Source organism: Zingiber officinale, chromosome 4B (genome assembly GCF_018446385.1).
Source record: "Zingiber officinale cultivar Zhangliang chromosome 4B, Zo_v1.1, whole genome shotgun sequence".
NCBI lineage: Eukaryota > Viridiplantae > Streptophyta > Magnoliopsida > Zingiberales > Zingiberaceae > Zingiber > Zingiber officinale.
Window position 1 is genome coordinate 47,890,106 of NC_055993.1, and position 144,179 is coordinate 48,034,284.

Here is a 144,179-nt window from a genome sequence, read left to right on the forward strand (position 1 = left end):
TGTTATATTCTAAGCAGCATATATAAGTGTCATATATGAAAGTTTTAGATTCTATGTTATATTCGTTATCTTCCACAGCAGCCTTTAAAAACTCAGTATTCTATTTTATTTGATATATACATGTACACATTTGTTTTAGTTATTTGACATATGGTGGATTTATGTGTTTTTACAGTTTACAAATCTCAAGTACTCCAGAGTTGAAATTGATGAAGTACGGTTCGAGTGTGCTGAATGCATGCTAGATTACATTTGAAGTGCGGTTCTATCTTGATGTGTTAAAAGAATGTTCTACCTGGATTTTGATATCTATTAGCTAGCTTTTGATGTAAAAAGAATGTTTGGGTATTTTATGGATATTGTTGTAAGAAGATTATTTATATAATTTGTGAATATTTGTGTATTTTATGGATATTATTGAATGAAGAATATTTGTATAATTTGTGAATATTTGTGTATTTTTTTTATTGTCAGTTTTTCATTGTTTCAGAAATCAAATGTGTGCTGTTAAAAAATATACATATTACATCGGTTTTCCACCGCTGCAAAACCGGTGTTATTAACTAATATTACATCGGTCATTTACCGCTGCCAAAACTGGTGTTATTAACATACAATATTACATCGGTTTTACACCGTTGATGAAACAGTGTCGTTAAGTGATACTACACTGGTTAATAACCGATTCAAAGACCGGTGTCGTTAAGAGATACTACACCGGTTTTTACCCGATGTCTAAAATGGCAGACTTTTAACATCGGCTTCACAGACATCGGTCGAAAATGAAATAGACACCGGTGGAAAACCGATGTCTATGAAGGTTTTTGTTGTAGTGAACCTATAAGGTCACACGCATTACAAGTTTATTTTAGAGACTTAAAACAAGTTTGAGAATTGGATTCTCAAATCAAGAGAGAGATTGAGTTTGGTTGGACCAAACAGAAAGGACAAATAAAATATTTGTAGGAACGGAAGCACGGATGAACCATATTATGGTTTGATAATAAACTAAAAAAGGTTTAGTTTATTTATAAAACAACTTGGTTTAATAATAGATCAAACGAGTTTGGTTTAATTATGAACAAGATGGTTTGGTTTTAAACCAAACTTAATCTTAATGGTAATGAATTGGTTAACTTTCCTTATTGGGTTTGGGAGATGACCTGCTCTCAAAGTCATATAGAAGTATATAAATACCCTCTATAAGAAGAAGAGAGTAGTGATTTTATTTTTTAAGAGAGAACTCTAATTTGATTAAGGCTTCTTCTCCCTCTCCCTCTCCCTCTCTCTCTCTCTCTCTCTCTCTCTTGTCGCCCAAGAGTTATCGCTTATCATCTCCAGCCATTGAATTCGGTGCTGGCGAATTTGGTGCAAACAAATTCAGTGTCAACGAATTTGGTGCCAACAAATTCAGTGCCGACGAATTTGGTGCCAACAAATTTAGTGTCGACGAATTTGATGTCGACAAATTCATTGCTGACAATTTTAATGCCGACGAATTCAGAGTCAATGATATCAGTGCCTGTCGAATGGAATTGAGCTACAACTGAGGTTACATTTTGAATTTAGTCTCAAACTCTATATTAAATGCAGGGCAACTGCAATCATACATTGACTGTGACACAACCAACAGGTGTAGTGCAAGAGAACACACGCATTGAGGGCTAGCAGAGGTTAGTTTATCAGAAAATATTGAGGTGAGGCCAACAGGGAAGGGGAAGGCAAGATTGATAGACTTGACCACAATTACATTGAAGATCAATCAACCTACCATGTGCGTTGACCATGTTTAAGTTAAATATTTATTATGAATTGATTGGGTGCCAAATGTGCAGACGTAGGTTATTTGACAGATGAATATGGTGAAAGTCCTAGTTCACATGGGATGTCGGATGTCAGGCAGATAAATATAGTGAAAGTCCTATCGAAATGGGATGTCAGATACCAGGCAGATAAACATTGGTGAAAGTCCTAGTTGACATGTATTAGATATTATGCCTACTTATAGGCATTTTGGTAATACCACATGTGAGATCATGAGTGGTTATTCCTATAATTTTGTCCTCCCAAATTCCTCTCCATGATTCTCATGTAAAAGTACTTTTCTTCTTGAATTACCGGACTCTGGATTGAGATGTAGATCCGTGGTGATGGTTCATTCATGATTATCGTCTTGACTGGAAGTTTGATTCGAGGAGAATTTTCATGGTTCTCAAATTTTTTATATTTATTCATTGAGGTAATTTTCTTTTTCGAAAACTCAACCTCATTTCTTTTTCGAGAAATTATAGACGCTTCCACAATTTGTGAATAAATTTAACATTGGTATCAGAGCCGAGTTTAATTTATTAAATAATTTTTAAGAATTATTTTGACAAAATAAGATAGGGTATTAAATTTTGGAGTTTGGATCATGAATGAGTTTCGTGAATCCGATTATGCCCACAATGTTACCCATGACTTATAGAAAATGGAAATAATTTTCATTGAATTTTTTAACATGTTTGGATCATAAAAACCAAGGTTGAACATCGCAGCTATGAAAGTCAGTCGAGAACATTTTCTTGGTGTTCGATCAAGTTTTAGTAAGTGTTGATGCATATAAATAGTTGAGTAATGTTTTGCATATTCTGATGTATAAAATGCATAAGTCAATTGCGTGAAACAATTGTCATTTGTCGAAAAACTGAAATCGCCCAAGAAGGGTCATGAGAAAATTTTGCAATGCCTAGTCCAGGGTTTCAATCTTCTAAAAATCGAATTTAGGATTGTCGGGAATGCCAATGCGTGTCCAACGCACGGCCCGGGGCCTTGTCAGCGCATGGGAGATCCTCCGACCGTCAGTGATTGTGGTTTTTTCTTGTTTTAATATTCAAACTATGCTGATGATTTTTATGTGACTAGTTGTGTTTTTTTGTGTACCGAATCCAAGTCTGAATGGTAAGATGTGATCCCGGGTCGTAGTGTATGGTGTCCGTTGACTCATATGCTTGTTTTGAGGTTTATACTCAAACCATTTGAGACTTGTTGATATGTGGGTACATAATAAAACTATGAGAATAAGCATCATATGTCACTAATGTCTCTCTTTATGTGTAACAGAGACAATGGCTGGATCAAAGACTGTCGTAACCAATCTCGTCAAGGGAGAGAAGCTGAATGGTGACAATTGTGGGATTTAGCACTTAAAGATCCAGCTACTCTTTGAGAATCAAGAACTAATTGAGGTCTTGAAGCATAAAATGAAAGACCCTGGGGAGGGTAATACGCCTTAAGTGAAGAGGGATCAAGAGGTGTACTGTGTTGGAAGCAATCTTGAGGGTCCAGTGTGACCATGTGTTTTGATGTTTGGGAAGATTTGCAAGATACGCATATGACTTAGCTTGATGACTTCGGGTTCGGTGAAGGATTGAGCATTTGAGGGGTTGTGGACATGGCAGTAAGACAAGCCGAGGGAAGCGCACTTCGAGGCATACGCGAATGATGACATTGGGACAAGTCGTAGGCTTGAATGTATCAGAGGGACAAGAGCCAAAAGAAAAAGGCTTGAAGACAAGAGGTTAAGGCTACAAAAAAGAGTCAAGTGAGTCGTGAGGGTTAGGGTGCGAGAGAAATGTACTCGGGAATGGAAACTCTAAGTTTAGGATTGTACCAATCGATTGCGGCAGGGCACAGAATGCTTCTGTTCCTGACGACTGAAGGTATCAGTCAACTGGTGTGATACCAGTCGACTGGGGAAGAGCCGTAGAAAGAATTGAGGGTTCTACGGATGACCATTGGCCAACACCAATTGACTGGTGCAAACATCAATCGACTAGTAACGATAAAATCAGTTTTCCCAATCTCTATATTGTTGGTACAATCGACCTCCAAGGTTTTAATGTCAGACAAATATGTTTAAGTATGTTTAAGTATGGAGCTTGATCAAGGGAAGTCCTAGTTGTAGGCTAGGTAAGGGGAGAAATCTCGGTAGATCGTGGAAGTCAGGTGGATAGGTCTGGAGGACCTGATCCCTAGGTAGTCGAATACTGAGTCCTAGTTGTAGGCTAGGTAAAGGAAATCTCGGTATATCGTGGAAGCCAGGTGGGTAGGTCTGGAGGACTTAATCCCTGGGTAGCCAAATACTGAGTCTTTGTGAGTGAAGCCAAGTGGAGAAAATCCTAAGGGGTGGTAACCTTAGGTTCTGGTAAGTGAAACCAGATGAAGTAAATCCTAGGGGGTGGTAACCTTAGGTAATGAGAAGTCTTGGAGAAGAAAACTCCAAGCAAGGATGATCAGATGGTTTCCGGTCGACTGCGCGCGGTTAACCGGACCAGCGGATCTCGGTAAATCTAGGTTTAGGTTTACCATTGTTTTCTGTATTATTATTGTTGTTTGCTAATATAATATTGTAGAAAAAGTCTTAGTGGATCAGGCGATCAGACACTGAGCAGGCAAAAGTCTAAACAGGTCTAGAGGACCATGTTTGACAGGTAAGTTGAGGTAAGCTACTGGAGGAGCGACAGTGAGGTTGAGTTCCTGAAGGGAATAACCTAAGGTCGCTGATCCAACAGAAGAAACGGGGTAGGTTTCTAAGTTAAGATCAAGACAGTCCTACTGTCTTTATATTACTCATGCATTTTATTACTATGCTAATCTCTGTTTTGCAGGTTATTTTGGCTAACACTGTTTTGCAGGTCAGACATGATCGGTCGACTGAACCAGAGGATCGGTCGACCGAACTAGGTCAACTCAAAGCAGTAATAAGCACAGAACAGATCAAACCAGAGTCCGGTCAAAGCATGATCGGTCGACCGAACAGTAAGATCGGTCGACCGAACCTTAATGACTCAGCACTGCCAGCTCATCAGCACCGTTCAACAGCAAAGGAAAAAGAAGCTGATCGGTCGATCGAACCCGGAGATCGGTCGACCGATCCAATCAACATTAATGGTACAATAAATAAAGATCTTGACAAATTTCAACGAACAAGGAAAAAAGCTTGTTCGGTCGATCGAAAAGTTGGTTCGGTCGACCGAACCATTAAAAGGCAGTTAATGCAGAAGATCGAGCCCACGTCAGACTCTAGCCAGGAAGGAAGGGAGCGGGTTCAATCGACCGACCAGTGGGATCGGTCGACCGAACCTTCAGTACACCTATAAAACGATGCTCGAAGTCTGAGGCATAAGAACACTTTCTGATCCATTAAAGTTCCCCTCTGCAAGCTGCTCATGCTACGAATTTTCATTAGTCTTGCAAAGCTACTCCGTCCGACCGAGCTTCGACTTTAATTTTCTATTGTTGGTATATTTCATTTTTACTGCACTAAATTTTATAAGATAGTAGAGTGTTACTATCTTACATCATTGTACCTGTACGATCCACTTCTTTCCAAAGGTTTCGGAAAGAAGTGTTATAGTGGTTTGCCCATCGGTGCGGTCAAGGACCGCGGGCCTTCTATTAGGAGAAAGATAAAAAGGAGTTTTAAAAAGAAGCGATATTCACCCCCCCCCCCTCTATCGCTCTCAATCGATCTATCATATATAATGGAATTTGAGGTGGCTGGCATTGGTTGACAAAATTAGACTTGGTTAAAGCCTAATTAGAGTCTCCAAGCCTTTTAGCAATCCGTGTGTTCTTGGTCGAGTTATGACGAGGTTTCTCCACCGACAAGGAGGATTGTGCTAACCGGAGTTTCCAGGGACTAATCCACTGACGGATAGGGATCGTCCACCTTACGGACAGCCATGGAGTAAGAGCAAGTTATCTCCGAACCACGTAAACGAATGCCTCATTTGATTTGTCTTCTTTTTGTCTTTATTGTTTATAGGTTATCTTTTATCTTGTTAGTTTGTTTTTGTATTCCGCTGTACACTAACAAGTGTAGTAAGCGATCAAAGTGGGTGATTGGCTATTCATCCCCCTTTTAGCCGGGCATCAAGGTCCAACAAGTGGTATTAGAGCGAGGAGCACTCTTGAATGACTAACCACTGGAAGGGGCAAGTGCTAGAGGAAGAAATTGTAGGATCGGAAAGTGTTAGAGAGGGAGGTGGGGTGAATAACGCTCGTGGCTAATTCGTTTGTTTTGAGTAACTACGCAGCGGAAAACAAAGATTGACAACGCAAACATCAAGAATTTACTTGCTTTGAAGCCTGTGGCGATTCCTACTCCAAGGCCCACATGTGAGAGTGTTTTCGATGGGCAATCACTAATCAATTGGAAAGATTACAAATAGAGTTTTACAAGTAATTGGAAATTTAAAGAATATCAATAATTTTGTATAAGAAAATCTTTAGTAGAACCGTCGTCGGAGCTTTCGGGCATCATAGAAGTGTTTTCTAAGCAACTCGAAGAAGCAGAAGTCGTTCGTTGTGTTGTTCTCAAGCTCTTGGTCGAAGCTGCTTTTATAGCCTGTTCTGAGCGCCCGAAACCCCTCCGGGCACCTGGACCACCTGGCTCGGCCATTCTACAAGCTCCATATCAGCTTGGCGATAACTTTTGAGTTTTGAGCGCCCGGACCGACTCCAAGCGCCTGGACTAACTTCGGGCGCTCGGACCCCTTCCAGGTGCCCGGACTAGCTTTTTCCAGCCCCTTATTTTATGCAAAATAAAGTTAGTCTAAGCAAAAACAATATATCTAAACTGACATTTGACAGTCTCTGACTGCCCGGTTATGACTTTGAGTTTCGTCGAAACTCTAGGTCAAACCGACACCTACTGTTCCCTCTTCGGGGAATGCGTCCTCACCTACTCCTCTTAGGAGAAGTTACCTATTGCTACACCGGTCCTCCAAACCGACTGGACTTTTGCTCAGTACCCGAGGCTTCCGGTCTTCATGCTGGGCGTCCGCTCCACGACCCGTCCAGACTTCCACCCGGTCCGCGACCACCAGGATTTCAACCTAGAGTCCTCGACTCTAGGATTTTGCCCAAAGTGCTCGACCCGCCAAGACTTTCCGCCTAGGGTTACCTCCCCCTAGGACCTAGGGTTACCGCCTCCTAGGATTTTCCATCTGCCTAACCACAACTAGGACTTTTCAACATCTAGGATTACCACCCCCTAGGACCTAGGGTTACCATCCCCTAGGGTTTTCACCTACCTAGAATCCACTAGGACTTTTGCCTAAGACAATTTAGGACATTTCCTACAAGCTCAATAAACCTTATTAGACAACAAGACATCTTAAATTTTGAATCCTTTGCCATTATCAAAACACAGGTTTGATCGTCTTGTGCTTTCTGCACCAACAATCTCCCCTTTTTGATTATGACAACCAGGTTCAAAAGTTAAGTAAATATATAATAGTTTAATGAAAAACATTTAATGAAAAATATAGCATTTTCTCACTAAATATTAGCTCCCCTTAATTTATCACTCCCCTTAACTTTTGACCATTCTCTCCCCCTTTATCATATATCAAAAATAATTTAGGGAGGAAAGGTTTTTTACTCTGTTTAACTTAAGCTCCCCCTGAAGGGTAGCACTTAAAAAAAAACTTAGCTAATTTTTAAGCATTGAAAGTGAGTCAGCTTTTTCAGAAAAACTTAACTAAACTTAGCTTTGAAAATAATTACTTTGAAAAAGTAAAATTAGAAATACTTTGAAAATACTTAGCTTTTTCTAAAAAACTTTGTCAAGTACTTAGGTTTTTGAAAAACTTTTGATAAAAACTTGGTTTTAAAAAGATTTTGATAAAAACTTAACTTTAAAAAAATTTTGATAAAAAAAAACTTAGCTTTAAAAATATTTTGATAAAAGCTTAGTTAAGTACTTAGCATGAAAAGGATTTTGATAAACACTTAGTTAAGTACTTAGCTTATAAAAAATTTGATAAAAGCTTAGTTAAGTACTTGGCTTAAAAAAAAAATTTGATACAAGCTTAGTTAAGTACTTATCTTTAAAAAAAAATTCATAAAAACTTAGCTTTTAAAAAGATTTTGATAAACACTTAGCTTTAAAAATATTTAAAAGAAAACTTAGCTAAGGAAAAGATTTCTTTGAAAAATACTTAAAAATACTTTATCAGATACTTAGTTTTTGTATTTTTAAAAAATAATTTATTTTCCTTTTCAAAAATAGTTTTAAAAAAATTAAACTTCCTCTATCAGAAGTATTTTGAACTTTTAAAAAATTTAACTTTTAAAACCTATGTTTAAAATAAATAAAAATTAATGTCTTAACCTTTCTTTCACTCTCCCTTAATTAATGCCAAAAATATTTGAAGGTCCTAAAGTCTAAGCATGTAAAATGAACATAAAAGTTATATTTTATTTTTCTAATTTTCCATCTCACCCTTTCTAGGCTATCAAACATGTTCAACTAATGAGTTTGTGTGAGATGAAGTTAAGTTGATTTTATTTTGAACTTTAAAAAATATTTATGATATTGAAGTATATTTCAAAAATAATTTAAGTTAAATTTATATTTCAAAAATATTAAATTTAAAATTTTAAAATATTTAAGTTTGAATTTCAAGATTTCAAAATATTGAAGACAAAAGTATTTTAAATTTGTGTCTCAGAATAATTAAGTTTGAATTTGAAAACATATACGTTTGAATAATTAAATTTTAAATTTTTTAAACAATATTTAAAAATAATTATGATTAAGAATTAAAAATTAATTAAAATTTAAAAATTAATTATGATTTGAAAGTAATTATAGTTTAATTATGATTTAAAAGTAATTATAATTTAATTATGATTTGAAAATAATTAACATTTTAAAATTAATTATGATTTGAAAATAATTAATATTTTAAAATTATGATTAACATTTTGAAATTAATTATGATTAATATTTTTAAATTAATTATGATTTGAAAGTAATTATAATTTAATTATGATTTTAAAAATAATTAATATTTTAAAATTAATTATGACTTGAAAGTAACTAACATTTTGAAATTATGATTACCATTTTAAAATTAATTAAGATTAACATTGTGAAATTAATTGTGATTTTGTAATTAATTAGATTTTAAAATTAATTATGATTTTAAAATTAATTATGATTTTATAATTAATTAGATTTTGAAATTAATTAAACTTTTATAAATAATTAGATTTTGAAATTAATTATAAATTTTAATTGATTTAGTTTTAATTTAATTAATTTAGGTTTCGTTAAGTACTTTAAATCTAGGTTCATCTCACTTTTTTTTAGATTTTCAATCAGGGAATTTTAATAGTTTTGTGAGATAGTTAATTTAATCTTCAATTTAAATTCCAATCTAAGGATTGATCAACATTTGAGTTAGATTAAGGTTTAACAGCCAGTTAATTAAATATCTATTTCAATAATTGGCTTCCAGGTTGTGTTCCAAGTGAAGTGAGTTGAGATATTATCCCACACTCAACGAGATGATCATGAAACTCTTGGCTAAGATATTCTCCACCTCGATCTGATCGAAGCATCTTAATATTCTTACTAAGTTAATTTTGTACTTCATTCTTGAATTCTTTGAACTTTTCGAAGGATTCTGACTTATGTCGCATTAGATACACATAGTCATATCTACTGAAATCATCAGTAAAAATAATGAAGTAATTGTAGCCTCCTCTAGCTGCTATTTTGAAAGAGTCACATATATCTGTATGTATGAGTCCTAACAAGTCATTAGCTCTTTCACTATGTCCACTAAATAGAGTTTTCGTCATCTTGCCTTGAAGACAAGATTCGCATATCTCATATGATTTAAAATCAAATGAGTCTAAAAGTCCATCCTTATGGAGTTGGGATATGCGACTCTCATTTATGCGACTCAAGCGACAATGCCAGAGATATGTTTGGTTCAAATCATTAGACTTGAACCGTTTGGTATTTATGTTATAGATTGGGTTGTCAAAGTCTAGAATATAGATTCCATTCACAAGATGTGTACTACAATAGAACATTTCATTGAAATAAATGAAACAACATTTGTCCTTCATTACAAATGAGTATCCTTTCTTTTCCAAACAAGAAACAGAGATGATGTTCTTAGTTAAGGCACACACGTAATAACACTCTTCAAGTTCTAAAACAAATCCAGTGGGCAAGGATAAGGAATATTTCCTATAGCTATAGCAGCAACTCTTGTGCCATTGTCTACTCGTAGGTCCACTTCGTCCTTTGTCAATATTCTACTATTTCTCAAGCCCTACACATTAGTACAAATGTGAGAAGCATATCCGGTATCTAATACTCATGAAGAAGAAATAAATAGATTGACTTCTATAACATGTATACTTGAGGCAGAAGTTTCACTTCTCTTCCTTTTCACTTCCTCTAGGTATAATTTGTAGTTCCTCTTCCAATGTCCGGTCTTACCACAGTGGAAGCAGGTTCCTTCCTTAGCCACCCCACCTTTGGGTTTCAATGCATGAGCTTTGCCCTTGCCTTTGGCTTGGGTCTTACCTTATCTTTGGGCTTTCATTTGCCTTTGCCCTTTGACACCATTAAAATAGTGCTAGGCTTTGCCTTCTTAAGTTTGAGTTCAGTAGTTCTCAACATGCTCAACATCTCAGGCAATATTTTGTCAATTTCATTCATGTTATAGTTTATGACAAATTAACTATAGCTTTCGGACAATGATTGTAGAATTAGGTCAGTGGCCAATTATTAGCCTAGTGGAAATCTCAGTCTTTGTAGGTTCTCCACATACCCGATCATTTTAAGCACATAAAGCTCTATGGGACTTACTTCTTGCATTCTGCATTGAAATAGAGTTTTAGAGATCTCAAATCTCTCATGCCTTGCTTGTTCTTGATATAGTTGTCTAAGGTGTTCAATCATATCATAAGCATCCATGTTCTCATGTTGCTTCTAAAACTCAGAGTTCATGGTAGCGAGCATAAGGCATGATACATCTAATGCATCATCTTGATGCTTCTTATAAGCATCCTTATCAGCTCTAGTGGTAGTAGTGGGGGGTGCTTCAGGAATGAGCTCTCTAGAACGTATAATTTTCTTTCTTATTTGAGAACTATTCTCAAGTTTCTGTACCAGTCTAGGAAGTTAGCTCCATTGAGCTTGTCCTTATCAAGGACAGATCGCAAGGAGAGAGTATTTGACGTATTTGACGACATGGTGATCTACAACAATAAAATGTAGAAATAAGTATCATATTTTGATCATTTAACTAGGCCTTTAATTAAATGATTCTCCCACTAAATTGTAAAGCTTTGGTAGAAGTAAGTCATGGATGTGGTTTTACCCACACTACTAGCTCCGAATCCAATCGCGGTAACATTTATGTGGGACAAGATCCATATTATACCGCATCTTGAGTTAGCTTTGACTAATCGCCCAAGACTTAGTATAATTTAGGTAGGCAATATTTACTAATTACATCATATGTAACTCTTGTATCATTGTGTGAACAAGACTATTTGTTCATTTGCCCATCTTATGAAATTCACATTATAACACATCTTGAGTTAGCTTTGGCTAATCGCCCAAGACTAGTATAATTGAATTACATCGTATGAGATATACCTCTAAGTTCTCAACTTAGTTAAGTCACACCCAAAGTTCAATAGTCGGACATCATTACTATCCTGTCGCACTCTACCAAGATAAAACGAGTCACTTTGCTTTGGCAAATCTGACTACAAATAATCGAGGTAGTAGTGAGTATCGAACTTTGGTAGACATATTTGAAAGACCTAATCATGATTAAACTACACATGCATCACATACAATCATAGAATATCATGGCATACATCACATATATGCATAAAAGAAATCGTGACATGGTTATGACCCCATTATCTATGATCCTCTCAAGCCAATGAGAAGATCGAAAAGTCAGCCTAGGCAAAAACATCTTCTCTAAGTGCTTCCTTGGTCGCCATGTGTTGTTGTCCTTCTCCCTTTCTCACAGTCGTCAAGTAGACTTATTCTTCTCTAATTTGTATATTACAAAATCTAAAGAAAACTCAAGTTACATTCGAGTGTAGTCTAAATTTGCAACTAGAATAAAAGAGGAGAGACATGACACGCAAACCGTATTATGAATTACAACACACACATCCAATCACATAAGGGTTTAAGGGCCATAACCATGCACCATGTCATATAAAATTCTCAATCTATTATGACAAAATTTATTATGCTTTAAACAACTAATTATGAGCCACAACGCCATGATGGTTTCGCTAAAAACCTCTTGGCCGAAACTTGCTCATAATCATGCAAATCATAATAAACATGTCATGCAATTTCTATATCACATATGAAATTCTAACTACTTAGTATATGCCTTCGCAAGTGGCTATGATACCACTGTAAGGAACTAGGGCGCTAAACACGCGAAAGCGCAGCGGAAAACATCTAGTTCCTTTCCAAAAGATCCATGCGAAAGGAAACCATATACTAAGTACTAATTTTTATACATGAGAAAGTTATACCTTTGTTGCATGCCCTTTGTAATCCCGATAGCAACATTTCTTTAGATGCAAATCTTAGTGTGATTAAGTGGCCGAGCCTCTATGGTATCCACACGAACAAGTCTCGTTTGTCTCACAAACTCACCAAGTGGAGAATGAAACAACTAAAGGTTGTGCTAGCAACCCTTCTTGGAAGTTTCGGCCAAGTGAAAGAGAGGAGGAGGAAGAAGAGCAAGAACACCAAAAGCTCATCATGAAAATGCATTCAAAAACTCCCTTTTATAGATTCATGAAATTGCCTCATGTCGTCCCCTCGGATGGGTTTAGTGGTTAGCACATGAGGTATTACCACAATGAGGTATGAGGTTCGAATCTCGGCAAAGCCGAGGTAAATACCTCCCTTATGTGCTAGTCACTATTCCAAAGGCTAGTAGCCGCCTGTGATTTACCTCCTCCGTGTTGGCCTTGGGACGGGTTGACGGGGGCGCTGGGGGCCAGCGTATTCGCCTTTTTTGCCACAATGAAATTGCCTCATGCCTTAATATCAATTGCCTTGATTAACATTAATATTTGTGTTCATCCAATGAATCCAATGCATCCTATGCATGAGCAATTCAAATGGTTCACTCTTCATCCAATGGATCCAATGCATGCAATGCATGAGCAATTCAAATTGTTCACTCTTCATCCAATGCATCCAATGCATGAGTAATTCAAGTTGTACACTCCTCTTTCTTTATGAATTCAAATTCATGAAAGCATATAATGAGTTCAACTCACTAATCATCAAATAATTCATGAAATCATATAATGAGTCCAACTCATTAATCATCAATCCAATTGATTCAATGAGTCTAATTTGAATTGGACTCAATCCAATAGTTGGATTTAATTGACTCTTTCTCAATGAGTCCAATTTGAATTAGACTTAATCCAATAATTCATTATATGAATCCATCTCCATTGACTTGTTCTTTGTGTGTAACCCAATAGGTTCTCGTAACGTTGGCAATGTATCCAAATCAACATTTAAATACATAAGCAATGAGTGGCATCTAGCAAGGCATCATTGCTACCCAAGTGACGAGAATGTCGAGATCCGATTTAACCTTTCCGTGGCTATTATCTTGTATGACTCAATCTTTCTATCCTCAATATCTAGATTGATCAATGAGGCATAGACCGTGTCATCCTCTTATCAATCTTTATGTTTCTTGATCTCTGAGTAGACACACTCAATTAAATAAGCGCGATATCGCATATTGGCTCATTTAAGCATGACAATGCATTCTTGTGTCATACTAATCAAGGGGCCCATATATATCACTTCCGTCATATGGAAGAGATAGATCTCATCTACATCACTCACATCCCTCCGTATAACTTATTGCATACCCAGTGATCGACTTTATGGTCCACCCTGTTACGGGTGACGTTTGTCGATATCAAAGTATATAACTCCTTATGTAGGGAACCGTAGTGACTTCAGGTCTAAGAACTATTCATACTAATAGTCACATGAGAATGTTTATGACACTCATATAATGATATATGAAATATTCTCATGGTGGGTCATTCAGTATATATTCTCTAATATATACTCATGTGTCGACCTGATATCTCATATCCATGGCTTGTGAGATTAAGTCATCCGTTGACCTACATGCTAGTCTCAACGCATTAATATTGTCCTTGCATATTAATGCTTGACTAGGAATAGTTAAGAGTAGTGTTCTATGTATATCTACAATATCTCACTATCAATTCAACAAATTGATATGTTGTAGATTAGAACCTCCTACTCTATGACATTATTATACTTATTCATTCGACACTGAATTGAAGTAAATATAATAACCAACTTTGCCTTTATTAATAATGAAATATGATATAAAAGGAGTCATTTATAATCATCTCATAATTGGTACTAGGGCTAACACTAACAATAACATGTTGGAGGGGTTATATATTGGAAGAGCATTAAGCATACACTAGTAGCCACTTATATTATACAGGCATAGCTTATAGCATGCTATGAAGCATCCAATTAAGGAATTTTTTTTTAACTCGGACATATCATATATATGAAAAAAAAGGAACTATATTAGGAGGGGGAGGGGCCAAACCTGACCTCCTAATATCGTGTACACAGACTCTACTAATTTACAATAAATTCTAACATATCTTAGAAGAAAATCTAATATAAAGTAAACCAATCCTATCTAATTTACAAATGGCAAAAAGATCCCTATCAATATCATAACTATATAAAATTCTATCTGCATCAGACTTAAGAGCTTTATTTGTAAGATAATCTGTCGTAACATTGGATTCCAATCACAGTATTTGACTACAAAACTTCATCACAACATTCTAGATCATTGATGGCATTGATAGACCATTGAGGATTAACTATGATAATAAAATTACAAAACTTTATATCAAGAACAATCGCAGTTCGTCGAAGTCAAAGTACATCGATATAAGATTTCTGACTGTTAAAGAAAAAGTTCTGAGTCGTTAGATGATGACAGAATATATTAGCACATATTTCATGTTGGCAAATCCACTTACCAAAGGCTTGGTGCCTAAGGTGTTTCATACACACGCTATGAATATGTGATTTTTTCTTATGGAAGCAATACTCATCTAGTAGGAATATATATTTATTTTATTACTCTATATCTGTTATTAAAGAAAAATAATTTTATTATAAATATTGTATGTACTTAAAACTTAAAACATTCATGAGAATTTTGTTTATTTAACACTTTTAAATAAAGTTAACATGATTTACTATTGTTGTTTATCATGTGATATTTGTAAATGTGATATAGATTTCATTTGGAATCATAAGATTTAGGTTATGCTTTGTTATTATAGTTTAGCATAAAGTATTTTGCTAATATGATCTGACCCTTTTAGGTCACCTTAGAACCAATTGAAAATTGACATGTACTGATCATATTTTATATAATTTTTATACTACACATCTACATTTTGATCTACGCCATCAATGACATTGGTAATGTGATTTCTATTGAGGCTTGTTACAATTATATATAATAACTATTACCTTTTTAGTCTTATACTAATAAAGTTAATAAATCAGATTATTTACAAGGGTATTCTGTACCCATAAAGTAGGCATTGACACTGACATCAACTAAAGTTATATCTGTGTGTTGTGTATAAAAAAAAATATATAGCTCAAGTGAGAGATTGTTAAATTTGATCTTTTTTTAGGTGGACTCACATGTGATTTGTCATGCGGATTATGCCATTAAGATATTGAACTGATTAAGTGATCTAATTTATGTTTATTTAGGGTTCAGGTTATTGGACGTGGGTTAGATGTGTATAACCCATTAGCCCACTCCGTTATTATCTATGAGCTAATAACGAATGTGGATCCACTATATATGGGTTAGGTTCCATTAAATTTAGGGATTGATTGTTTTTCTACGTTTCCTATTGACGTAAAAAGTGTTATATTTGAGAGGTGTCCCAAGATAATCGTCTTATGATATGCATTATTTATTGAATAAGTAGAGATTCACTATTTGAGTGTACATACTCTATGTGTTTGATTGGATCTTACACTCACTTGTTGAATGTCCATAATACGATTCATAATATGAGAGAATTTGTAATTGGATCATAACTTGTGAGCATCTCTATATGTGTAATTATGAATGTATTGAAATAATCCCTAGTTGATGAATTGATGAGTTTGGGCATCATTAATTTTATGAAACTAGCACGGGTTATACTCTATGGTCTAACTAAACAACTATTTCTCACTGGATGGAGACATTAAAATGTTAAAAGTTAAATGTGGATACTAGTTAAGGTAACTAGTTCATTAGAGTGACCTGCTATGAAACTTTATATGATTCTCTATATATATAGATATGTCAATAAAGATCTTATTACAGCTCGAGTGTAAGTTTCCTTTTACTTGAGGTATTCAAGTCATCTTGGTCATAGAGACTTATACTTTGATATCTTAAGCAAACATCTTCATGGAGGTGTGAACCTGAGATGATTGGGTATAAATTGAAATGTCTGAAGGTGTTTGGATAGCCAATAAAAGATTCACCACTCCTTACAAGAAGATGTATATCCTATGACTATTTGTCAGGATTGTTACTCAAAGTCTTTAGGCAAAGCATCACATGTCAAGATTACGAGACACTTGGACACGTATAAATAATTTTAATTCATAGGACAAGAAAATATTACTTGGATTATGTGTGACATAGTCAACTTCATGGGACTGACACATAGACATGTCTTAAACCAAGTGGGTATAAGACAAGTGAAAAGGAATGAGACACGATTCATTGTAGCTACCGAAGGGTTCAAATGTGATTCTAGAATCAACTGTGATTTTTCGATCAATTGGAAATCATGATGGAATACTAGGTGTCATTCATGATCATTCCATAATTAATCGTTAATTATGGGCGACCAATATAACCAACAACATATAAGATCACACGCACTACGAGTTTATCTTAGAGACTTAAAACAAGTTTTAGAATTGGATTCTCAAATCAAGAGAGAGAGAGTTTGGTTGGACCAAATCGAAAGGACAAATATGAAAAGATATTTATCAGAATGGAAGCGGATGAATTATGATTATTATAAGAGATATAGATTCATTATGATTTGATAATAAACCAAAAAGGGTTTGGTTTAGTTATGAAATAATTTAGTTTAATAATAAATCAAAAGGGTTTGGTTTAATTATAAACCAAGATAGTTTGGTTTTGAACCAAACTTAATCTTAATGATAATAGATCAGGTTATCTTTGCTTATTGGGTTTGAGAAATGACTTGCTCCCCAAGTCATGTAGAAGTATATAAATACTATCTATGAGGAGAAGAGAGTAGTGATTTTATTTTTGAGAGAAAACTCTAATTTGATCAGGGTTTCTCCTTATCATCTTCTCCCTCTCTCTAGCCACCGCCCAATCTCTTCTCGCCCAAGAGTTACCATCAACCATCTGCAACCACCGAATTCGATGCCGACGAATTTGGTGACAATGAATTCAGTGCTAACAAATTCAGTGCCGATGATTTCGGTGCTGACAAATTCAGTGTCGATGATTTCGGCGTCACGTGGCTCTCCAAATCATGCCATGAGAGTTCTCATGGATTGCTTCGTCTTAATGCTTGACTAGTACTGATTGGAGATGAAGACTCGTGACTTTGTGAAGTCGTCTCAACGACAACTCGGTGTGGATATGAATAGAGGCGAGACTTTCGAGTGTCGCTTAGTTGATTCTAATTCCACTCCTTATCAATCAACCGCTTGCTCATTGATTCTGAAGGAGACTTGACTTGCAAGGCTAGAAAACACTATCTATAAGGTTCGATCATGAACCATCAGATACGTCTAGCATAGATTTACTTTCTGTAAAATTTTAATTATGCGATCATGTCTAGCCGTGTTGTATTCTTGCATGCGTATGATCTGTGATATAATAATTAGGAATTATTATGTTTTTATTTCTGCTGTACATATTTACGAAACGTATTTTAAATATATACCACATCAGACATTTTCTAACAGAAAGTTCGATGTCGTCATCCTATTTATGAAGGAAGATCTCTTAATCTTCTTTTTCGGTAGAATCTTGAGATTGAGGAGATGACATTTTCTGATAATGACTCTTCTACTGCAATTAGGTTTATTATCATTATTTAAGCATTTATTTGGTCATGTATATTGCGGAAACTCGATCCATACTTAAAATGATTTTCTCTATTTTTCGAATTCCTTTTGTTCTTGGAGTTGAGAAAACTCTAGTCCTAACACGCAATACATTAATAATATTGCTGTAAAAAAAAAAAAAAATGCACAGGAGACCCGTGAGGAATATTAGACATTTTGATAAAATTAAGATTGAATTCATTGAAGTAATACTTTGACGCGGAGCAGTTGTTAAGCTCCAATCTGAAAGACACTTTGTTCATCCATTGATGCTTGGACACTCACTTTAAAGTTGAGGGGCAAGTACATTCAGTCAACAATAGTAATTATGCGAGAGAAAGGCTCTAGGAGATTTCTGTGGAGCGGCAGAAAGAAGGAGAAAGAAACAGAAAAGGACCTGTCTCTGGCAGTTTCGACTCACGGCCAACAAATGAACTTTTAGCGACTTGATTGCAATTTGCGGTTAAGGGAGAACTCGTGACCGCTGCGGGCGCAATTCACAGTGAGGGACGAGTTTGTGGCCGCGAATTATATGACTGGACCATGAACAATTTGTGGCTTCGCCGCGAACTCACACTCACCGCTGCAGTTATCAACTTGCAATCTCTATAAGCGATTTACAAAAACAGAAATGAGTGATTCTTGGCTTGACTGCAAGTTTGCAGCAGTCACAAGCGATTTCAGGCCTAGTTGCAAGGTCGCAGCGACCTCGATTTGCAGATAGGCTGCCAGCTCACCGTCGTCGACTCGTCGTGAGTGATTCACAACTTGACCACAATTTGCAGTCAGGCCGAAGCTTTCAGTTGTGATTCGCGATGAGGGCACGAGCTCTTCCACAATTGGTTATAATTGTTCTAGAGTTCGCAACCCAATTTGTTGTTCGAAATTCGCAATTCATAGTTAGAGTTCATGTTATACGGCCGGAATTTTTATGAGGGGATGATGAAAACTTCATTTCGCTTGATTTTGAGGGAATAAAAAGAAAACCCAAAATGGTCCACGGTTTAAAGATTATTTTTACAATAGACAAACGGAACCTAATCCATACTAGGATTATTTCTACAATACATAAATATAAAATTTATCTCAAATCAATCCACGCTTCGGATTAATTAAACATGCCATAATCCACTTCAACAACTATGATTAATTAGTGCTACATCACATTTTTTTTTTTTTAATTTCCAAACGCCTCAATCAAGTCGAACTTATGGTGGATTCCAAGTGCAATTCATCCCACTTGAATTCGATCAACTTGGATAATGGTGGAATGGTTATGGGTCGAACCCAATTATGGTGCACCGTAAAGATTTTCTTCTCATGATTCTAAAATTATTGACCATTTAGATATATTCAATATTTTCCAATTTATCCGATAGATGATGGAATTAGATTGATTATATTTAATTCATAAAATTATATTATATTTAGAAAAAAATAACATATGTATCTTAATTTTATTTATAAAATTATCTTATATGTATTCATCTTTCTCTATCAAAATAAATAAAAATATTATTTTTTTTACCTCTCTCTTCTCTTTCTTCAAGATAATTTTTCCCCATAAGTTTTTCCCTTCCTCATCCGGAATAATAGCTAAATTTCAAAAGTCGCTGTATTTTATACACTTCGTACGAAGCTTCTTCATATATTTTTTTAATAACGATAATAGTAGTCAGTCAAACCCGTGTTGCCCAAGGCAAGCGGAATTGAGTTTCAAACACGCGCTTGCATTCGTAATATTTCCTCCGCGTTGCAGGACTCATCAGAAGGGTTGGGAAAGGCACCAGCGGAAATGAGTTTCTTAGCCGGGCGTTTAGCGGCCACAGAGGGCGCTTATTTCCTCCACGAGTCGAAGAACGTCGTCAGCCGCCACGCCCAGAAGCTTCCGCCTACTCCGCTGCCCTCCCTTCCCGTGGCTGCTGAGGCGAGAAGCAAGATCGCCGATGTTCTTCCGGAGATACTGCGCCACGACGTCCCCCTCAAGGGGATATCAACGGCGGATGCCTCCTCCCTCTCGGCCTCATCCAAGTGGCTCGTCCGTGGCTCCTCCTCCTCCTCCTCCTCCTCTATGGTCTCGCCGGACTCTCTCAATCCTCTCCGAGCATATGTTTCTCTTCCGCAGGCTACTTTCGGTCCTAAAAGGTCAGATCTTCGTTCGTCTTCTTCTACGATCTACGTTCCTCTTTTAGGATTGTTTTTTATAGTAGAAACGATTGCACCTTTCTATAAATGGTTGGGTTTAGGTATGCTTTGTGTTTGATATTGATTTCGATATAGATCAAGTGCTATTAACATGGATCAAACAAATGAACTTTGAAAACCATAAGAAAATTACCAAGTTAACATTCTGCAGAGAGAGAAAATGTAATGAATGGGAGCTGAATTGGATAAGACTTTACCTATCTTAGAGTTGGAGTACCACCTCCCTAGAGAGTCATGAAATTCTTGATCATTCATTGTTAAGCCCTAACACTTTTTGTGAAACAGGGCTTGATCTTGGCTTAGTTGAACATAACAAGCAATTGAGCTAGCTCCAATTCAATAATAACTAGAGTATAATAAAAGAAAGTATCTGAAATCTAACAAATTCTCCAAATTTTTAAAAAAACTTTGTTAGTCTAGATCACCATTGTTTTTCTAGTTATCGGAGAATTCACTTCCTGTCAAATAAATATGAAGTATTACTTGAGGAAGGCAAGGTTAGACATATGTGCAGTATGGTGATGTTAGGGCCCCAAGTTTGTTGCTTGAACCAGTTGCAAGGTTGTTAACTATGGTGATGTTAAGTGGCTTGAAGCTGCCTTCAAATATGAATATGACAATTGCAAATTTACCTCTAAAGCTAGAACTCCTCACCGGTTAAAGTATCCATCCACAAAAGTATAATCCTTGTCTCCTGAAGTATGGTGATGAACAAGTTTGTGTATATGACCACTATGCTCTAGTAACGACATTGTATGAAATAAGATTAATTCTCTTCCTAAATGGAAGAAGATACGAAAATATTATAGGTACAATACTAGCTCAATAATAGCAAAATCGTGGAAGGAAATGGAAGAGAAATTGAGAACCACATTTTGTGTTTTGGTGCTGGTGGTGATGGTCTCTCTCTTAGTGGCTCTACATGGTCCTCATGAAGGTTAGAAACCATCGATCTAACAACTTAGGCTTGTCAACTATCCAAGTAACTCACTACTCTCATGTTATTACACTCAATACGTCCTTATATCAGTGTAAATCTTACTCAAATGAATGTTTAATGTAATTATAGATTTGACCTCATCATGCAAATAAAACAAATGGTTAGCGTAAGACTTATAAATTCAGAAGTTGCGAAGGATGGTGCATCAAGACCTAAATAGTAGGAAAAAAATATTACCCAACAAACATATGAATCCAACAATTTATATGACAGAGATTATCAAAGGTAAAAATAGAATGAAGTTTCATCATTCCTTATGAAATATGATGCACAATTAATAATTGATAAAATATGATCTTGTACAATAATAACCACTAACCAAACATCTCAAAGAACTATCTAGAGGCATATCCTAATTTGCCACAAAATATGATTTGGTGTTACACACCACATTGTAATATCCTTGGAACTTACAAAATCCTTATTAACTCTAGAAGGGGACGTGATTTTTATCTTTGGACCAAATCAATAATATTTTCTAAACTGATCCTAGGAATCTAATCTTGACTGATACAATCCAATCTCTATCAAGAAGATTCTCAAGTTCAAGTTAGGCTGGTCTTTGACAATTGATTTTCTAATAAACGATGACCTCTTAACTCATGAAGGTGTGGACCTGAATTCAAAGTGGAATGGAGCTGTGGATTTGGTTTAAGTTCAAAGTGTAAACAAGGACAAATGACACGCTTTGTTCTGCCAGTCCTCAACTCCTTTGTCTTTGAAAATTGAACTAGATCTTACTTCCATTAAACACAAAATTATATGTCTTGGCTCCTCAATAATATTCACCCTATGTTAACATTTGTTCGTTGCTAGAATGACATCATAACAAATCCCATTAATGTTGGTGATAAGGTACAGAGTACAAAGATTAAACACTTAAATCTAACATTTGTGCAAGAATCACCCATATATTATAGTGATCTAGACAAGGATGAGGCTCAAAGATCAAGTATAACCTTGAAATAACAGACAGTAGATGATAGTGAGATTTTTACCTTGCCCATGACAAGTATGGAATAATGTTTATTGCATTTTGTATATATGAAAATTCTTATCCACATGGATGGCAACCTTGCTACCCCTTACCTTCATTGTATGGACAACCTCCTTATGCCTTCCTCTACATGGTGGACCTATTGTAGGACCGATGAAAGCTTTTTTTTTTTTTTTTTTTTTTGGGATATCGCGCTTAAAATTGTTTCATTTTCAAAATCTTTTATTTTATAAATTTTGAGTAAAAACACAGCGGAAAATAAACGACACAAAACACTTTATTTTTTTCTTGGTTCACAGCCTCCGGCTGCTACCCGCAATCCCTTGGATTGTTTGCGATTGTGCAATCACTAATTTTCTCCTTTTTGAAGACTTATTTGGAGGCAGAGAAACCTCTTACAATGAGTAAAGATAGAGTAACAAGTTTACCGACCTTTGAAAAATGAAAGTGCTAAAATTAAAAAGCAATTAAATCTTTATCAACAACACGAGAGTTATTGAAATGAAGCTTCGTTGTCGGGGTAGCACAACGTTGACGACTTGATTTGAGCACAAGCAAGGGCTTAGAGGCTTGTAAGTTGATGATGAGAGCCTTCTAGTCAGGTTTCTTTTATATCACTTGTTCGGTCGGCCAAATGCCTTGTTCAGTCGAATGATAAGCAGTCTAATCTTAGGTCGACTGAACCAAATCCTCTATCCCGCCACTTGCCTTTTGCCACATCAGCATCTGAATGTCGGTCATTGGTCACATCAGCCTCGTTGAGCTTATCCTTGACTGTGCATCTTGCCACGCTAGCAAGTCGAAGGTTATCTTGACCAAGCCTCTTGACACATCAGCAAGACGAACTATATCCTCTGCCACGTTAGTCATCTGACCACCTTAGATGACACATCAACATATCAAACACTCCGTTTGCCATGTCAAACGCCTATGCCACCTTAACTTTTGGTCGACCGTACCTTACTGTTCGGTCGCTTAGACCGTTTGGTCGACCGATAACTCTTGTTCGGTCGCTCAAACTTTGCAAAACCAAGTTAGTATAGAAAAGAGTGATATATGAAATGCATGTTCTAATTAGGACAATTAATTGTCTGATCAACTTTGGAATACGAGTAGGACCCTTATTTAGATCTTCGCCTAAGTTTGTCTCTATAATGAAGGCTCGTCCTTGTCTTTCTTTTTATAAGGATTTCTCTACTCTAGGAGCTTAGCTTTTCTTATCTTCTACCAAACATAAGTCTAGATGACCTGTTTGGGTTTCCTCTACTTTACTTCAGATTACTAGATCCACTAGGACTTCCCTTGACTCATGTCTATTGCTTGCCATAGCTGCATGGTATGATTATGAGATATGACAAATGGATGTGAAGATGACATTCCTTAATTGTGATATTAAGGAAGAGATTTAAATGTCTCAGCCTGAAGATTTCACATCTGTGGGAAGTGAACATAAGATATGCAAACTTCAGAGATCAATTTATGGTCTCAAACAAGCATCGAGAAGTCGGAACCTCAAATTTAACGATACAATCATCGAGTTCAATTTTATTAAGAATTTTGAGGAATCATGTGTGTACAAGAAGGTTAGTGGGAGTGCAGTGACATTCCTGATACTTTATGTGATGACATTTTACTCATTGGGAGTTGGAGTAACACCCAACTCTTGGATGAAATTTCTCATCCAAACTGTCTACTTTGCTGCTTCTAAAACCACAATATATTTTGCCTCAGTGGTGGAATCCACAATTATGTCTTGTTTGGAACTCTTCCACAAGACAACATTGCCATTTAATCGCACTGCCATATGTCACAGGTACTCTTGAGACCCTATCAGATCTCCTTAAGGTGTGTACTTGTTTTACTGACTGTTGGGGTGTGGGTTCTATTATTTCAGTTATGGAATTGTCTCGAACCTCTTCGAATTCTATCATCCTGCCTTTTTTTTTGTCTAATAAAAACTCCTCAAAGAAGTTGACATTTCTTGAAACAAATACTTCTGTTTTCTTGGGATTATAGAAATAATATCAAATAGAGTTATTTAGATATCCCATAAAATAGCACAAAGTGGATCTATTATCCAGTTGATCTCCCATTGCCTGCTTCACATAAGCAGGACATCTCCATATCTTCATATATGAATACTTGGGAGGTTTTCCCATCCATGTTTCATATGATGTCTTTTCTACTATTTTTGTATGGACTTTATTTAACAACATTGCCGTAGTTTCGAGTGCATAGCCCCAAAACGATGGCGGTAAATTAGTGAATCACATCATAAGATCGAATCATGTCCATTAGCGTTCGATTACGATGTTCTGACACCATTAAGCTGTGGTGTTGCAGGAGGAGTCCATTGTTGGGTGAGATTCGAAATTCGTGTATTATGTTTCTACATCTTTATGTGTAGTGGAAGTTTAAAATTTATTTTATGATTTAACAATTAAATCAAAGGAGTGTTCATATGAATTTTCAAAAACAAACATGAACATAATCTTTAATCTAAGTATGCATTACAATCTAACTATTAAAGTAAGATCCTTAAAGCATAATAAAGATAAATTATCATTTGAATGATTCATCTAATATCATTTTAATCCTTTTATTTAGACATACAAAACTATTTGATTTAAATATACTAGATCTTTTAGCAAAATCTAAATAAAACCATTAATACATGCATCATTATATAAATGAATCAAAACATAAGTGATAACATACCTTTCAAACAACCTTTGCTTGGGATGTCTCCAACTATTCAGGTTTAGCGAAATAGCTCTTCTTTGTTTGTCTTGAACTTGTGCTTCCTCCGTCTAATCCGGTCAACGATCGGAGTCCCCTTTCCAACGCTTGATTGTGCTAGAGATTGTCGTTTTTCGTCGAGATGGTCATAACAAACAATTGACAAAGAGATGGAACAATTGACGAAGAGATGGATTCCCTCGTTGACCCATCGAGTTCGTCCTACCCAATGTCAGGTCTAACCGACCCATCTGGATTTCGTATTCAATCCCCTTGATCTGTCAAGTCTTCGTTGCCTAGTATCTGGTCCACCTGACCTATTAGGGCTTTCCTATTAGGTCCTGCATGCTTAACATAGCTTATCAATAACTTTAAACTTTTGTCCACATTAAAACGCAAGTTCGATTATGATGCTTTCTTGTCCACATTAAAACGCAAGTTCGATTATGATGCTTTCTTGTCCACATTAAAACACAAGTTCGATTATGATGCTTTCTGCACAATAATTTTTCCCTTTTTGATATGTGACAACTCAGTTTAAAGTTAAAAAAATATATGCACAAAAACAACATTTTTCAAAACTTCCCTGAATTTAAAAACTCCCCCTGAATTTCAAATTCCCCCTTGAAAACACTTAAATATTTTCAACATTTTAAACATTTTTCAATACTTTAAACATTTTCAATACTTTAAACCCATATTTTTTAGTGTTCTGAATGACAGCAGAGGCGGTTGTCTAGGCGCTGCCTAGGTGGGAGGTGGGCATTAACCGCATTGCCTTTGTATGAGGTAGTGCTTTAGGTGGTAACTCACCTCTTTCTGCTGCCGCTGTCACCATTTTGCCATTGCAACATCCAAACCCATCGCTTGGGCGTGATGACAAGTCCATTCGGATGCATCGCAGGGCCTAGGTGACACATCGGGGCTTGTCGTTGAGCTCGAGCAACACTTTGACCCGATGACGCATCCGGACGCATTATAGAGCTCGGGCGACGCTCCGACCCGATGACGTATTCAGACGCGTCACCCGGTTGAAACATGATACGTTGGTAAGTAGAGTTTAATTAAATAACTTTAAATTAATAATTTTAATCAACTTCTAGATACGATTGAGATAATTTAAATAGACTCAATTAAACCTAATAAAATTATCTCATTAATTTAATATATATTTATTTAAAAAAATATATTTATAGTTTTAAATATTTAGATTACTTTTTTATTTTTAATTAATATATTTTATTAAAGAATAATGATTATTTATAATATTATATATAAAAAATAGTAAAAAAAATTCAATTGCTTAGGCGTCCGAGGTGGTAGGCGGTCACTGACCGCCCCGCCACCGTCTATTACTATTTACAACATTGATATTTTTCAGTACTTTAAATCTATATTCTCCATCTTTGTTATACATTAAAATGGGAATACTAGGTTAGAAAAATCATAAGTTTTGAAAAAGATTTCAAAATATATTTCCTAATAATATTTCCAAATTGTATTTAAATTAAGTGTATGGAAATATAAAGTTTTTAAGGTATTAATTTTCAAAGAATTGAACTTTTTTTTTTGAAACACTGTTTTCGAATATGTTTTCTTGGCAAGTTTTAAATTTTTCTTAGATAATTTATTAATTTTTTTTTCAAAATTCACTTTGATAAAAAGTTTCAAAATTAAAATTTCAAAATAAATTTTGAAAGCACTTGAAAAGATAAGTTTGAAAGGCACTTTTAAAGTTGTTAAAAAAGATTGTCTAAGTTTTGTAAGCACTTTTAAAATTTTCAAAATAAATTCGAAAGCACTTTTAATATTTTCAACAAAGATTTTCAAAATAAATGCTAAAATATTTTTTGAAAAAATTATTTAAATAATGTCAAAAATATTTATTCTTATATTTAAAAAAACCAATTCATAAAATATTTTTTAAAATTTGTAATAGGGCTATTATCCAAAACAAACAAAATCCAAAGATGCTAAAAAAGGGATTAAGGTGAAAACATCTTTAATTAATTATCAAATGAGTTAAATATAAATAATTAAAAACTCAAAGAAATGCAATACTTGAAAGAAATGCATATAAATAACTTAAAGTTCATTCATGACATGTATTTCATAAGCACGGATCCTAATTTAGGATTTAACCATTTGTAAGCAAGCATAATTAAGCAATCCAATATTTTGAAAATATAATATTTAAAGCTACATCATCTAAAATATTGTATGATGCGATGATGAAGAGTAGCTCCACCAAAGATAGGTCAAAGCAAGGAAGACCGGCTGACGTGGAAGTTAAAGTCAAGGAAAGCGTCAAAGTCGGCTGAGCAGGCCGGTTATGGTCGGGCGGCCAGCGTGTTGGAGCGGACGAGCAAGGCCAAATGGATAGCACGTGACTAAGAGACAAACAAGTAGTGCATCCCCGACCGTCGTCCCTGCCGAGCGGGAGGCGTGTTCGTTGGGATGAGAGGCAACCCTTCGACAACGGAAAAGCAAAATGAAGAGAGATTACTCTGTGCAGCACAGCCGAGCGAGGCGTGCCCTTACCGAGCAGCCTCCGGTCGGCTTACAGGGAGACCCACCTACGTATCTCTTCGTATCCTTTTGGAGGTTTGTGACAACGTGTTCTGCAGACAAATCGTACGGTAGAAGCTTCTAGCCTGTCATATCAGGGATCTGTATGCTTGCTTAAGGAAAGGTGTTAGAGACACTTTTGGACTTGTCTTTTCCTAGGGCGCTTGGAAAAACGTGCGCCCACTTTGATATGCATGCATAGACACTACAGTAACACTATAAAAGGAGGGTTCCCATCTATAAGAGGAGGTATACACAACTTTGTGATTTTACACACCCTTTGTTATTACATTCTCATTACTCCCCACTTCGTCGGAAACTGACTTGAGCATCGGAGGGCCAATGCCGGGAACCATTTCCTGGCCTGGTGTTGCAGGATTGTGTGGAGTCTTAATTTCGTCCACTTTCAAACCACATCCCCAGCTTGCCGTCTTCTCCACTTTCGGATAGGAACATTGTGCTTAAAGAAATATCTAACGCTGTATTCTCAGCTCAAATGATTTCAATGAATCATTAAGTCTAGTTCGGAGTTAGTCACCGTAGTGATTTATTTGTGTTTATACCCCCCTTGATTCATATTGATGCACTGATTTACATCTGGAACTAAGGGTTGGACCTAACATTTCATGCTCGTCTACGTGGCGCAGTACATGAACAAGTTAATGCAAAGACCACCTAGATTTATAGGTACATGAGATCTACGTTATATCCTAGCCTAGTTCCATAGTCAGAGAAAATCTATACTATTAAATTAAACTGTGATGCAATTGAAACACAAAGTTAACCACATACTTAATTATTTTTTTTATTTTTTCATCTCACCCATTTAGAGTGATTAGTCAGGTTAGTTTTATAGGTTTTGTGAGATGATATTTCATTAAAATTTTTTAAGTTTGAATTGGGAAGGTTGTTTTACCTTGGGTAAGATTCAAGTTTAGCCTTAGTCAATTAAATGGACATTTCTAAAATTAGCTTCCAGCTTGTAGCGATGCACAAGGCTTCTTAATTGAATCAACGACCACTTCCTTAGATAAAGTCAACTCAAGAAATTGCACACTTAATCAACTTAGTACAAAATCCTAGTTTAACTAGTTTATGATATGGTGAATTAGCTTCAGTCAGTTCCTCTTAGCCAGATGGACCTCGTAGGATACGTCTTATCCAACCCAAACACTTAGACTAAGTATCCTAACGTACTATCAGCTCACTGCATTCTAATACTATGTTGTTAAGATTAGACAACCTTTTTGCTTATCTAACCATTATAGTCCTATTTGTACATTCTACTTTAAGCATAAATTAAAATCAATTAAGATAGGCAAGCATGCATAATTCAACAAATTAATGAAACAATTTTTTTATTGGCTCCTCTTTGATCACAGTTTCAATAATTCTTATCTAAGTAGTGAATTTGATATTTGGAGATCCAATATTGATTAACTGCTACTTTGTTGATTAGCAATGATTTTGGGATTATGCTTGGATTGTTTTTCTAGCATATCGATTAACTAAGGACATATAGGATGCTTGTCTAGTCTTTGTTTTGAATCCAAATCCAGATTTGTTGTACACGTCTTGCTGTGTCCCAAATATCATGTTTTAATATTTGGAGTTCGAGGTGAACCTTTCCAACGAATCCTTGAGTTCCTCAATTTGCCATTTCAAGAGAGAATTCTCTTTCTCAAGTTTTTCAACTTGAGTTGAAGTCTTGAACTTGGTTAGTCAAGGGGCTAAGGTTCATCTCCTTAACGTCTTTGACTTCTTTAAGAAGTGACCTAATCCGGTCTTTAGACTTAGCTAGTTTCTTAGTTATAAGTGAGATGTTACTTGATCTTCTTGATTGTTTGACTCGGATTCAGATTCGTGTCTTGACTCGGACTCGGCTACGCCTTCTTTTGCCATTAGAGCCATGAAGCTTGTTTGGTTCGGTTCCTCCGTGTCTGACTGAAGACGATTTGTCCCATGTGACCTTTAGTGCCTTCTTCCTTTGCCTCTTGATCTCCTCTAAGTTTGGGCATTCGAACTTGTACCCTTTTGGTTGCATCCGTAGCAAGTCACCTCCGACTTTATTTTGGTGGTTTTGCTCGGACTCGTCTGCTTGCTCTTTTTTTTCATCTTCTTGATCTCCCATTTGGTGAATCCCTTCTTCTTGATTATCTTTCGGACCAAGTTGACGATCTCTGAGGTTAGCTCTTCGTCATCCTCGCTTGAATTCGACTCGTCTTTGGATTCTGGTTTCGGTCGAGACTTTGATTTTGACTCCTTGCTCTTGACTTGTTCTGCAATCAAAGCAATGCCTTTCTCGATTTGACCCGAGTTAGTTTGTTCATGTGGTTCAAATTCATTGAAAAGTTCATTTAGCTTGATTTTAAAAAGATTCCTAGTGACATTGCATGCATCTACCATAGATACTCACGAGGTATTCCGAGGGAAGGCTTTGAGAGCATACTTTATGGCGTCCCAGCTCTCCAATGGTTGTCTAATGGAATGTAGCTCTGTTTAGGATGTTCTTGATGTGGGCGTTTAATTGGCTCGCGGATTTGCTGTCCTTCATTTAAATATTAAATAATTTATTCAAATAAAGATCGCGCTTTATTACCTTGGTGTTTGTGGTTCCCTCGTGGAGCTCGACCGACTTGTTCTAGAGGTCCTTGGCACTTACGAATGGTCTGATGCTGTTGAGCTCTTCTTTGGTAAACCACACCTTTGTGCCGCCTTCAATTTGCCTTTTTATGTTGGGGTCCAATTCTCGCATCCGAGTTTCTCTCCGACTTTATTAACCGATAGGGTGAACTCAGTATTGACAATTATCCACATCTCTACATGAGGCAGAATTCTATTCGACCCTTCTAGTAGTTGAATACGTAGCAACCATTTTCTTGCATGCTAAAATTTAAAATATATTCCCAGACTTGGTCTTTTAGCTATCTTTTCGTTTTCAAAATTTGTTCTTTTATAAATTTCGAGTAACACCGCAACGTAAAATAAATTGCACAAAACACACTTTGTTTTTTATTTGGTTCACCGCCTCTGGCGGCTACTCTAAGGCCCGCAATCCCTTGGATTGTTTACGATTGGGAAATCACTAACTTTCTCCTTTCCGAAGAATTCTTGGGAGGCTGAGAAGCCTCTTACTATGAGTAAAAATACGATAACAAGTTTACCGACCTTTGAGAAAGGAAAGTGCTAAAATTAAAAGCAATTAAATCTTTATCGATGACATGAGAGTTATTGGAACGGAGCTTCATTGTCAGAGCACAGTGTGGACAACTTCATTTGAGCACGAGCGAGGGCTTAGAGGCTTTTAAGTAGATGATGAGAGCCTTTTGGTTGAGCTTCTTTTATATCACTCATTGCTCGATCGGACTTGTTATTCGGTCGACTGATAAGACATTTAATCTAGAGTCAATCTAATCTAGAACTATTTATCGGTCGCTCGATGTACAGGTTTGGTCCATCAAACCCTCTATCTTGCCACTTGCATTCTTCCATGGCAACATTTGGATGTCAATCCTCGACCACGTCAGCCTCACCGAACTTATCCTTGATTGTGCATCTTGCCACTTCAATGAGCCAAATGTTATCTTGACCAAGTCTCTTGACACGTTAGCAAGCCAAACTCTGTCCTCTGCCACGCCATTCATCCGAGATTTATCCTCGTCCATCTCAGGTGCCACATCAGTATATTAGACACTTCGGCATCTTAGGTGCCACATCAACATATCAGACACTTCGGCTACTATGTCCAAGACCCGTGCCATCTCAGCTTCCGATCGGTCGGACCTTACTATTCGGTCGCCCGAATTGTTTGGTCGATCGTTAACTTTGGTTCGGTTGCTCAAGCCTTGCAAAACCAAGTTATCACATAAAACAATAAATATGAAATGCAAGTTCTAATTAGGATAGTTAATCAATTGTCCGATCTCGACATTAGAATTCGAGTAGGATCCTTAGTTGGATCGTTGTCTAAGTTTGTTCCCATAACAAAAACTCGTCCTTACTTGTCATTTTTTTCAGAAGGACCTCTCTACTATAGGTGCTTAACTTTACTCACCTTCTGCCAAACATTAGGTTCAACTGACTGTTTGGGCTTCCTTTGCTAGACGTTAGATTACTTGATCCACCAGGACTTCCCTTGATTCGATGTCGGGTCTTCGCTGACCCATCGAGTCTATCTTGCTAGATGTCAGGTCCAGCCGACTCACTTAGATTTCTTACCTAGTTAGTCCCCTTGATCCGTCAAGTCTTCGTTGTCTAGTATTTGGTCTACCTAACCTACTTTCTGTTACGTCCTGCATGCTTAACATAGCTTATCAGTTCACTAGATAATTTAATTTTAAACTTTTATCAACATTAAAACTCAGATTCGATTATGGTGGTCTCTGCACCAATAGCTATGCCTGGATAAAATCTCCATCTATGACCTTAGTCACTGTAACTATAATGCTTATGGTCATGTTGATCATCCATTGACTCAGTTTCATATTTAAGCACATAGCCCTTGTACCTAACCAAATCTAGTATGATTTAGTGACATCCTAGCTGAGTACTTTGAGGACTAGAAGCAATAGTCGAGGTGTCCTAGCAGTTCAAGGTAAATAATCTGAGGATCTTATCATATGAAGTTGTGCTATAAATATTAGCATCGGGAATAGTAGTGTAGATGTCCTTCAACCTTTTCCTTAACTTAATACTCATGTGTCCTTAAGGGTGTATGCCATCAGTCCATGTGATTTAGGTGTATCTCTAATAGATCATTTTAGGCCTTGAACAAACCTACAATTCCATGTAATGCATAGCTCTCGTATAAGTTTCCAAAGATAGACATGGAAAACTATTGATGGGTCTCAAAGACTAATATTCTATTTACTAAACCTACTATCACAATGGATGGGGACTCTTTCCCTTATGTTCACATTCAAAAAGGGTATGGAGCAACTTGTAAGTGCAAATGGGAATATCATGAAAGGCGAGGTAGTAGACCTAGACCCGACCCGGGGTCGGGTCTGGCCCGTAACCGGGTCAACGGGTAGGTTGCTCATTAACCCGGTTTGCCGGGCCGAGCTAGAACCGGTTCGACAGGATGCCGGGCCGATTTCGGTTCTAGGGCTCAAAAGTCGACAGACAGTTAACCGTCGATTCACCTTAATTTTTTTTAGCCCGTTGGCGCCGATTAACCATCGATTCCTAGCCGTTGGAACCGTCGGTTAACTAGTTGTTCATAGCCATTGAGGGGGTGGAGTTTTTTTTGGATATTTTTTTAACGATTAAGATCATTTGATCGTTTTTTGATCAATGACTATGATTTAGTGTCCATTACTATCTAAACTCTATACATAGAGAGTTCATTTCATCATTTTCACACACGTCTTCTTTACTTTTAATCATAATTTCACATTCTCTATACGCTTTCGTCTCCATTTCTACGTACTTTCATCTCTAATTTTCAATTACAATGGAATGAGGCCATGGAGGTGCATCATCTTGAGCTTGGAAGAGAAAGGAAATAGTGAATTTGCGCGAGGATGCCAACATTCAATTCACTGATGATGATACCGAGCACCTTCTGACACTCGAAACATAAGGAAGTACCAATGCAATTACTTCTATGGTTCAGGAAATTTCTCCTCTAAAGTTTTCTATTTTCACTAAATATTTTGAGGTCACTCTTCCGTCGAGAGAATTGTATGCAAAATATAAGCACTGTAATGCTTCCTACAAATTTCAAGTCGGCGACGACTATGAGTCCTTGAAACGATATTTAGAAACGAAGCATCCAACGGAATATGGACTCGATCGTTCTCAAACACAATTATCTAGATTTTCTTCAACTAGCGATAGTACTGATTTCGGTTTATTTTTATATTCGGATAATAAATTAAGAGAATCATTAGCTAAATTTGTTTTCGGAGAATATCTTTCTTTTAATTTTGGATTTAAATGTACATTTGAAGATTTTTGTAAAGAATCTCTTAAATCATGTGCTAAACATGTTTCTAGGACTACACTTATTCGTATAATTAAAAAATTAGTAAAAGAAGGAAAAAAAAATTTAATTGATGAATTTAGTAAATTAAATATTAAAGTTTCTTTATGCTCCGATATTTGGTGTGATCATAGACAAACACATTTGTATATGGGTGTGTCTTGCCATTGGATTGATAACTCTTTAAACTTCCAAAAAAGATTGTTAACTTATAGAATTTTTGTGAATCACATAATGCTCATATTATTGTACCATTATTATGTTTAATTTTAGAAGATTATGGATTAACTCATAAAATATTTTCATATCATTAGATAATGTTAGTTCCAATACTACTTGTATAGATGATCTAAAATTTATTTGTCAACCTATTATTGGTGGTTTATTTTTTCATATTCGTTGTGTATGCCATGTTTTAAATTTATGTGTTCAAAATGAATTAAATTTTTTTGAAAATTATATTAAACCAATTAGAATTGTAATTTCTTATTTATGACCAAAGTTGTCAATCGCGCATAGCACCTTGTAGTGCAAAGGGCGCCTGTGGCTATAGCGCATAGCGAATAGCGCAGTGAGGGTTATTTGAAAGTATAGCGCCACAAGTGTATATATATATATATATATATATAGTCATAATGTACCTATCAATTGACCATAACATCAATTCAATAGTTCATACTTGAATAACAAATATATAGGTTCAAGGCATATAAAACCTCAATTCTAAAAATAAAAAAACATAATCTAAAATTCATCTTCTTCATCAAGATCGAGATCATCTTCTTCATTTGGAATTGCATAACGCTCGGCATCATTCTCCTCTTCACTTTCTTCATCAAAATCGAATTCATCCTCTTCATCTACAAGATCAAGTGTAGTAGATGTTCCTATTGGCCTTTTCCCTCTAGACTTAGATGTGGACGCCTTCGAACTTCCTCTAGGTGTAGATGTTTCATCTTTGAGGCTCACGTAGATGTAGGGGTCACTTTCGAGGCCCCTTTGGATTTTCTCAAGGTATAAGGAGCTTCATTTACTCCAACAGCATCTGCAACATCTAGCCAAGTCAAATCATCACCATCATGAACAAAGTCAAGCTCTTCATCCTCCAGTCTCCCTACCAACCATTCATTTCCATCATCTGCTTCACTTAATATGATAGGATCGATGGTATCACGACTATCGTATCTACGCCTTAGAGCTCTGTTGTATTTAATGAACACCAAATCATTCAGGCGTTTATGCTCCAATCTATTCCTTTTCTTGGAATGAAGCTGCACACGAGACATGAGAACGAATTCTTAAAATTTCATAGTAATAAAAAATAAAAAGTGTAATATTAAAAAGGCTTACATGTTCAAACACACTCCAATTGCGCTCACAACCAGAAGAGCTACAAGTGAGACTGAGTATCTTCTGGGCAAGTCTTTGCAACTTTGGTGTCGAAGCTCTATAGGAGTTCCACCATACAGCTAGTTAATAACAATAGTTATATACTTATATTAGCATTTCTCATTGAATGTATTTCAAAAAAAAAGGAGTAAACATATTTTCATACTTGGTGATACAACCTTTCTCATTTGGATTGCAATTTGCTTCCCAAAAAGACCTTCGGCTTGTTTGTATTTTAACAACTCTGTATGTATTGTTCCCTCTGACTCAGGATCATCAGTCAACCTACTGATTGAATTGTACAACCCCATAACTACTTCTTCATCTTGTTCTATCTCAGAATTTGAGTAAAAGAACTCGGGGTTCAAGAAATAACCCGCTGCATGCAAGTCCTGATGGAGCTGCAACTGCCACCTCTGATCAATTATCTCAAAAACATCTTTGTACCTATCCTCATTATTACCAAAGGCTTTTGTTATTTTCTCCTTAGCCCTATCCATTACCTCATTTATATAACCCATGGCAGACTTCTTCTCCCCATCCACCAACCGAAGTACCTCCAATAATGGGCCACTAACTTTCATAGCATAAATGATGGAATTCCAAAATGAAGGCATCAATATAATTTTCTGTGCTTGCTTACCAGTCTGTTCCTTCGCGAATTTGCTTTTACTCCAATTTTATGAAGTAAACATCTTTCTCAAATTTTGCTTATGCTGCTGAAAGCTTCTCATAGTCAAGAAAGCAGAGGCAAAACGAGTTTTAGCTGGCCTTATAAGGTCTCTTTGGCCGGTGAACTCTCTTATCATGTTCAACAACATAGTTCGGTTGTAAATATATCCATTAACAATGATTGCCCGCTCAAGCGCCCTCTTCAAATCCGGCATTTTGAATATGTCCTCAAACATCAAATCCAAAAAATGTGCCGCACACGGGGTCCAATACAAGTTTGGATATTTATCCATCAACTTCTTTCCTGTAAAGAACAAGAGCATAATAGATTAGTTAATCAAACTAATTTATGAAATTGAAAAGATGATGTAAGTTAGTATATTAGATTTTCTCACTTGCAAAAACATTATTTGATGCACTATCGGTGACCACTTGAACAATATTATGCACCCCAACTTTTTGCACAAAGTTGTCAAGCAACTCAAACATCTTCTCACCAGTATGAGAGTAGCTAGATGCATCAACTGATTCAATAAACATGCTGCCTTTTGGGGTATTCACTAAGAAATTGATAAGTGATCTCCCCTTTCTATCTCTCCACCCATCAGCCATTAAAGTACAACCATTCTTCGCCATCTCTTCTTCATTCTGTTTCAAAATCAGCATTGTATGGTTGATCTCTTCTTTCAAAAGAGGTTCTCTCACCTCATGATAACTAGGTGGTTTCATCCCCGGACCATATTGTCCAATTGCTTCGATCATTGGCTTGAAACTATCATATTTGACTGCATTGAATGCGATTCCAGCATCATACATCCACCTTGCAAATTTTTGAGCTGCATCAGACCTGAGTTTTTTTTTAACTTCATTAAATTGGGGTCCTTTGCCACCTTGATTCTTGGCTTCCAGCTTAAAGAAAGCATTTATAGGTCTCAACTGCCAAGGTTTTTTGGGCTATAATATCGACGAGTTGGCCGAGGAAGACATAGATGTCGACCTCTTTCTACTAGAGGGATCCTTGTGTGAGTCAATATCATCTCCTTGCTCTTCTTGTATGTCAAAAACATCATCAAAGTGAGGTATGGAATCCATGACAGTTTTTTGGGCTAACTTTTCTTCAAAGTGATCTTTCATTTCTTGCTTAACCAATGCCGGGACTTTTGGAAAAAGTTTTGTATTTTTAAATCCTCCAACAAGATGTTGTTTGAGCCTTGTTATCCCACCCTTTGTAACTTTTTGGCAAAAGTTGCATATTATTCCATCAACATTCTTGTCTGGGTTGACCATCCTCCCATAATTCCATCCAATATCTTTTTTTTAATATCTTCTTGTAAGTTTTCCATCTTTTAAACACTGAAAAATAAAGAAAAAACAAACTTCAATCAATGTGGAATGGGGTGTGTTTATCACCAAGGTAATATATTTCTGGATTCTTGTAATATATTTCTGGATAGATTAAAAAGAAGATATAAAAACAAGGTAATATATTTCTGGATTAAATGTTTCACAATCCAGAAACATTTATATTTCTTTGTTATTAACAAGGTGTCTATTTTGAACAAGATATCTTCTTTGCTCATAACTTTTCCTTTTTTTTATATCTTCTTTGTAAGATTAAATGTTCTAGAATCCAGAAACATTTATTTCAAGATGTGCACACTCATTCATCAAACAGGTGCAGATAGAGAGGAATTGGGTGTGTTTATTACCTTGTAATATAAGAATCGGCAGGGTTTCTTAGGAGGGTTTGAGAGCAGCGATTCAATTTTTTTAAAAAATGGGCCTAAAAAAATTATGTAATGGGCCTTTAAAAAATAAGCCTAAAAAATTAGGCAAATGGGCTAAAAAAACAAATCTGTGCTATATTTTGCAATAGCCCTGCTACGGGTGCTATTGCCATCCTTGCTATAGCGAGGATAGTGCCAATAGCGATCGCTATCGTCAAGATCGTTGCGCGTAGCCCCTCATCGCCCCAGACCGTCGCCTCGCCTCGCTATTCGCTATAGCGAGGGCTATTGGGGCTATTGACAACTATGTTTATGACCACATCCATTTATAATAAAATAATGGGGTATGTTTTATAAAACTAATGGAATGAGACCTAAAAAATTTTTACGTAATGTACCAACACGTTGGAATTCAACATACTAATTATTACAAGATTCATTTCAATATAAAGAATTATTATGTTTATTTTATATATATTTTCACAATAATGTTATATTTGTAGTAATATTTGTAAAATTTTAAAAATATTTAATGATGCAACCGAACAACTTTCCGATGTTTATTATTTCACTGCTCAATTAGTTTTAGAATTTTTTTAATATAGTATTAGTTTTAAATGAATATATTAATAATGAATTTTTATCTTCTTGCATATTAGCTATGAAAATTAAATAGAAAAAATATTTTTATTTTATTCTTAAAATTTATTTAATTACATTTGCTATGTTAACTTTATATTATGACATTTGTGACATTTTATTTCTAAAATACAACAAACTACTAGTAGTAATTTAAAATTTATAAAAGCACAACTTTTATTAAAAGAATGGACGAAACATCCACGAGGATCCTCAAGTTCTACACAGGAACTTCAGAATATATTTGACTTTTTTTAATTTTAATGAAGCAGGTAGCGAAAATTTCGATATCTTAAAGTGAAGGTCACAAAGGCTCAAAGCTTTCCCGTCCGTTTCGTGATTGCCAAAGAAATTTTAACTTGTTCTGTGTCAATTGTTGCTGTGGAGCAGACGTTCAGTGCCGGTGACAACATATTAGATGAACAACGATCAACTTTGTCTCCCGACTCATTGGAAACTCAAGCATTACTCGATGATTGGATTAGAGCCGAGAAAAGAATTCAAGGATTGCAACTTTGACGAAGTTGAAGATTTTGATACTGAAGGAATGAATACGAACAGGAAATGGAAGTGAGTGACAACACCACTTTTAAATGTAAAAGGGTAAAAATATGAAAAAACTACGTGAGTTTTGATTTCCCTATACCCTAAGGGGATACGTAGCCAACTTAAATGAGTGCAAGTCTTTTTTTAAATAAATTTAAAATTTTAATTTTTTTAATATAATAATCTTGATATGTGGCGTGAATCAGCGGTTCCGAACCGTGAACCATAACTATCTTGGGCCGTTAAGATTAAGGGTCGACTTGCTAGGAATCGTTAAACCAGCGGTTCCGAACCGTGATAAGATCTAAGTAGACCCTGATATCACTTTGTAAGTGAGATCAACTTGCAATATATCTGAGCCATGCTGCTCTTTGAAACCGTCTACAAGCCATCGGTGGTCAAGATGGTGTTATATTTGTTGGTGGTAAAGATGGCGTTATATTTGTTGGTGGTAAAGATGGTAAAGTGATCATGGAGATAATGGAATTGCAAGGGCTGGGAAGGTGGCAAAGAGTCCACAATACAACTCTAGACTTGGTTTCCGGAGAATTAATCTTGGGTGAAGAGATTTAGGAGAATTGAGCTATCGGGTGAGAGAGGTGGGTGGAGGCTCTTGACATAGGAAGGATGTTGTTGGGAGAGGGAGACAAAGGGAAGCTTTAAAGTGAAGTTGGAGAAGAGGTGGTGCTTCGTTGAAGAGGAAGAGAGATTCTTGGGACAAGGTAGAGATAAGTTCGACAAGGCTTTCAAATGAATCGGAAGGGGGAGCCTCACTAGATGAGTGGCCCGGTGAGACAGATGCTGGGAGAATATGGGAGGTTCTGGTATCAAGTGTCAATTTGATATCTTATTCACTAATAAAGAAGGAATGTAAATCACGTATTCAAGGACTTCAAGATACCTACCTACCTACCTAGGGAATTAAACTAGGTGAGTGTAAGATCAAGTAGTTTATGCCTATTTTCTCTACCATATTGAAAGAAAAATAGAAGTATAGCATATACAAAACATTTAAGAAATTGAGGATCAAAACTGTCTATTGATATTCCCTTGCATAGAAAACTCTGTTAAACCATGAAATCAACAAGCCAAAACTAACGTTAGATTCAGAAAATCAACATTGATTTTAGTGGGACTTGTGATGTGGAAATAGTGAACTTCACCTGCTCAATGGTGTTCTGCTCTACTTGATTGCTTAGTAAACTTATGCAGGCATTTGCCAGACAGCACTACTTGAACACCACTATGTGCATGATAAGTCAACTGTGAGGTCCTAACATTTCTTCCCCGACCAAAATCATCAACTAAATCATGGTCCCTTGTTTCTTCTGGTTATCATGACCTAGCTATGATGGAGAGAGCCCATTCCCAACAAAGGGCAGGGAGAATGTCGAGCTAAAAGTCAAATTAGTGATTGAAGTTATGCAACAATTAAATAATCAAGATTTCACATTAGAGCTTGAAGAAGATGAGAAGCATGGAGAAGTCAATCAATGCATCTACCACCCACCTGGTTACGTCGTAGAAATACTGCCTTGTGAGGAGTAACTAACCTATTGTCTAGCCCATGGAGAAACATTGGATGTGAAATCTTTGAAGCAAAATTCTTAGTCGTTCGCCATTTAACCCTGGGTTGAACTTGGCCCATGTGATCAGAACAGACAGTTGGGCTAGACCCCCATCAGGACAAACTTAATGCATCTAGACCCCCATCAGATTCAAATTTCATTGGAATTTGTGAAGGTTTTCTTGGATAGTTCTATTAATTGATGAATTGTCACCCGATGTTTATATTTGGTTTTGCACCTTGAGTTTTTCAATTTGGTGCTTGGTTGCAAAATTTGCCTCAGTTTTTCCCCATGAGATGATAACAGATAAAATGATGCAGTTAAGGAATCTATTTGAATTTCAAATCAATTCCTTATTTACATCAAAACATCTTTTCTAATTTTAATTTTTATCGACTTTCTGAGTTGTGATGGTTCTGTCATCAGGAGATAGTTATTGCGTTTATTATTTAGTGCAGATGGCAACTGTCTAATGAACATCCAAACATTTCAGCATCCACAGCAAATGACTTGAGACGTGATAGATTTCCCCGTCCTGCTGATCCTGAGAAGATAAAGGCTGCATTAGCAGCATACGCCCAAAGTAATTTCCTCACTTTATAATATTGCATTCAAGGTTTCTAATTAATTTCGTTCATAATCTGTTTTGGTTTGTGTAGCTGATTGTAGTTCACAATTTTATGGATAATTCTACATCTTAAAAATCATCTGGATACCTTTAAATTTTTCTTGCTTTGTGACTAAAACCTATTTAGAATGCAAAATATAAACTGCATTGAAACATTTATGTTGAATACTTTTGAAGATTTCCATAATTATAGAGATTATGATTAATTTAGATTAACTTGATTATAGGGATTGTGATTGATTGACAATTAATGATTGATATACATACCATAATTATAGGATCTTCTTTTCCTCTTTATATATATAAATACCTACATGTAAGCGGAGTATTAAATGTAGAAATATATGGTCTCTTTCTCTTTTATATGGTATCAGAGCAGGGTTCTCCTTCTCTGACCTAATTTTTCTGCCGCCCCTTGTTGCTCCTTCCTGTAGCTACTACTGTCGTCTCCTATTACTACTATCGATTTCAGCGTTGATGTCCTTTTCTGCTGATTTCGACGCAAACGTCCTTTTCTGCTGATTCGGTGCCAACACCTGTGTTGTCGATTTTAGCACCAACGTCCTTTTCTGCCTCGGGTTCTTCGTGTGTGGTCGTCATGACATTAGTTTTTTCTCATCTTCCGACACTTCGGCTATGGTTGCTTGTGGTTGTGGGTTCTTTCGGCATTGTAACCATAGTCAGGTCGTGGTCGTGGAACTGATACCACTGGGAGTAGCCATTCGTGTGTTCACTGTGACCGTTCCAACCATGCCTCTGAGAAGTGTTGGACGAAGTTTGATAAGCTCGACTGAGGTAATAATGCATCTTCTGAACTATTGACTTCATCACTAGACACTGGTGGTCATGATGATATGGTCTCTGTTTCTCGTACTGATTATGAGATATTGCTTCACTCTTCTACTAGCATTCCCTCTGCCACTGTTGCCTCATCCTCTCTAGGTGCGTTTGTTGTGTCTCGTGATAAGTCTTGAATGTTGGATTCCGGTACGTAACAAGTCTGTTTTCTCTTTCTCTTTTGTTTCCTCATCTATATCCCCTGTCCGTCTAACCAATGGTACCTATTCTCCGATTACGGGAAGAAGTGTTGTCAGGTTCATTGCAAATACCACTCTTGATGTTGTTCTCATTGCACCTAAATTTCTGATTAGTTTACTCCATAAGCTAGCTAACAAAAGCTCACAACTGTTCTGTATCTCTTTATCCATCCTATTATATTATTCAGGACCTACAAACGAAGAGGATAATTGGTGGAGGATATAAGAGTAATAGCCTATATTATTTGAATTTGGTTACACTTGTAAGTTCCCGGGCACTCTCAGCAACTGTCTCCTTATCAGTGATATTGTCATCTAGGTCACCCATCTTCTTCCACTTTCAAAAGTTTGGTTCCCGTTTCATCTACCTGTGAGTTTGGCAAACACGTACTTCTTTTCCTTCTAGAGTTGATAAACGTAGTTCTTTTGCTTTTAAACTTATTTATTGTGATGTTTGAGGACCTAGTAGAGTTGAGTCGAGAGGAGGTTTTCAGTATTTTATATTTTTTGTTAATGATTATTCTTGCATGACTTGGTTATATTTACTCAAAAATATGAGTGAGGTTCTTGAGGTGTTAATATCATTTTATAACGAAATAAAAATTCAATATTTTGTTGCCTTGCTCGTTCTTCTTACCGATAATGCACTTGAGTTTACTCAAAACACAATGTCTATATTATGCAATTCTTATGGCATAACATAATTCATTAAACCTCTTGTTCATACACTTCCTAACAAAATAGAGTTGCTGAATGCAAACATTGTCATATTTTAGATGTAGCTCATACTCTTCTTTGTCACATGCATGTTCCTAAGTTTTTGTAGGGTGATGCTATACTCACAACTTGCTTTCTCATAAATAGGATGTCTTCTATTGTGTTACATGGGGATATCCCCTTCTCTTCTCTTCATCATGACAAATCTCCTTTGTGCCTCCTCGTATATTTGGTTGTATTTGTTTTGTTCATAATTTTACTTCTGGCTTGGATAAATTGTCTCCTCACTCGATTAAATTCATCTTGTTTGGATATTCTTTAACATAAAAAGGATATCGTTGTCTTTACCCACTCACAAAATGCAGTTGCACACAAACGTAACACCTGTGCTGATGTTACATTTTTAGTCCCGACCTTACTTTTTCCTCGTGTACCTCAGTCACATGATACATTAGCATCTCCTCCATTACCTATCTTACCATCCATGTCTCCCATTACAGATGCTCTGTTTCTTAAACCATTGCGGGTGTACATGAGGCGTGCTCAGCCAGAACTAGATTCATGTCCCTCACCGCCTCTTCCTGCAGATCCTGATGCTCGCCCCTCAATATTGATTTGCTTATTACTCTTCGTAAAGGTATTCGGTCTTGCATTACTCATCCTTTGTCTAATCATATTTCGTTTGATTACCTTAGTCATGCATTCCGCTATTTTGCTATTTTTCTATCATTTACAGAAGTTCCAACTTCCTACTCTGAGGCTTATCAACACTCGGCTTGGTGAATTACAATGGATGAGGAAATGTCTGCCCTTATCTCTCGTGGTACTTGGGAGCTGTTGGCTGCACCATCTTTTGTTGATATTGTTGCTTGTCGTTGGGTATTTACTTTAAAATTTAAAGCCGACTTTACTATTGATCAATATAAAGCTCGTTTGGTGGCTAAAGGATTTACACAGTTTTATGGTGTTGATTACTTTGAGACGTTCTCTCCTACTTCTCACTTGAATTCTATTAGAGTTTTGTTCTCCTTGGCTGTCAATCAATTTTGGCCAATGTAGCATATAGATGTGAAGAATGCCTTTCTTTATGGCGATTTCCACGAGATCGTGTTTATGGAGCAGCCTCCAAGATATGTTGCTCAGGGGGAGAATGCTACTATGGTTTGCAGACTTAAAAAGGCTATTTATGATCTTAAATAAAGCCCTTGAGCCTGATTTGATAAATTCAGTAATATAATCAGTTTTGTTGGCTTCAAACAGTGCAAATCGGATCATTCTGTGTTTGCCCGACATAGCATGAATGAGATTATCATTCTTATTACTTATGTTGATGATATCCTAATATCCGGTAGTGATATATGTGGGATAGACGAAACTACGAAGTATTTGTAGCAACACTTTGTGACTAGGGATATGGGACATCCTAAGTATTTCTTGGGAATTGAAATTGCCCACAACAAATCTAGAGTTTCATTATGCCAATGGAAGTATGCTATAAATTTATTCAAAGAAACTTGATTGCTTGGAACGAAGCCGGTTGATACGCCTATGAATTATCAATTCAATTGTTTGGGATGATACTGGAGAGTTCTTTGAGGATAAAGGCAAAATATAGATGGATTGTTGACAAACCCATCTACTTAACAGTAATGAAACCTGACATCTCTTTTGCAGTTGGAATAGTCAGCCGTTTTATGGATAAGCCGAAGCAAGTTCGCTGGGATGCCGCTATCAGGATTCTTAAGTACATTAAGAAATCTCTAGGAAAAAAGTTGTCATTTAAGAAAATGGACACCTAAAGATTGAAGCTTATTCTTATGTCGACTATGCTGGATCTAAGACCGACAGACGGTTCACTTCTGGATATTGCACTTATGTAGGGGAAATCTAGTAACATGGCGAAGTAAGAAACAAATTGTTGTTGCTAGGTCGATCACCGAAGCTGAGTATAGAGCCATGGCTCACAGTGTAATTGAGATGTTATGGCTGAAGAATCTGCTTAAAGAATTAGGGTCCACTGCCAATGTACTGTGATAACCAAACAGTTATTCATATTGCAAGTAACCCAGTTTTTCAGGAGAGGACTAAGTATATTGAGGTTAACTGTTACTTTTTTAGCAAGTATGTAATGAGTCAAAAAATTGTCATTCCATTCACATCATCATTCAACCAAATTGCCGCTGTCTTCACTAAAGCATTAGGAGGAAAATGATTCTTGGAATTTAGTGACAAGCTGAATATGATTGACATATATGCTCTAGGTTGAGGGAAAGTGTTGAATAAGATTCCTTTAAGTGTAGGGATTATGATTGATTTAAATTAGCTTGATTATAGGGATTGTGATTGATTGTAATTAATGATTGATAGACATACCATAATTCTAGGATCCTCTTTCCTTCCTTATATATATATATATATATATATATATATAAGCGGATTATTGGGTGTAGGAATATATGGTCTCTTTCTTTTTTACAATTTAAAATGTTGTTTCGATTTTTATTTATATAACTTGCAAGTACTGTTGCACCGTACATTATTTTAGTAAATAATAATGTTAATTCTTCCTAAAAGTCCAACAATGCAAATTATGTTGTATGGATACGCGTACGAGTATCGTATTAGACACGACACGGATATGGTGATACGGAAAATTTAAAAAATATAAAACATGATACGGCTAGGATACGATGATTATTAAAAAAATATAAAAATACTATATATATATATATATATAGTATTAAAAATTTAAAATTCTAGAATAGAAAATCATATTACATCAATCATAATATCCATTAACATATCAAAACATAAAATACCAAATCCATCTTGAATAAGTAAAAAAATCAAACATCCATGTCGGTCTCAGCACCAATACCGTCTTCGTCAGTAAATAAGACTGATTCCAATTTAGATTCATCAAGAGACAAATTGGCAATTTCAAGGATAGTAGCACCCTCCATGTCCATGAATCAAATCCATCTGCTCCAACATCCTACATCTTACTTTCTCCTTCACTATAATGTGGGCTTCTAGATAAAAAACGAAGATTATAGTCAACATACACCAAATCTTCCGCTCTTTGGGTGTTATCTTGTTCCTCTTCAATGAATGTATGAAACTATACGTGCTCTAATTTCTCTCACAAGAAGAAGAAGAAGATGGTTGTCCAAGTAGCTTTAATGCTAAACTTTGAAGAGTTGGTGCAGAAGCACCATGGATAACCCACCACTTAGTTGGAGACATCAAACCTCGATCACGCATTGCATCATTATCAGAAAAATCATCAATGACAGCTGAAAAAGAGATAAACTTCTCATTGACACTTTTTCGTTTGGATGAATTGCAGTAATATCTTTCAATGCACTTTTTCCTTTCCCTTGAAACTTCGATGTCCCTATGAGGAGGAAGACGATTGGGAGATTCTTGTAGCCACTCATGGCTATAATACTTATATAAAAAGATTGATAGTTTAACATCATTCATGAACTAATATTTCTAGTTTGCTAAAACTTAGAAAGTTAAACATTTTAGAGCTTTACCTTGGATTCAAAGAATGCGCCAAACAATGTAGAGATGTATTGCTTTTATTCCATCGCTCCACCAGAATATTATGAACAATCTCATAAAACTTTGAATCTCCACTATAAGGCCTCTTTGAGATAGCAACTTTCATTTTCTTTATCATTTCATCCCACCACTCATAGATTAAATGAAGACAAGGTTGATCACTGTCTGCTTTCCTTAATATCTCATAAATCGGACTTGTGAAAGCAAGTATATAATTAATCTTTTCCCAAAATTGATCATCCAATATTTTGTACTTCACTACTCTGGCCTTCACTACATCCTCCTCCTTGTACAGATCCCATCTTTCACTAATCACCATGTTTTCAAGACATTTCTTGATTTGTTTGAACCTTTTAAGCATAATGATCGTGGAAGCAAATCGAGTATCCGCAAGTGATACCATCTTCAAGTTTGAGTTATTGTTGAACATCGATAATCTCATATTGTGATTCATGATAAAATTCTTGATCATTGAAGCATCATTTGCTACTTCTGCTATCCACTTGCACTCATCAAAGGCTTCTTTGTTTTGTAGAGAGTCGGTCGGTGCACAAATATTCTTTAAAGCAAGATTCAATGTGTGCACAACACAAGGAGTCCAAAATATGTGTGGGTACTTTGCCTCAACGAGTAACCAATTTTGCAAACAAGAGCATTATCGGTGACCACTTGGACAACATTCTGATGTCTCACTTCATTTATGGCATTAATGAGTAACTTGGAGATGAAAGTTTTATCATTGTACTCACCTTCACAATTTATAGCCTTCAAAAACATAGGATCGCTTTCACATACGACCATGATATTAATTAGCGGTCTTCTTTGCACATTTGACCACCCATCACTACAAATACTAACCCCCTTTTGTTTCCAAGCAGCTTTTGTTGGCTCCAACAGCTTTTCAATATGAGCTTTTTCTTTTTAAAGAAGTGAAGTTCTCAATAAATTGTATCCAAGTGGAAGATAACCTGGAATCGTTCGTTGAGTAACCAAACTGAAAGCACAAACATAATGAGGATTCCTAGCAATATTGAAAGATAATTCCTTGATATAAAACAACCTCGTAATTTCGGAGTGGAGCTCATCTCTAGCATTTAATGGTACTTTCCTCTTCTTTGTTAGAGTTGGATCATCATTTTGCAAAGGAGCGCTAAATGAGGATTTTGAAGCCATGTTTGATGATACAGATGACGAAGGCAATGAAACTTCTTTTGGTTTAGGATTCTTCTTTCTCAATTTCGCATCATCCACAAGCTGTTGCATACGCTTCATTTGATCCATTGTAACAATCGTACAACCAGCAATATCAGAACCTTTTTGTTTTAACAGGTGTCCTTTCACCCTCGAATATGATCCTTTGCACACTTTACTACATATATTGCATGACCAAGTGACATTTCCTCCTCCAACTGCCTTTTCTACCTTGGTTATAAATTTTCACAAAGGTGAATAATCATCAACATCCTCCTACCTATTCTCATTTTGAAAACTTTCCATGACAAATAGGCTAAAAATAACATAAACATATCGATCAATAGACTTTCCCAACATCCTATTATACAATATTTGTTTTTGGCGTAACAAATTAAAGAAGTTAGTCCATTGCAAAATAAGCTGAACATTTTTAATTTTTCTGCTAAAAACAACATTTAAGAAGAAAAAATAGATTTTGGAAGGCAGCGATTTCAGAAATTCTGAGCAATGATATCAAAAGAAAAAAAAAACAGTAAACTTGCTAGAAACTGGAGAGTGGAGGGCAGCGGTGGGAAAGGGAAGCAGCAAGTTCGGTGGCACAAAGGGAAGCAACAACAAGCAGTAGGTCCGGCGGCGTAAACAGCACCAGCAAACAGCAGGTTTGCCAGAGGAGGGAGGCAGGCCGGCGTCCAGCAAACGACGACAGTTCGGACATTTATGGGTCAGAGAGTTGGGTTCACCTTTCGGTCCTTCCCCGCGTCTCATGAGATACGCACAATAAAGTTGGATTATGGAATAAACATATCATGCAATAAACAAGTCATGCAATAAAGAAAATTAAATAAATACTTGAATTGATCGTTACCGATTACATCGGGTTTCTTCCTATCCTAAAATCTGGAAAACTACTTCATGGATATGGAGTTACAACTAAGAGACATTGAATCTAAGATAATACAACTCAAAAAAGGTGGAGAGAGAAGAAAGTTTAGCGGTATGGTTGCCGGTCTTTGAAAGGAATTCCAAGCTCCAATCAGTGGATTGATCGTTGTGGCGGCTCTTGGAATGGTTGCTCTAGGTTCCCTAGAACAAGGAAAACCCTCGTCCTCGAGTTAAGAGGCTTTTTGGGCCTTTAATAGCCCTCCAACCTTTTTAACGTTTACGGAACTCAAAACTGTCAAAGAGATATCCATGTGACACGGTGGTGCCTCCGAGGCACGGTCGGTGCATGTTGTGCTTGGGCGCTGGAGCAGGGGTCGGACACGATCGGGGCGTGCCCGGTTTGGTTGCTGAATCGGGGCTAGATATGGCCGTGCCTAGGAGGCACATCCTAAGCGTGTTTGGCCTGGTATTGGTAGCTCGGTCGTGCTTGGGAGGCACGACCGAGGCACGTCTGGCTCGGTGATGAATCTAGTCAGACATAGTGTGTTATGCTGGCGGATGTGGTACGACCGGGCTGTGTTGAGTTCAGTGGAGGGAAATATGACCGTGCCTCAGAGCTCTGGATGAGGCATGGTTGTGCCAGGGGCACGACCCCAGGGTGTGTCAAATGCTGAAAACTCCATCTCCGCTTTGTTCTTTGTTTAACTTTGTTTGAAGGAACACGCCCGTGTCATGTTTCTTATTAGCTTCTCGTTCTAAGGCTTAAATGACTTTGTTTTTTTCCCCGAAAATTCATTATATCAATAAAAACAAGGACAGAGGAGTTTTCCGAACCAAAAGAGTAACAGTAAAATAAATACAATGAAGATGCAAGAATGCAAAATATGTTCATGAAGTACCGCAAAATTCATGCTAAACAATATTAAAATCACGTAACAAACACACGCATCTATGGCATAAAAAAAGAAAATCTTGAAACATGGAGACAAAGTTGATGATAACTAATATTGACTGACACCTTATAATGCAAAAAAATAAGTCACATGGATACACAAACAACTACAATGGTGAAGCTAATGGTGGCTTAGAAGTTATATCATGTCAAAATTGTTCTTTGTTTTCTCTAAGTATAAATGTTGCAACCATTATCTTATTAATTAGTATAAATGATAACACAACTTCTTTAGATTGCGGAGTTGAAGCTCTATAGTATAATTTATCAATTACTTTAGTAGTTTTTATAATTTAATTTATCATGATTTTCTCAAAAGGAAATAACCAACTAGATATACAACTATAATATCACAGGACAAGTAATACAAGAGAAATTTGTAAAGCAACAAGAGTAATGGACCTAAAGAGGGTTGTTACACAGGTTATAATAGTTGTTGCCCAAAATGAAAGATGACATAAAGTTCCTCTAAAATAGGCCTTAATGTAAAAAATCAAAATTTATCAAAAGTACCTCCAATCAAAGCCAACTGTCACCCAAAAAGGTGTCTAAGTCGGGAACCATCTTCAAATCCTCGTCGACACCTTTGGAGGAGAGGAGGAGAAAGTCGCTGCAACCATCAACTTAATTCACCAACTAATGAAGAACCTTATCAAGTGGTGGCAAAGTTGTTGGACAAACCTCAACAATTGGGGCATGGATTCCTACATCGACAAGCAGCAAAGATGGGGGCTACAACTGTGGTGCCGACAGTTTGAGAGGTGTGGGCATGTCGTGACAACAACAATAAAGGCTGCCACATTAAGATACAACAGTTTTGGTTTTTTGGTGAGAGACAATTAGATGTTGAGTAGATATACAAGAGTATATAGGTCTTTAGGTGTCTACTCAAATCTGATACTTACATGACTAACCCCAAAAGCCTTATTTTGTACATTTTGATATATAATTTTTACTTATCCAAAAAAAAAACAGTGTAGTGTTGGTTGAGAAAAGAACGGGTAGAGTGTTGTTGCCTGAAGTCTGGAAAATCGTATGCTAGCCAAGGGAGAGATTGAGAGGGAAAAATAAATGAAGAGGGAGGAGATGGAGACTTTGGCGCATTAAACTTCGGGCGACAACGACCGAGCGATGATGGTTAGGGGTGAGTATTCGGTTAAAATAGAACCGAACTAACAAAATTTTTTTAATAAAAATTGAATAAATCTGATAAAATATCGGTTAATTTAAAACCGAATTAATTGAATTTTTATAATTAGGGTCTAAAAATTTGGTTTGGTTTAACAAAATTCGGTTTCAGTCTAAAAATTAGGTCTAAAAATTTCATGTGGTCCAAAAATTCGGTTTATCCAGTCTATTCAGTTTAACCGAATAAGGAATTTTAAAATCAATTCCGAACCAAATTAACTATTTTTTTAAAAAATCAAAATTCTGAATAAACCGAACTCAATTTTAAAATTTGATCGGTTCAGTTGGTTTGTTCAGTTTAACCGGACTTTTACTCACCCTTAGTGATGGTAGGTAGTTGTGGCAAGGCAGTGTCTTTTGCCATTTGCAACGAAGAAAGAAAAAACTAAAATAAGAAGCGCAAGGAGAGGGGAGAAGGAGATTAGGTTTTATTTGGCATTTTGCAAATTAGTCTATTAGTTTTACAAATTTACAATTTGTCCCTAAAAATTATTATTGTAACAGAGGGTGGATTGAAAAATGTTTTTATATGTCAAAAGCAGTTGAGATTAAAAATTATATTGCTTATTTTAGAATGAAGTCAAATAAAACTAATCTGTAAGAAATAAACCTATATACCTTTGTTATAAGTCAATGCCAACTTGCTTTATCTATAATGTTGTGTTATTGTATAACATACTGTATCATTTTACATATTATAGGATCTCAAAACTGTTCTAAGAAAACAGAATAATCTTTTAACATATTTTATGATTTTATGTTAATTTTATGATTCACAATCTTAAAATTCACAATATGATACAATACAATATCAATCTTGGTGCTTGAAATGGAAGTCAACAACTGTCACTTCATGGAGGTTATTTTAAATTTTATATAGTAAAGCCTCATAAAATTATGCTAACCACATCTATGACAATCTCACTGAGAAAGATAGCTAGTGCACAACATTTGCTTATTACTTAAAATGGATGTGATTCATTCTTAGTTGGTACTGGTAGAAGGATAGTTTTATCTCATGAAGAAGTATATTGTCTCAATTACAAATATGGAGTTTTTAAGATCACTGTTGATTGTTCGCATGATAAAATTTGTTCAATATTTTTAGTTTTTTCCTTTAAAAGTAGTAGCTGTTAGATTGTAGGAAACACAGAATGTTAAATTTTCTTTTAAATCTTCATTAGAGTTGTAGAAAACTTTATGTTTTCCTCAGATCCTTGTTAGTTTTATGTTGAAACTTGATTTATTTTTTGTTTTTTGCTACATTGTCTACTAACTATCCAAAGGGATTTGTGATTTGAACACTAGTGGCTTCTATTAAGACTATCAAGGACTAGTTTTTTATTTGTTGCTTATAGCACAAGGTAACAAATCTGATATTTATCATTTTGCACTTTTATAGTTGGGAAGGCATTTGCTGCTGCTACATCTATAGTATTTGGTGGTGCTACATTCCTGTTTGTATATGTAGCTTATAAGCTGGAGTTGCACACTGTAAGTTGCCATACAGATTTTTAGTTAACTATCCATTTTGAAATATTTATTAGTGCTCAAGTAATTTCTACTAGACAACCATTACATGTGCTTGCCGATTGCTATTTCAATCACACTTGGGATGAATGTTATATTTCTCATCATCTGTTACTTGTTTGTGAGAAATTATAGTCAATCATTAGATTTCTTGACATTTTTGATATGTAGTTTTTCTTCAGAGGAAGATAGATAGTATGAGGTTATGATTTGACTAATGGCCTGTTTACCTTGGATGGGTCAGGGAAAGCATGGATCACACGAGACTTGAGACACTTTCCTCCATTTAGTTGATGCAAAGTTAGGGAAAAGAGGGATTCAAAATCCATCTATGGATCAACTTTAATTATTTTTTCTTCCACCTGAAATTGGGCAAAATTTCTATTCTTTCCTCCCAAGAAAAACTCTTTGGTGTCTGCTGTGAGCCAACAAGCTTATGGCAAGCTTGCAGCTGCCCGGTCGCTTAACCGTGAATTCGCTGCAGCGGACTAGCCACGAGCTCATGGCCTATCCATTCTCTAGGGTAAAGAGAGTATAAGAGAATGAGAATGACGAAACTTCAAGTAGATGAAATAACATTTCATATAGATAAAAATAATGAATAGGAAAAACATAACTGAACAGCTTTTATTCTAGTTTCCTAGAAAAAGATCTTCAAATGGATAAATTATAATTAGATTTTTGGTCATATTTATTTATTTATTTATTTCATTGGCACCAAGAAGTTTGCCATGAAATATTCAGATTTTAAAAGTTGGACCCTTGATAGAACATATAGTTGTTATGGGTACTTGATACAAGTAAGATGCAATGAATCTCACTTCAATAAGAGGAAAAATTGTTATTCAAGTAAAAATCAAAATAATGCCTCTTTTTTACATAATCATCCCTTTTTTATTTATCATCAAAAAAGGGTGCCCCATGTTGTTTTACTTTATTGTCCTTCTAAACTCACTACAATTTTGCAAGCCTGCCTAAACAAATTAGCTTGACCATCCAATAGGTATTATATCTACGTCTAAGAAAACTTGGTCAAAATTACTATATAATTTATATTTTATTAAAATAAGAAAATATATTTTATTAAAAAATAATTGAAAGCAAAGTGATATATTCTAGTATATATATTTTTTAAAAATGTTACATAAATTATAAATTAAAGTATTTAAATTTATTAGAAATATAATTTTTATAGGAAGTTCTAAAATGTTTTATAAGTTTTCAAAAATAAATAGCTATATGTTCATTTTCTTTCAAATTTTGAAACTGAACATATAGATGCACTTGAGAAGATCTTTGGAATCCATTTAAAAAAAAAAGGGCAGCCAGGTGCACGAAGCTCCTGTCATACGGGGTCTCGGGGAAGGATCCATTGTGCTCATCCTTACCCTGCTTTTTTGCAAGAGGCTGTTTCCAGATCTTTGGAATCCATTTATGTTTTCAAAATGCTAAAATAACTCAAAATGGATATAGCAGTTTTGGCAAAAATTGATACATATTTTTAATCCATATAGTAGTTTTGATTTAAATCGCTACATGACAATGTTTTTTTTTTTCTTTTTATAAAACTTTAATTTGAATGTATAGATCCCCACTTTAGAAGGCTATCGGAGTGCATTAATCTTTCAAAGTGATTACACAACTTAAAAATAACCTTGCAGAAGTTATGGTCTAAAACTATAATACGATCAATTTTAACTTAAATTTTGAATTTAAATATATAGATGCATTATAAGAGGTCATTGGAGTACATTCATGATCTTAAATTTTGAATTTAAATATATAGATGCATTATAAGAGGTCATTGGAGTACATTCATGATCTTAAATTTTGAATTTAAATATATAGATGCATTATAAGAGGTCATTGGAGTACATTCATGATTTTCAAAATGACCCAACAACATGATCATGTAACAATTCGGCCAAAATTATTACATGGTAATTTTCTACTGAAAATTGAAAATTTGGATTTGCATAGAATAGACTTGTCTTGAAATTGTAATCGGGTTTGAACTGTAACCAGCCCATCTCTAGATGGGTCGGTAAAGGTTTGTTCTCAAAGTGAATGTTGAACTTAATCATAGGTTTAACTGTTTCATAAGTATCTTAACAAAAAAAATCTTATATTTTAACAAGTTTAGGTTTTTTCAATGAGAACCTCTCATTTAATAATATAACATTTTAATATTTAAATGGTGTGATTTAATATAAACTAACCTATTTATTTTTAATTTTTTAATGTCGGATTAATCCACCTTTTATTGAAATTGATTTTTCAATCTATTTGCCTTGAATTTTTTAATGTTGAATTTATTAATCTCATTTAACTCGCTTAATAGATGACACTCGTTGATTTTATCAAGGAATATAATTTATTCAACAATAAAATTATATATATGAAAATTATCATCGAACATAGAATTTGTTTTTATAGGAATTAGTGAACTAGTGGGCTTAAATTCCCTTATATTATAAGGGAATATATAGGCAACTTACATAAATTTAAGTTTTTTTTTTAAAATTTTTCCACATTTATAAATTTATAAATATTTTTTTAAAAATAAAATATAAATAATAATCTTGAATCGTCGTTAAATGTGAACTGAATCGTAATTGGTGCTTTGAATTGTGAAGGTTAAGGTTAAGGGTCGATATTTTTTGAACTGTTAAATCAACAGTTCTGAATCGTGGTCAATCTACTTTAGAAAACCATTGAAGTTCAACCATGTTTTAAAAATGTCCAAATGATTTAAAAATAGCAATTTTGACTATCTATCTGAAGGGGAGCCTTGACGCAATAGTAAAGTTGCTATGGTGTGACCTAAAAGTCAGAGGTTTGAGTTGCAAAAACAACCTCTTGCAATGCAAGTAAGGATGCGTACAATATATCCAATATAGTCCAACCTTTCCCCGGACCATGCATTGGTGGGAGTTTCGTGTACCTAGCTGTCCTTTAATTTTGACTATATGTCTAACAGTTTTGACCAAAACTGTTACATAATCAAAGCTGGTAGTTCTGTATAACATTTTTTTTTGTTATTGCTAAGTCATTTGGTTATTTCAAGAGCATGGTTGGAATTCAATGGATTCATTCAAATTTTTAACAAAAAATGTCCATGTAAAGTTTGCACCAAAACTCCAACATGACTATTTTTATAATTTTTTGAAGTTATAAAAAATAAAAAATTTATTATTTTTACTAATCTTAATATAATTCATGTAAGATTAAATATATTTTTAAAAAATTTACAATTTATGCAGTAGTGTTGACCAAAAACTATATGAGTTTGTATAGGTGCATGTGTCAAACTTGTTGAATGACCAATTTGTCAGATGAAGGTGCAAAAGACTTTGAAGGACAAAGTTGACATAAAGCATCAACTGATGAAGTTTGTAAAATAAAGGAAGAGCACTCCTTTAATGATCTGTAAAAAAATGAGCACTTCAATAATTTTGTAAAAGAGAGGTGTTGTTTCTATTTTTGCCCTTTTATTCCTCTTCCACAGATCTTCTAACACAATAACTTGACGAAGTTTTATTATTATTTAACTAGTTCTCAAGTTCAATTAGTTAACCACGGGTGATGTCACAGTTAAGTTTACGATGCTGATTCACCTAATTGGCATGCTCAAAGTATAACAGCAGCATGTAATGAATCATTAAATTCAGAATGAGAGAAATTATGCATATTAATCATGGGATTTTTGGTAGTTTGGCTGAATTTGCTAACTGAACTTGTCATTGAGGATTTTTAATCAATTCACTAACTTTTGATTTTTTGAATTTTTGTTGGTTTTCCCAACATTTATATATACACTTCATAAAGTATTTCTGGTAGCATTAATCATTGTTCAGCTTCATGTTAACTTTATTTGTTTCTCTATTAAAGTGCATATTCACAGAACAAAATATTATAAGCTTTATTCTCTTTTCAGACTGATGATATAAGGATAAAAGTAAGGGAGTTGATCCAGCCTGGTGCTGAAACATTAATGGAGCAAATGGGTCCATTTCGTGCTTGGGTATGTTGATAGGTTTACTTTTCTAAATAGTCCTTTTAATGAATAATAAAATGATACAATTTTTCTGTGATTCAGAATTTGTAGTTTCCTGATATCCTGAAAAATCCTAGAGCTTGTAATTTGTTAAATTTGCCAGCGAAAAATGTGTTTCTTGTATTGCAATTCTCATTTCTGCTTGAAACAATACTAACTAATTTTCTTGAACCTTTGGTTGATTTTATACCACATTAAGGGAACCAAGCATAAAACCAACCTGAACTAGTTTTTGTTTGGTTAAGTCATTAAGATTTTTTAATTGCTTTCCATGATTTTTTTTTTTTCAATTTTAATATTTTCCCCTTATTTTTCGCTCACATTTTTTTTCCTTTCGCACTAACATTTTCTCTCTTACCCATTTACTTATTCATCTTTAACCTTAGTATATGGTAATAAGTTGGAACAGATTGATTTTTAAGGAAAGAGAACTATAATCTCTTTTGTCATATATTGTTTGTTTAGCATTGCCACAGCAAAACCATTCTTGTTTAATGGACTTTACATGCCAAGCATAATGATTTTTATTTGAATTGATTTGGGATAGAACCATAGTATTGATAAAGTGCAACATTAAAAGTTGTACATGCTTATGCACCTTAAAGAAGTTTGATTATATGAACAGTTGGAAATTGATTTTGACTTAGAAAATGAGGAAGAAATAATTTCTTATACAAAAGAATAGGTACACGACTTTCTTGTTTATAGAGAGAATTTACAATAGAAAGGAAACTAATGAAAAGGAAATTAAATAACAAGGAAACCAATTAAAGCTAATTCAAACTAATAATTGACAAATGATCCTTTCCTATTTTTCCTGATTTGTATATCTTTGATTTTAATAATGACAGGATTTCCAACACTCCCCCTCAAGCTGGTTTGTAGATATCTTCCTTGCTAGTCAGCTTATCAAATTGTTTCTTATGCAGTCCCTTCGTTAATACATAAGCTAATTGTTCATTTGTTGGAAGATATGTCATGCATATTACTCCAGTGTTGATTTTCTCCTTGATGAAATATTTATCCACCTCTATATGCTTTGTGCGATCATGAAGAACAGGATCATGAGCTATGGAAATAGCAGCTTTGTTGTCACAATAAACCTTTATAGGAGTTGAAAAGAAAGCTTCAATTCCTCAAGAATTCTTTTGATCCACATTACCTCACAGATTCCATGGGCAACAACTCTGAATTCTACTTCAGCACTACTTCTGGCTACCACATTTTGTTTTTTACTTCGCCACATAACTAGGTTCCCACCAACAAAGGAACAGTAGCCTGCTGTTGATCTCCTATCCATAACACTCCCTGCCTAGTCTGCATCTGTGTAGACTTCAACTTGAAGATGTCCATGTTTCTTGAATAATAAAGTTCTTCCTGGAGTTCATTTCAAATATCGCAATATCCTATAGCCGACCTTGAAATGTTCTGCTCTTGTTGAGTGCATGAACTAACTTACCATGCTAACTGCGAAAGCGATATCAGGCCACGTATAAGACAAGTAAATCAATTTTCCTACGAGTCTTTGATAAAGGTCCTTGTTCTTTACTTCTTCAACCCTAACAGCTTGTAACTTCAAGTTAGGCTCAATTGGAGTCTCAAACATTTTACATCCCAGCAAACCTATTTCTCTAAGGAGATCAAGAATATATTTTCTTTGATTAACAAATATACCTTCCTTGGACCTTACAAATTCCATTATGAGGAAATACTTAAGGGCTCCTGACACACTTTTTCACTGCCAAGTCCCTTCTCAAATCCTGGCGGTAGACTCATGAATACCTCCTCTTCTAGATCACCATTGAGAAATACATTTTTAATGTCAAGTTGATGTAGAGGTCAATCTGAATTTGCTGCAAGAGATAACAGAATTCTGATAGAGTTTATCTTAGCAACTGGAGCAAAGGTCTCTTGATAGTCAATCGCATAAGTCTGAGTGAAGTCTTTAGCCACCAGTCTAGCCTTGTACCTTTCAATGCTTCCATCAGCTTTACATTTTATTATAAACACCCATTTACACCCAACTCGTTTCTTGCCTTTGGGTAGATCATCTATCTCCCAAGTGTCACTTCTCCTTAAAGCTTTCATCTCTTCCATGACTGCTAAATTCCAACTCGGATCATCCGACGCTTCTTGTATATTCCTTCGAACAAACAAGTGTGAAATCCTAGAAGCGAAAGCTTTATGATTTTTTGACAGTCTTTGGTAGGAAAGATAATTTGCAATAGGATGATTAGTGCAATTTCGAACACCTTTTCTAATTGCTATAGGAACATCAAGATTGGGAATAGTAGGTGAAGAATTAGACACAATAAGAGGAATCAAAGCTGGACTTGTGATAGGGTTACCTAAAATTTCGAAGCTAGAGCTCGGTTTTTCAGACGGGTGTTGTGCAGGCTTGACATTTGAGTGTATATTCCTCAGATGAAATCTTTTTCTAGTATAAACCTGAAGCTCAGAATTCAGATCACGATGATCAGTTTGTAGTATTTCTCCCCCTGATCGAGAGTTTCCAACACTAGGCACTAGAGGTGGGTGATTATTTTCAAGATTGTCGAAAAAAATGATATTGGGAAGTGGGTTAGAATAGAAATTTTTAGAAAAAAATGATATTGGGAAATGATTATTTTCAAGATCGTCTCCTGAAGAGAATTTTTGAAACATAGGGTTTTGTTTCTAAAAAGGACACATCCATGCTCAAAATTTTTTTTTTGTTTGAGAATCGAAACACTTATACGCCTTTTTGTTTGACGAATAACCCAAGAATACACATTTTATAGCACGTGGTTCAAGTTTTGAACGAAATTGATATGGAACATGAACATAGACAGTACACCCAAAAATTTTGACAGACAAATCAAAAAATAATCTAATTTTAGGAAAATTTTTTTTAAGACAATCAAGAGGTGTTTTGTACTCTAACACTTTAGTAGACATCCTATTTATCAAATAAGAGGCTGTTAAAATTGCTTCACCCCATAAATACTTAGGAACATTCATATAAAACATCATTGCACGTGCTACTTCAAGTAAATATTTATTTTTTCGTTCTGCAATGCCATTTTGTTGAGGGGTATCTCGGCAAGTGGATTGATGAAAAATACTTTTTTCATTCAAAAAATCACCCAAGTGCTCATTAAAATATTCTGTTCCATTATCAGAATGTAAAATACAAATTTTGGTTTGAAATTGGTTTTCAATCAGTGTAAAAAATTTTTGAACAAATTTCTCACTTTCGATTTTTTATTCATTAGATAAATCCAACATAAACGTGTATGGTCATCAATAAATGTTACAAATCATTTTTTTTTAAAAAGAGTAGTAATTTTAGATGGACCTCAAACATCACTATGAATCAAGTAAAAAAGTTTGGAGGTCTGGTAATTTTTTGGCAAATAAGTTGAACAATGAAATTTTGTAAAAAAATAAGTTTCACAATGTAAAGAAGAACAATCAATGTCTTTAAATAATTCTGGAAATAAGATTTTTAGATGAGGAAAGCTAGGATGTCCTAGTCTATAGTGCCATAGCGTTATTTTTTCTCGAACTGAGTTTGAACTAATACTGTTAAGGCTCTGAGTTTTTTTATTACTAACAGGCATTTCATCCAAATAGTAGAGACCTTCAATCATCCTAGCATGCAATGTGATTCAAAAATATAATACAACAATTAGAATCTTTATATAGTTTACTAACAGACAAGAGGTTGCAGGCTAATTTAGGAACATGAAGAACAGAATTGAGACTTGCTATTTTTATAGTTGGCAGGTTTGCCATGAATTTTCCAACATGTCTCACGTGTATGGCGAGACTTGTTGCAGAAATCGCACCAAACCCGAGGCTTATCATCAGACCTGCGCTGGTAATTTGCAGCATTAGTAAATAAGGTAGAATTTTCAACTGACTCACTGGTACTCCTTTTTCCGAGCATGACACTCCTTCGGCTTTCTTCTCTTCTGACTTTGGCAAATACTTCACCAATGGATGGGAGAGGAAGTCTCCCAATAATCCTTCCTCATACTTCATCAAATTTGACGTTGAGACTAGTAAGAAATTTGTAAATACGACCATCTTCCATGGTTTTCTTGTGGTGGTTGCAGTCATCAGCAGATTTCCATTCGTATGTGCTGAAGAGGTCAAGATCCTGCCACAATATTTTCAATGAATTGAAATATTTCGTGACAGAATCATTTCCTTAACGTATTTCCCCCAACTTTAAAGTCAATTCAAAAACCTGTGATTGGTTACCCAGGTCAGAATACATTTGACTAATATTATCCCACAGCTCTTTTGCAGTAGGATAACACATGTAATTGGTAATTATATCCTCCTTCATGGAGTTGACTAGCCATGTCATAACCATGGAGTTTTCAGCATCCCATAGGCATGCAGCGGATCATTAAGAGCAGGAGCCTTCTTGTCACCCATGATATAACCGATTTTTCCTTGCCCACGGATATACATTCGGACGGATTGCTACCGTTGGAGGAAATTGTCACCATTTAGGCGGATGCTAGTGATCTGAACTGAATGAGAGTTGGAATGATGTTGCAGGGTCTCAGAAGGTTTTACCATAGTGGCAGAGATTGTAGTGGTTTCGGACGTGACTTCTGACATCGCTCTGATACCAATTTAGAAAATGAGGAAGAAATAATTTCTTATACAAAAGAATATGTACACGACTCTCTTGTTTATAGAGAGAATTTACAATAGAAAAGAAACTAATGAAAAGGAAATTAAATAATAAGGAAACTAATTAAAGCTAATTAAAGCTAATAATTGACAAATGATTCTTTCTTATTTTTCCTGATTTGTATATCTTTGATTTTAATGCTGATAGGATTTCCAACATTTTGTAATTATTTGGAAATAAAAATTTTATAGTTAAATATATGCATTTTGGTTTCAGGTCATAGGAAATTGTGAATCTTTTACAACTTATAATATTCAAAAAATACTAGAAAATATTGAATAAGTTTAGAATTTTATGTGAAGTTAATTATGAATATGAAGTAGATAATATGTTGGACAAGTTTTTGATGCTGATCAATGCCACCAGATATGTGCGGTTTCTACCCTTCCAACATGGGACCAACACTAAGATCCAATTGGCATGCTTGTGCTGGTCATTTCGTAAGAGATTCTCATGGTCGGTCATAAATTTTCTTCCGTGCTTGTGATCGACAAAGAATAAGACAAAGAATCACTCAATTGCTTATGTCAATCATGCGAGAGGAGACCAAGAGGTTATAGAAGCTCTAAATTTCACTAGAAGTACCAGCTAGTGTCAACAAGAGGCTACTTGTTGACAACAAGAAGCAATGAGTGACAACTGGTGTCAGACTCTTCGGCTTAGGAGAATTAGTGCATTGGGGTGACGGCTATAGTCGGTGGCAGTGTTTATTGGAGGTTGCCGACCAAATTGAGATCGCGACATTGCGAGAGGGAATTAGAAGTTAAAATTATGAAATAATTGATATATAAATATATCAGTGTCATATGAGTTTTATTATAATTATAACAAATTATATATATATATATATATATATAGAGAAATGCTAGCCTGCGGTGCTTATGCTGCGGCATCGGTGCGGTTTAGTCCACGTATATATATATACGTCATATATATATATATATACTGCCTTCCACGTCAAAGCCAAGAAAAATAAAAAAACGCACGCTGCGGACTTGCCTTCCTGATCGGTCTGGTGACCGATCAGGGAACATCCTGATCGGTCTGGTGACCGATCAGGGAACCTCCTGATCGGTCACCAGACCGATCAGGGAACGCTTCTCCCGGCGTTTGCCGGTGATCGGCGTTTGACGCTGGCGGAACACCCCTCGGCCGGATCACAACCGGATTCCGGCCGAATTGCGGCCGGATTCCGGCCAGATGGCTGCCGGAATCCGGCCGTTTCGACCGGATTCCGGCCGGATCGCGACCGGATTCCGGCCGGATCGCGGCCAGAATCGGCAGCGTTGCGTCTGCTAGCGTCGCGGCAGATTTGGCCATGAAACGGCCGGATTCCGGCAGCCATCTGGCAGGAATCCGGCCGCAATCCAGCTGACAGTGGCTGGGCGTCCAACGGAAGGTCGGCAGTGGCCGTTTGGCGAGGTCGGCGAAGAAGACGAGAAGATAGATGATGCCGCGTTTTTTGGCTTTGACGTGGAATGCCAAATCACTTCTACCGCACCAAACCGTAAGAAATGCACCGCAGGAGAACATTTCTATATATATATATATATATATTTTAGTATCTGTTATATTAATAATATATTGCTGTAACTGTTTTAATTGTTAACAGTGTTGTAATAACACTATTATTATTACTCTAACTGTTAATATTAACATAACAGAGTTATAATTATTATGACGGTTTATATATAATTATAACTGTTGTATATAGTTTGTACATATATAAGTTTAATAGTTTATATATTATAACAATTTATATATAATTTACTGATTATATATTATTAAGTAATTAATTAATTAGACATAATTAATTAATATCTTAAAAAATTTATTTTTCTTATTTTTTACTTCATGATGCTGCTCTGAGTGAAATAAAGAAAGTTAGGTATATTAAAGTGAAATGTGTAATTAGAGTTAGCATTAATTATATACAACCTATTTACAATTATACTTTCAATTTTATTAGTACCATGATTAAACATACTTAAAATTAATTTAAATTTTATGAAAACAACCTCTAAAATATTCATAATTTTAGAAATTTAATTTTAAAATCTCAAAAAATATTTTAAAATTTTTGAATAATTTTCATGATTTCAAAAATAATTCTAGATTTTTTTAATCCATGTAAAAAATTGATTATAAATTTAATATATTTTGAAAAGCAATATATATTTCCCAAAATATATTTTTAAATGTTTCAAATAATTATTTTAAAAAATTAGGAATTTTTAAATATATGTAACTTGAAATCTTTAAATTTAAAATAATCCTTGAACTCTTCAAATAATTTTCCTTGAAAAATTAATTATATATTTTTAATAATTAAAAATAATTTTGAATATTCAAACATTTATATATAATAAGTCTACAGATATGGTTGTGACATGACAGCGTGATAATTTTAATAAACTTATAAATTTTGTATTTTATATTCATTTATACATTGTCCCATGTCGTGTTGATATCTGCACTGATAGTTGTGATTACTCTTGGTTTCATTAATTTAATAGTTCAAAATTTTGAGTAATATTTTTGTATGAAAATATTTATGTTGTGTATATTTTTGTTAAAGAAAGGGAACATTGGTGTGTAAAGTTGTTGCCATGTGATCTAGAGGTCATGAGTTCGAGCCTCAAAAGCAACCTCTTGGAAAGTAGGATAAGGCTACGTATAATAAACTCTTTCTGGGACTCCGCATTGGCGAGAGCTCTCTGCACCTTTTATATTTTTGTTAAAATTAATATTTTTTTTTTTGTGATTTTTTATGAATAAGATAATATTTCATATGTTAATTTTAATGTTATAAATTGTGAATATTTAGTGTATTTATTTATTGTGAGTATTTCATTTTTTTTTATACTAGAAGAGAGTTCTTTTCTTGTGATTTTTTATGTCTTTTTAATGATGCATAGGTAAACAAATGACATAAAAATAACTCTCTTATGGTCCAACTTAGAGACACATATTGACTAATCCTATGTTGACTAGAGTACTTATTTCATTGTCGGTGTGGTTACATTGCAATATGATCTAACACAACAATGGGGTTACACTTCCAAAGCGACATTTTGCTAATGGATAACGGATGCTTCCAAGTGTTTAAAAGTCCCTTAAGGAATTTGTTGTGCAATGGAGGAACGTATGCCAAATAGGATTTTAAGTATAAATAACAACAACATTAAGATTTTAATAGATAAGCCTCTAGGGAATTTGTATATGATAAATTTGAAGGTTGTGGTGAAGATATCTGAAACGACCAAGAATTTCTACTGTATTCTTTGTGCTTCTTGAGTAGAATGTGGATACTAGCGACATATGCGATATAGTGGTGATATAATTGGTGCTAGTGGAAGCGACTTAATTGTTGGACTAACATTGAGAAGTGCAAGTCTTTGTATTACCTCATCATGAGGTGGCATTGGCTGTTTTTTTTCCTTTTATGGGATGAAAACATGTTGTCGATATCATGGTTTAAAATTTCATTCCGTACCAAGCGAATCAAATGCAATTTATCGTTTCGTCGGCCAGGGAATGCCGCGAGCTTGGGGAGGCTTTTATCGGGGTTGTGGAGGCCGCCGCGATCCCGCGGGGTCGCAGATGTTGCCGCGATCCCGCGGGGTCGCGAAGGTTGTTGCGATATCACGTTGAACTTCGTGGGATCGTGACGAAGACGCTGCGGAGGCCATCGTGATCTCTGTAGATTGCATCAGGGATGCCCACGACCTCCTCGGGTTGTGACGGGGATGCCCACGATCTCCGTGGGTCATGGTGGGGTGCTCGTGACCTCGGTTCACGGTGGGGACATTTGCTAGTGCGCCGTAGGGATGTAGAAAACTTAGGTGTATAACTAAACTTATGGTTAATTTTTTCAATCAACTTCTAGTTATAATTTATAAAATAATCTAAACAGACTTAATTAAATCCTAATAAAACTATCCTATTAATTATATATATATATATAATTTATTTTTATTTTGAAAATATATATAATTTATTTATTTATCATATGGAGACGTAGTGATCTCGTATTTTTTTTCATATTTAGATTAAAAATTTATTTTTAATTAATATATTTTATATTTAAAAATACAGAAACCATACTTGTACAACCTAATACGGTATTGAACCAGTATAAGTCCGGTCATAAATCAAACTTCGATACAACTCAAGATTAAATCATGGTTGATATTGATCCGATGACATTTGCAAACCAATCTAGCAAAATATTGATGGTGCCTGCACAAAGGAGAAGATGAAATGGATCGACAAAAATATTGTAATTTTTTATTTTAATTGTCTTTCATTGCATGCAACAAACAATACATACTGCCATTTATGATGTCTAACCACTCAAAGCTATGAAATTGTTGGTTGATACCTAGATAAACATGTGGAGGCGATAAGTCCCTTCATATAGAAGCAATGTGACCTATATGGGGTTATGATAATGTGCAATGGCTGGACCAGATCTATACAAATGTGCATTATCACTTTTCTATTATATAAAATAGAAGGATGATATTTTACAAATATGTTGATGCAATTGTGGAATATCATTATGTATCTTATATATATCACTTATGGATTGTGTCACTTAAAAGATATATGAAGAACAAGTAGATGCATCACAAACAATGGTGCCAAATTTAACAGATTTGAAGAGTTGATGGAGTAAAAACACCCAACATTGTTATAGATACCATGCACAACACACTATATCAATTTAAAGATGGTGGATTTTAGTAAACTCGATATAGTAAGAAGGTAGTGAAAAAGTGCAATTGTTACAAAATTTCTTTATAATTATCATTGGATTTATTGATTAATGAGGAAGTTTATTGATGGGAGATTAAGACCGGGAGTAACTAGATTTGAAACTCATTTTCCTATGTTAAAGTTATTCTACTAGAAAAAAGTTAGATTGAACGGTATGTTCACTTTTGAGGATTAGGAAATCTCGCAATACTCTAGCACCATTGAAAGTTAACATCATCACTTTTGAGGATTAGGAAATCCGTCATGTTAACTATTGACGCTAACCTAATGGCTCATGGTTAGGATGGATGGGAAACAAGAAACGAAGCATATGATGTTACTTCTAGTCCCCATTTATATGCTTCAGATTAGGTGCCCACCCAATGAAAAACTGCACATGATTAAGTCATCTACTTCGGTCTAAACTGAACAACTAACTTTGTGCAGTTTATGCAGAGATTTAACCACGTTCATCTGTTAGTTCTAGATCATAGACGAGTTAGCATCTCAGTGTGTTATGGTCTCGAGTGTAGGATCGAGTCACAGGTCGAGATCCGGATCTGTACTTGGTAATGCAATACGTAAGGGAAAAAGGGAGGGAGAAAGATATGTCCTAGATGGAGTCCAAGTTACTCAAATTTTTCTTCCCTTCTTCATGGATAATAACACTCCTTATATAAGGAGTCAATTGCATGGACTATTGAAGGAAAAAAAGGAAAAGACCAATCCCTAAAGGAAACAAGGAATCAAAAATAGAAAAATCCTTTATTTATTTCTACTTATAGTAGTAGCAAATTTGGGCAGTAGTAGAATTTGGGTCGTAACTAATTAGGCAGTAGCAGATTTATTCGGTACCTAATTAGGTAGTAACATATGTATTCCAAGGTTGCTAATTAGGCAGTAGCAGATTTATTCCAGTAGCTAATCAGGTAGTAGCAGATTTATTTCAAGCTGGTAATTTGCTTCCAATTATAGTGGCGTCTAACAAAGGCATCCATATCATCACTCCCCTCCTAGATGTTAAGCTGGTCCTCAAGTTCGAAGGCTGGGTATACGGAGAGGAACTTCCCAACCAGTTCCCAAGTAGTATCTTCAATGGAGGAATCCGCCCAATGCACCAAGCACTCTTGTGGTCCCCTGTTGAGACGGCTACGCAAAATTGCCTAGGGAATAGGTAAAGCTTGGCCTGCAATCTGAGGTAAAGTTCTCACATTATCCGGTGGGGAGCCCTTATATGGCTTTAAAAATGAGACATGAAAAAGATCATGGATGCAGCTATCTGGTGGTAAATCAAGTCTATAAGTAACAGACCCAATGCATGCCGCCACTTGAAATTTGTGTTGTTAAAGGCGCGCTCGAGGTGCGCCTGAGGTGTTCGGTGCACAAGGCGTTGGGAAAAACGCTTTTTCCCAAGCGAGGCAGGTGCTGTTTGTCAGATGCGCGCCTGGGTGTGCCTAGGGCGCCTTCGCACCTCAACTGAGGCACGATCGTGAACCATTTCTAGATTTCTAACCAAAAAAAGCATTTCGAACCAATTTGGTTTGAAATTAGGGCATGGAGAAGAAAAGGATAAAAGGAAAGAAGAAAAGAACGGAAGAAGAAGAAGAAACTTAAATTTGAAGAAGAGTCGTGCCGTCGTCCAGGTATTGCCGTCGTCCGCCGCCACTATTGCTGAGTCAGGCCGTCTCCAAGTATGTGTTTTTTCCTTCTTTTTTTTTGTTTTTATGTTCTTCACTTCTTCTTCTCTTCTTTTTTTCTGTTATCTTCTTCTCTTCGGTTACTTCTTTACTTCTTCTTTTCTTTTTTTCTGTTATCTTCTTCTCTTCGGTTACTTCTTTTCTTCTTCTTTTCTTTTTTTCTGTTATCTTCTTCTCTTCGGTTACTTCTTTTCTTCTTCTTCTCTTCTTCGTTTTCACTGCTTAGTTTTTCTTCATTTTTTCATCTTCTTCTTTTCTTCTCTTTGTTCTGGTATTTTCTTTTCTTTCTCTTTTTCTTTTTTTTTTTTCTTCTTGTTGAGTTGCTGGTTTGTATTCTTGCCGTTGTCCGATTTTATTTGTTTGTTTGTTTTTTTTTCCATTTTTACAGGTTGTGTTCTTGCTGCCGATTGCTATCCAGTTTTGCTATTGTCCCGTTTTTCCTTTTTTTTGGCCCTATTTTTTCATTTGTTTTTCATGTTTTTCTTTTTTCTTTTTCCTTATTTTTCTATTATTGGTACAGTACTTTTCTATTGTTGGTACAGTGCTTTTCCATTAAAGTGCTTTTTAATTTTATTTTTATTTTTTTCGATTATTTTCTTGTTAAATTATCATGGAAGGTAGTAGTGATACTCCAACATTTATATCAAAAGATTCGGCATGAAATTATTTTCAAAGAGTTAATCCGGATAACAAAAATGATTTAATTTGTAATTTTTGTCAAAAAGTTACAAAAGGGGTATCTATCGTGCAAAATAACATATTGTTGGGCGGTTTCGAAATACTACGACTTGCAAAAGATGCCTGCCTTATGTACGTGAAGAAATTAAAAATTTCATGGAGAAAAAATGGAGAAAAGTAAGGGTGCGTTTGGTACGCGTGTTTTCCATTTTCATTTTCTGGAAAACGTGCGTTTTCTGAAAAATGGTGTTTGGTTTGCGTTTTTCGTGCTTGTTTTCTAAAATATAGCTAGCGTTTTCTAGAAAAACAGAAAATGACAAAAATTTGTTTTCTGTTTTCTAGAAAATGCGCATTTTCCGGAAAATGGAAATGGAAAACGCGCGTACCAAACACACCATAATCTTTCTAAACTTGCGACATTGGACTTTGAGGATGTAGACCCTTTTGGTGATGATATTTATATGGATGATATTTGAGCTAAAGCTGTGTCGCTTATAAGTACAAGTATAAGTTCTAGATCAGTGAATATGCAAAAAAAGGCCAAGATAAATAGATCCAATTGATACGTATTTTGCTCTTAATGTGCAAAAAAAATGTTGAAAGTAGAAAGGGTAGAGAGAGGCAAACTACGATAAATGAGACAAACAAGAAAGAATTGAGGGGAAAACTTGTATGGCCATAACTGAGTGGATGTATGATGCAGCAATTCCTTTAGCGTCGTTTACTATTCAAGCTTCAAAAGGATGTTGGACTTGGTTGACCAATATGGTGTAAGTCTAAAAGGACCTAGTTATCATGAGGCGCGAGTTCTTTTTCTAAAAAGGCTGTTGATAGCTTGATGGTAGATGGGTGGAAAGACAAAAGATAGAGGACATTGATTAATTTTTTAGTGAATTCTCCTAAAGGTTTAGTTTTCAGATCCCACCTAGTGGGAAAAGGCTTGGTTGTTATTGTTGTTGTTGTTGTCCTAAAGGTTTAGTTTTCATTGAATCGATTGATGCTTTTGATTATGCAAAGACTAAAGAGAAAATATTTCAGTTGCTTGATCGATTTGTGGAGCGTGTAGGAGAAGCAAATGTTGTTCAAGTTGTTACAGATAGTGCAAGTAACAATGTGCTTGCCGATAAACTTTCTTAACGATATACTTTTTCTTATATATGTTAAACTTATATAGTTTTTAAACTTCTTATGTAGGAAAATTATTAGAAGCAAAAAGACCACACTTGTATTGGACTCCTTGTGCTGCTCACTCCGTCGACTTGATCTTAGAAGATATTGGGAAAATGGCTAATTTTAAAGCAACATTGAAGAAGACTATGAATATGAATGCTTACATTTATGTTCGGTTTGACATGGTAAATATGTTGAGGTAATTCACAAGACAAAAAGAACTTTGTCGAGCGGGTGTCACAAGATTTGTTACTACTTTTCTCACTTTGGAAAGGATGCACCTACAGAAGCAAAATTTAAGAAAAATATTCATTTTAAAGGATTGGACAAAGAGTAAATGGGCAAAAGAAGCGACGGGGAAGAAGTTAGCTAAAATCATTATGAAACTTAGATTTTGGAGCAGTATTGGGCATATTTTAAAGATATATGGCCTTTTAGTCCGTGTTCTGAGACTGGTTGATAGCGAAAGAAAACCTGCAATGTGCTATATTTATGAGGCTATGGATAGGGCAAAAGAAACAATTATGAAGACCTTTAAGGAGAAAGAAGAGAAATACAAAGAAGTGTTTGAGATCATTAATACGAGATGGAAATGCCAACTTCATCAGTCTCTGCATTCTGCAGGACATTATTTGAATCCAGAATATTTTTATTCATACACATTCAAATATCTGTGGAGAAGTGGTGAATGATTTGTTTGAAACTATGGAGAAATTGGTTTCAAGCACTGTTGGGCAAGATAAAATCACTACCTAGCTCTCTATATATCGAAAGACAGAAAGGTTATTTAGGAGGAATGTGACAATTAGACATAGAAGAGCATTATCTCCAGTAAAATAGTGGCAATGCTACGGAGCAAATACCCCAGAATTGCAAAAGTTTGTTATTAAAGTGCTTAGTCTCACTTGTAGTGCTTCCGGCTGTGAGCGCAATTGGAGTGTATTTGAGCAGACATGTAATAAATATAAATGTATAATACTATTAGTATGTTACTTTTATAAGTAGAAAATATTCTTTGCTATTTTATTATACTTATTGTGATTTTTTGACATTTTGTATATTCACAGTAAAAAAAGGCATAGGCTAGTTCAGGAGCGCTTAAATGATTTGGTATTTGTGAAATAGAATCGTGCCTTAAAACGTTGGTATGATATACGTGATAAGATTGACGTAATCTCTTTGACAGATATCGATGACAATAATGAATGGTTGATGGGTAGAATGAATGGAGAAAATGATAATGAAGAAGATGAGTTAGTTTTTGAAGGTGATGACTTGACATGGGATGTCGTTGCTAGGGCTAGTGGAGTTGAAGAGCTTGAATATTGTACTAGAGGAAAAAATATTGCATCCATGACCTCTAGTTCACATGCTAAGCCTAAACAAGTCGAGAAGGGAAATATATCTTCCTCTGTGAGACACTCATCGCTAAGACTTAGAGATGAAGAAGAAGAAGAAATTGAATTTGAAGAAGATGAAGATAAGGACGAATACAATGAGGATGATCTTGAGCTCGATGATTAATTTGACTTATTACGCTTGTTTTGATGAACTTTGTTAGTTTAGATTAGAAAGTTGAAACTTGAAAGTTTGAAACTTTTATTAATTTTATCATGATGTTGTTTTACTTGTCATAATTGATATTTGTATGTGTGGAATATTAATAGTTGTCATATTTGACATATATGAATGTGTCAGTAGTTTAGTAATCAACCTCATGTTCAAGAGGCATACGCCTCGGGCACGCGTCGCGCCTCGGGCTCTAGGAGCCCTTGCGCCTTGGTGTACCTCGCGCCTCTAACAACATTGCCTGAAATGGACTGAAAGATTTGGGAAGGAACTTGTGGTGACGTTGGCGAGCCACCGAGAGTTGGCGATATGGCTATAGACGCAACGAGACCCAGTTCCCCATTGCAAAGCTCAATGCACGGTGAGAGGAGTCAAAAGCCAATTTGGCCCGCTGCTGAGATTGTAGTAAACGCGTCCTCGCCACCTGAAGCACCTCATCCCTCTCCATCAAGGCGCGATCCACTACAGCAACATGAGTAGAGCCCCAAGAATAAGATAGAAGATGAGGGGGCTCTCGTCCATACACTAGCTGAAATGGTGCAGCACCCAAAGTGGTATGGAAGGATGTGTTGTAGCAATATTCGGGCCATGGAAGCCATTTCCGCAGTTAGTCCCCAACAAGGCAGTGCAGATACATTTCAATGGTGTGGTTAACCAGCTCCATTTGGCCATCAGACTGTGGGTGATAGGCTGAAGAAAAGGCTAGCTTGGTTCCACAAAGTCGGAACAATTCCCGTAAAAGAAAAAGAGTTAAGGAAAACCTTTCACGATTAAAGACAATAGATTCAGGCGTTCCGTGGAGGCGGAATATCTCAGTAAAGAAGATCGCAGCCACTGAGACTGCTATATACAGATGGTCTAGGGGAATGAAATGAGCATACTTGGATAAACGATTCTCTATTATAAACAAGACGGATTTACCCTTCACCTTCGGAAGATCCTTGATAAAGTCCATGGAGATATCTGCCCATACTTGTTTGGGGATAGAAAGAGGTTGAAGTAGATCTGCTGGTTATAAGTTCTGCCATTTATTGAGCTGACAGGTAACACATTGTCACACAAAAGACAAGATATCCCGCTTCATACCTAGCCAATAGAAGTCAGCATGAAGGCGATGCAATGTCTTCTGTATCCACTCATGCCTAGCCTCATGAAAAACCACGAGCAGTGTGGAAAGCAGCGGAGATTTGTTGGAAGGAAAACCTGCCCCTTGTAGAAGATTAAGCCATCCCGAGCTTCCCACTCGGGCCCCTCCTCTCCACGTTGAACTCGACCTAGTAATCTGAACAACTCCGAATTAGAGTTCACTTCAGTTCGTATCTTTTTCGAAGATCTCCGCACAGGGAATAGAAAGAGCCATTATAATAGGTTCCTCCTTGTGATAGCGAGAGAGGGATTCAAGTAGCCTACCTTAAATTCCACCAGGAAGTCAAAGCCCATTAGCTTGCTAATCCAATGTTGTTGGGGGTGATGTGGTGATGTGTTGTTCCAACAAGTACTTCAAACTGCAAGGGTTTGTTCGTATCAGAAAGTGACTATCCCGTAGGTATTCTCTAGTAGATAACGACTTTGGCCAAACCAATGAGTTCTTGTTCATATGCTGTTAAGTTAAGATGATGCTCTGCTTATTTTCGACTGAAGAAAGCAATGGGGTGCCCTAGTTGTTGAAGAACGACTCCAAGTCCATTCCCTGAAGCGTTACACTCCACTACAAACTCTTCACAAAAATTAGGCAAACAAAGCACCGATGCTTCTGATAGGGACTTCGTAAATTACCCAAATGCCTCTTCAGTCTCTTTGGACCATTGGAGAAGACTTGTGAGAGGGGCTATGATTTGCCCATAAACCTGGATGAATTTGTGGTAGTAGCCTGTTAGTTCAAGAAATCCCTTGAGAGCTTTGCAAGTTTGAGGTCTGGGCCACTCCTCAGTAGCCTGGATTTTGCTGCGATCCACCTCAATCCCTTGGGAATGGATAACATGACCCAAGTAAGATACGTGGGGCTGACCAAAGGAACACTTGAATTTTTTTAGAAATAAAAGTTAGCCTTTAACAATTCAAGGACAAGTCGGCAATGCTCCAACTGAGTATCCCTCGTGGGCTATAGATCAAGATGCCATCAAAGAAAACCAAAATAAACTTACAAAGATAGCGTTGGAAGACTTCATTCATCAATGCTTGAAAGGTTGATGGGGCATTGGTGAGGCCGAAGGGCATGACCAGGAACTCAAGGTGACCATGGTGGATACGGAAGGTTGACTTCTCGATATCCCTGGGGTTCATTCGGATCTGGTGGTATCCGGAGCGCAAGTCTAGTTTGGTGAAGTACTGCACCCTATGGAGCTCGTCAAGTAATTCCTCCACTACTGGAATGGGAAACTTGTCCTTAACATTATGGTTGTTGAGCTCACGATAGTTAATACATAAACGCCACGAGCCATCATGTTTTTTTTACCAGGAGGATGTTACCCTGGGTGAGAATCGGGTAGTGGTAAGGGCGGACCACCATGGGGGCGAATACTGGCAAGAGCATGATACGATGATCACAATTTCGGGGTGGAGGGAGGCCTGCAGGTTCTTAAAACAAGTCATCGTGATCCTCAAGCAATGACTCCAGTTTGTTTCCCATGAATTCCTCATTGCGTATCATGGCTGTACATGGCTTCGATTCCAACGGGTGATCGTGCCAGAGGACCTCCTTGTCCGCCCAGACAAATTTCATCATTAGGGAATGAAAGTCCCATATAATAGGGCCTAGGGTGCGTAGCCATTTAACTCCCAAAACCATGTCAAACCCTTCAAACGGAAGCATGTAGAAATCAACAGAGAAGGTATCTTTGCCCACCTGTAAGGGTACATACTTGCAGAGGCCTAAGCTTGACACACGCTCTCCGTTAGCAGCGCATACCTTCAGGCCAAGTCGCTTCTGAATCTTCACGTTCAGGCTTGGCACTAGCCCTTCACGTAAAATCCACTAGGACCGAGACAGGTATCCCATGGGTTGCGCCTAACAGTTGCATTGTTTGTGAATTTCTAACGCCACTATAGTATGGAGGAAAATTTCCAAGTCCGTCTCCTCCTCTTCCTCACCTTCATTGTCATCATCCGACACTTCCATCCAAAACAGACGCTTACACTTGTGACCCATGGAATATGACTCGTTGCAGTTAAAATAGAGGCCCTTAGCTCTTCGTTCTACCATCTTGGCGCAGGATAGACGCTTGAAGAGTGAGGTAGGTGGAGTCCCCTTGCTGTTGTCCCCCACGGTCTTGGTCTTGGTTATAGGAGGGCCTTTACTGTTAGGGTTGAACTTGGATGTGATTCCGTCCCAATTTGTATGCAATGGGTGCTCGCCTTGATAGAAGCACTGCTTCCGTTCTTATGCCCTGATTATATTCATTGCAATGCCCAGGTTTCCAGGCTTCTGTAGCTCGATGTTGATACAAAGATCTTCAACTAGCCCCGTTGTGAACAAGTCAACCTGTTGTCGGGGTCAGAGGTCCGAGGTTCGGGAGAGGAGGGATTGAAATTGCCGTTGATAGTCTTCTACAGAGCTTGTTTGCTTCAGATTTACTAGCTCTCCCAGAGGATTGTTGTTAAGAGGCGGGCCAAAGTGGATATAACAGTGGTCTCTGAACTGCTTCCAAGTCATCTTTGGCTCTTCTTACTTTGTCTGATCAAACCAAAGTTAGACTTCCCCTACCAAGTGAAAGGCAGCAAAGCCAACCTTCTCAGCCTCTGTGGTCCTTTTGTTGGTAAAGAATTTTTTTGCACCTTTTAATCCAGCTCAGTGGATCCCCTTCTCCAGAATAGGTGGGGAACTCTATCTTCGAGTATCGCGGAGCCATGGTACTAGCGGGTTTGACCTCCGAGGCCTTAGAAGGGCCATACTCCGCTTGGTAGGGCTGTCTGCAGTGGGCAAAGGTTATCGTCTAGCATCTTGAATAGTATGGGATATCTTGCCCATCTGCTCCTCTAGTCCTGGTTGGCAGGAGGTGATCTGTTCCTAAAAAACTTGCTGATGTGAGGTCAATTTCTCCATGAAGGCATCAAGTTTGGATGCGGTCGGATCCGTGTCACCCATGATTGGCTCTGATACCAAGTTGTTATGGTTGTAGGATCGAGTCATAAGTCGAGATCTAAATCCATACTTGGTCATGCAACACATAAGGGTAAAAGGGAGGGGGAAAGACTCGTCCTAGATCCAAGTTACTCAAATTTTTCTTCCCTTCATTGATAATAACACTCCTTATGTAAGGAGTCAATTACATGGACTATTTAAGGAAAAAAAGAAAAGACCGATTCCTAAAGAAACAAGGAATCAAAAATAGAAAGATCCTTTATTTATTTCTACTTATAGTTGTAGCAAATTTAGATAGTAGCTAATTAGAGAGTAGTTAATTTATTCCAGTAGCTAATTAGGTAGTAGTAGATTTATTCCAAACTGGCAATTTAGGCAATAGTAAATTTATTCTAGTAGCTAATTAGGTAGTAGTAGATTTATTCCAAACTGGCAATTTTGGCGGTAGTAAATTTATTCTAGTAGCTAATTAGGTAGTAACATATTTATTCCAAACTGGCAATTTAGGCGGTAGTAAATTTATTCTAGTAGTTAATTAGGTAGTAACAGATTTATTCCCAACTGATAATTTGTTTCCGATTATAGTGACGTCCAACAAAGGTGTCCACATCACTGTGGTTCAAGGGATAGCACAAAAAAATTACCTCAGTTTGGGCTATTTCGATGCATGTAGTACATTTTTTGCCATTCCAGTTAAGTTTTGATTAGCTAATTAAATTTTTCGCTTCTTCAGACTAGTTTAATATTTTCCAACGACATTCATTAGCAGCATGCACTTACCATTTTTTTTGTACATAAATTGTTTCCTAATCTATTCCTAGTCATCTTATGCCTGATTGTGAGCACTACAAATCAACTGACATACATTGCTTGTCCATTGAACCTGAATCTTGACTGGATTCAAACTTCCTAAACCCTTTGCTTTACTGCCTCCGCTCCTTTTTTATACCTCTACTTCCACCAAAATTAATCTCCATCAACCCAGATGCTCCTAACCTAGATCTTTTGTTCTAAGGTGCTCTCGTCCAATAGGACCAAAACCTATGGTGCGCAATCACATTCCCCATCAAGAACCCTGACATTGAAGTAGGGAATTCAATTGGGATTATTTTATCCCAAGTCTTCAATCATAACTGAGGCCAAGCTAGAGAGGATCAGTGCCAGATATTGCATTTCAAGGTTATATCTACTCTATACTTTCTTCAAGACTAACAAAACTTAAATTTGTGAATGTTGGCTCCGACTACCTTTTCATCCCCTCTTAATCCACTTGTTGGTATTGAGGTAAATAATATCAAGTGTCTTTTGCTAGCGTTTGAAGACTCCATGCTAGGCTGACTTTGATGGAGAAGTTTGTAATATAGATGATGATAATATCCATTGATTCAATGTAATCCGACCCTTTCTTGAGATGACGGGAGCTCCGTGCACCAGGCTGCCATTTACATTTTGTTATAACATGATCTCATGAGTCCTTTTCGTTTTTTGGATTCTTGGAGGAGGTTTCTAGTAGGCTAACTATTGTTGATTGAACTTGAGGTCATCATGCACAAAATTATGTTGGTAGGAGATGGTTAATTAATCTGAGAAACCTTCTATTAAATAAAAAAATAATAGGGGAGGCGTAAGAGTGGGAAAGTGGGAAAATATGGTTGTTTACTGCACTTCCTGAACACGACAGAGATAAAAGAACAGAAGAAGAGCCTGCTGAGGGCAGATGTTGAGTCTAAAAGAATGATGATTCAAAATCTTTGAAAGAATTACTCTTCTTCCCATTCTTTCAGTCAAGTAAACACCATTATGGGTTTTTCTTCTTCTCGCTTCTCTCCAGTCCATATTTCCCCTTTCTTATGACTCCAACCATTGATTTAAAGAAAAGCTCAGTGCTAAAAATGAGTAATGAAGCTATCAAATATTTCATTTGACATAATTACAATTTTCTAAACAAAATTAGTGCACCCTTAAATTAGATTCAATGACAAAATTAGATTCTTTTAATTCTAAACAATTGCGCATACAATTTGTGGTTTACTAAGATCCAAACATTGACAGACATCTAATTCCTTTCTGTATTTATCAGAATTGAACTAGAGGCTCAATTTAATTTTCTATTAATGTTCCATCTCTTTAGTCAAGATTTAATGCTAATCATTCGTCAGAAGTACTTAGGACGGTAAATGAATTGAATGCTCATGAATAAGTTTGGTGTTCAGCTTGATAAGAGCTTGTTTATGTTCGTTCAATACACACAAGATCGATTAAATAAACAAACTTGAATAACTCGTTAAACTAAATAAACAAACTTGAATACATATGTGTTCAGCTTGTTAATGTTCGTGAACAACGTTCGTGAACAATGTTCGTGAACAATGTTTATAAACAACGTTTGTAAACCATGTTCATTAATAAAACTCTTATTAACATACTAAATAAATAAAAACAAACTTTTAAAATAAACAAACAAGTTAACTTAATAAGCTCAATAACCAATCAAACAAGCAAAAGTTCCAAACAATCAAATAAGTTTGAATTGAAAAATTGATAACATCTAAACGAAACAAACTTAAGCCAAGCTCAAGTTCATCAAAAATAAATCAAGTCAAGTTTAAACAATCATTTCAAATGCTTGATTCATTTTAGACTCGGCTCGGCTCGGCTCGGCTCGGTTACCTTATCAAATAAACTTGAACACCCTAAAGCTTTGCTTAGCTTGACTTATTTACCGCCCTTCAAGTACTGTTCCAAAATTCGGCTTCACTGTGACTAAGCATAGTGATGCATTCTCATTTGTTCTTTGCATGCATGGAGAATGTAGCTATTTAATAGTAGGGTATATACTAAATGTTTAGTCTTGATTAGTATTTTTAGTTTTAATTAGATATTTGTAATGGTGCCATATTAATATTCCTAATATATATTATTGCATTTACTCTTAGTGCTTAATTACATGGGTAATAGCACAATTATTTTTCCTGAGATACTTTATTAGTGCATGGATGCTCCATTGGTACTTTTTGTTGTCTACGGGAGAGCTAAATATCGTGACATTGGCTTACCTCAAGCTCTCTGGCCCTCACTGTTATATCTGTATCTTTGCTGCTGAATTAGTTCTTAATGGAAATTCCAGGTCGCTAACACGTCAAGAAAATGGCATCATGAATCGGATGGCGGTGCGAAGGAGAAGACTATTGTTAAAGAGCTATCTAAGACGTTCCGGGCACGAACACCCAACTGATGTATATGACTCACGGCTGCTTTTTGTACGAGTATCTCACTGGACCACTTATTTTAGGAGTCCTTAAATAGTGTCATATGAGGTATTTTACACTAAACTCAATAAACTCAAAATAAAAATTGTGTCATGTGGTTAAGAACACTTGGGTTTGGCGTTTCATTGCTGTTTGCTATTTCAATTCTGAATTCTTACTGAAATTTTTTATCTTGTTCAAAACCTTCAACTTTTACACCTACAACTGTAACACCATATATGGTCATTTGGTGTGGTAGAATGAAATAAAATGAGAATGGATTTATACTCCATATGACTCCTTCAATTTAGGTAATTCAATTTAATATAGAATGATTCAAGGAATGACTACTTCAACAACCTAATGGAATGAAACATTTTAGTTTTATTTAATATAATAATACTATCAAATAATATTAAATCTAAAATGTACATTGATTAGTCAAGGGAACTAATTGAGTTAGGTTAGTTAATTATGGAAGAAAAAGCTAGGCAAGTTGAAAAGATGATAGATTGAGACAAATCGAATGAAACAGATTAGATCACAGACTAAAAAGGAAAATATTTAATGAATTGGGCATAGCTGTAGACTAAATGTTAACTAGAGGGGTTTGGATGTATTGGATAGATCAAAGAGGTCGAATAGGTTGGACAAATTGAGTGAGGCTTTTAGGCCAAACTCAATGGGTTAAACTAATCAGGCAATGGATCAGAATAATATGGCCCAAACAAACAAGTTGAACTATTATAGTCGAGCTAGTCAAATGAAGTAGGTGGATTGAATGAAATGAACATATCAAGCGAGCTAGACAAGTCATGGAGGTTGGACACACAGAATGTTGAAATACATTTGCTGAACAAAACGCCAAATAGAAAAATAACAATGCAAATTGAATGAAGTTGTTAAACTAATAGGTTAAGTTTAATAGACTAGACCAATCAATGGATTAAACAAGTTGGCCTAATCGGAGATCCAAATAGACAATCAAATTAATAGGGAAACCAAAACGGTTGGAATAATCAATGGATAGTCAAGCATAGTAGAATATAAAGGTCAAATAGACTAGGTGGCTTGACTGGATTAGATGCATTGGAAGTGCTAGTGTAGGTTTGAGAACCATGTGTTGGTTGTTACTCGGAATATCACATTGGTTCCTTTGTATAAAAATTTTGTATAAGTCCTGAACCTTTCCAAACAACCTATTTTGTTCTTTAGAAATTAGATTTGGAATCGCAAACGGAACTTAACATTATTGATTCCAAATTCAACTTATCTGTTCTTAGAGATTTAGACTTGGATGACAAATGATGCTTAACATTATTAATCCAAATCCATTTATGTTACAAAGTTAATTAAATATTTATTTCAGAGATCGACTTCCAGGTTAAACATGACGAGACACTAACCCTTCTTGGGTATAGGATCATCCACCACTTCCTAGACAAAGCCTTTCAACAAAATTCAATATTTAATCTCCTTTTAGTAACCCTAGGTTTAACCAATAAGAACAATCGAATCACAAGTTCGGAAAACAAAAGAAACACAAAATCGATTGCCTAGAATCGTTAGCCTCTTGTGTTTGGTAATTCAAAATTCATACAAAGAAAAACTAGTATGATGCGGAATAGGACAACTAGTTATACCTTTATTTGTAAACAAAAACCTCTTGATCTTCTATTGTATTCCTCTTTTTCTCTTGGACGTCGTGCGGGCGACGATCTATCAAGAAAAAATCCACCAAAGCCTTTTCTACTCTTACAAGTTTCGGCCACCATCACAATGTTTCAAGGGATGCTTGAAAACAATGCCTCCTTTATCTACTTCTTCACCTCCAAGCAACCGGCCACCAAGAGCTCCACAAGAGTTGATGTCGCCTGCCACAAAGAAGAAGAAAAGGAGAAGAGAGAGCTGCCCACCAAGGATGGAAGAGAGGAACAATAGAATAGAGTTGTGTCTCATGAAGACATCCTCCCTTCTCTTTTATAATCCTTGGTGAATCCAAAAAAGGAAAGTTTTATAACAAAACTAAAACTTCCTTTAATTATTCTATATTGGCCGGCCACCTCTTGTAAAACCAAACAAGGAAAGATTTTAAACAAAAATTAAAATCTCTCTTTTAAAATATCCCTTTTATGGTTAGCTATAAAAGGAATGTTTTATAAATTAAAATCTCTCTATTTTAAATCCTTTTATGGATATCTATAAAAGATAAAATTTAAAAATAAAACTCCTTTTATATAATGGTTACAAAAAAGGAAAGTTTTGTCAAAAAATTAAAATATTTCTTTCACATTATAGATAACTACAAATAAGGAAAGATATCTAATCTCTTTTAATCCTTTGTAGAAAATCTATAAAAGGAAAGATTTTAAAATTTAAAACTCTCTTTTAAAATTATGTGGATGAAAACATAAAAGGAAAGATTTTATCAAAATTTTATTTTTAATAAAATTTCCCTCTCCTTTTATACTTGGCCGACCCTTTGCTTAGGCACCAAGCAAGACTTGGTCGGCCCTAGCTCAAGCTCTAAGCTTGGCTTGGCCGACCCCTTGCTTGAGCTCCAAGCAAGGATAGGGGTCGACCCCTAACATGGGCTAAGAGGCTAGACTTTGGGTGGATATAAGGCTTTATATAAGAGGCTACAATAGGGACCGAGAGGAAGAATTGATTTTGGTCTCCCAATGAACTTGAGCTTCCCGTGTTCACCTCGAACACCCAACTCAAGTTCATCAATAATAACTCATACCACTAAAGAGCTACTATTGAACTACCGCACCAATCCCAAATTACATTTTGGGCTCCTTCTTATTATGAGCGTGTTAATCTCCCTGTGTTTAAGATATCGAATGTCCACTAATTAAATGAGTTACTGACACTCAATTAATATCTAGCTCCAAGAATAGTACCACTCAACTTCATTGTCATCTCGGACTAAGTCTGCCTACAGGGTTTACATGACAATCCTTATGAGCTCATCTTGGGGACATTATCAACCTAGATTACTAGGACACAGTTTTCTTCTATAACCAACAACACACCATATAAATAATATTATTTCCCAACCTATCGGACCTCTTGATTTAACGAGCTAAATCTTACCCATTGATAAGTCAAAGAAATAAATACTAAATATACATGCTTGTTGTTATATCGGGTTTAAAAGTACACACTTCCATAATAACTGAGGTTCTATTCTTTTATGCAGTCAGTATAAAAGGAACAACCTCAAATGGTCCTACTCAATACACTCTAAGTGTACTAGTGTAATTTTATAGTTAAGATAAACTAATACCCAATTACACTACGACTATTCCAATGGTTTGTCCATTTCCATTTTGGTCGTGAGCTACTATTTATAATTTATAAGGAATTGATAACATGATCTTCTGTGTGTGACACCACACAACATGTTATCTACAATATAAATTAATTTAACAAGTACACTTAGCATATAAATGTAAACATTTGACCAATGTGATTCTTTATTTCAAAATAAATGTTTACAAAAAGTTAGACTTTTAGTATACACTCTACACCATGTTGGTTAGAATGGACGAGCAAATTGGACAAGCTAGATGAGATAGATGCATTACGATTGTTCCACAAAGTCAATCTATTTCATTTCCTTGTCATTCCCTCTTATCAAATATATCTTAAGAGTTATATGGAGCTACATTTGTGTGTTCTAGATGATCAAGTGGGTCATTCATTTGAATAGTGACTTCGTCGATGGATCAACAATAGCCATGATTGAGCAATGTTCCTTTTGAGTTTTTGAAGTTGCATCACAATTTCACAATAATGCTTTTCTTCAACTCATTAATAGACTATGATGATGGAGTAATTTGTGCTCCCTTTTGATGTACTCATTCATTAAGTATCTAGATGGTAATGTAACTTAAGCCAATTATGTTAGTGTGCAATGATGCTCTTAAGTGGTTTGGTAAGATTGTTGACAAAATAAGTGGTTAGATGATCATGTTCCCTTGAGGATGTTTTAATATATATGACAAAAAAAAATATAGTTAGATTTATCTACGGTATTAATATCTATGGATTGAGTTTGTGGGGACATGGAAGGTTTTATATGGGGTGACTCAACAGAGTTAACTCAAGTTGATTTGGCTCAATGGCTCAGAGCTTTGGTATGAGGTGAACTTCAAGGTAATCAAATAAGACTTCTGTGGGATTAAAAGATTCTAGTATTAAGATGAGGAGCATATAGTTGATGAATATTTTGAAGAAAGACCTTTGGGCATGTGAAAACCTGGAGGCAAAGCCTTTATGTAAGTGCTTGAAGACTTGAAAGTATGGAGACTGGGCATGTGAAGACAGCATGAAATTTTTAAGTAGTATCATTATGGGCGATATGGAAATCAAGACTTGAAAGATTGTGTATATATATATATATATATATATATATATAGCATGGGGTTTACACTTTGGATAACATCATCAAAGAATGATATGGGTAAAATTGGATAGGGGCTAGTTAGCTTGTAGAGAGTTTTTGACCAAGGGGCTACCTAGTTAGCTTGTAGACAGTTTTCGACCAAGGGGCAACAAGTTTCTAGTTGTAGTTTGCGATCAAATTTAATCGTGGAGCTGTGTTGGCTTACAAAGGCATAAATTGACTGAAATTGGGATCTTTAAGTTGATTGAGTTGACTAAAGGTTGGTTCAGTAGATTAGAGTATTTAGTCGATTGCTGAGTGAATTATACATTATTTGTTCGGAAATAGAATAATCCTTTTTGGGTTTGAGTCAACTGAACTTGGGTTTGAGTCAATTGAACAGGGTTTAGTCAATTAATGGATTGGTCCAGTAAAAGCTAAACTTTTGGTTATCTTGTAAAGACTAGCTTGATTTCAATCGATTGATTGAATTGATGTCGGTCAACTAAAGTTACTTGAAAATTAGTCGTAGCATCGAGTGTGTTTTCTTTTTGATAACTATGAACAAATGTACTATTGATATTCAACAACTAAATGACCAAGCGAAGCACTATCCAAGGATTTACAAAGGCTTTTAGTAAATCTTCTCTTTTTTGATTGTTGTATTTTACATAGAGAAGCTACATCTTGTATAAGGTTTGCTCCTCCTAGGAAAGGATAATTTCTTTAGTGGATTTCGATAATGATCCACCTAATGTATCAGTAAACCATAGAATAGGACTAATGCTCTGTTGATTCTGAAAGATGTATAAAGAAAGGATGAGTTGCATGAGAGTCAAGACAAGTTTCGTTGTTTACTTGAGTAAAAAAAACCGATCTGTGGATGCGTTCTAAATCCATTTTCAAACCAATCTTTTACTCATTTTCTTGTGCATCTGAAAGCAAGAACAACTAGAATAACTGAACAAGTTTCGATCCTTCCTCGAGCTGCTTGGATGTGAATCCGTGGTTGTGAGATCAACGCTTGATCGCAAATCACTGCTATGGCACTGCAAGCTCTGGCTTAGCCACTAATTATAGCTGCGAGCTGCTAGGCCCCCTAGTTCGTGTCTAGCTGTAAATCGCAACTGCCAATTGGTCCATGTTCTTTTTCTTCCTTTTCTCTTTTTTTCCTCCCTCTTTTTCTCCTTTTCTTTCCACCAATGATTTTTATAACCTAAATTATTTTCCCTTCTCCATCTGCAATTCTAAGTAAACAGACCCTTAGGTCGCAAACTACACAAAATCCACTATTAGCATTGCCTTGCATTGTCTTTCTTTGGTATATACTCTTAGCACAAACAAACACTATGAGCACCACATGTACTAAGAAGTATATTAAAAGGTTTGAGCAAAGGTTGATGGTGTTGGTGCAGTCATTCTTGTAAATGTGGTTTTGATATAGGTTGATGGTGCTGGTACAGTAATTCTTTTAAATATATGATTTTGATATTTGAGCACATGTTTAAGTTAGGATGAAATTATGGGACAAAAGACGCTTATGCTCGTCCCAGGACTCTCGTCAACTCACCCCGGGACTATTACGAGGGAGATAACTCACGGTGACTGAGAGGTGATATGGATTAGAGGATGAGTTATACCGGGTGCAAAATTTTATATCCCGTCAACACTAGAATTCGATCCTTCACTCATTAGATAAATCTATAATTTACTTACCATCTCAGTTAAGTCTGTGGGGACAAGTTAGGATGAAATTATGATTACTTATATGGCATGCCTAGTATGTAGGTGTTGATTGCTTGTTTGAGCAATAGGTAAAGTCCAAGAAGGTTGAAAAGAAGGTACTTGACAAGTGAAACTCTAAATAAGTTAAATATCGAATACTTGACAATTAGAAGCTCAAATAAATCTAGGATTAAATACCGAATCAATGAAGTCTCAACAAGTAAAGAAAGGATAAGATATTTGGCAAGATGAAATCTAGGAGATATGATCTCTTGGATAATATCGATGATTTATTATGGCGCTTCCATGATTTATCTTGTGGACTGATGAAAATTTTTTATGGAGCTAGGCTTGTCATCTCTTGGATTAATTAGATCATAAGAAATAGATATACGTGATCTCCTTCGTATTGATTCTGGGACAGATTGACAGGGACGTTGGGGTGAACATAAACGTATTCACCTTTATCATCATAAGAAGTAGATACACGTGTTTAAAAAAAAATCAAAAAACAAATCAAACACATAATACACCTGGATAATGGGTTACGTGTGGGATTAGATTTAGAAATGGATTCAAAAAAGTGTTTTTTTAGTTGATTAGAATTCGCGTCAACTTAGCAGAATAGAATGTCACATAGTGTTTCCATTTGAGGATCAATTCAATTGACTAATTAGTTGACTAACGTGTCAAAATATAATTCATAATAATAAAATATTATTACTGAGTTAAGTATTTATGTTTTTTAAATGTTTTTTTATAGATATAAGTACTTAAATATATATTTATACTATATCATTTTAAAATTAAATTTCATATTTATTATTAAGAGTTATTGAGAATTAAAAATTGAGGGTGTTTTAGAAATTAAGTCGGAGCGATTCATTTTTCAAAAGTATTAGAAATCGAGTCGGATGTTTTTGTGGGGAAAAGTAAAATACATAAAATACATCATTTTTATTTATTATTATGCGATGTGCGTGTGTGTGGTGAAGATTGAAGAATTGGTTGGAATCCGATAAGGTTAGGGTCTTCCTCCTTTCTCTGCCTCATATCCGCCGCTTTCTTCTTGGCCGATCAGTCGCAGGCAAACTCAATCGAATTATCTATCAGCTCCGGCGGAGGCAGTGATCTCAGTAGAGGACATACCATACCATGTCGTGCACCGCCACCATCGCCTCCTCCCTCTCTTTCACCTCCACAACATGCCGTCGACTTATCCGCCCTCTCCCTGCCATCCGGATGTCCGCCGAGGATAGTGATAGGCCCAGCCTGGGCAGGCCTCTGCTTCCACCGCCCTTCCGCCTCCTCACCTTCCGATCCCTCCCGATCGCTGCCGCCGTAGCGCTGGCCACCTCGCCCTTGCCCGCGCTGGCGGAGCAGATCGAGAAGGCGGCGCTGTTCGACTTCAACCTGACGCTGCCGGCCATCGCCATCGAGTTCCTCCTCCTGATGGTGGCGCTGGACAAGATCTACTTCACGCCGTTGGGCAAGTTCATGGACGAGCGGGACGCCGCCATCCGAGGCAAACTGTCCGACGTGAAAGACGTGTCCGCCGAGGTGAAGCAGCTGGAGGAGCAGGCAGCTGCGGTGATGAAGGCGGCGCGGGCCGAGATCTCGGCCGCACTGAATCAGATGAAGAAGGAGACGACGGAGGAGCTGGAGAAGAAGCTGGCGGAGGGCCGGAAGCGGGTGGAGGCGGAGCTAGCGGAGGCGCTGCAGAACTTGGAGAGGCAGAAGGATGAAACGATCAAGGCCCTTGACTCGCAGATTGCCGCCCTCAGCGATGAGATCGTCAAGAAGGTTCTCCCTAGCGTTTGATTCCGCTCCTCCTTTTTCTCCTTTCTTCTTTCTCTTTGCTGTGCTCTGCTCTGCTCTGCAATCGTAGTAAGTTGGTAGTGGCCGTATAAAGAAAAGAACTTTATTCATTACTGCCGAACCGCAATATCGTTACAGATTTACCGAACTGTAATATCGTAATGTTGGATACAACTAATTTGTTGTCGGAGATATACAAAATATTAGTTGAATTTAAATTATTTTGAATTAAATTCAATTTACAGTCGAGATGATTTAAACGGATAATTTCAGGCTGTCAACAGAGGTTGATTTCTGCTATGAGCCGAAGAATTACCGAGCAAGAAGATCAGTTGAGTCGTTAGTCTGTGCAGTCGAGCGGGCGGATTGGCCAAGCACAGGACAAATCGGTCGAGAGGAGGACGGATCGGTCGAGCGGAGGACGGATCGGTCGAGAGGGCGGATCGACCAAGAGGAGGGTGGATCGATCGAGCGGAGGGCGAATCGGTTGAGAGGGCGGATTGGCCAAGAGGGCGGATCGATTGAGAGGAGGGCGGATTCGCCAAACACTGGTGGTCACGACGAACTGAGTGACACCCGATCGTTGTTACGGGTACTATGCCGAGCAGGAGTTGCACGACAGAGGAGGAAAATGAGGTGGCAAACTTATGCTTGCTTTGTTACGTGTGTGTTCTCTGCCTGTGATCGCAACCTCCTTATATAGGAGCTCAGATCAACGACAGCGTTAATGATCGATTAATGACCATTACTAGCCGAGTAGTGAAACGTCTACTATTTCACTCATTATTACTCGAACATTGAGATTCTGTATTAATCTCAAATTTAATGCATCCGTTACACAGCAGCAAAAGGTTTACGTGGCAAAACGTTGGTTGTTCCACTTGAACGAATTTTGCCTCGACCAGCCCGGCATTCGACGTGCGCAGGTCATGCCTGCACACGAGTCAACATGGTTCTGTGCAATCCGGTCCCTGGATTTGCACCCCCCCTGCGCACCCACGCGTGAGAGAGAGCCTCCCCCCATGCATTTGTTTACATCCTCAATACATGTGAATCAATATAGACCAACCAACAAGCCTTAAAGCTCCCAATATGGGACTAAAGTCTCATTTACAATGGAGTTTCTCTCTTCTTCCACCACTTCTCCATTCACATATTTAACAATCCTCCACATGAATGGAGATAGAATATGTGATATCATTCAACAGTTGAGTCAAGTATAGGATAGGTAGGTTTTCCCCTTTGAATCTTCCCTTGTGAAGATTTAGTTTCTTACTAGCTGATAGTAGACATGATGTCCTTGAACTATACTACCGTCTATGTAAGCAGTGACAAATCTCACCCAAGACTCTCCCTGATGCAACTTAGTTCTCATGAATGTGTTCGTTCTTGGCCATGAACACGTCTGATTTTGTGAGAAGCTCTAAGAATTGTGCCTCCAATTCTTTTCGAAACGACTCCACTTCTTTCTCACATATGTGATTTCTCAAGAGTTGTTATCTACTCTTCTTGATCATTAAAAGCCCATCGGCTTATCCTGATCTAGTCACTGTTTCATTGGACTATTTCTCACAATGTGTCTAGTCAATGCAGATTAGCTGTCCCTTTGAACCTAATTCTTGGGATCTCCAGTCAGCATAAGTTGGGTGTCCTCTGTATTGATCGCTGATAACGACATCAAACCCATTCTTCGTGAGGAGTTTGCTACTAACTCTCGATTTAACCTTTTGGTTAACGAATCCGCTAGGTTATCCTTTGATTTCACATAGTCAATAGTGATAACTCCCGTTGAGAGTAGCTGTCTAATGGTATTATGTCTACGATGTATATGTCTAGACTTACCATTATACAAATGACTCTGTGGCCCTACCGATTGCTGATTGACTATCGCAATGCATGCAAATCGTCGACACAGGTTTCGCCCATCGTCGAATATCTTCTAAGAATTGTCATAGTCATTCAGTCTCTTTACCATATTTGTCAAGAGCTACAAACTTAAATTCTATCGTGGATCTTGTTATTACGGTTTACTTAAAAGATTTCCAGGAAATGACTGCACCTGGTAGAGTGAAGACATATCCACTCGTAGACTTAGAGTCTTTTATATCAGATATCCAACTTGCCTCGCTGTATCCTTCGATCACAGTAGGATATCTTGTATAGTGTAGTCCATATTCACGAGTATACCTCAAGTACCTCAGTACTGTTGTTATCAATTTTCAGTGCTTAACATCGGGATTACTCATGTATCTACTTAGTTTGCTTACTGCGTAGGCCAAGTCTGGTCGTCTACAACTCATCAAGTACATCAGACTTCCAATCACTCGAGAGTACTCTATCTGAGAGATACTTTCACCTCGATTTTTCGATAGATGTTGACTCGTATCTATCGACGTTTATGCCAACGCAGTATCACCCTTGGTGAATTTCTCAAGAATTTTGTCCATGTAATGGGACTGACTAAGAACAAGTCCTTCTGTTGTTCTAAGAATTTTGATTCCTAGAATCACATCAGCTAGATCCATGTCTTTCATACCAAATCTTGAGCTCAACATACCTTTTGTAAATTTTATTTTTTTATCATTACTTCCAATGATAAGTATGTGGTCTACATAAAAGCACAAGATGACATAATCACTTTCTGTGGCTTTCATGTAGACACATTTATCACATTCATTGATCGTGAATCCATTTTCCTTCATGACATTACCAAATTTTTCATGTCACTACTTTGGTGCTTGTTTCAAGCCATATAATGACTTCACCAATCTACAAACCTTGTTTTTCTATCCTGGCACAGAAAACCCCTCAGGTTGCTCCATGTAGATCTCCTCTTCTAAATCCCCGTTTAGAAAGGCAACATTTACATCCATTTGATGTATTTCGAGATTCCATAGAGCGGTGATAGCCAACAATACTCTAATGAAAGTTATTCTCGACACCGGAGAATACGTATCAAAGTAATCGAGACCTTCTCGTTGTCGGTATCCTTTGATTACCAGTCTGGCCTTATACTTATCAACCGTGCCATCTGACTTCATTTTCTTCTTGAAAAATTCACTTGCAACTTAGTGGTTTACTTTCCGGAGGAAGATCCACAAGTTCCCAAGTGTGATTTTACAAGATAGATTCTATCTCAGATGCAATTGTCTCTCTCCAGTGAGGTCCATCAGAAGAGCCTACAGCTTCTGAGTAACTTCGGGGTTTACTCTCCAATACGAAAGTGATAAAATCCAATCCATAGGATTTTTCTACCTGAACTCTTTTGCTCCGTCTAGGCTCAACCTTCATAGGTTCCTCATCTTCTTCTTATTCTTCTTCTTCTTTGTCTTGTGTTTCATTTGCCCGTTTTGAGGAGCTAGTATCTTCTCAGGTCTTATACGGAAACACATGCTCGAAGAACGAGACATTTCTCGATTCGATTATCGAGTTGTTGTGTATCTCCGGTATGTGTGACTCATACACACAAAATCTATACGTAGTGATGTTTTGTGCATCCAACAAATATGCAATTAACAGTCTTTGGCCATATCTTAATCCTTTTCGGATCAGACACCAACACTTTGGCAAGACACTCCCACCTTCGTAAATATTTGTAGGGCGGGTGTCTTCCATTCCACAACTCATAAGAACTCTTATCTATTTTTTTCCGGGGCACCTTATTTAAAAGGTAATTAGCTGTTAACACAATTTTCCCCCATATGGACTCTGGCAATCCAAAGCTCAATAGAAGTGATTCATCATCTTCTTTAGAATTTGATTCTTTCGCTCAGCAACTCCATTTTTCTGAGGAGTATAAGGAGTTGTTGTTTCGTGTCTGATCCCATGTTCAACACATAACTCATCAAACGGTGATACATATTCACCGCCTTGATCACTTGAACCACCTTAATTTTCCTATTAAGTTGGTTTTCAACCCCATTCTTATAGAGAACAAATTTCTCTATAGCTTCATCCTTACTTTTGAGAAGACACACATAACAATATTTTGTGTTATTATATACAAAAATGATGAAGTATTTATTACCACCACGTGTTGGCGTACCTTTTAGGTCGCACACATCAGTGTGGATTAGGTCAAGTGGTTCGTTACTTCTTTCAATATATTGAAAGGATGACCTTGTCATTTTCGCTTCAATATAAATCTCACACTTGTGTTTTGGATCAAGGTGAAATGTAGATATACTTTGCATATTAATTAATCTACGCAATACATCGTAGTTAACATGTCTTAGTCTACCATGCAACAAACACGAAAACTCAAGCATATAAGTGGAAGAGCTTTTAGTTTTATTTATCTTAGACCTAATCGTCATTACATTGAGCTTAAACAACCCATCAGATATATAGCCCCTTCCTACAAATACTCCATTCTTGGACAATACAACTCTGTCCGGTCAGCTGACAAAGTTGTATTGTTGGTCACGGTGAACTGAATGACACCCGATCGCTATCACGGGCACTCTGCCGAGCAGAAGTTGCACGACAGAGGAGGGAAATGAGGTGGAGAGCTTCTGCTTGCTTCGCTGCGTGTGTGCTCTCTGCCTATGATCGCAGCATCCTTATATAGGAACGTCTACTGTTTCACTCATTATTACTCGAACGTTTAGACAGCAGCAAAAGGTTTACGTGGCAAAATATTGGTTGTTCCACTTGAGTGAATTTTGTCCTGACCGGTCCGACATTCGGCGCGCACAATCTGGGTCCTGAATTTGCACCACCCCTGCGCACCCACGCATGAGAGAAAGTCTTTCCTCATGCATTTATTTATTTTCTTAATACATATGAATCAATATAAATTAATCTATAAACTTTGAAACTTTTAATGTGAGACTAAAATTTCATTCATAATGAAATTTATTTTTTCTCCCCCTCTTCTCCGTTCAGATATTTAACACGTTACAGATTTTTCTCTAAAAATTGTTTGCCATGCCCCTTTTACTGCTAGACGAGAGCTGCATGCCTGCCTGGTAAAAAAAACAAGAGACATGTGAAACTAACTATTTTCAGGAGTGTAAACAAAGATGTAAAATAATAATAATATAATGTTTTTTTATATGTAATAAAATATGTATGTTCATGAGATTAAAATATCATCATTTTTTTCATTGTTTTGCTAAAGTAAATAAAAAGCATTCTGTTATCCAATTAGGCACTCGACTTTAATAAATGTTTAAAATATGCATTTAAACTTTGATATTTATGAAAAAAAAGCTTACTTTTTCTCCAAAGAAAAGAAAAAAAAAATAACCATGGCAAAAACTATTCCATTAAATGCTTCCATTTAAAAATAATTGATGATTTTAAATTTTTTATATTCGTATCAGATTGATGTTATTGCCTCCTTAGTGGCCGTTTGAATGTATTTATATTTCATTTTAAAAAAATTGAGCACTCTAAATTCATTAATAAATTTTAACCAAAAAATATTGAAGATCTTAAAGTGTTTGGATTTATTTTAAATTTACGTAATTACACTCCTAATGATCTCTTAATTTAGTTTTTTTTTTAAATTTGAAATCCTTTAAGGTCGTCAAAATGACTTTGTTAAAAGTGATTAATAATAACCCTTAATCAAAAGTGTTCGATGGTTGAAAAGATCCCAAATTTGTATCAAATAAATATAGTTATACTCTAGCAACCCTATGAAGTTATCCATTTTAAAAAAATTAAAAATAAGTTTACCCAAAATCATTAATAATCTTAGAGAGTTCGGATTACTTCAAATTTACATTGTTTTACTCCTAGAGATCTCCTGAATTCATCCATTTTTTTTTTATTTTTTTCAAATTTGAAGCCTTTTACATCTATCAATAATATTTTGCTAAAAATCATTAATGACATTTAAAATCATTAATGAGTTTTGGGCAAAAGTGCATCATTTTGTTCCTAACACTCTTTTGAGTTTAATCATGCTCAACTTCCGTGATTTCGATTCCCTTTCAGCCACTAATAATTTTGATTAAAAGCGATTAATGGACGTAGACATATCAAATTCACTCTAAACCTAAACCATTCTTTCCTTAGCACTCTCTTGAGTGTCATCGTACCCAAACTCTGTTGGCTTATGACCTCTTTCGGCCTTGAATGACTTTTGAAAAATAAATCATCCATCTTAATTGAACTTGACTGCGAATGTCGATAGATGAATCATCGATGAATTACCTCTATTGCCAATTTAATCATCAATCGTCAAATGACAATAAGGACAATGATGTGGTTGGAAATCTAGATGGAGACAAATAACAAGAAGAGAGTTAAAATGACGGCTAGGGGGTTCCTCGACATAGTAACTCTGCGCTCAAGTTAAAGGATGAAGAAGATGAATATTAGAGTTTTGATATACATAGTGGTGCTTATGTGTATGCGTACCTTGGAGGTTGAAAAGACTACCTTTTATAGAGAGAAAGCAAACATTTCCTTCCATTATGATCTTCATGTCGTTATTATTTAAATCCATAAATAATATAAGATTTATTCATGCCGCCGCCTTTTTCCTAAAATAATCAAGATTGACAAACTTTTTCTTTCTGTTCCAATCTTCATATAGTCATTATTTAATTTCTTAAATAATATAAGATTTATTCATGCCTCTGCTTTTTCCTAAAAAACTTAGGATTTTTGCGATGATTATTCTTTTCCTAAATGATTCTTTATCCTGCTTCGCTGAAGAGTCGGGAGGCCCGAGAGTGTAAGGAACCAGGAGTCCCGAGTAGCCAGACATCGATTTGACCTTCCATTGGAACCCTTGGGGAACCACCTCAGCAGATTCTCTAATCTCCTTTTATCCACGTGGCATCCTATTGATTATTCGTCATATCAAAAATCTCCCCTTCAAATCTAGTTGAAAGAGACGAGAGTTTGACTGACTAAACAATTTTCTAATTAGAATGATCCCTACTGTCTTTCTCCTTAAGCCATGTGGTAGATCTGTTGTATATTTCTGAAGAGATTATGTATTAAATGTCAGCATACCTAGGTCATTATGTCTTTAGATGCAACCACTCCTTTTGAGCACACCACCTACGTCATCTATCTTGATTCTTGAGCCTAGAATGCACTAGTAAACCTCTGAGGTTGCATCATATTAATGTGATAGGACTTGTGGCAGAGAAAACTGTGTGTCTTTTTAATAAGTAATGATCTCCCTTGAGTTTGTCCATATCTCATGCACTGGATCGTATGGTGGAAAGTTTGTCTTGCCTTTCAACAGTAGAGCTCCAATGCTTCCTCTTGAATGAATTAGGCTATATTAGGTCGGATAGGAATACTTTTACACAAACTGATTCTCTCATCGCTGCTTCTTTGTCTCCTTCATCTTCCTCATCTTCGAGTTTTCTTCTCCACCCAATAAGTAATTTTAGTCCATTTTTACAATCCTTTTTCATCACTCCCTTAGCAATGTTTTGAAGGATCGAAGAATGCGATTGGGGGGGGGGGGGGGTGAATATCGCTCATAAAAAAACTCTTTCTTTTTTATCATAAAACCAATCAAAGTAAGCAGCGTAAAATAGTATAATAAAACAGACGATTTAGGTGGTTACATGGTTCGGAGCTTACATTGACTCTTACTCTAAGACTCGTGATCCTTGACCGCATTGTTGGTGTAACACCTGTAAATTTCCTTTATTTTTACAAAGCGCAAAAAGAAATAAAAATATATGCATAAATGGCCCGAGCTAGGATTTGAACCCAAGATCTCTTGCTTGAAATTTGTTTAAGTAGCCATTAGGTGGTGATAAAGCATCACATGAGCAATATGAAACAATTCCTTATATGTGGATTATGTGCGAAGAGACGCTCCAATTTCCACTTAGTATAAAAGGGGTTGGATGAGATCAAAAACCTAATCTTCCGCCTCCTTTTTCCTCTCTAGCCGAATCCTCTTCTCCCTCCCTTCAAGTTTTGGCCAAGGAAAATTAGGGATCCAAGTCTTAAAGCTTTCAAAGGAGGGAATCTAAGGGAGAGTTTCTCCCAAGGAGGTAGGATGCAAAAGGAGGGCGACTCAGAGATTAAGACACACGAGGGAGGATTTTGGGGTCTTCCTTACACCTTATAATCGTAAGATCTAGCGAAAGGATGTAAGTACCTCTCACTTGTAGTATGAGTAGCTTCGTTAATACATGTTACGATATGTTTTAAACGTGTTGCATGTTAAAGGAGATAGATGCTATGAGATGTAAGATACCCTGTAAAGTTTTGGGATTAAGAGCATGCTTAGATCATCTTGGTTTGCTTCTCATTAAGTTTTAGGACTAAGAAGTATAATAAAGTAACTAAAGTGCTTCCCTATAAGTATAGGGCAATTAAACGCAAGTAAGGTGTTTGGTTAAATGCCAAGCAAGTGCAAGTACAAGTACAAGAAATTAATAGTTAAAAGAAAGTATTTTACTTTAAAAAGGCATGTACTGGACACAGGGTCCTTGGGTGGGCTCCTAGATCGCCCCTAGGCTCCTAGACCGCCTAGTACTACCTTAATGGGTTTAGGATTAGCTACCTCAGATCTTATTAAGGATGCGCATAAAATGATACAATGCCGGGCCCAAGCAAGTGAGTATTATTTTCACTATTATGTAACATAAAGTTTTTAAACTTCATGGGTTGTCTTAGTGGAAGTTTTCCTAAGTTTAGAATTGAGTTATGTAGCGCAGTAGTGGCAAACTCAATAATATGCCAAGATGATTGTTTTATGTAGTTACTAGCATAATTTTTAGTTGATGGTTTGCATGATAAACTGGTTTGAAAATACATGTCATGTGTATATTTCCGAGGTACGATTTTGGGTATGAACTACTGGCAAAAGAATGGTTACAATGTTGCATTTTTCTTCAAGCCGTTTAAAAAGCATGTCTTCTTTTAATGTCTCGTTTTGTGAGTAGATGGTACTTACTAAGCATCCGCTTATAGATTGCATTTCCTTATACTACAAATACAGGTAAAGGAAAGCTCGAGTAGGAGGAGGCAGCAGGAGCAGTGCTTGGGTGTGTGTGTGTGGTGGAACAATGGAAAGAGATCAGGGAATTTGTTATTTTGGAAGCATATAGATCTCTAGTTTTGTTTTTCTTCTCTCTGCTTTACATAAGATACTGGCACTAATCGGTCTAGAATGAAATTGACGGCTTGGCAGAATTTGAATGTCAAGTGAAAGTGAAAAAGAGGAGAGCAAGCTTTTCCGGCGGAGAAAGAGGGTCCTCCACACGGCCCGTGGCACGACCGTGTGGGTTCGCACGACCTTGCCCTTCCTCCTCTCGGCCAAGGTGACACGACCGTGTGAATCCATAGGGTTGTGCCCTTCCTCCTCTCGGCCAAGGTGACACAACTGTGTGATTCCATACAGCCGTGCCCTTCTTCCTCTCGGCGGAGGTGGCACGACCGTGTGGAATCACACGACCGGGCACCTCCTCCCTTCGGCCAATGCTGCACGGCTGTGTTATTCCACATGGCCGTGTCTCCCCTTCTCTCGGCCAAAATGACATGACCGTGTCCCTTTCATCCTCTACCAAGGGTCACGGCCGTGCGACCCTCACACGACTGTGCCCTGTGTCAGTTGGGAGTGCAATAGCTATCAGGGCCACACGTCCCAGACTCACCAGAAGCTTCAGACTCCCTTCGGCCCTATGTGGCTGCAAGTCATGTCCTACCAGTCATAACAGGTTAGGATAGATCTATGGACTAAGCAGCATGTAACGGGTAAGAATGCCGAAAATTTAGATGCACAAGGAAAGAGTAACATTTGTCCTGTAGCTTAAGGGCATGAGTAAGGGCAGGTGTTACAGTTTGGTATCAGAGCAAGTTCCATCGTTCCGTCACACACCTTAACCATTGATCTTGCAGCTTCCAAGTAAGAAATTACCGTTTTCATAACTTTATGCATTTAGTTTTGTTATGATTATTAATATGCTTGTTAGGATTTAACATGCTTATACATGGAAGTACTAATAATAGTAGATAAGAATAATGATAGGCTGACAAAATATCTCACTGATTGGTATATAGATATATAGAATGGCTAGAGGACGACCGGCTAGACAGCTGAGAGTTAATGAACCTCAACCAGTGGAGAATGAGTCTACACCCCAACCCAACCTTCTAAAAGTAGTAGCTCAACTGCAGAGACAATTGGCGGAGCAACAGCAGGTTATTGCCACCCTGACTGCTAATCAGCAAGCCCCTCCTGTTGTCCCACCGGAAGCCACTATAGTGACGCCTACTACATTCGAAGTTCCTGTTAGAGTGTATACTAAAAGCCTAGTTTTTTGTATAAATATTTATTTAGAAATAAGAATCACATTGATCAAATGACTACATTTATATGCTAAGTGTAGTTGTTCAATTAATTTATATTGTAGATAACATGGTGTGTGGTGTCACATGCAGAAGATCATGTTATCAATTCCTTATAAATTATAAATAGTAGCTCACGACTAAAATGGAAAGAAACAAACCATTGGAATAGTCATAGTGTAATTTGGTATTAGTTTATTTTAACTATAAAAATACACTAGTACACTCTGAGTGTATAGGGCAGGACCATTTGAGGTAGTTTCTTTTTATACTGACTAAATAAAAGAACAAGACCTCGGTTATTATGAAAGCGTGTGCTCTTAATCCTAATATAATAACAAGCATATATATTTAATATTTATTTCTTTAATTTATCAATGAGTGAGATTTAATTCGATAAATTAAATGGCCCGATAAGTTGGGAAATGATATTACTTATAGTGTGTGTTGTTGATTACTGTGTCCTAGTAATCTAGGTTGATAATGTCCCTAAAAGGAGCTCAAAAGGATTGTCATGTTAAACCCTGCAGTTGGACTTAGTCTGACATGACGATAAGGTTGAGTGATACTATTCTTGGACTAAGACATTAATTAAAATGAGTTGTAAGTAACTCAATTAATTAGTGGACATCTGATATCTTAAACACAGAGAGGTTAACACACTCATGATAAAAATGAGCCCATAATGTAATTTGAGATTGGTGCGGTAGTGCAATAATAACTCTCTAGTGGAATGAGTTATTATTGATGAACTTGAGTTGTGTGTTTGGGGCGAACACGGGATACTCGAGCTCGTCGGGAGGCCAAAACCAATTTCTCCTCTAGGTCCCTGTCGTAGCCTCATTAATGCTTCATATCCACTCATGAAAAGCTCTTCTTGGTGTCCAAGAGGGGGTCGACCTATGGCTTGGTGACCAAGCCATGGGGCCGGCCACTTCCTCCTCAAAGGGGCCGGCCTCTTGCTTGGTGCCCAAGCAAGAAGGGGGCCAACCACATAATTCAAAGTATAAGGGGTGTTTTGAATTTTTAAAATATTCTCTTTGTAGATATCTAAAAGTTTTAAAAGAGATATTTTAAAATTATAAAACTTTCCTTTTTTAAATTAGGCCACATGGTTTAAAAGAAAGTTTTAAAAGTTTTAAAAGTTTCTTTTTTTAAACATCCACATGGTTTTTAAAAAGAGAGTTTTAAACTTAAAACTTAACTTTTTTGTAACCATGTTAAAAAAAGAAATTTTAAATGAGAAGTTTTAAATCTTAAAACTTGTTTTAAAATTTTCCTTTTTTAAAACATCCACATTAGGAAATTAAAAGAGAGCATGTAAAATTTTATAAGAGCTTTCCTTCTTTGCTTATAAAATTTTTACAAGATATATTTTTCTTCTTTTAAGGACCGGCCACCCTTGCTTGGTGCCCAAGCAAGGGGCCGGCCATTCAATCAATTAAGAGGAGAAAAAGGAATTAAAAAGGAGGAAAGGACAACAAGAGAAAGATTTTAATTTTTTGTAAAAATCTTTCCTTATTTGCCTTGGGCAAGTATTATAAAAGAAGGGGAGGAGAGGTCTCATGATGTATTCTATTCTTTTCTCTCTTCTCTCTAGTCTTCTCCTAAGGGCCGACCCTTGCTTCTCTTCATGCTAGGGCCGACCACCTCTTGTGGTTGCTTTGTGTCGCCGGATACAAAGAGAAGGAGAAGAAGAGGAGAAGTAGGGATTGAATCAATTCTTATTCTCTTGCTTGTGCTCTCTCTTGTGGGCCGACCCTCTACCTTTTCCTTTCCCCTTGCTCTCTTTTGTTCCTTGGTGGTGGTTGTGGCTGAAACTTAGAGAAGGAGGAGGAGTTTTTGGGTGGTGTTCATCTTGGAGGTTCGTCGCCCACACGACGTCCAAGAGGAGGCGAGGAATACGATAGAAGATCAAGAGGTCGTTGCATACAAAGGTATAACTAGTAATTATTTTTCGCATCATGCTAGTTTTTCTTTGTATGAATTCTAAACACAAGAGGCATATGATTCTAGAGTTTCGAATTTGTGATTCGAGTTTGTGTTTTTTTTGTTTTTCGAATTTGTGATTTGATTATTCTTTTTGGGTAAACCTAGAGTTATATAAGGAAATTAAATATTAGATTTCCTTAAAAGGCTTTGTCTAGGCGGTGGTGGATGATCTCATACCCAAGAAGGACTAGTGCCTCACCATGCAGTCCTGGAAGTTAATTTTGGAAATTAATATTTAATTAAATTTATAACATAGGTGGATTTGGATCAATAATGTTAAGCATCATTTGTGATCCAAATCTAAACCATTAAGAACAGATAAGTTAAATTTGGAATCAATAATGTTAAGTTCCGTTTGCGATTCCTAATTTAATTTCTAAAGAATACAATAGGTTGTTTAGGAAAAGGTTCGACACTTGTACAATATTTTTGTACAGTGGAACCGGTACGATCTTCCTAGGACCAACCAACAATTGGTATCAGAGCTAGGGTTTGCCTCTGTGTGTTTGGTTTTTAGTTTAATTATGCACATGCCATACATAATTTAGGCAGGATAATAGTAGGATATGCTAACTCTGTGGTTGCAGGCTCCAACTATTATGGCTTATGGTTATTGTGTGTGATTGGACCCTTGGACATGTCAAGGGCATTTTATTATGTGTGCATGATTGTATTTACCTAATACAACAGGAGCTGTATTGGCCCTAAGATTTTATATTTATGTTTGATCTAGACTTGATATACATTCCCTTGTGGAATATAGGATCGATGTATGTAAAATTTTATTTTTTATGTTGCGGATCATATCCTTGCGAGGCGTGGTGCTATTGGAGGACCAGAGGCGCAGTGGAAAAGGAAGCTCGATGGACCCAATGGCATGAACCCTATGGCTGATAGCACGTGAAGGACAGTGATGGAAAAGGCTATAATAGTTGAAAAATTAATTTCCATATTTATTGCTTTTATTTACTGTTATGTGTGTGATGTGTGCTTGCTAGGTTAAAATTCCTTACCTTAAATAACTAAGTGGGAGAGAGATTTTTAAATAAATTTCATCGTCTCCATTACTGGTTTGTAAGTGATGCAAATAAACTTGCGCGTAAGCTCTGAGTAGCCTCCTCCATATCGGATGAGTTTGTTTGTAGATCACTAGATCAAACTTCCATTTTGGATGACTATAGAAAATTAATTAGGAGCGTGTGATCTTCCCCATCAGAAGGGGCGCAATCTTAATTAACGTGTCATACAAAATTCACGGTGTATGAGGTAATTTTATTTGTCATAAAGATAGGTTGACAAGGTTATTAATGGGTTAAACCCTCCTTTTACAAATGTTTGATTTTGTATATGTCCACACTATCGTGGCATAGAAAATTCACGGTGTTTGAGGTATTGGTGAATTTAAATGATATTATTTTGATAAATCAATATTATATTAAATTCAAAGTTTTGACCAAATATTTGATCAAAGATAGACTAACTATTAATTTTATTTGTCATAAAGTTAGGTTGACGAGATAATAAAATTAATAGATAAAATCTTTTTTTTTTTGTATACGTCCACACTATCGTGGCATACAAAATTCACGGGGATTTTAAGGTGTTGGTCTTGACCAAATATTTTAGTGATTCTTAAGATTTCAAATGTTTGTCAATCCCCTAGCTGTTATACTATAGAATAGACTTAGTAGTTCCAATTAAGATTGAAAATAAGACTTAGACATTAAGATGGACTGTCCTCTCAGAACTGAGAATAATATAGGTGTATTTTATTCATTAGTTGTTGAAACATGTTTAGTGGTGTTATCTACCGGTACCTGGTGTGTAGATACGAGGAGCCACTGATCATGTCTGCAATTCATTGCAAGGTTCCAAGAAACTCGACAACTACATGAAAGGGAAAACACCGTCGACATGGGCACTACTGCAAAAATAGCAGCTGTTGCAGTGGGAGATATTTATCTTCTAATAAGAATAAAATATAGATTTTGAGAAATTGTCTTTACGTACCAAGTTTAGAAAGAATTTGATTTCAGTTTATAAACTATCAAAGAATTTGATATTCTATTTTTTTGATAACAAAGTTATTATCAAGAATAATAGGGAAGTTATCTGTTCTGGTACGTTGGTTGACAATTTATAATCCAATAACTCCCACGATGCAACAAATGAAAATTAATAACACATCTTCTAACTCTAACACCCTGTTTGGAAACAACTCAAGTGAAGGAATTGAATTGAATTCCATTAGGAATTGAATTCTGGCAGGAATTGAATTCAATTCCTATGTTTGGAATGAATTAGTGAATAATAGAATTGAATTGAATTTCTTAATTTGAAATCTATTTGAATTGAATTCCATTCTTATACATTTACCATTTTATCCTCATAACTAACCATTTAATAATCAAGTTAAGTATTAGAGAATAGGAAGAAGAAATCGCATAGTTAAGACAACACTGAAAAAACTCATAACTTGAAATTCTTAACAAATACAAAGATTTGACAAGTTATCTACGAGGTCTTACTTCGTTCACTAAATTGTCATTAAAATGTTTACGAGGCAACTTTCGTTCTGGAACATCTCACTACACTTCGAAGCTTGAATATTAAGGAGAAGTTTTCGGCGCACGGAAGAAACGGTGCAAGGAGAAGTTTTCAGCGCAAGGAGAAACGACACACAGGAGAAAGGCAGGAGAAAATAAGAGAGTCGGCGGATGGAAAAAAGGGTTTTAAGTTAAAAGGGCAATTAAGTAATTTTAGTTGTTCATGATAAATTTCCTATCCAAATCTGACCATTTGAGGTCTGATTTACTATTCACGTTTTGAATGGAATTGGAATTGAATTCCATATCAAATCCATCTCAGAAATTCATTCCAAACTATGAAATTAAATTCCAATTACCATAGGAATTCAATTCCATAGGATTCCAAACAGGGTGTAAGAGAAAGCAACCTTCAGAAATGAATCAATCATATCTTTGGCATCTAAGGTTAGGACATATTGACTTGAGTAGGATTCAAAGGATAATAGCCAATAAACCTTTGGATTCATTGGTGGTGGAAAACTTTTCAACCTGCGAGTCTTACTTGGAAGGAAAAATAACGAAGAGGCCTTTTAAGTCTAAGGGGTATAGAACCAAAGAAGTGTTGGAAATGGTTCATTCTGATTTGTGTGGAACTATGACTATCCAGGCAAGAGGTGGTTTCGAATATTTCGTCTCTTTTATAGATGACTATTCGAGATACGGGTATATTTACTTGATGCGCTGTAAGTCTAAGTGCTTTGATAAGTTCAAAGAGTACAAGGCTGATGTGGAGAAATGTCAAGGTAAAAATATCAAGACACTACGGTGAGATCGTAGTGGAGGGTACCTCTTAGGAGAGTTTAGGAGTCACTTATCAAAAGTTGGGATTCAATCCCCACTGACTGCACCTGATACACCCCAACAGAATGGTGTAGTAGAACGAAGGAATATGACTCTTATGGAAATAGTTAGATCAATGATGAGTTATTCAGAATTACCAAATTCATTTTGAGGATATACTCTGTAAACGGAAGTGAACATAGTATCTTCTAAAGTTAGAACCCTCTACTCCCATAGAATTGTAGAATGAGCGTAAGCCTAGTCTAAAGCATATTCGGATTTGGGGTAGTCCAACACATGTGCTGAAGGGAGACACAGATAAGCTGGACAGGAGTTCACTTGTTTGTGGGTTATCCTAGAGAAATGAAAGGAGATTTATAGTCCTTAAAAATTAGAAGGTCATTGTAAGCACCAATGCCCAATTTTTAGAAGAGGACTATGTAATGAACCACAAACCCATAAGTAAATTTGTTCTTAAGGAAATAATAAAGGACATGTCTAATCTAGTACCAACTGTATAAGATGAAATATAACAAGAAACTTCAACACGTATCACAAATGATACACAATTGCACAATGTGCCTCGTCGTAGTGGGAGAGTTGTTAAGCAACCTGAAAATTCATGTTTTGGGAGAGTCTTTGGACTTGATTCCTGGTGAACATGAACCTGATCCCCGGAAATATGACGAAGCGCTCCAAGATAAAGATACAGCATCTTGGCAAAGAGCGATGAATTCAAATATAGAATCCATGTATTCTAATAAATTTTGGGAGCTTATAGAACCACCAAATGGAGTAAAAACCATTGGGTGAAAATAAGTCTACAATAGAAAAATAGGGGCAGACGGGAAGTGGAAACTTTCAAAGCAAGGCTTGTTGAAAAAGGAAAACCTTTTACTAGTAGTCATGCTTAATTCTATCCGGATTCTTTTATCTATTGTTGCTCATATGGATTATGAGATTTGGCAAATGGATGTCAAGACAGCTTTCCTTAATGGAAGTCTTGAAGAAAGCATCCATATAAAGCAACTAGAGAGGTTCATTGCAAAGGTCAAAGAACATCTAATATGTAAGCTCAATCTGTCTATTTATGGACTGAAGCAAAGCTTCAAGGTCTTGGAACATCCAGTTTAATGAAGTAATCCAGACCTATGGATTTATTCAATGTCTGGATGAGTTTTGTGTATACAAGAAGTGTGATGGAAACGTGGTGGTATTTCTTGTACTATATATAGATGACATTTTTGGTAGTTGAAATAATATCAAAGTGTTGTCGGAAGTAAGGGTATGGTTGTCCAAACAATTCGATATAAAGGACTTGGGAGAGTGCGCATATATTCTTGGGATCAAAGGGATCATAAGAAAAGAATGTTGTGCTTATCCCGAGCTTCATACTATCCTAGCTCGTTTAAGCATGCAAGACTCCATGAAAGGTTTTTCTACCTTTTGGGCATGGAGAATCTTTATGTAAAGAGATGTCTCCGAAGACATCAAAATAGATAGAGGACATGAAGGCAGTTCCTTATGCTTTGGCTATCAGAAGCCTAATGTATGTAATGCTGTGTACGAGACTGGATATCTATTTTGCCCAGGGCATAATTAGCAGATATCGAAGTAACCCAGGACCGGGACACTAGACTATCGTAAAGCATATATTAAAGTACCTTAGAGGGACTAGAGATTATATGCTAGTTTACAAGGCAGATAATTTGATCCCTGTGGGTTACACGTATTTTGACTTCCAATCAGATAGGGACAATAGTAAGTTGACCTCGGGGTTTTGTGTTTACTTTAGGAGGTGAAGCAATAACTATGGAGGAGTGTTAAGCATAAGTACTTTTCCGGACTCCACCATAGAAGCTGAGTATGTGGCAGCCTCTGAGACAACCATAGAAGTTATATGGCTTAGAAACTTCATGATGGACTTAAACATGATTTCTAGTTTGTCCAAAAATTATTACAATTTTTGTAATAATAGTGGTGCAGTAGCAAACTCGAAGGAACCATAAGTCCATAAGGCAAGTAAACACAATAGAGCGCAAGTACCACCCAATATGAGACATCGTATAACGAGGAGAAGTTGTTGCCGCCTAGATTGCATCAGGTAATAACCTGGAGATCCTTTCACAAAGGCCCTTAAGGCAAGAGCTTTTGATGGCCATGTTGAAGGTTTGGGAATCAGATGTATGACAGGGTATATGATAGCATAGTCTTTTAGTATAAGTGGGAGATTGTTAGAGCGTATACTAAAAGCCTAGTTTTTTGTATAAACATTTATTTAGAAATAAGAATCACATTAGTCAAATGACTACATTTATATGCTAAATGTAGTTGTTCAATTAATTTATATTGTAGATAACATGGTGTGTGGTGTCACATGCAGAAGATCATGTTATCAATTCCTTATAAATTATAAATAGTAGCTCACGACTAAAATGGAAAGGAACAAACCATTGGAATAGTCGTAGTGTACTTTGGTATTCGTTTATCTTCACTATAAAATTACACTAGTACACTCTGAGTGTATTGAGCAGGATCATTTGAGGTAGTTTCTTTTTATACTGACTAAATAAAAGAACAAGACCTCAGTTATTATGAAAGTGTGTGCTCTTAATCCTAATATAATAACAAGCACATATATTTAATATTTATTTCTTTAATTTATCAATGGGTGAGATTTAGTTCGATAAATCAAAAGACCCGATAAGTTGGGAAATGATATTACTTATAGTGTGTGTTGTTGATTATAGAAGGAAACGGTGTCCTAGTAATTTAGGTTGATAATGTCCCCAAGAGGAGCTCATAAGGATTGTCATGTTAAACCCTGGTGGACTTAGTCCGACATGACGATAAGGTTGAGTGGTACTACTCTTGGACTAAGACATTAATTAAAATGAGTTGTCAGTAACTCAATTAATTAATGAGCATCCGATATCTTAAACACAGGGAGGTTAACACACTCATGATAAAAAGGAGCCCATAATGTAATTTGGGATTGGTGCGGTAGTGTAATAATAACTCTCTTGTGGAATGAGTTATTATTGATGAACTTGAGTTGTGTGTTGGGGGCGAACACGGGATACTCGAGCTCATCGGGAGGCCTAAATCAATTTCTCCTCTAGGTCCTTGTCGTAGCCTCATTAATGCCTCATACCCACTCATGAAAAGCCCATCTTGGTGTCTAAAAGGGGGCCGACCCATGGGCCGACCACTTCCTCCTCAAAGGGGCCGACCTCTTGCTTGGTGCCTAAGCAAGAAGGGGGCCGACCACATAATTCAAAGTATGAGGGGTGTTTTGAATTTTTAAAATCTTCTCTTTGTAGATATCTAAAAGTTTTAAAAGAGATATTTTAAAATTATAAAACTTTCCTTATTTGAATTAAGCCACATGGTTTAAAAGAAAGTTTTAAAAGTTTTAAAACTTTCCTTTTTTAACCATCTACATGGTTTTTAAAAAAAGAGTTTTAAACTTAAAACTTTCCCTTTTTATAACCATGTTAAAAAAGGAAATTTTAAATGAGAAGTTTTAAATCTTAAAACTTGTTTTAAAATTTTCCTTTTTTAAAACATTCACATTAGGAAATTAAAAGAGAGCTTGTAAAATTTTATAAGAGTTTTCCTTCTTTGCTTATAAAATTTTTACAAGATATAATTTTCTTCTTTTAAGGGTTGGCCACCCTTGCTTGGTGCCCAAGCAAGGGGCCGACCATTCAATCAATTAAGAGGAGAAAAAGGAATTAAAAAGGAGGAAAGGAAAACAAGAGAAAGATTTTAATTTTTTGTAAAAATCTTTCCTTATTTGCCTTGGGCAAGTATTATAAAAGAAGGGGAGGAGAGGTCTCATGATGTATTCTATTCTTTTCTATAGTCTTCTCCTAAGGGCCGACCCTTGCTTCTCGTCATGCTAGGGCCGGCCACCTCTTGTGATTGCTTTGTGTGGCTGGATACAAAGAGAAGGAGAAGAAGAGGAGAAGTAAGGATTGAATCAATTCTTATTCTCTTGCTTGTGCTCTCTCTTGTGGCTGGCCCTCTACCTTTTCCTTTCCCCTTGCTCTCTTTTGTTCCTTGGTGGTGGTTATGGCTGAAACTTAGAGAAGGAGGAGGAGTTTTTGGGTGGTGTTCATCTTGGAGGTTCGTCGCCCACATGACGTCCAAGAGGATGCGAGGAATACGACAGAAGATCAAGAGGTTGTTGCATACAAAGAAAAGTATAACTAGTAATTATTTTTCGCATCATGCTAGTTTTACTTTGTATGAATTCCAAATACAAGAGACATATGATTCTAGAGTTTCGAATTTGTGATTTGAGTTTGCATTTTTTTTATTTTTTGAATTTGTGATTCGATTGTTCTTTTTGGTTAAACCTAGAGTTATATAAGGAAATTAAATATTAGATTTCCTTAAAAGGCTTTGTCTAGGCAGTGGTGGATGATCCCATTCCCAAAAGGACTAATGCCTCGCCATGCTATCCTGGAAGCCGATTTTGGAAATTAATATTTAATTGAATTTATAACATAGGTGGATTTGGATCAATAATGTTAAGCATCGTTTGCGATCCAAATCTAAACCATTAAGAACAGATAAGTTAAATTTGGAATCAATAATGTTAAGTTCCGTTTGCGATTCCTAATTTAATTTCTAAAGAACACAATAGGTTGTTTAGGAAAATGTTCGACACTTGCACAAAATTTTTGTACAGTGGAACCGGTACGATCTTCCTAGGACCAACCAACAGTTCCATCAGTTACACCTGTAGCACTAGCAAAAGTAGTGAGGCAAGAAGCGTACCTCATCCAGTGGCAAAAACTGAAACCAGAGAATTTCTCTGGCGCCAATGAACCATGGGATGCCCAGGCATGGTTCAAAACTCTGAAGAGCATAATGGGGCTACTGGACTGGTCGAAGGTAGAAATGATTAAGTGCGCTTCCTTCTGCTTTACTGGTGACGCAAGAATGTGGTGGGAAAGGGTTAAGGCAAAACGAAAAGTGGATCAGATGACCTGGTCCGACTTTGAGACTGAGTTCTTCGAAGAGTTCTTCCTTATGCGAGTCACGAATAAATATTATGACAAGTTCATAGAATTTCGACAAGGAAATTTATCGATGGACGAAGTCGTGAAGAAATTTAATAGACTAGCTCGCTTATGCCCCGAGCTGGTCAGCACGGAACGAGAAAGGGTGAGACTAATGCTTAAGATGTTGAGGCCATAGATAGCTCTAAATGTAGCTAGCGGAATAAATAGACCACAGACTGCAAAAGATCTGATTAGTAGTGCCCTGATCACGGAGCATTACCTGAATAACATCAAGCAGCAGAAGCTAGTACAGATTGAGAATAAAGGTCAAGGGAGTTCTGGCACTCAGAAAACTCAGGGCCAAGGTTCAACCTGGAAAGGGAGCTCCAAGAGAAAGCAATGGAGTAATAAGAAGGGAGGATCCGTAAGCAAGCAGCCTAAATATGCCACGTGTTCCACGTGTGGAAAGATGCATCTTGGAATCTATCGCAAGGGTACTAGTGGTTGTTATACATGTGGTCAAGAGGGGCATATAGCCAAGTATTGCCCGACCAAGAGAAACTTACCTCCAGTACAACCTGTTCAGTATGGAGGCAACCAGGTGCAGTTAAACCAGATGCAGGCCATGTTGGAGGGTCCTCAAATTAGCCAGGGCAGATTGGAGGCTCCACCAAGTGCTACTAATGCTCGAGTCTTCTCCCTTACCAGAGAGGAGGTAGCAAACGCCTCCACGGTTGTCACATGTCAGATAAGCATTTTTAATCTATATGTAACTATGCTATTTGATACTGGGCAACCCATTCGTTTGTTTCCATAGTATTTGCTGAAAGTCACTACGTGATGACTACATGTTGTGCCAGTCAAAATTTCAGACAGAGAACTGTATAGTGACACTACAAGAAAATTGGGATTCTACAACACTTAAACGACAACACTTTTTATAAAAAGCGTTGTCTATTTTTTCTAACAACGCTTTTAGTGAAAAGCGTTGTCTATTTCATTATTTTCTTATTAATAGACAACGCTTTTCTAAAAACAATTGTCTATTAGTGATTTTTACGGGTCAAAGACAACGCTTCGTAAAGAGCGTTGTCTATTAGACTTTTTTTAGTGTCTACGACAACGTTTTTTAAAAAGTGTTGTCTATTGTTAAGTTCTCATCTAAATCTTGATTAATACAAACCGTTGGATCTAAGTAAGGAGTAGAAAACCTGAACCCTTCTCCCAACTCCTATCTTCCGATCGTTTTTGATCCCGAACCCTTCTCCCAACTCCTCATCTCACGCGACCTTCTCCATCCAACTCCTCTCCGGCAAACCCCTCTCTGGTGAACCCCTCTCCGTGAACCACTCCTCCGAACTCCTCTCCGTCAAGACCACACCTTTGTCAAGCGGCAGATCCCGGTGTTGAGGCGATCGACCACGACAGATCGACCCATCTCTTCGCCTCCTTCGCCCCCGACGTTGAGGCGGTGACTGGTATAAGGAGGGCAAGATGAGCGTGAGTCCAGTGCCGGCCTCGGACACCCATGGCAACCTGGACGAGCAGATCGCACAGCTCATGCAGTGCAAGCCGCTCGCCGAACAGGAGGTTACATCTCGCCCTTTCCCTTGCTTATTTTCGTTCGATCGCTCCTTCGATTTATTCCTTCTCTGGTCAGGATGTTTGTTTTGGGGGTTTTCTGCTCGATTCATGCGTATTCTTTACAGATCTGAGGTTGTGTGGGTGTTTAGCAATTTACAGATATGCGATGCTGTTATGGCGTGTGGTTTGGCTGAGATGTTTGTTTCTAGTGATTACTGGGATGTGTATATGTAAAATGGTAGATATTGGCATTAGATCTATTTTAATATTTAGTCGATCTTTCTTCGTAATGAATTGGTTCGGTTGCAGGTCTTTGATCTAGTTCCCTGGATTGTTCCACATAGCCTATGATTCAAGCTTTAAACAATGGAGTTTGTAGAGAAATTTGAGCTCTTCCCAGACTTGAAATTGCTAATGTAGAACTGGCCAGTCCATATTTCATTCCTGGACTGTAATGATTTTCTTTGTTGGACTATAGGGTGGGTTAGTGTCGCTTGTTAATGAATAATCTGATGATTTATTTATCCGATGTGACTTAATTATTTCTCCTTGATACAATTATAAATGCTTTAATTTGTTAGAGACGATGGGAAATAGTTTATCTGATCAACATGTCATTCGGAATTTAGTTTTTGATTGAGCTGATTTTTCTTGTAAGTTATATAGAAAAAATATTCGTAGAGGTTTCTATTGTATCTTTTCATAAGCCTCTGGAAATTTATGAAATATTACTCAAGCTATAGGAGGACTCCTCTAGTTACATGCATTAACTGTTTGTTCTATTAACAAGGAATAGAGGTAAATGCTTCTATTCCCTTCTTGTGTCTTGCTAATTGCTAAAAGTTCACAATGAGTTCACATTGTTAAGACATTAGCTTTTGCAGTCCAATGTTTGTTTAGTGTTCTTTTTTTCCCTATGAAAATAATATTTAGAATTTCTTGCAGTTTATCATTGTGAGTTAATAACTATATTTATAAGTTTTTAAATAAAATTTCAGGTTAGGGTGCTTTGTGAAAAAGCTAAGGAGGTTTTAATGGAAGAAAGCAATGTTCAGGTAGACATTACTTCTTTTAAGTAAGTTATTCAATCGTTAAGGCCCTTGTTAAAGTATAACGCTGTTGAATTTCCTTGAAGTTGTTCACTCGCATGCTGGCCATGATCATTCTCTATTAAAATTAGAAAGGAATGTAAACAACACAAACCTCAACTGATGTCTCATAAGAAGTTCTTATAGAACTTCATTGGTTGTAGGCGTAGAAGCTTACTATAGATCTGTATTATTGAACTTCAGGATATTTGCTTGTATTACAAGATATATACTTCATGTAAATATGAAATAAAAAACACAGATGCAACATAAGACAAAAACTGAGAAATGGATGTTATACTGAGTACTACAAACCATAGTTTATCATATTATAGTTGATTCTCTAGTAAAGTTTGAACTCGTTTATTTTGATTTGAAATGTCTAAAGCTTTTACTAATGTTTGATGGTAAAATTTGGTGTTTGGTTCTTTATGCAACATTTTATTGTTTTCTATGAAGTCACCATAGCAATGTTGTAACTTCGTTGTAGCTTCATTGGAACTTCTCGTTAGCAGCTGGTTGCAGACAGATCCCTTGATACTTGATTCATTGAGCTGTTGGTCAAAGTGTCCTTAAATAAGCTGCTGAGGGCGCCTCCAAGTCCTCATGGAGGTGCCTTAAAGGTGAAGTTCTATCCCTCTTTCTGCGCTACGATAAGCCTCCACTGCCTGCTGCTTATCCTGCCTAGAGGCGCCTTCATTGCTCCATGGAGGTGTCTTAAGCCTAGCATCCAAGGCGCCTCAGCCTCCCTCGAGGGTGCCTCCAAGCTTGCTATGCATACTTCTTCTCCCTTGCACCCGAGGTACCTCAAGCTCCATGAGGGCGCCTCGGGTACTGTTCATCCAAGGCATGATGTGCACTTTAGTCTCTGCAAAATATGTTAGTCCACAAACCACACACATACCCTGCAAGACAAAGTTAACATGATATAAATACAGTAAATGAAATATTTGACAATCTCAGGACTACCCGGTTCTGACTTCGGATTTTCAACCGGAAACCCTAGGTCGAACCGACGCCTACTGTTCCCTCTTTCAGGGAACGCATCCTCACCTACTCCACTCAGGAGAGCATACCAATTGCAGTTTGGTCCTCCAGACTGACTAGACTTTTCGCATAGGGTTACCACCCCCTAGGACCTAGGGTTACCACCCTCTAGGTATTGGTTAGTCCTAAGAAAACGTACCGGTTCCACTGTACAAAAATTTTTATACAAGTATCAAACCTTTCCTTAAATAACCTATTGTGTTCTTTAGAAGTTAAATTAGGAATCGCAGATGGAACTTAACATCATTGATTCCAAATTTAACTTATCTGTTCTTAATGGTTTAGATTTGAATCGCAAGCGGAACTTAACACTATTGATTCAAATCCACCTATGTTATTAATTCCATTAAATATTAATTTCCAAAATTAGCTTCTAGGACTGCATGGAGAGGCACATGGCCTTCTTGGATATGGGAGCAACCACCACCGCCTAGACAAAGCCTTTTAAGGAAAGCTAATATTTAATTTCCTTAAATAACTCTAGGTTAACCAAAAGGAACAATCGAATCACAAATTCGAAAAACAAAACAAAAAGAAACACATCTTCAAAACAAATCCGAAAACTAGATCTAATGCCTCTTGTGTTTGGAATTCATACAAAAGAAATACAACTAGTATGATGCAGAAATTAATTACTAATTATACCTTCCTTTGTAAACTTTAATGACCTCTTGATCTTCTACCGTATTACTCTTCATATCTCGGACGTTGTGTGGGCAACAATCTACCGAGATGAGAATCCACCTAAGCCACCTTCTTCTCCAAACATGATTCGGCCACCACAAATATTCCATGAATAGATGTGGTTCAGCCACCACCACCAAGCTCCAAGGGATGCTTCCTTTCTCTCCTTCTTCTCCATGCTAAAATTCGGCCATCTTCAAGCTCCATGAGATTACAAGGTCTGACCAATGAAGAAGAAAGAAAAGGAAGAAATAAAAATAATAGGGCCGGCCACCATCAAGGAAGAAAAGAGAGGAAGAAAAATAATATAGTCGTGAGCCATGAAGGCACCTCTACCTCCTCTTTTATATTCCTTGGTTTTGGCAAATAAGGAAATTTAATTAAAAACTTCCTTAATTCTTTTACCATGAAAAAGAAAAATTTATTTAATTAAAAATAATTTTCCTTTTCATTATTACATGGCCGACCACTTATTTTCCCAAAACAAGGAGAGTTTTAATTAAAACAAAAATTAAAACTTCCTAATTTGTCTCCGAAAATTTATAAAAAAATTTTCCAATAATTTTTCCCTTCATGGTGGTTTGTAAAAAGGAAATTTTATAAATTAAAATCTTTCTTTTAAACATGTGGATAAAAAAAAGTTTTAACTAAAAATTAAAATATCTTTTAATCTACAAATAAGGAAAGATATTAAATCTTTTCTTAATCTTTTGTAGAAGAAATATTTAATTTTTAAACTCTCTTTTAAATTATGATCATGGTTAAAAAGGAAAGTTTTCTCAAAATTAAAATCTCCTTTCAATCTACAAATAAGAAAAGATTTCAAATCTTTTCTTAATCTTTTGTAGAAAGCTATAAAAGAAAAGATTTAAATTTTAAACTCTCTATTAAAACCATGATATCCACATAAGAAATAATTTTAATAAAAATCCTTTTTAATATTCTAGTGGCCGGCCACCTAAGCTTAGGACCCAAGCTTTGGCCGACCACCAACTTGGCTCATCCACTTGGTCTTGGTCGGCCCTAGCTTGGGTTCCAAGCTAGCTTGGCCAGCCCCATTAGGATGGGTAAGAAGGTGGATATATGGTGGGTATAAATCTCTATATACAAGAGGCTACGATAGGGATCGAGAGGAGGAATTGGTTTTGGTCTCTCGATGAAATTAAGCTTCTCGTGTTCGCCCCGAACACACAACTTAACTTCATCAATAATAATTCATACCACTAAAGAATTATTATTGAACTACCGCACCAATCCCAAATTACATTTTTGGGCTCCTTCTTATTATGAGTGTGTTAGTCTCCTTGTGTTTAAGATGTCGAATGTCCACTAATTAAGTGAGTTACTGACAACTCATTTAATTAATATCTTAGTCCAAGAGTAGTACCATTCAACCTTATCGTCATGTCGGACTAAGTTCACCCTGCAGGGTTTAACATGACAATCTTTATGAGCTCCTCTTGGGGATATTATCAACCTATATTACTAGGACACAATTTCCTTCTATAATCAACAAGTCACACTATAAGTAACATCATTTTCCAACTTATCGGACATTTTGATTTATCGAACTAAATCTCACCCTTTGATAAGTCAAATAAATAAATATTAAATATATGTGCTTGTTATTATATTAGGATTAAGAGCACACACTTCCATAATAACTAAGGTCTAATTCTTTTATTGAATCAGTATAAAAAGAACTTACCTTAAATGGTCCTGCTCAATACACTTAAAGTGTACTAGTGTAATTTATTAGTCAAGATAAACTAATGCATAATTACACTACGACCATTCCAATGGTTTGTTCTTTTCCATCTTAGTCATGAGCTACTGTTTATAATTTATAAAGAACCAATAACACAATCTTCTGTGTGTGACACCACACACTATGTTATCTACAATATAAATTAATTGAACATCTACATTTGGTATATATAAATATAGACACTTGACCAATGTGATTCTTATTAATGTTTATACAAAAGCTAGGCTTTTAGTATACACTCCAATAATCTCCCACTTATACTAAAAGACTTTAATGCCATAAATGATGTCATACATCTGATTCCCAAATCTTTAACATGCCCATCAAAAGCTCTTGCCTGAAGGACCTTAGTGAAAAGATCTTCCAGGTTATCATCTGATGCAATCTAGGCGACAACAATTTTTTCTCGTTATACGAAATCTCGTATTGGGTAGTACTAGCGCTCTATTGTGTTTACTTGCCTTATGGACTTATGGTTTCTTTGAGTTTGCTACTTCACCACCATTATCACAAAATTGTTATAATCTTTTGGACAAACCAGAAATCATATCTAAGTCTATCTTGAGGTTACTGAGCCATTCAGCTTCTATGGCTGTCTCAGAGGCTGCCATATACTTAGCTTCCATAGCAGAGTCTGAGAAAGCACCAATGCTTAACACTTCTCCATAGTTATGGCTTTACCTCCTAAAGTAAACACAAAACCCCGAGGTTGACTTACTATTATCCCTATCTGATTGGAAATCCGGATCCGTGTAACTCACAGGGAGCAAATCATCTGACTAGTAAACTTAGCATATAATCTTTTGTCCTTCTAAGGTACTTCAACATATGCTTTCACAGCAGTCCAATGTCCCTGTCCTGGGTTACTTTGATATCTGCTAACCATTCTCACGGCAAAATAGATATCCGGTCTAGTGCATAGCATACATTAGGCTTCCTACAGCCGAAACATAAGGAACTACCTTCATGCCCTTTATCTCCTTTGATATCTTTGGAGATATCTCTTTAGATAAAGTCGCGCCATGTCAAAAAGGCAGAAAAACCTTTCTTAGAGTTTTGCATGCTAAAACGAGCTCATTGTATGAAGCTTGGGATAAGCACAACATTCTTTTCCTTGTGATCCTTGATCCCAAGAATATGTGCTCATTCTCTTAAGTTCTTCATATTGTTTGGACAACCATACCCTTACTTCTAACAACACTTTCATATTGTTTCCAACTACCAAAAATGTCATCTACGTATAGTACAATAAATACCACCACGTTTCCATCACACTTCTTGTATTACACAAGACTTATCCGGTAACTAAATCCATAAGACTGGATTTGTAACGACCCTCCTTCTACTAGCTAGGCTGTAAGGTCAGACCGTCACAATATGCTATGCTAGGCTATGTTTTAAGGTGCGGAAACGTGAAATAATTTAATATTTTACTAAACTCATGCCAATTGCTATTAAATCTGATCTTATGCTTAAAAGTACCCTTTTAAAGGTTGTACCTATACTCAAAAGAGAGAATCTAACCTTCACATGTGATTAAGGACTGCACTTAAGTACTTCCAGCCGAAACAGGCGTTCCAATCGATTGGCTGATCGATTAGGATGCTCGGATCGATTCACGGATCGATTCTGATGGCTACTGTGCTTGGGTTAATATTCTGGATCGATCGGCTGATCTATCCAGACTGGCCAATCGATCCAGTGATCGATTCCAGAGCTCTCTGTTCGTGGGAGCGATTTCCCCGATCGATCGAACGATCGATCCCGGAACCTTCTGTTTGCGACAGAATGCGACTGGATCGATCGGCTGATCGATCCAGAAGCTTACTGTTCGCGGAACCAGACTCCCCAATCGATCCACTGATTGATTGAGGGCCCCCAATCGATCCACTGATAGATTGGGGTTTCTGATTTCGCAACAACCTCTGATTTCAGCACTGTTTCGTGCCAAACTCACATACACAAGTTCTAAATTCACAAAAAACATTCTATTAGCAGACAACTAATATTCTAAACATGATTACTAACAAGCTAAACAGATTTTCTATAATTTCATGCATTTAGATAACTAAATAGGCAAAGAGTAACATAATTAGAAGCACTAAGTTCTTAAATATTCTAGTTCCTCCAAGGTCTTTTATTCCAGGTTCCATCCACACACATCTTCCTTACATTGACCTCCATCCTCCTCTAGTCCATCTTTCCTTTACCTTTATCTACAGTATAAGGAAACGAGTATCTGTAAGCTTTCGCTTAATAAGAAACCATCTACCTCACAAAACATGCATACGATGCAATTTATGTTTTAAAACATGCTATTTGAAACATATGAACATGGAACATGTAAGAGCATGGCATGACATACAAGCAAACTAGTCATGGCAACAAGTGCTACTGTAAGCTATCACATTGTATCAATAGAAAACTAAACTGATACAAACAAACTGAACGGAGCAAATGCTAACTAATGCTGGAGCTGTACCGAATTCACATAACTAATTGTGAGGTTTCGAAAACTATTTTAGTAGATAGATTAAAATAATAATCTTGCTGCTGTTTGGGCCCGGCAACTATACTTGCTATGCGCGCATCCCTAACTAGACCCGGGTTTGCAAGTCCCGAATTTAGTAGGGTTACTAGGTTATCTAAACCTAGGGACGACTATGGGAGCCCAACCCAATAGATATCTAATCCAGTACAGTGCCACTGAAAAGTAAAATACTGAACATAAGCTAATAACTCTTGTCTTGCTTTTACTAGGTTGTCTAAACCTAGAACTAGGTTATCTGAACCTAGGGCAACTATGGGAGCCCACCCATTGGACGTCTAGTCCATAAAAGCTGTAGCAAGATTAATTAAGCTGTAAAAATGCTTCTATTGCATTTATCTAAGCTATTAAAATGCCTATGGTGGCATTTCACTGAGCTGAGCGTTTAATCAAACGCTTGGTGTGCGCTAATTCGCACCCTATCACTAAAAATCTGCATACGGCTAAATAATGCATACAAACATACGACTAGCTACTTATACTGCAGGTGAGGGGTTTCTTACCTTCTTCTCTAATTTTCTTACGATTCTACTCGCTAGATTTCCGGAGAAGACGATCCTTTCGACAATCTTCTCGCGTCTATGCGTTCCTCTCGCGGAGGGGAGCGTCCCCGTATCCAAGATGTCACCGGGAGAAGCCCTTGAGACCCTAGGGATGGAGACCTAGGTGTGCTTGTGGTTGGCGCCGAGAAGAGGAAGAGAAAGGAGAAGGGGCGGCGGTGAGGGTTTGAGGGAAAGGTAAGTCACGATACAAATTAAAACTCCTCACTTAATTCCCTTTTTATATTAAGGAATTAATTCGTCCAACTCTAGCTTAAATAAAATTGTTTCCCTTTCCTTTCAGCACGGCCCTGCTGGGTTCTCCTGGTTACTAGAGTTCACCTTAAGTCGTAGGACCCAATAGGTCTCGAGTTCAATTCCCGCTTAAGCTATTTTACGTTTCTATTTGTTTTTAACACTTCCGCTACTCTAAAAATTCCATAAAAAATATTCTAAAATTCCAAGAAAATCATAGAATATTTATAAAATAACTTTGAGAATTTTCGGGCGCTACAATCCCCCATACCTTATAAAAAGTTCGTCCTCGAACTTAGAATAACTTTGGGTACTTCTGTCTCATACTGACTTCTGTCTCCCAAGTTGCCTCTTCTGCTGTGTGACTTTGCCAAATGACTTTTACTAATGGTACCTCCTTGTTCCGTAATTTCTTAACTGCTCGGTCTATTATCTGAATAGGCCGACTATCATAGCTGAGGTCTTCGCGGACTGGTACCGACTGGGGCTCAATCACCTGAGTGGCATCTGGGATATGCTTCTTCAGCATGGAGACATGAAATACATTATGGATGGCTGACATCTCCTGTGGTAGCTCTAACTCATATGCTACCTTGCCAACTCTTCTAGTGATAAGGTATGGTCCCACATATCTGGGACTTAATTTGCCCTTCTTCCCAAAACGCATTACTCCCTTCATGGGAGCTACTATGAGGAACACTGAATCCCCAACTGAAAACTCTAAGGGTCTGCGTCGTGTATCAGCATAGCTTTTATGGCGGATCTAAGCTGTCTCTATCCTCTGGCGGATATGCTGTATAACTGCTGTGGTATCTGCTACTAGATCTGTCTGAAGTTCTAGTTCTTTCTGTTCACCACTCTTATACTAGCAGATTGGAGATCTACACCTCCGCACATAGAGAGCCTCGTAAGGTGCCATGCCGATGGTCGCCTGATAGCTATTGTTGTATGCAAATTCTGCTAAACTCAGATATTTGCACCAACTTCCCTTGAAGTCTAGGGCACATGCGCAGAGCATATCTTCGAGTACTTGATTTACTCGCTTCGTCTGACCATCTGTCTAGGGATGGAAAGCTGTGCTAAATTTCAACTTAGTGCCCAATGCTGACTGTACACACTCCCAGAAGTGTGATGTGAATCGACTGTCTCTGTCTGAAAAAATGGTTCGTGGGACTCCATGTAGTCTGACGATCTCCTTGAGATACAACTGAGCTAGCTGTTCCATGGAGTAGGATATCCTGATAACTAAGAAGTGGGATGATTTAGTCAACCTGTCGACTATTACCCAGATGGCATCGAAACCATTTGTGGTTCTGGGTAAGCCCACTATGAAATCCATAGAGATGTCTTCCCACTTACATTCTGGAATCTGAGTAGGTTGCAGAACTCCTCCTGGTCTCTGATGTTCTGCCTTGACCCTCTGACAGGTCAGACAGGTGCTAACATATCTAGCGATGTCTCTTTTCATCCCGGGCCACCAAAAACGTTTCTTTAGATCTTGGTACATCTTGGTGGAACCTGGATGCATCGCATAAGGAGTCCTGTGAGCCTTGTCTAAAATCTTCCTCTTTAGTTCCTCCTGATCTGGAACACAGAGGCTGTCACCGAAATATAACACCCCACTATCGGACACTCTGAATTCTCTACTTTCTGATTCTGCTAACCCTTGCTTGCTGTTCTGAATTTCAGGATCCTGTTCCTAAGCTGTCTGAATGTCACCAAGCAGGTTAGATGCTAATGTCATAGTAGAGAGCTGTCCCACTATAAGTTCGAGACCAAAATCTGTGATCTCTTTCTGTAGGGACGGTGACATGGCTGCTAGGGATAGTAAGGTAGCACTGGACTTTCTGCTGAGTGCGTCTGCTACCTTATTGGCTTTTCCTGGGTGGTAGAGGATATCTATGTCATAATATTTGACCAGCTCAAGCCATCTACGCTGTCGCATATTCAGATCCTTCTGAGTGAAGAAGTACTTCAGACTCTGATGATCTGTATACACTCTGCACTGAGCTCCATACAAGTAATGTCTCCAAATTTTGAGAGCGAACACTACTGCTGCAAGCTCGAGGTCATGAGTAGGGTAGTTCCTCTCATAATCCTTGAGTTGTCTGGAGGCATAGGCGATCACCTTGCCATTTTGCATCAGTACTGCTCCTAGTCCCAATTTAGAGGCGTCACTGTAAATGTCAAAGCTATCTGTGTTTTCTGGTAGAGTCAAAATAGGTGCACTGGTCAACCTCCTTTTTAACTCGCTGAAGCTGTTCTCACAGTCCTCTGTCCACTGAAATTTTCTGTTCTTTCTGGTAAGAGCTGTCAGTGGGGAGGCTATTCTGGAGAAGTCCTCTACCAACTTTCTATAATAACCTATTAGTCCCAAAAAGCTCCTGATATCACTGGCATTCTTGGGTCTTTTCCAGTTACTCACAGCTTCTATTTTACTGGGGTCTACCATGATACCATCCTTTGAGATGATGTGACCCAGGAAGGACACCTGATCTAACCAAAATTCACATTTCGTGAACTTGGCGTACAGCTGATTCTGCTGAAGGGTCTTCAATACTATTCTCAGGTGCTCTGCATGTTCTTCCTGAGTTCCTGAATAGATAAGAATGTCATCGATAAACACAATAACAAATCTATCTAGGTAGTCCCTGAATACTCTGTTCATGAGGTCCATGAAAGTAGCTGGAGCATTTGTCATGCCAAAGGGCATGACTACGAACTCGTAGTGTCCGTATCTAGTCATGAATGCTGTCTTGGGTATATCCCCTTCTTTAACCTTCACCTGAGGATAACCTGACCTGAGGTCTATTTTAGAGAACACTGCCGCTCCCTTTAGCTAATCGAGCAGGTCATCTATTCTGGGAAGAGGATACCTGTTCTTGATGGTGACTTGGTTCAGTGCCCGGTAGTCTATACACAGGCGCATGCTCCCGTCCTTCTTCTTCATGAACAATACAGGCGCTCCCCATGGTGAGTGACTAGGGCGCATGAAACCTTTGTCAAGCAGCTCCTGTAATTGCTCCTGAAGTTCCTTCAGTTCTGCTGGAGCCACGCGGTAAGGTGCTTTGGAGATAGGATTCGTATCGAGAATGAGTTCTATCTCGAATTCAATCTCCCTGTCGGGTGCTAGGCCTGGTAACTCTTCAGGGAAGACTGCTGGGTAGTCACATACGACTCGGACCTCTGCTAGCTGTTGGTCCTTGTCCTGACTGGCATTGACTACATGCGCTAAAAATCCCGTACATCCTAAATCTAACAATTTCTGTGCCTTCAGAGCTGAGAGAAATTTCTTCGCTTTTCTCTTTGGTTTTCCGCTATACTCAAATTGTACTTCTGTTTCAGGTTGGAATATGACTTTCTAGTTACGACACTCGATAGAGGCACCGTATCTGATTAGGAAGTCCATTCCAAATATGACATCATAATCAGTCATACCTAGCACTATCAGATCACAAAAGAGCTCTCTGTCTGCTATAATGACTGGCACTGCTCTGAGCCAGTGCGTGGATGCCATAATTTCTCCTGAAGGTAGTGTTGTCAAAAACTGACCACGGAGTACCTTTGGAGGTATCGCTAACTTTTCGGAAAATGCCCTAGATACATAAGAATGGGTTGCCCCAGTATCGAATAAGACAGTTGCACTTTGCTGTAAAATACTAATCTGACCTGTAACAACTGTCGAGGCATTCGCTACATCTTCTCTGGTGAGTGAGTAGATCCTCGCATTTGTCATAGCTGGAGGGGCTTCTAGTCTGCCCTGGCTGATGTGTGGACCATCTAAAGCGGCCTGCATCTGATGTAACTGAGCTGGCTGGCCTCCATACTGAATCGACTGTGGTAGAGGAAGACTAGCCTTATTTGGGCACTGCTTAGCCATGTGCCCTTCCTGTCCACATTCAAAGCATCCCCGTGTGCCTTTGCGACAAACCCCAGGGTGGAATTTCCCACAGGTAGCACATTTGGGATAACTAGGCTATTTGCTGGCGGGTCCTCCCTTTGCGTAACTCCCTAGTTTGCGCTTGTTGCTGGAGTTCCCTTTCCAGTTGGAGCTGTGGCCTTGTTGTTTTTGAGTGCCTGAGCCTCCTTGTCCTTTGGACTCTGAGAGGACTTGCTTTTGCTGTTTGATACTGTTCTGGTAGTGCTCGGTGGTCAGAGCACTACTGACTAATTCTTCAGTGGTTTGCGGCCTATGAACGCCGCCAGCCACGTTCATTGCTATTTCCAGCCTCAGCATCTTGAGCATCAACCGGACTCTTTCTTTTTCTGTGCTGACTAGTTCGGGGCATAAACAAGCCAGTCTATTGAATTTCTTCACGGCTTCCTCAACTGATAGGTTGCCCTGACGAAACTCAGTGAACTCGTCGTAGTGGCGGTTTGTGACCCACATGTGAAAGAACTCCTCGAAGAATTCTTTCTTGAAGTCGGCCCATGTCATCTGATTCACTGGGCGCTTCGCTCTAATTCTCTCCCACCACATACGTGCATCTCCTGTCAAGCAGAAGGAGGCGCACTTCACCTTTTCATGCTCTGGCCAGTCCAGAAGCTCCATCGTACTCTCCAGTGTTTTGAACCAGGCTTGAGCATCCCATGGTTCACTGGTGCCTGAGAAGTTCTCTGGCTTGACTCTCTGCCACTGGATCAGATAGGCTTCTCTCTTTGCCTCTGCTGCTAGGGCTATTGGTGCTGTAGGCTGGGCTGGTGGAACCTCTATAACTACGGGGGTTGCTATGTTTGGTTCCGGAGTGACAGTGGGAGTATTCTGCTGATTAGCCTTTAAGGTGGCTATTTCCTGTTGCTATTCAACTAGCTGCTGTTGTAACTGAGCCACTAGTGCTGTAAGGTCTGGGGGAGGCACTGAACTGCCTGCCTCATGCTGGGGCTCAGTAGCTGGTGTCCTCTTAGCTGGGCGTCCTCTTGCCATTTCTAAAGGAATAGAGGACATACATAACTAATACTATCACATTTAACTAATTACTATAATCAACCATGTTAAATACTATCATACATCAACATGCTTTAGTTATCTATAAACATGACAGTAAGAAAACATATGTAAGAGAAGAGGTGTTCTTACTTGGAAGCTGCAGGTTCAATGCTGATGTGTGTGAAGGAAGTATGGAACTTGCTCTGATACCACTCTGTAACGACCTGCCTTCTACTAGCTAGGCTGTAAGGTCGGACCGTCACAATATGTTATGCTAGGCTATGTTTTAAGGTGCGGAAACGTGAACTAATTTAATATTTTACTAAACTCATGCCAATTGCTATTAAATCTGATCTTATGCTTAACAGTACCCTTTTAAAGGTTGTACCTATACTCAAAAGAGAGAATCTAACCTTCACATGTGATTAAGGACTGCACTTAAGCACTTCCAGCCGAAACAGGCGTTCCAATCGATTGGCTGATCGATTAGGATGTTCGGATCGATTCACGGATCGATTCTGATGGCTACTGTGCTCGGGTTAATATTCTGGATCGATCGACTGATCGATCCAGACTGGCCAATCGATCCAGTGATTGATTCCAGAGCTCTCTGTTCGCGGGAGCGATTTCCCCGATCGATCGAACGATCGATCCCGGAACCTTCTGTTTGCGACAGAATGCGACTGGATTGATCAGCTGATTGATCCAGAAGCTTACTGTTCACGGAACCAGACTCCCCAATCGATCCACTGATTGATTGAGGGCCCCCAATCGATCCACTGATCGATTGGGGTTTCTGATTTCGCAACAACATCTGATTTCAGCACTGTTTCGTGCCAAACTCACATACACAAGTTCTAAATTCACAAAAAGCATTCTATTAGCAGACAACTAATATTCTAAACATGATTACTAACAAGGTAAACAGATTTTCTATAATTTCATGCATTTAGATAACTAAATAGGCAAAGAGTAACATAATTAGAAGCACTAAGTTCTTAAATATTCTAGTTTCTCCAAGGTCTTTTATTCCAGGTTCCATCCCCACACATCTTCCTTGCATTGACCTCCAGCCTCCTCTAGTCCATCTTTCCTTTACCTTTATCTACAGTATAAGGAAACGAGTATCTGTAAGCTTTCGCTTAATAAGAAACCATCTACCTCACAAAACATGCATACGATGCAATTTATGTTTTAAAACATGCTATTTGAAACATATGAACATGGAACATGTAAGAGCATGGCATGACATACAAGCAAACTAGTCATGGCAACAAGTGCTACTGTAAGCTATCACATTGTATCAATAGAAAACTAAACTGATACAAACAAACTGAACGGAGCAAATGCTAACTAATGCTGGAGCTGTACCGAATTCACATAACTAATTGTGAGGTTTCGAAAACTATTTTAGTAGATAGATTAAAATAATAATCATGCTGCTGTTTGGGCCCGGCAACTGTACTTGCTATGCGCGCATCCCTAACTAGACCCGGGTTTGCAAGTCCCGAATTTAGTAGGGTTACTAGGTTATCTAAACCTAGGGACGACTATGGGAGCCCAGCCCAATGGATATCTAATCCAGTACAGTGCAACTGAAAAGTAAAATACTGAACATAAGCTAATAACTCTTGTCTTGCTTTTACTAGGTTGTCTAAACCCAGAACTAGGTTATCTGAACCTAGGGCAACTATGGGAGCCCACCCATTGGACGTCTAGTCCATAAAAGCTGTAGCAAGACTAATTAAGCTGTAAAAATGCTTCTATTGCATTTATCTAAGCTATTAAAATGCCTATGGTGGCATTTCACTGAGCTGAGCGTTTAATCAAACGCTTGGTGTGCGCTAATTCGCACCCTATCACTAAAAATCTGCATACGGCTAAAACAATGCATACAAACATACGACTAGCTACTTATACTGCAGGTGAGAGGTTTCTTACCTTCTGCTCTAATTTTCTTATGATTCTACTCGCTAGATTTCCGGAGAAGACGATCCTTTCGACAATCTTCTCGCGTCTACGCGTTCCTCTCGCGGAGGGGAGAGTCCCCGTATCCAAGATGTCGCCGGGAGAAGCCCTTGAGACCCTAGGGATGGAGACCTAGGTGTGCTTGTGGTTGGCGCAGAGAAGAGGAAGAGAAAGGAGAAGGGGCGGCGGTGAGGGTTTGAGGGAAAGGTAAGTCACGATACAAATTAAAACTCCTCACTTAATTCCCTTTTTATATTAAGGAATTAATTCGTCCAACTCTAGCTTAAATAAAATTGTTTCCCTTTCCTTTCAGCACGGCCCTGCTGGGTTCTCCTGGTTACTAGAGTTCACCTTAAGTCGTAGGACCCAATAGGTCTCGGGTTCAATTCCCGCCTAAGCTATTTTACGTTTCTATTTGTTTTTGCCACTTCCGCTACTCTAAAAATTCCATAAAATATATTCTAAAATTCCAGGAAAATCATAGAATATTTCTAAAATAACTTTGAGAATTTTTGGGCACTACAGGATTACTTCATTAAACTGGATGAACCAAGACTTTGAAGCTTTACTTCAGTCCATAGACCGATTGAGCTTACATACTAGATGCTCTTTGCCCTTTGCAATGAACCTCTCTGGTTGCTTTATATGGATGCATTCTTCAAGACTTCCATAAAGGAAAGTTGTCTTGACATCCATTTGCCTAATCTCATAGTCTATATGAGCAGCAATAGATAAAAGAATTCGGATAGACTTAAGCATGACTACCGATAAAAGATTTCCCTTTCTCAACAAGCCTTGCTTTGAAAGTTTTCACTTTCCCATCTATCCCTTTTTTCTATTGTAGGATTATTTTCACCCAATGGATTTTACACCGTTTGGTGATTTTATAAGCTCCTAGACTCTATTAGAATACATATATTCTAATTTTGTATTTATTGCTTTTTGCAAAGATATTGCATCTTTATCTTGGAGTGCTTCGTCATATGTCCGGGGATCAGGTTCATGTCCACCAGGGATCAAGTCCAAAGATTCTCCCAAAGCATGAATCTTTTAGGTTGCCTAACTGTTAGGATCTTAGATGGCTAGAGGGGGGGTGAATTGCTCCTTTAAAAACTTAAACGAAAACTTCTACACAGATAATCGTTAGCACAGCGGAATTAGACAACTAAAGGAGAGAAAAACACAAGCACACTAACACTAGGATTTACGAGGTTCGGGGATAACTTGCCCCTACTCCTCGGCGTGTCCGTAAGGTGGACGACTCCTTGATCTTCGGTAGATCACACCCCGGATAAACTCTGGCTAGATCCTCCTTCTCGGTGGAGTAACCTCTCCACAAAGATCACAAGAGTAGATTTGAAAGTGAAGCACAATTACTTACAGAGTGTGGCTAAAGGATTGAACAGTTTAACTTACAGCCACGAAGCAGAAAAACAACGACAGGAGGAATCAGCCAAGAGCTCAACAAAAACGCACAGCCTCTTGCTTGAACGACAGAGAGAGTTTTTCCAGAGTGTTGGTGATCCTCCCACTTCCTCCTTCTTATTTCTCTGCTTTCTTCACTGCGTTTGCCTGCATCGAATCACTGCAAACCAGTAGCGTATCACTGTCGCCAAACCAGGCGTCGCCAATCACGCTTCTTCCTCATCTGAATATCTGAGCTCACACCAATACCATCCTTGGTCTTCACTGGTGTCTCTGAACTCGAACCAATGAGGAAGAGTCAAGCTGATTGCAGCCAGTGAGCCAACTGAACAAGCCAGTGAACGTTGATGCTTCTTTTGCACAATCTGCAGCGATAACCAGTGGAAAAAAACATTTTGTTTTATTCCTTTGATAGTCATTGATTTGAATTAAAACATCACCATGGTACCTGCAACCTGTTACTCAAAAAGCTCACAAGCAGATGTTAGATCAGACGTATAACAAACGAATCAGAAATCAGCAGAAACTGACAGTGTGTGCAGACAGTGTGGTGGATCGGTCAGCGGACCGATCCACACCTTTGGATTGAACTCTGATCGGTCGTGAAGACCGATCAGGGTATGGCCTGATCGGTCGACAGACCGATCAGGGTTTAATGGGTGCGGTTCCTCGCACTCCTGAGATCGTCACCTGATCGGTCTGGAGACCGATCAGGATATGACCTGATCGGTCCGACAGACCGATCAGGGTTCATATGGATCGGTTCACGGACCGATCCACTTCCTTTTTCCTTCTCGCGACATCATCTCCTGATCGGTCTACAGACCGATCAGATTACACTCAGTAGGCTACTGAGTGTTTCCTGATCGGTCTACAGACCGATCAGATTACACTCAGTGTGCTTCTGAGGGTTTCCTGATCGGTCGCCAGACCGATCAGAAACCCTAGTTTCACCAGATCGGTCTGTGCACCGATCAGGAAAACAAAATCCCACTGGATCGGTCTGTTGACCGATCCAACGCCCATGTGATATTGGGATTGGTCTTGAGAACGAGCTACCGAGCCCTCTCTGACCTAGTTCGGAGAATGAGCTACCGAGCCCTCTCCGACTTCGTCCGGTCCAGAGAATGAGCTACCGAGCCCTCTCTGACCACTCCGTGCCAAGTCTCCATACTTGGACTTTTCCCATGCCAAGCTCCCTGCTTGGACTTTTCACCAGATGTCTGGTCAACCTTGACTCATCTGGATTTCCCTTGCCTGGCTTCACTCACCAGGACTTTCCCTCCCAATGGATCAACCTCGATCAGTAGTCAGTCTGAGTTTGATTAATATCTGATACAAACTTAAATCAGTGTCAACATCAAAACAACAGCCAGGTCAGACTGTATCAACAATCTCCCCCTTTTTGTTGTTTGACAACACGATTTAAGTTTAGATCAGAATTGTTCAAATTTTCATAATTTTAGGGGAATCAAGATCCTCCCCCTAAGGCGGATACTCCACTATATGAGGGTCTTCAAATTTTCATTCATCTAAACTTAGTTATCTTCTCCCCCTTTGTCAAACACCGAAAAGGTGCGAATATGGTAAGATAACATAAAGAGCTCCCCCTTAACCCTTACTGTCTGTTTCGTAAAGCACTTAGAATGCCCTCTAAGTGTATTATAAGACAGTAATAAAGAAATAAAGGACAAATAAGACATGCAAGTGAACAGCATATTAATATCCAATAGAAAATGAAGCATAATAAAGAGCAAGCAAATAGAAAACGGAGTAGCATAAATACAGGAGTAGCATCAGAAGTGCAAACATCCAGGTCAGTCATAAAGACTAACAAATAACATCCAAAATACAGACAGCCAACAAACAAACTGTGTCAATCAACATCCTCACACTGAGGAATATCACCATCATCGGCAGGAGGGGTGAAATCCTGAGGCGGCATGCCGGAGGATGGATAGCCTGGGTAAGACTGCGGAGGCGGGTAGCGTGCCATCCATCCGAGTAGCAACTGCTGTGTCACCACCTGATGACTGCGCATATCATCGAAGCGCTGGTCAATATGCCCGCGCAGGTCATCGTAGCGCTGGTCTATCCGAATACGTAGTCCATCGAGCTCAGCAGATATCATCTCATCATGCCGATCAAAACGGCTCTCCAGCTCGGCGATCTGCCAGCGCAGATCAGGATCGTCCTCTCCATCGTCAGCAGCAGCAGGAGGAGCAGCAACAGGAGCAACCTGTCGTGGAGGTCCCCGTGGTAACTCACCCAAAACTCTCCCATCCTTCCACTGAACACCCCCATTTTGTCCAATGATGCCAGACTTGGAAAATGCCCGTTTCCCAAGTCGGCAATCCTGCCTGACCATTTTGACTACCCTACCCTTAGACACATCAACCTGAAGGGTCTCGAGCCAATCAGTAATTATATGCCCATAAGGCATATAAACAGTGGAGCCGCTGGGCCGAGAATATGAAATGATCGAAGAGTAGATGCTGGACATAATGTCAAAGTCGAGACGCCGACGTAACCCATACAGCATCAAACAATGATAGGGTCGGATTTCAGCAAGAGGTTTGGATGTAATTGGAAGAATACAGTTTGTGACTATCTTAAAAAGAATATAGTCAGGGGCAGATAGTCGTAGGACAGCAAAAGTGGGAAAGTCAACATCCAACTCATCTAGGTCATCTGGTCTAGGATGACCGAAGAAGTACTCATAGATGGAGTCAGGTGAGACATCAAGTGGAGGACGTAATGATTCTGGTAAATCAGGATAAATTGAGAAAAGATCCCCCGTACACATCCGGCAGCCTAGATACCCAAAAAATTCTCTGATGGAGAAATCGATAGATCTTTTAGCGACTCGAGTTTTATAAACACCATCACTGTTCTGATGAAGATTGTTATAGAACTCAGAAACTAGGTCAAGGTTGATGTCCCTCTCTAAGTAGACTACCGAGTCAAGTTTAAAATAGGCTAGGGTTTCGGACACAGAAGGACAAAATTCATCCATATACTTGCGATCCACAGATCGACATGGAAGCAGCTTGAATGTCCTCTGTTGAAATGCTTGCTCAAAATGGCGGTTTGGGAATCTACTAGAACCAGCTGGTTGGGGTCGAGAGGGAGCAGGAGACTTGGATTTCTCAGCTGGGGACTTAGAAGAACTCTCACCGGCTGCTTTCTTCCTAAATAGATAAAGATTTGGACACGGTCGGGGCAAATGGGAGTCCACGGGAGCCACACAGAGAGAACCGAGACAACACACATAGAGAAAATGTGAAAAGAAGCTAAAAATGCTAAGAATGAATAAACCTCGGAAGGAAGAAGAGTTACCTGGGCGCCATTGTAACCTTCGGCTTTTAGAAGATGATGGGTCGAGAAGACGGGAGGAAAAGAGGGGCGTCGGCTAGGTTATGAGTCGGTCGGCTAGGGTTTTGAGAAGGAAGAAGATCGGGAAGAGAGTGGGTCGGGAGGTGTTAATGAGGGGATAGTGCACAGTGTGATCTGATCGGACGGCTGTCCGAATAGAGAAATCCTGACCGATCAGGAAACATCCTGATCGGTCAGTGATCGTCCTGATCGGTCGTGGAGACCGATCAGGGATCTTCCTGATCGGTCCTTGGACCGATCAGATGTGGATCAGTGGGCTGCGATCTGTGCCGGTGTCTCCTGATCGATCCCTGGATCGATCAGTGAACTCTGTCAGGAATTTCCTGTCCTGATCGGTCGTGGAGACCGATTAGGTATCGTCAAATCTCCTGATCGGTCGTGGAGACCGATCAGGGAACCTCCTGACCGATCCCCGGACCGATCAGAGGTCGATCAGTAGCGAATGAACTCTACTGATCGGTCGTAGAGACCGATCAGATATCAGCCTGATCGGTCCCTGGACCGATCAGTGTCTGATAATCCTGAAATTCTGATTTCAGTAACTGAAATTTTTGAGCCGTTGTTGATCGAGAATTCTGAGAAGTTCACCAACTAAGAATTCAGAACCTCCCAAATTCATAACCTAGTACCTAAGGATCAACACCCACAATTATGAAAAAAAATGAACTCTTATGGCCTGAGCATGTTTAGAGCCCGAAAGTTTCAGACTTCAAAACCCAAAAACTCAGACATTTGGAATCTTAGAGTTCCAATCTTAGATAACCTTATAAAACTATTACCTATAGTGAACCAAGGTATTGGTTAAGACCTAGGATTGCTATGATCAGTTTCAAGTTTGTCAAAATATAAACAACTTGTCCTAATTTTCAAACAAGGCATGAAATCTGAAATTCTTGATCCTTGTTATGTTTAGTTTCAAGTTTGTCAAAATATATCCAAGTTGTTATTATTTCCTTTAATAACCTATCGTTTTATCAATCAAAGTCATGACATGAACCAAGCAACAATACCAATCAACACATCAACCATCAACCATGATTAGAAAATTTCTAGGCAAAAGTCCAACCAAGATTCCTTAGTTGGAATATATGAGTAAGATCTAGGAGCCAAAGACACATGAATTATGTAATGGCCTTCCTCATACTCAATTAATGTCTCTTCAACCTAATTATTCAAGGGATGCATGATACATTTTGAATAATTGGGTTGATCCTAGCATCTCACCCCATTTCTAGCAAACAAAAGTATTTTGTTAAACCTTATAGTTTGTGTGAGATGTTCCCAAGTTGCCCAAATTATTGTCCCAATTACTCTAGTCATTTTAATAGTCCTTATTGATCATGGTGAAGTTCTAATGACCTAAGGAGCCAAACACATTCCCAATTCCCTCCTTAAATGACTAAATTCATTCTCCGGAAGGGGTTTGGTGAAAATATCAGCTAGGTTTGACTTTGACTCCACATATGTGAGCACAATGTCACCCCTAGCTACGTGATCTCTAATGAAGTGATGACGCACTTCAATGTGCTTGGTCCTTGAGTGATGGACTGGATTTTTAGTTAGGTTGATCGTGCTAATGTTGTCACATAGCACTTGTACACCCTTATAAGAAAGTCCATAATCCTCTAGGGTGTGTATCATCCACAACAATTGTGATACACTCTCTCCCATGGCAATATATTCGGCCTCGGTCGTGGAGAGAGCAACACAATGTTGCTTCCGACTTGACCAACTAACTAAAGATGAACCTAAAAATTGGCAACCCCCACTAGTGCTTTTCCGATCCAATTTGCACCCAGCATAATCGGAATCGGTATAGCCTATCAAGTCAAAAGACTCTGTACGAGGGTACCATAGACCTACTCGAATTGTGCCCTTAAGGTATCTCAATATTCTCTTAACTGCAATTAAATGAGATTCCTTGGCACAGACTTGATATCTAGCGCACATGCCCACAGCAAAAAGTATGTCTGGTCGACTAGCTGTGAGATATAGAAGACTACCAATCATGCTTCTATATTACATTAGATCAATTGGTTTTCCACTCTCATCATTGTCAAGGCGAGTGCTTGTCGCCATTGGAGTGGACATTTCCTTAGAGTCACTCATATTGAATTTTCTAAGCATCTCTTGAGTGTATTTCGTCTGATGGACATAAATGCCATCTCGAGTTTGTTTGATTTCAAGTCCAAGGAAGAATGTCAATTCTCCTACTAGACTCATCTCAAACTCACTTTCCATGTGAGAAATAAATTCATTCAAATAGCCCTTGTTATTTGAGCCACAAATTATGTCATCGACATATACTTGGGCTACAAATATGTTTTCACCATCTCTTCGTAGAAATAGTGTTGGGTCTATTTGTCCTCTTACAAAACCCTTCTCTAGTAAATATGTTGACAACCTTTCGTACCAAGCTCGTGGTGCTTGTTTAAGCCCATAGAGAGCTTTCTTGAGCTTGTATACGTGGTTTGGAGCTTCGGTACTCACAAACCCCGGTGGTTGTTCAACGTAGACCTCTTCTTTAATGAAGCCATTTAAGAAGGCAGATTTAACATCCATTTGATAGAGCTTGAAACCTCTATGTGCAGCAAAAGCTAGCATCAAACGAATGGACTCTAATCGGGCCACGGGAGCATAAGTCTCATCATAATCGAGACCTTCGACTTGACTATAGCCCTTGGCTACAAGTCTTGCCTTGTTTCTTACAACTTCTCCCTTTTGATTTAACTTATTTTTGAAGACCCATTTAGTTCCAATAATGGTGGTCTTCTTAGGTCTAGGAACTAAGTCCCACACTTGGCTCCTTTCAAATTGACCTAATTCGTCTTGCATATCTATGATCCAATCAGGATCATGCAATGCTTCATCAACTAGTCTTGGTTCAATCTCTGAAATCAATGCAACTTCATTAGACTCATTTCTAAAGAATGACCTAGTCCTAACCCCTTGTTGGATATCTCCCACAATTTGATCTTGGGGATGACTAGTGGTTATCCTAGATTGTCTTGGTGTTGGTGGTGCCTCATGAATGGTCTCACTAGGCACAGGCAAGGACTCAATATCAGGCAAGGGATCAACCGGAGCCCTTTGTTGCCTTTGCTCATCGTCATCAGAGTCAACCTCGACTCTTTCTTCATTTTGATCATTCAAACTTAGATTTCTAAGTTCAAGTTGAATTTCTCCTACATCCCTTGATTGTTCATTTGATTGAGGGATTTCTTCAAAGGCTATATCAGAGGACTCTTCAATCAATTTAGTCCTATTGTTGTAGACTCGATAGCCTTTGCTGGTGAGCGAGTACCCGACCAGTATCCCTTCATCAGCCTTGGCCGAAAATTTTCCAAGATGGTCCTTGGTGTTCAAAATAAACACCTTACAACCAAACACCCTAAGATGTTTAATTGTAGGTGGTTTCCCAAACCAAAGTTCATGAGGAGTCTTTCCTAAAAACCTATGTATCAGGATTCGGTTTTGCACATAGCAAGCTGTATTCACAGCTTCAGCCCACAAGTAACTCGGTAGTGAGTACTCATTGAGCATGCTTCGTGCAGCCTCTTGTAAGACTCGGTTCTTTCTCTACACAACCCCATTTTGCTGTGGGGTCCTTGGAGTTGAGAACTCATGTCTATACCCTTTTGCTTGACAAAATTCTAAGAACCTATGGTTTTGAAATTCACCACCATGATCACTTCTAATGGTTTTAATTGTTGTTGATTTTTCATTTTCAGTTCTTCTACAAAAAGAAATAAAAATATCTATGGTTTGATCCTTAGTTTTCAAAAAGAAGGTCCATGTATATCTAGTAAAATCATCAATAATTACTAAACAATATCTACTACCATTCAATGAAATGACATTGTTACAATCAAACAAGTCCATATGTAATAAGTCTAAGGCAGTAGATGTACTCACAATGCTTTTACCTTTATGAGATGCTTTTGTTTGCTTACCCATTTGACATGCATCACATAGTTTGTTCTTTTGGTACTTGATGCTTGGCAAGCCTCGTACTAGTCCTTTGTTGGCCAACTTCCGAATGTTCTTCATGTTTACATGTGCCAACCTTCTATGCCAAAGCCAAGACTCTTCTTCTTTTGACATGAAACACTTAATCAAAGCATTAGTAGCACTTTTAAACGATACTTGATAAATATTATCAACCCTTGTGCCTACTAGTACCGTGTCAAGTGTGTCAATGTGTTTAACCAAACATTGACTTGAATGAAATTCAATTGTGTAACCCGTATCACACAATTGGCTGACACTTAGGAGATTAAAAGTCATCCCTTGACTAGAAGAACATTCTTGATGTGGAGACATTCGGATATATGAATGTCTCCAACCCCTATAACCTTAAGACTACCATTATTGCCAAAAGACACATTACCTCTATTTTTATTTTGTATGGTAGAGAATAGTGACTTGTCCCCTGTCATGTGCTTGGAGCATCCACTATCAACAAACCAAGTTGATAGACGCTCCCCCTCGACCAATGCCTACAAGACACGAAAGACGGATGTTTTAGGTACCCAAATTCTGGGACCTAATGCATCTACAATGAGAGACTTAGGCACCCATGCCTTGGTCACCTTCTTCCTAGTCTCATGAACCCTAGAAACATGTGTTCTATGAAATTGGGTTCTTGACACTAAAGAAATAAAACTAGACTCCTTAGGTTGGTATCCTAATCCAGCCTTGTTGTAAACCGCCCTTTGGGCATTTAGAATCATGTCTAAGGTCTTAGAGCTGGTTGAGAATTTCTCAAGCATTTTCTTGAGCTTCTCAATTTCACCCTTCAAGGTTTTGTTTTCATCCTCTAGGGCCTCTTGATAAAGGTCATCGACCTCATCTTCCCTAAGGGCCCTTAATTTCTCTATTTCATCTTTTAGCAGTTTAGTTTCTGTTTTTGATTTTTTAAGGGAAGTAGACAAATGTGCAATTGTTTTATAACACTTTTCTAAATGGGAGATGTTACCTCTTCATCATCCGAAGATGATGAAGTCGCGGCTGAAGAGCTTGAGTCCTCACTCTCGGACTCGGACTCCTCTCTTGCCATGAGGGCTAACTGTCGTGTACTCTTCTCCCTCTTCTCTTCCTCAGATGAACTTGAAGAAGACTCATCCCATGTAGCTTTTAGAGCCTTCTTCTTCTTGACTCTTTCCTCCTTCTTTTTGGCTCGTTCCTCCTTCCTTTTTAATTTCGGACACTCGCTCCGATAGTGTCCCTTTTTGCTGCACTCATAACATGTAACATTAGTTTTGTCAATATTTTGTTCACTAGGTTTACCTTTCCCTTTGTATCTTCTGCTCCTTCTCATGATTCTTCTCACGAAGTTGGCCATCTCGCTTGATGATGATTCCCCTTCATCATCGGACTCGGAGGAGGATGAAGATGAAACAATTTCTTTCTCCTTCTTCTTTTCTCTCTTCCTTCTTCCCTCCTTGCTCTTTTCTTCTGCAACCAAAGCAATACCTTTCTCTTTTTGCCCTTTGTTAGCAAGTTCATGTAACTCCATTTCACAAAAAAATTCATCTAACTTAACAATGGAAAGATCCTTGGATACCTTGTAGGCATCCACCATAGATGACCACAAGGCATTCCTAGGAAAAGCTTTTAGAGCATACCTTACGAGGTCACGGTTTTCTACTCGTTCATCCACCGAATGGAGACCATTGATGATCTCCTTGAACCTTCCATGTATCTCACTTACAGTTTCATTTTCCTTCATGACAAGGTTCTGTAGTTGGTTTAGGAACAAATCCCTCTTGGCGATCCGAGAGTCTCGAGTCCCTTCTTGGAGCTCGATGAGCTTGTTCCATAGATCCTTCGCACTTGTGAAAGGACCAACCTTGACAAGTTGATCCTTGGCTATCCCACATTGCAAAGTGACAACCGCCTTGGCATCGGCTTGTCCCTTGCGAGTTTGCTCAGTTGACCATCTCGATGAGTCAAGTTCCTTACCTTCTTCATCCTTTGGAGGTGAGAATCCCTCCTTGACGGAGAACCACATGGAGATATCGGTCTTGAGGTAATACTCCATGCGGCTTTTCCAGTATTGAAAATCTGCTCCATCGAAATAAGGTGGACGGTTGGTGCTGAGTCCCTCCTTCATGGCCATTGTTTAGCTCTTTGGGTTGTTAAGCCGTAATGAAGAGCACCAGGCTCTGATACCACTTGTTGGGATCTTAGATGGCTAGAGGGGGGTGAATAGCTCCTTTAAAAACTTAAACGAAAACTTCTACACAGATAATCGTTAGCACAGCGGAATTAGACAACTAAAGGAGAGAAAAACACAAGCACACTAACACTAGGATTTACGAGGTTCGGGGATAACTTGCCCCTACTCCTCGGCGTGTCCGTAAGGTGGACGACTCCTTGATCTTCGGTAGATCACACCCCGGATAAACTCCGGCTAGATCCTCCTTCTCGGTGGAGTAACCTCTCCACAAAGATCACAAGAGTAGATTTGAAAGTGAAGCACAATTACTTACAGAGTGTGGCTAAAGGATTGAACAGTTTAACTTACAGCCACGAAGCAGAAAAACAACGACAGGAGGAATCAGCCAAGAGCTCAACAAAAACGCACAGCCTCTTGCTTGAACGACAGAGAGAGTTTTTCCAGAGTGTTTTTGATCCTCTCCACTTCCTCCTTCTTATTTCTCTGCTTTCTTCACTGCGTTTGCCTGCATCGAATCACTGCAAACCAGTAGCGTATCACTGTCGCCAAACCAGGCGTCGCCAATCACGCTTCTTCCTCATCTGAATATCTGAGCTCACACCAATACCATCCTTGGTCTTCACTGGTGTCTCTGAACTCGAACCAATGAGGAAGAGTCAAGCTGATTGCAGCCAGTGAGCCAACTGAACAAGCCAGTGAACGTTGATGCTTCTTTTGCACAATCTGCAGCGATAACCAGTGGAAAAAAACATTTTGTTTTATTCCTTTGATAGTCATTGATTTGAATTAAAACATCACCATGGTACCTGCAACCTGTTACTCAAAAAGCTCACAAGCAGATGTTAGATCAGACGTATAACAAACGAATCAGAAATCAGCAGAAACTGACAGTGTGTGCAGACAGTGTGGTGGATCGGTCAGCGGACCGATCCACACCTTTGGATTGAACTCTGATCGGTCGTGAAGACCGATCAGGGTATGGCCTGATCGGTCGACAGACCGATCAGGGTTTAATGGGTGCGGTTCCTCGCACTCCTGAGATCGTCACCTGATCGGTCTGGAGACCGATCAGGATATGACCTGATCGGTCCGACAGACCGATCAGGGTTCATATGGATCGGTTCACGGACCGATCCACTTCCTTTTTCCTTCTCGCGACATCATCTCCTGATCGGTCTACAGACCGATCAGATTACACTCAGTAGGCTACTGAGTGTTTCCTGATCGGTCTACAGACCGATCAGATTACACTCAGTGTGCTTCTGAGTGTTTCCTGATCGGTCGCCAGACCGATCAGAAACCCTAGTTTCACCAGATCGGTCTGTGCACCGATCAGGAAAACAAAATCCCACTGGATCGGTCTGTTGACCGATCCAACGCCCATGTGATATTGGGATTGGTCTTGAGAACGAGCTACCGAGCCCTCTCTGACCTAGTCCGGAGAACGAGCTACCGAGCCCTCTCCGACTTCGTCCGGTCCAGAGAACGAGCTACCGAGCCCTCTCTGACCACTCCGTGCCAAGTCTCCATACTTGGACTTTTCCCATGCCAAGCTCCCTGCTTGGACTTTTCACCAGATGTCTGGTCAACCTTGACTCATCTGGATTTCCCTTGCCTGGCTTCACTCACCAGGACTTTCCCTCCCAATGGATCAACCTCGATCAGTAGTCAGTCTGAGTTTGATTAATATCTGATACAAACTTAAATCAGTGTCAACATCAAAACAACAGCCAGGTCAGACTGTATCAACACTAACAACCCTCCCACTATGACGAGACACTTTCTGCAATTGTGTATCATTTGTGATACGTGTTGCAGTTTCTTGTGATATTTCATCTTGTACAGTTGGTACTAGATTAGACGTGTCCTTTAATTCCCTTAAGAACAATCTTTACACATGGGCTTGTGGTTCATAGTATAGTCCTTTTCTAAAATCGAGCATTGGTGCCAACAATAACTTTCCGATTTTAAGAACTAAAAACCTCTTTTCATTTTTCTAAGATAACTCACAAACTAGTGAACTCATGCCCAATATTATCAGTGTCTCTCATGTGCTAGACCACCCAAATCCGAATATGCTTCAGACTAGACTTACGCTCAATTTGCAATTCTATGGGAGTAGAGAGTTCTGACTTAGAATGTACTATGTCCACTTCCGTTTCCAGTGTATATCCTTAAAACGATTTTGGTAATTTTCTGAATAACTCATCATTGATCTAATTATTCCATAAGAGTCTTATACCTTCTTTCTACTACACCATTCTGTTGGGGTGTACCAGGTGCAGTTAGTTGGGATTGAATCCCGACTTCTGATAAGTGACTCCTAAACTCTCCTAAGAGGTACTTGTTACTACGATTTCACCGTAGTATCTTGATACTTTTACTTTGACGTTACTTCACATTAGCCTAGTATTCTTTGAACTAATCAAAGCACTTAGACTTGTGGCGAGTCAAGTAAATGTATCCTTATCTCAAATAGTCATCTATAAAATAGACAAAATATTTGAACCTACCTCTTGTCTGGATAATCATAGGACCACTCAAATCAGAATGAACCAATTCCAACACATCCTTGGCTCTGTACCCCTTAGACTTTAAAAGCTTCTTGGTTATTTTTCCTTCTAAGTAAGACTCGTAGGTTGGAAAGATTTTCACTACCAATGAACCCAAGAGTTCATTGGTTTTTATCTTTTTGAATCCTACTCAAGTTAATATAACCTAGCCTTAGACTGCCAAGGATGTGATTGGTTCATTTTCGAAGGTTGCTTTCTCTTATTAAAGTTAGAAGATGTGTTACTAATTTCCATTTATTGCATTGTAGGAGTTATTGGATTTATAAATTGTCAACCAAGGTACTAGAACAGATATCTTTCCTATTTTCTCGATAACAACTTTGTTATCAAAATAGACACAATATCTATTCTTTAATAGTTTAGAAACTGAAATTAGGTTCTTTCTAAACTTAGTACATAAAGACAATTTCTGAAAATCCATATTCTATTCCTATCAGAGGATAAACATCTCCCACTGCAACAACTGCTACTATTGCAGCAGTGCCCATGTAGACGGTGATTTATATAGTTGTCGGGTTTCCTGGAACCCTGTAATGAATTACAGACATAATCAGTGGTTCATGTATCTACACACCAGGTACCAGTAGATAACACCACTAAATATGTTTCAACAACTAATAAAATACACCGTTATTGTTCTCAGTTCTGAGAGGACAGTCTACCTTAATGTCCAAGTTTTTCAATCATTACAATTAGGACTACTAAGTCTATACTATAGTATAACAACTAGGGGATTGACTAACATTTGAAATCCTAAGAATCACAAAAATATTTGGTCAAGACCAACATCTCAAAATCCCCGTGAATTTTGTATGCCACGATAGTGTGGACGTATACAAATTCTAAAAGGAGATTTTATTAATTTTATTATCTTGTCAACTTATGACAAATAAAATTAATAGTTGGTCTGTCTTTAATCAAATATTTGGTCAAAACTCTAAATTTAAAATAATATTGATTCCTCTAACAATACTATTTAAATTTACCAACACCTCAAAACACCGTGAATTTTGCATGCTATGTTAGTGTGGAAGTATACAAAATCAATCATTTGTAAGAGGAGGGTTTTACCCATTAATTATCTTGTCAACCTAACTTTATGACAAATAAAATTATCTCAAACATCGTTAATTTTGTATGCCACGTTAGTGTGGACGTATACAAAATCAATCATTTGTAAGAGGGGTTTTAACCCATTAATTTTATTATCTTGTCAACCTAGTTTTATGACAAATTAATAGTTGGTTTCCTTTTTGGTCACACAAGTAATAACAGTGACTCCGTTGGGGAGGATACTATTAGATGCATCTAAGTGTATACCATTACTTTGATACTAAGTCCATTAAATAGAATTGTGCCACTTCAGTTGGAGAAGATCACACACATCCTAAATAATTTCCTATAATCATCCATTAAGGAAGTTTGATCTAGTGATCTGCAAACAAACTCATCCGTTGTGGAGGGAGGCACTTAGAGCCAACACACAAGCTTGTTACATCACTTACAAACTAGTAATGGAGACTGTAGGATTTATATACTAATCTCTCTCCCACTTAGTTATTTAAAATGAGGAATTTTAACCTAACCTAGCATACATCACATGCATACACACACATCACAGTAAATAAAAGCAATAAATATGGAAACTATTTTCCAACTATTATGACCTTTTCCTGTTACTGTCCTCCATGTGCTCTAACCCTAGATGCTGCCATTTTTAGCCACCGTCATCGGGTCGAGTTGTCGCATCCATCTTGCTTCTTATTCCACTGCGCCTCTGGTGCTCTAAAAGTACCACGCCTCGCAAGAATCCGATTCGCGACAAAAATAGAATTTTACATATATCGATCCTATATTCCACGAGGGAATGTACATTTAATTAAGATCTAAAATAGAATTCTAAAATCCTAGGGCTAATACATCTCCTGCTGTATTAGTTACATACAATCATGCACACACAATTAAATTCCCTTGACATGTCCAAGGGTCCAATCACACACAATAAAAATATGCCATAATAGTTGGATCCTACAACGATAAAGTTAGCACATCCTACTATTATCCTGCCTAAATTATGTATGACATGTGCATAATCTATTTGAAAACCAAACACACAGAGGCAAACCCTAGCTCTGATACCAATTGTTGGTTAGTCCTAAGAAAACGTACCGGTTCCACTGTACAAAAATTTTTGTACAAGTATCGAACCTTTCCTTAAATAACCTATTGTGTTCTTTAGAAGTTAAATTAGGAATCGCAGACAGAACTTAACATCATTGATTCCAAATTTAACTTACCTGTTCTTAATGGTTTAGATTTGAATCGCAAGCGGAACTTAACACTATTGATTCAAATCCATCTATGTTATTATTTCCATTAAATATTAATTTATAAAATTGGCTTCCAGGACTGCATGGCGAGGCACATGGCCTTCTTAGATATGGGAGCTACCACCACCACCTAGACAAAGCCTTTTAAGGAAAGTTAATATTTAATTTCCTTAAATAACTCTAGGTTAACCAAAAGGAACAATCGAATCACAAATTCGAAAAACAAAACAAAAATAAACACATATTTGAAACAAATCTGAAAACTAGATCTAATGCCTCTTGTGTTTGGAATTCATACAAAAGAAATACAACTAATATGATGTGGAAATTAATTACTAATTATACCTTCCTTTGTAAACTTTAATGACCTCTTGATCTTCTACCGTATTCCTCTTCTTATCTCGGACGTTGTGTGGGCAACGATCTACCGAGATGAGAATCCACCTAAGCCACCTTCTTCTCCAAACATGATTCGGCCACCACAAATATTCCATGAATAGATGTGGTTCGGCCACCACCACCAAGCTCCAAGGGATGCTTCCTTTCTCTCCTTCTTCTCCATGCTAAAATCTGGCCATCTTCAAGCTCCATGAGATTACAAGGTCCGACCAATGAAGAAGAAAGAAAAGGAAGAAGGAAAAATAATAGGGCCGGCCACCATCAAGGAAGAAAAGAGAGGAAGAAAAATAATAGAGTCGTTAGCCATGAAGGCACCTCTACCTCCTCTTTTATATTCCTTGGTCTTGGCAAATAAGGAAATTTAATTAAAAACTTCCTTAATTCTTTTACCATGAAAAGGAAAATTTTATTTAATTAAAAATAATTTTCCTTTTCATTATTACATGGCCGACCACTTATTTCCCCAAAACAAGGAGAGTTTTAATTAAAACAAAAATTAAAACTTCCTAATTTGTCTCTAGAAATTTATAAAACATTTCTCCAATAATTTTTCCCTTCATGGTGGTTTGTCAAAAGGAAATTTTATAAATTAAAATCTTTCTTTTAAACATGTGGATAAAAAAAAGTTTTAACTAAAAATTAAAATCTCTTTTAATCTATAAATAAGGAAAGATATTAAATCTTTTCTTAATCTTTTGTAGAAGAAATATTTAATTTTTAAACTCTCTTTTAAATTATGATCATGGTTAAAAAGGAAAGTTTTCTCAAAATTAAAATCTCCTTTCAATCTACAAATAAGGAAAGATTTCAAATCTTTTCTTAATCTTTTGTAGAAAGCTATAAAAGAAAAGATTTAAATTTTAAACTCTCTATTAAAACCATGATATCCACATAAGAAATAATTTTAATAAAAATCCTTTTTAATATTCTAGTGGCTGGCCACCTAAGCTTAGGACCCAAGCTTTGGCCGCCCACCAACTTGGCTAATCCACTTGGTCTTGCCGGCCCTAGCTTGGGTTCTAAGCTAGCTTGGCCGGCCCCATTAGGATGGGTAAGAAGGTGGGTATATGGTGAGTATAAATCTCTATATACAAGAGGCTACGATAGGGACCGAGAGGAGGAATTGATTTTGGTCTCCCGATGAAATTAAGCTTCCCGTGTTCGCCCCGAACACACAACTTAACTTCATCAATAATAATTCATACCACTAAAGAATTATTATTGAACTACCGCACTAATCTCAAATTACATTTTTGGGCTCCTTCTTATTATGAGTGTGTTAGTCTCCCTGTATTTAAGATGTCGAATGTCCACTAATTAAGTGAGTTACTAACAACTCATTTAATTAATATCTTAGTCCAAGAGTAGTACCACTCAACCTTATCGTCATGTCGGACTAAGTTCACCTGCAGGGTTTAACATGACAATCTTTATGAGCTCCTCTTGGGGGCATTATCAACCTAGATTACTAGGACACAGTTTCCTTCTATAATCAACAAGTCACACTATAAGTAACATCATTTTCCAACTTATCGAGCATTTTGATTTATCGAACTAAATCTCACCCTTTGATAAGTCAAAGAAATAAATATTAAATATATGTGCTTGTTATTATATTAGGATTAAGAGCACACACTTCCATAATAACTAAGGTATAATTATTTTATTGAATCAGTATAAAAAGAACTTACCTTAAATGGTACTGCTCAATACACTTAAAGTGTACTAGCGTAATTTATTAGTCAAGATAAACTAATGCCTAATTACACTACGACTATTTCAATGGTTTGTTCCTTTTCATCTTAGTCGTGAGCTACTGTTTATAATTTATAAAGAACCGATAACACAATCTTCTGTGTGTGACACCACACACTATGTTATCTACAATATAAATTAATTGAACATCTACATTTCGTATATATAAATGTAGACACTTGACCAATGTGATTCTTATAAATGTTTATACAAAAGATAGGCTTTTAGTATACACTCCAACACTAGGGTTTTCCTCCCCCTTGGGTTACCTCCCCATAGGACCTAAGGTTACCCCCTCTTAGGATTTCTCCTCCACCTAGGGTTAACACCCCCTAAGACCTAGGGTTACCACCCCCTAAGACCTAGGGTTACCACCCCCTAGGGTTTTTCTTCCACCTAGGGTTACCACCCCTAGGACCTAGGGTCACCACCCCCTATGATTTTCACCTGCCTAACCACAGTTAGGTCTTACCTGAAACCTCATTTAAGCTCTTTAGATAACAATTAACCTTAACATTGAATCTCTTTTGCCATTATCAAAACTAAGGTCCGATCGTCGGATGCTTCCCGCACCAACAATCTCCCCCTTTTTTATTATGGCAACTGAAATTCAAAGTTAAGCTAAAGGATAATAATGAAAAGATACAAAGCATCACTAACATAAGCACAAGCATAAAGATAGCACAAGCACAAATTTAGCACATACAAAGCTCCCCCTTAATAACAGCTCCCCCTTTAGACTATAAAAATTTTAAATTTAAAAATTTTGAGTTTTCTTTGAATTTTCTTATACTCTCCCCTTTGTCATATATCAAAATAACTAAGAAAGTAAAGAAGAAAGCTAAAAATGACCTTAGCTGGATTTGAGAAATCTTAACTTTTCAGAAATAATTTTTATCTTATCTTTCAAAACGAAAAATAGAGCGTCAATTAAACACTTAGCTTTTAAAGAGGGAATGAAAAAAATTTAAGAAACATAAAGGCTTTTAAACATAGGATTAAACATACTTTGATAAACACTTAGCTTTGTTTAGAATATTTTTTTTTTGTAAAACTTTTAGCTAAGTGAAATCAAAAAATTTGTCATAAATTTGGAAAACATAACTTTTTTCTTTTTTTTTTTTTAAAAAAAACTAAGTTTGGGAAATACTTTTTAGCTAAGACTTTGTAAAGCATTAAAAAAACTTAGTTAAATTTGAAAAAGCTTTGTTAATTTCGAAAAGCTTTGTTGAAACATATTTAGTTAAATTTAAAAAGCTTTGTTAAAAATACTTAGCTAAATTTGAGAAGCTTTTAAAAACTTAGTTAAACTTTTTGAAAAAAATACTTAACTAAATTTTGAAAAAGCCTTTGAAAAATATTTAACTAAATTTTAAAATATTTTTTAAAAATGCTTAACTTGTAAAATTTTAACTAAGGTCATTTTTACTTTGGAGAATAAAATAGATAGAAAAATATTCCTAAAGTCCAAGCATGAGTAACTGAAAGGTAAATACTTAAATTCCTTGGCCACATGTCTAACCATTAGTTACTAGCTGATTACCTAGAGGGCAACAAATTTCACTTGGTTAGTCAAGTTAAGCTTAGAATTCCAATTAGATTTAACTAAGACTGGATAACTTAACTTGATTAATGTATTTTGGTATTTATTGTCCAGACTTACTGCGATGCACAAAAATAAGCATTCTGAAGTCTAGACTAAACCCTATGCATCTCACCCCATTCGAAGTGTTTTGAACATAAACAAGTTATGCCTAGTGTGTTTGTGAGATGCTCTGGCTGAAATCTAGGGGAACATGATTTCTAGGGTTAAACCTAGGCTAAGGCCAAATTTTGAACATCTAAGAAAATGGGATTTTGAAAATATTATTTTTTCTAGAATTTAAAAAAAAAAATGGAGTAAAGAAGATTCTGAAAATTATAACAGCAACTAAGACTAAGTTTTAAAACAAAGGTACTGATAAGCAAAAAGAAGTAAGTTCGAAAATATCTAAGCAAACAAAGTACTAGTGAGATGTCCAGGTCCAATATACAATGCATGGTAAGATAGAATCAAGTAGAAGGATCGTTAGCTGTAGGATTGTCAGCTAGTGGTGGGGGCTGCTCGGGTGCAGGCTACCCCTGACGAATCTCGTCTCAGAGAGAGGTAAAGCCGGAGGCTATCTCTGAGCAAAGTATGCGAAATCCATCTAGGACAAGCCGTTATGTCTGTGCAGACTGAACCTCGAGACGCGTAAGTCGATCCTCGAGACGCGTAAGTCGATCCTCGAGACGCGTAAGTCGGTCCTCGATCGATAAGGAGGTGGATGGCTGTGTTGAGGTCGAGGGCCCTGCCGAAGTGGAGGACTGTCCATGAATATGCTCGGCTGTAAACTCTAACCAGTCCTCTCCCTCGGCTGGAGCGAAGAAGGCAACAAACTCGTCGTCAGCCTCGGGCTCTATCGGAGCAGTGGTTGGCTGTGGTCTACCCCTCCAAGCTAGGATCCCCTCAGCAGTGATGTCAATGCGGTCTAATCTAAGATGACGCTGCCCTAACTCATCATAAGGTCTCATAGGGACAAGTGTCCCCTGGGTGGTATCAATCCCAAGGGTCGAGAAGATAAATGTCAAAATGTGACAGTAGGGCATGTGGATCTCAAGGGATGTGACTAAGCTAGATGCATGAATGATGTTATGGAACATATGTATTGCTATATCTATGTCTAAGCGGTGGCATAATGCATACAGGAAAAAGGAATATGAAGGTTGTATCTTCGGGGCATCCCGAGATCCGATCAGCAAAATACATGCTGTCAGGACTCTATATATAACATAGTCCTGAATCCTAAGAGACAGTGACCTGAACTCAGTCAAGACCTCTGGTCTCTCCTCCCCAAAAAAATACATGTAGATGGTGTCTAATGTTATGTGGGAATAGGGGCCACCAAATGGCAAGTCCCTAGCAGGGTAACACAAAAAGGGACATGCAGATGATATAAGCTCTAGACTAGTGCAAATCAAGGAAGGGGTAAACTGGATATCTTGTCCACCAACTCTGGTGGAATAGGTCAGGTTGTCAACCTTCTCAAGGTTGTTGAAGAACTGAGCACATAGGTCCTGATTTACTGCATTACTACAGTAAACTAGTTTACCAAGCTGATAGTGCTCTATCATCTGGATTGTAGGCTGACAATACTGAGCAAAAAATGGCCTACTCAAGTACCTAAGCTTAATAGGGGTAAATGTATGTCTGGTGAACTCAATCCTATGCCACTCTGAGGGCAACCTAGGATCGGTGGAAGGTACACTAGCGGGAGCAGGACCAACGTTTTGACGTTTCCTATTTTGATTCACGCAACCCATACAATAAAGAAATG

At 37.4% G+C, this 144,179-nt stretch overlaps 2 protein-coding genes across 3 annotated transcripts; both read left to right on the plus strand.

Moving 5' to 3' along the window:
• The first annotated feature begins 19,781 nt into the window (after positions 1 to 19,781).
• Positions 19,782 to 77,905, plus strand: LOC121975030. Of its 2 annotated transcripts, XR_006110194.1 has the most exons (6): positions 19,782 to 20,218; positions 40,568 to 40,692; positions 42,992 to 43,128; positions 43,228 to 43,314; positions 51,680 to 51,771; positions 55,745 to 55,831. XR_006110194.1 is itself a non-coding variant. In XM_042526383.1 (5 exons), the coding sequence occupies exons 1-5, from the start codon at positions 19,869 to 19,871 to the stop codon at positions 77,746 to 77,748; spliced, it is 762 nt and encodes a 253-aa protein (XP_042382317.1). In that variant the 5' UTR covers positions 19,791 to 19,868; the 3' UTR covers positions 77,749 to 77,905. The 2 variants fall into 2 exon arrangements, 1 of the variants encoding a protein (XP_042382317.1); XM_042526383.1 differs by lacking the exons at positions 42,992 to 43,128; positions 43,228 to 43,314 and adding an exon at positions 77,641 to 77,905 and having other exon boundaries at positions 19,791 to 20,218.
• A 6,970-nt stretch (positions 77,906 to 84,875) lies between these two features.
• Positions 84,876 to 85,915, plus strand: LOC121975031 (ATP synthase subunit b', chloroplastic-like). The gene has a single exon (XM_042526385.1). It carries the CDS (start codon positions 85,035 to 85,037, stop codon positions 85,698 to 85,700), a length of 666 nt encoding a protein of 221 aa, XP_042382319.1. The 5' UTR covers positions 84,876 to 85,034; the 3' UTR covers positions 85,701 to 85,915.
• The last annotated feature ends 58,264 nt before the right edge of the window (positions 85,916 to 144,179 follow it).

Bases quoted from the DNA above. Each gene is read 5' to 3' on its own strand.
- LOC121975030 (XM_042526383.1), top strand. From the start codon at position 19,869: ATGAGTTTCTTAGCCGGGCGTTTAGCGGCCACAGAGGGCGCTTATTTC. The intron at 20,219-40,567 runs GTCAGATCTTCG...TATTTAGTGCAG, and splicing joins GCTACTTTCGGTCCTAAAAG to ATGGCAACTGTCTAATGAAC. The intron at 51,772-55,744 runs GTAAGTTGCCAT...TTCTCTTTTCAG, and splicing joins ATAAGCTGGAGTTGCACACT to ACTGATGATATAAGGATAAA.
- LOC121975031 (XM_042526385.1), top strand. From the start codon at position 85,035: ATGTCGTGCACCGCCACCATCGCCTCCTCCCTCTCTTTCACCTCCACA.